The 144,179-nt window shown below is 36.6% G+C and overlaps 4 protein-coding genes across 16 annotated transcripts; 3 read left to right on the top strand and 1 right to left on the bottom strand.

Annotated features, from left to right (window-relative positions):
- The first annotated feature begins 24,628 nt into the window (after positions 1–24,628).
- Positions 24,629–39,761, top strand: LOC129282018 (dynactin subunit 4-like). Of its 3 annotated transcripts, none has more exons than XM_064113178.1 (12): positions 24,629–24,781; positions 27,025–27,274; positions 28,445–28,488; positions 30,026–30,198; positions 31,137–31,246; positions 32,100–32,209; positions 32,858–32,931; positions 33,869–34,031; positions 34,956–35,062; positions 36,520–36,598; positions 37,234–37,335; positions 37,672–39,761. In XM_064113178.1, the coding sequence occupies exons 1-12, from the start codon at positions 24,653–24,655 to the stop codon at positions 37,705–37,707; spliced, it is 1,377 nt and encodes a 458-aa protein (XP_063969248.1). In that variant the 5' UTR covers positions 24,629–24,652; the 3' UTR covers positions 37,708–39,761. The 3 variants fall into 3 exon arrangements, with proteins under 3 accessions (XP_063969248.1, XP_054773924.2, XP_063969249.1); XM_064113179.1 differs by lacking the exon at positions 24,629–24,781 and adding an exon at positions 25,123–25,315 and having other exon boundaries at positions 26,976–27,274; XM_054917949.2 differs by lacking the exon at positions 37,672–39,761 and having other exon boundaries at positions 37,234–37,472.
- A 2,230-nt stretch (positions 39,762–41,991) lies between these two features.
- On the top strand, positions 41,992–52,424 carry LOC129281184 (gamma-butyrobetaine dioxygenase-like). Its single transcript, XM_064113066.1, has 5 exons — positions 41,992–42,188; positions 46,428–46,696; positions 47,203–47,475; positions 47,930–48,027; positions 50,078–52,424. The coding sequence occupies exons 1-5, from the start codon at positions 42,071–42,073 to the stop codon at positions 50,160–50,162; spliced, it is 843 nt and encodes a 280-aa protein (XP_063969136.1). The 5' UTR covers positions 41,992–42,070; the 3' UTR covers positions 50,163–52,424.
- A 2,761-nt stretch (positions 52,425–55,185) lies between these two features.
- Positions 55,186–66,068, top strand: LOC129281220 (gamma-butyrobetaine dioxygenase-like). Of its 2 annotated transcripts, none has more exons than XM_064113065.1 (5): positions 55,186–55,223; positions 60,384–60,489; positions 61,401–61,612; positions 62,783–62,949; positions 63,433–66,068. In XM_064113065.1, exons 2-5 carry the CDS (start codon positions 60,400–60,402, stop codon positions 63,582–63,584), a joined length of 621 nt encoding a protein of 206 aa, XP_063969135.1. In that variant the 5' UTR covers positions 55,186–55,223; positions 60,384–60,399; the 3' UTR covers positions 63,585–66,068. The 2 variants fall into 2 exon arrangements, with proteins under 2 accessions (XP_063969135.1, XP_063969134.1); XM_064113064.1 differs by lacking the exon at positions 55,186–55,223 and adding an exon at positions 55,568–55,651.
- On the bottom strand, positions 65,710–121,333 carry LOC129281775 (cGMP-dependent protein kinase 1-like). 10 transcript variants are annotated; one of them, XM_064113054.1, is made up of 18 exons: positions 120,161–121,333; positions 101,702–101,868; positions 96,838–96,951; positions 92,487–92,592; positions 90,889–91,030; positions 89,988–90,082; positions 88,551–88,619; positions 82,111–82,188; positions 80,935–81,012; positions 77,967–78,002; positions 75,557–75,689; positions 75,089–75,225; positions 74,276–74,365; positions 73,225–73,366; positions 71,212–71,375; positions 70,638–70,823; positions 70,031–70,097; positions 65,710–68,962 (listed from the first exon to the last, which is right to left on the bottom strand). In XM_064113054.1, the coding sequence occupies exons 1-18, from the start codon at positions 120,694–120,696 to the stop codon at positions 68,867–68,869; spliced, it is 2,436 nt and encodes an 811-aa protein (XP_063969124.1). In that variant the 5' UTR covers positions 120,697–121,333; the 3' UTR covers positions 65,710–68,866. The 10 variants fall into 10 exon arrangements, with proteins under 10 accessions (XP_063969124.1, XP_063969125.1, XP_063969130.1 ...); XM_064113055.1 differs by lacking the exon at positions 80,935–81,012 and adding an exon at positions 79,894–79,938; XM_064113060.1 differs by lacking the exon at positions 120,161–121,333 and adding an exon at positions 108,158–108,268.
- Positions 121,334–144,179: the final 22,846 nt, after the last annotated feature.

Here is a 144,179-nt window from a genome sequence, read left to right as displayed (position 1 = left end):
ACAGAAGAGCTAATGTCATTAAATGTTTGCATGAGTACATCAAATAACCAACAGAAGAATGAAAAATGTATGCTTCCAAAACATGTTAAACTGACAATTATAACATTTCCCGTCAATGTAAAATAGTTAAATGAGTACTAGTAGTTCAATTTGTTACAATAAAGATGGCCAAAATCATCATTCGCAACAAAATATTGAAGTAAAGTTTTTCTTCAGATATATTTTTAGGAGCCATTCCCTGATGCCATGGCGTCGCTACAAATACCCGATTGGTCAGTCTCATATTCCATTAACAGAAGCTGCAATATCGGGGACATTTTGTAGTAAATGCAGAAAAATATAAGCACTATTGTAAGCTATGTTATTTTGTTGTCGGTAGAGATATAGAATAAGATTTAAAGACAAATAATATATCCTACCACTCAAACAAAATCAGGAGATTGTAACTTACTCACTAAATCTTTACTCTATAACCTCAAAATGGCAACGGATATATACATTTTTTTTTATAGATATGAATGGTAAATGCAGTGTAGGCAACGCAAGGTTTGGCAAGGGCCAAACACAATTATGAACTTGATTTAAAGAATGAAAACAGTGTCTTGATTCGGGATTCATTTATTACATTCGAAAGCTCCCATCGTGAAAGAGGATATTTGCGAAGTAGCCGATGACCTTTTCATTGAATATTCTTACGTGTCTGAAATCCCCCGGACTCTTCCCATGGACAGCACCGAAACTAGGTCATTAGAATGACAGCTGAATTGGAAGGCTACTATTTAATTATTTTGGCATTCTTTATAATGGAATGTCCGGAAGATGAATTTGCATGTTATGTATTATGATTAATTCTGGTATCGAAATGTCTTGATTATCAAAATGCTTTTTTGCAATTATTCTATTATCATTTCAGTTTAAGAAGATTGTAATTTCGTGGCTTGTATATTAAAAGTGCGGAATAATTTCAAATTATTCTCTCGTAATACAAATATTTGGGGCGGATTGCAGAATAAGCTTTAGTCAAATGCAACTTTTAACATCAAACTAAATTGATTTTAACAAAATAGAAGCGCGCATATTTTAGTTGCGTCTTGTCAGCGCCCTGGGAACGATTTTCTACTGGGGGTTTTCACTAAGGAATGGAGATCAAAGGGGTCCGGAAAAATTTAAAAAGCAAAAAAAAAGTTTTACTACAAAATGAAGGTCATTTCGGTTGAACTTTTCCATGTATACACATCTGGGGGTGCTGCCTATGAAGAATAACACACAAAACATCCCCAAGGAAATTTTTTTTTTGGGGGGATGCTTCAGCACCCCCGCTTCCCAGGGCAATGCGTCTGGTTGCAAATTAATTACTTAAATTATTTTTTGGTTGTTTTTTGTTCTCTTTCCTTTCATCTTCAGATTTTATATACATTCATTGTACAGATACATACGTGCCTGAGCTTTTCTTAGATATAACATGAATTTTAATATTTTTAATCCTATAAGAATAAAGTGTTCTTATCAACAACGCAAATAACTTTTGTTCACAGCAGTGATCTCCACAGCCAACACAAATCCAATTAAAACCGTTTATGCTTCCTCATCCATTTTACGAAATCGTTTGCAACACAAATGGGCTATTGTTATTTCATTTGATTTTTGCTGAAAAAAAAAATTAATAGATGAAATGAAATAAATCTTCTGCATTGTTGAAAACTTATAATTCTTCGTTAAATTCATCATTCCAGCGTTTTTTTTCTTCTAATCATGGCCATTATTCGTCTTCGGCTGTTTGGTTGTATTTTTTTATCAGAAAATTGGAAGCCAGGTACGTTTATTGTTATTTTCATCAAATTAATGCTTACGAAACAAACGAATGTGCATGAGGATATACATAATAGCTCACTTTGGTTCTTAGAATCCCTTTTCTGGGGGCTATTGATGTTCATTAGCATTTATACCGATACAATTTATAATTTGCCTTTGGAGGAGGCGTCGCTTCCAATGTCTTGAAAATGCGATAATTTGCAATATCAAATGGTTACGCGAATCAGATATTCCTCGGGCAAGACAGTGCTTTGTTATGGTGACCCTCTGAGAATGAGAATGGTTTACAATGTTCAATGGGTTTAGAAGTGAAGTTGGTAAGATAATTCTTTAACTCTAACATTGGGTAAGTGAAAAAAGGAACAATAAATGAGATTCTCAAAATTAGTGAAACTTGAAAAATTTCAGTTTTATCTCATTTGGTCATTTTCGATGGATTGTAACGGAATTACTTTTAATAAAGAAAATTATATTCAATTTCAATTTATTTCATGTTCACCCGTTTAACAATATTCTTTATATACGAGGCGTATTGACCCAAAAAATTTGAGTGGCAAGATTTGGCGTATCAGGCAAAATTCATAAAAAGTTTCGAGGAAGCCAACATTTTGACATTTTTCCGTTTTTGTGATAGATTTTGACATAATTTTTATAAAATCATATCACATTTCGCCCTTCTATCTTTCCTTTTCTTCTTTTTCTGTACGCCACTGTTCTTTGTGTAAAGATATATTGTAAACAGATACAAAAATCAAAACCTTGGAACAAATGTATAAAATATGCGATATCTAGCGTGTTTTATTTTATCCACCCGCGGCTTTTGTTTTCTCCATGATCTATGAACTCAGATAGAGATCTACAGTATATAAGCTATAAGAATGAATTTTTTCCATACCTTTTTGCACTTGCTGTTATACTATTCAATTTCAATGACCAAACGTATTTTCATGTGCATTATAAACACTAGTTATTGTTTGCAAACTTATGTCAAATACGAGCGCTTAAAAGCTAGACTGTACACAAAAAAATTGATGCTGACGAATAATAATAGCCCATTTAATGGCAATTCTTAATTCTTAATTACCCCAGTCCAATGAAAATGCCATGTATAGTTATAACTACCCATTTCGTAATAAAATTGAAACATTTGTGAAAAGTCTGAAATTCTGCAGTGCATTCTGTCGAGCAGAAAACTAAAACCTCACACATTTGGATATTGGGGATTCATCGTTGCCAATATCTGTCAAAGTAGTACAAAAAAAGCAGGAATCGCCTCATTTTATGCAAACTGTGATGATTTCATATTGTAACACAAGCATAAAGGCTGAATAAAAATTCTCGATAACGTATCGTTTGGCCGCCGATGCATGCTCCTGACATTTCGACTAATCTTTCTTTGCACCCCATAAATCCCCGTCTTGTATTCGTTTGCATGTCCTAAACACTTGAATCGGCTCCTCCGACCCCATGGGACATTTACAAAGTGAAGATGTGAGCAAACTCTGACGGTTTGGGTTACCGGTAGCCGGCTAAAGTGGGCCGTATATTATGGAAGTTTAATATTGGGGCTTGCTTCTGGAGTGCAGTTGTAGGGGGGGTTGACGGCGGTAACGTGGAAAGTCACGTTGCCTTTGGAGTTGAGGTACATGGGGTTGGGGATGGAATTGAGAAAAGAGAAGAGAAGACTTCTGATATGTCTGAGAGAATAAGCTATCGGGGAAAGTCGGTTGATCCTTCTTGCCTACTAACATGACTAATATGCAGGGGCAAATACCCAATCTGTGCTTTCATTCATTCATCTTTACCCACATTTCCATATCCTTCTCCCGACCCCTGCCCCACCTCTGCAACCTCTTCATTGTGACAATTTTTACTATGTAGTAACCTTCACCCCAGTCATGTGCAGTTCATCCTTACAGATATACACACGCACACACACACACACATCACATCACCCCAATAATCATCTTCTCCCACACGCACACACTCACAGTAACACTTTCGCCTCTTTCTCTCTCCCCCTCCCTCTCTCTCTCCTTATCTTGATATCATCTCACCCTTAAAGATACACACACTCGGCTAAATTCACGCATGTTTCTTCACAGAAGCCCATGCATGAACACAACACACACACACACCCTCCCCTCACGCATGCACGCTTTTTTCTCCCCTCTATCGACTCTCTCTCCCCGGCCCCTCCTTTTACTCTTTATTTCTTTCTCTCTCTCTCCCTCTTTTCCCTCTTTAACTCCTCTTCAAATCTCACTCACAATTTCTCTTCATCGCACACACAAACACACACACACAGCCGTTTCCTTACTGCCCTTTTCCCTCCTTTCTCCTTTTCCCGTCTCATGCAGTGGTGCTCCCTGGCCTCCCGCATTTTTTTTTCGTGGAATTCTTCTTTCTAGTCACCTATCCCATTTTTACATGAGTTAAAAAGTTTCTTCAAGGTCACTTATTTTGGATGAACACATTTTCACGTTATAGAAAAAATCCTCAATTTCCTAATAAGAAATTAAAGCATATCTTTTCTATCTTGCACTTCGAGTTCATCAAAGCCATCCCGATGTATACAATCTTGATGCTACAGTCCCACATGCGAAACCGATTCCAAAGCGACCGATGGTATATGACATTGGAAATGACATACATAGCCTTGATCGATCTGCAGACTGTTTCGTTGGTGTATCTGTGGCATAGTACTCCCTTCGTTCAAAAACGCGTTGACTAAACATTCCGACGAAATCTGGACTCGAGAGAGCGGCGTCAGGAGCACAAAATCCTTCACTATTTCACCAAAAAGCATGAAGATAGTGTCAAGAATATTTGCAGTCGTTATCATCTGAAGGTCGTACACGTAGCGGTATAAAGAGTCCGACATACGCCGACATAAGTCCCAATGTTGATGCGATAATGATGGAAGTGGAAGATTGGTATCCCAATAACTCACGTGTTCTGAATCGTTGAATATTTTCGAAGATTCGAGTGGGTGGGGGAAACTATTATTATCGAAGGTTGGGCAGCCTTGTGTCGGATTCAGGCACTGTCATGATGGCGGGTGCGAATGGACAAGAGGGAGAGAATTGAATTCGAAAGCATGTCTACAGTTTAAAAATAATATGTACATGTATATTCAGCAGGGCGAATCCGTACATACTCTTGCGTAAGTGTGTGTGTAAGAGTGTGGTGCGTATTCAATTTCATTTCATGGATTAATTTCTGCAACTTTTTAAGAAAACAAATTAATAAAGGAAAAACAATAAACTATTGATAATTAATTGAAAATTAATGTTATGTATTTTGAAACGGAGGGGAGCAGGGTTTTGCTGGAAAATCTGCAGTTATTCAACATATTTCATAGCGCCTCGTATTTGAGGGGACTGATTTGAATTTATTTTTTAGCATTGAGAATGTTAAAATCATTGTAAAAAGTTTTTTCATGCACTTTAAGAGATTGAAATGAAATATTATGACCAATAACCATTTGATAATTAAAATATCCTGGGGTGGGCCACTGCTAATGGGGGTGTTAAACCAGACGTTGTCCATATAGTGGACCACGCACTAAGGTGTATTATAACACTCTATAATATGTAGACTGAACATAATACTAAGGACTGTAAGGGTATCAGCCAAAGGTGTTGTAATGACAACCATATGAATTACACTAACACCAAAAATTGAACACCGGTGTAAAATGACTGGTGTAATCTTCTTTGTACACAGATCAACACCACAGTTTTAATCAATCACTTTGCAGACGCTCTCTCTAACTCTGATAATCTTTTGTCCAAAACCCTTCATAACAAAGCAGTCTTTGTCGAAAATATGTGAATCAAAAGAGCAGTGTCGTCCTGGACAAACGACAAATTTGCAATTATTCGTACGGTCCGAATCTTAAGACGGTGTGCTGTTCTGGTCCCCCAACTTCCGACAATGACCTCTACTCTGTCCATTGTGATTTGACGGGCATTTTCAATAGATTCTCAACGTTCCAAAAAGCGTCTGCGAAGTGGATGGTAAAATACGCTATTAACTAAAGCAAGTGCGTACATATATGGACACCATTAAGTTACGATGAACCAGCGATGGATATTTTTTTCAACCTGCGATTCAAATATGCTCAAGGCGGACAATTGATAACACTGTCACAATAATTATTTGCCCAAGTGAGCGGCATTGTTTATCCAGGCCATTTCGCTGACCCCTTTCAAACATCAACTCCCATATCACTTCTAGCATGTATAATCACAAGTCAAACCAATTTAGGCTGCTTCCTTTCAAGATCTACGTTGAATTTTAAAAATGAAATACGTTTCAATGGTGTGGCCACCGAACTGTCGGATGAAAATAAAAAAATGATAATATTTAGGTTGAAACCTTATTGCTAAGAGTTATCAAATAGACAATATTATTAGTGTATAAGCAATAAATTAGATTATATTTGGTGTAAGGGACAAAAATAGCAGTAGCCGCTAATGAAGTGTGGTACCGTGTTAATTTTCATAATCTAGTAACACATTGAAATAGATAAATAGGACCTACACGTTTTTTCTAGACTACTCGAGTATAAACATTCAATTTAATTCAAAAAAATAAATAAATAACCATATTAACACAATGACATGACAAATAGACATCACACCATTTCAGTCATTAAGAAGTGAAATAAAGAGCGGAAAGGAAAAGCCCATCAATTCCCAATTCAGCAACGCTTTGATACGATATTGGTAATGATATCAATAATCATAATGGCGCAGTCTCACTTTCCCTACCGCGGCCGTACGGTGAGTCGAAAATAGCAGTTTTAACATTTTCTGGTACCAGCTACATAATAATTTTTCATTTCTGTTATTCATAGTCTGATTTGTTTCTACTTACTTTGTAAATATGTTTGAAATGAAGAAGAATAAATTCAATCAATCAATAGGTGGTTCGAATAAAAATGAATCAAACTGCCGCCGTAGGGGAAATGAGACTATGGCATCAGGAATGGAAGACATTTTTTTTATGGCGCCATTTTTTCTTAAAATTAACTGTTCTATGGCTTTCTAACTACGATTTACCGAGTCTAACACCAAGTGCAGATATCGATCCCACCATAAATCAACTGTATATCTCATGGCTATAGGATTCGATCCGTTGATCCTCTCCATTGGATAGTTCACGAGGCAATGTATAAAAATGCAAAATATAGACCAATTGTTCGTTCATTGAGGATTTATTGAAGAAAATCAATCATTATTGAAATGGAACAGGAGAGTCATTCGTTTATTTAATGACATGCCTGCTAAAGGACTGCGACAAATATGCTTAAGGGGGGTCCAGACTTTTGAAAAATTCAAAGCGAAAGTTCAAGCAGTTGTCATAAAAGTAAGACCCTACAAACGAGGTAGAAACCGTTAAGATGTTAAAAATGCACAGATAACAACATGATTCTGTATTATACTTCTCTAGTTATGCCTATATATTAATTTATAATTGATGTACCTATTAAATATTACCCGTTTATTCTTTTATTCATGTGTTGATTTTCCAGTGACTATATTTGTTTCTTAGTATGAGGTCTTCTGTTTTAGAGAGGGAAGCATTTTCGGCTAAATTTCATCCTCTGTCCTATATTACGGTAATGATCCGCCATATCACAACTCGTCATCGTTTCGCCTCGAGCATGTCCAAATAAGTCAAATACATTCCTCGCTTCATCTCATGTATGGTATGTAAAGAGCAAAGCTTTTACTCCATTTTGTTTTAATGGGAATGATAACAAAAACAACAACAACAATAATAATGATAATAATATGATAATAATAATAATAAACATGCACTATTCATGTAGTGCTAAATGTAATGTTTCTAAGTGCTGCACGACAGATTATTACCCCGGTGCGCCACGGTGAGATTCGAACCCCGGACCTTGTCATGGTTCAAAGTCCGACACTAATACCTCGGTCACATTTGTTCTACGGCGGCCGTACGGCGAGTCAAAAACAGCCGTTTTAACATTTTTTGTACCAGCAAAATATAGGTGGTTTGAATAAAAATGAATAAAACGGCTGTTTTGGACTCGCCGTATGGCCGCCGTAGAGCAAATGTGACCGAGGTATTATCCACTGGGCCACAACTGCACTCTACACTCTGAAAATAATGCTTATCCTTTTCCCTGACTTTATTTATACAGACAATACACGTATTCGTAAGCATTCCTCCCCAAGTGTTCTTTTTTCCCCCATAAGAAACCGACACAAGTTAGCCGAATTATTTCATTTGAAAAGACACGCCACAGTCACACCAACGATACCGATTCCAAATCGACCGATAGTACGTCACTGGAATCAATGCAATAGTTTCGGTCGATCTCGAGTCATATCGCCGGTCTGACTGTGTCGAAGGGTCGGAAGGTCGGACGACCAGATCAAAAAAGGCGCCAGATGTTGATTTGTAGTACTACGTGTGTGCGACCTACATGTTGCTTGCCGCCAAAATGTATTCGTAGTCCTGCCAGATTTCATTTCTTGTTTGTGGATCATGAGCTGGGTTGTAAAGCGAAAATGCAAATATACTTTGTATACTCAGAATATTGATAATATCGCATATAGAAGGGTGAAGTGTGGTTTTGGTTTCGGTAAATTTGGGATTTTTCTTTGTCTTCCTTTCTTCAGAATCTTAGAGTGTTTTATTGTCTTAGATATATGAAATTGATATTGCTATGGCATAGGCCTGTAGTCTGAATTCATTTATTTCTTTTATTTACAGCTTTTTACTTTACCTTGTAATAACATACCGTATATACAGTCAATTATGAGGTGAATTCATTCCCATAATAGTATGTAATGTGCATGTATGGTACTATTGATATACCACATAACGCAATATGAACATTGTTTTCCTGGTGCTATTTATATACCCTCTTTTATGTTGAATTTAATTCAGATTTCATAGAGCTTGTTTGTAGATTAGATTAGAAATATTTCACATTCGGAATATGTATATATTTGATTGTTTTGTTTCCTGTTTTTGTTCTTGTTTCTGTTTTTTTTTTTGCATTTTGTTATTGGGTTTGTTGAAAATGAAAGAAACCCATTAGTATTGGTTACATCGTCATTGCTTAAAAAGGAACACTAAGAACTGGAGGGATTTTTGAAAACAGAATATATCAATAAATAGACCCACAGTCTCCTCTGGAATGGTGTTATTTTTTAAATCTATCATTTTATCGTGTTTCTTTTTTTATTTTATGTTATTGCTTTTATAATAAACCTTCGAATGAACAAACACACATCTAATAAAATTGGTATCTTTCGTATACTTCAAGAGGTTACATGCATTTGATAGTTTCATAATAATGATAATTAACCCGTGTTTTTAGGAAAAAAGGATTGTTTTTAACACTACATGAAGAGAAGAAAAATGCTTATTCATGTACATTACAAGGTAGTCATGTCACGATCATTTTTTGCTTCGCACTAAAAAAGGTAGCTATTCTTACGACACTATTTTTTCGCACAAAATGAAAAGTCTTCGAAAGCAATAAAGATACACAATTAGACAAATTAATCATCATATCCTAGTGATATTCATATTCCAACGCACTCCCATTCTAAAAAAAAAACCCTTTCGTACGCGATCTTATCCCGAGAAGATCTCACTCCCCCCAAAAAATTGTCTGCACTAAAATTAATTTCCTGTAACCCCTTGGCCGGCGCGCTAAAGCGATCCACTGTATTGGATTACTCGCCGGCTAATTGGATTATTTTATTGGCATATTTTCGTTCTCCTTATTTTTCTCGTCTTTCGTCCTTATCCATATCTATTATTCGAGATGAGTCGAGGTATCTAGATGGGAATAGAACACACTCGTGGCATTTAAACTGAAGTGGTGGTAGGTTCGTCTTCAGGCCTTCGAGCCTTGATGATCCTAGCCAAAATTAGTCAGTCCTTGATGAGGGCGGCTTTAATGTAGGGCATGTGGAGTCGGACAGTTCAAATGGGGTCTTGACCTGTTTCGATAAACTGGATTTATGTTTTTTTTCATGAAGAACATGCTTTGAAAGAATGCGCGCTCTAGAAACGATCATAGTTAATGTGCTTACTATTATTATCAGTAGTAGAAGTAGAACTAGTAGTAGTAGTAGTAGAAGAAGTAATATTAGTAGTAGTAGTAGTAGTAGTAGTAGTAGTAGTAGTAGTAGTAATAGTAGTAGTAGTAGTAGTAGTAGTAATAGTAGTAGTAGTAGTAGTAGTAGCAGCAGCAGCAGCAGCAGCAGCAGCAGCAGCGGTAGCAGGAGTAGCTGCATGGTTTAGATTGTGGTTCGTGGCGGCTTCCTCCAGAAGTTGGACGCAGTCTGAGCCCTTTAATAATAATAATAATAGTAATAATGATAATGATAATATGCACATTTATACTATACAGCACTTCATAAAATATTTGTTAGTGATACCTACTATTGCGCCGGCTCCTCTGATTGGGCACTCGAGTATTTAAGATGGCGAGTGGCAAATGTAGATAAACGGATGGGCAAAGGACTCGAGTGCTGCGGGGTATTTGAATTTTAGACCTTGTGTTTCAAGGTCCAAAGACTTATCCAATGATCCACAACACCCCTACTCTATTATAAAGTTTGGCATTGTTTAATCGTCCATTTAGTGATACCTTCAAAATAAGAATGATGACAACTTGTAGATTGGTAGGTGGCGGTATGCTACAGTCTATCACCAAGAGGGGTGATCAACATCAAGATGCCTCTGTCACAATTAAGGCAAATTTGGTGAGATATTTAACGCTTAACGACGACCAAATAATGATTTATAATATAGGCGGTGAAAGCGGGGGTACGTGCCCCCCCCCCCCCTAAATTTGAGGTGGGGGGACGATCCCCCCCCTAAATTTCTTGTTGATGACCTTTTTTCTTTTCTTTTTTGCTTGTCAAAATTATTTTGGTAATCCCTCCCTGAAATTTTGTTTGAAATTTTGTTTCCTGCGTCCCCCCTCAAATTTTGGCTTCCGCCGCCAATGTATATATATTATAATGATTATATATATATATTATATATATATATATATATGGGGTTTTTCATGGAATCAATGCACGACAAGGCACTAAACTTTAATATGCTTAAATGATAACATATAGATTCTGCTGCTGGAAGTGTGTCATAAAGTAACAGTGTAAATCGCAACTCCAAAGAGTCCACAGTGTGAATTTCTATCAAGGAAAATCAGATTCAGTCACAATCCTGCTCCAATGTATCAGTGATACATCATCATGCTAAAAAAAAACGAGAACTTCCTTCTCCGTTGAATGAAATTTCAATTTAAGGGAAAGTGGGGAATAAGAACGTTTGTCATCTTGACCGCCTAACTGGAATTGGGTGGACGTCCGTGTGAAGACAGAATATTGAACAGAAAGACAAGCCAAAACCGCGTTCCGTGCAGATTTTCATTAGATTCTCAGTCTTAGAGGATATTGTTGTTCTGGATTTAAGCCTATGCCTCCATGTTATGAAAAAAGAATTCAATTGAAACTAAATTGGAAATATTAATAATGTTGGTGTGTGTAGAAATACCGCCTACATGATTGGTATTTTGGGGGTTTGCGTCTGAGGGGCGAGTGTGGGGGTCTCGATTAATGTGTGCAAGTTAAGTAGATTTTAGAGTGTGTGAATGGTGGGGTCGCACTCTACTCCCTCCCTCCGATAATTTCTTTATTTATTGCATATCACAGAAGTGTTCAATACATATATCTAAAAATACCACCCAAATGCAAAGTTTCATTAATTGCCTTGCTTCCTCTCTTTTATGTTTTCTTGAACATTTTTAGGCTATATAGTTTTGCTCGCTTGGAATAGAAAAACCCGTGTTTTGTGGGAGAGTGAGTGTTCGGTTTGTGCATACAAACTAGTACAGGTATTTAAAAGACTGAAACTGTTATATAATATGAAAAAATGAAATGAAAGACAAAGTAAACAAATAAGGGGTGCCTTTTCCTAGTTCTGATTTAAATTCTCTGTTTTAATAGTTTGCACAAATAATGTTGTTTTGGTTTAAAAAAAATGTGTTTGGAAGCAACATATAGGGGCGTTTTTTAATTAGAATTTGTACCCGTTTGTTTAAAAGGGGGTTAAAATTGCTCGAAATGAACTTGAAATATCACTAAGAAGAAGTCAAGTGGCACCATCACGCCCAAATTATATTGGGGTAAATTTAAAAGAGAAACTTTTGGAAAAAAATATAAACTTAGCATGAAGAAGTTGATATCAAATGCTTGACAGAATGTATTGATGACATTACCAATTTTATCACTTGGTCACAAAACAACAAGTTCAATAGAATTTATGCAAGCGACTTTTCCATTCTTTTGTCCTTTTTTGTAGAAGAGTTTATATCAAAGGTAAGTTACAATACTAGATTTAGTAACATTTTAAGATTAGTCATTACATACAGTATGTTCCGGGAAAATAACATTTTGACACACACTTCAAACGTATATGTCATAATGCCTACAATAAATTTGTTTATCAGAAATGTATAATTATGAATAACAACAATCTGTAAACAAGTACCAAACACAATATAAAACAATAAACTACACTCTAAAAAAAGGTATACCCAATATTGGGTAAAATGGGAACATGCATAATGGTTGGGTAAAAGGATACCAAATATTTTGTAAATTTTACGCAATGTTGCGTTGAAATTTACCCTTAAAACATGCATTTCGCCCAATATGGAGTAGAAAAATTACTAGGAAACATGCATGTTCCCTTTCTATCCAATTTGGGGTAAAATTTTACTTAATGTTTTTAGAGCGTATGAAACCTAATAGCATTTATATCGACTTTACTCACCAATGCAACAGGTCCAAGCAGCATATATCTACGTAGTAATCCGCACGGTATCCGCAATACGATGTCAAATGATATATCACGGTTCCTAGGGGTATGTCATCAAAATATCGTCCTCCCCATGATTTTATTATTAATACTACAAGACCATGAGCCGCTCCCACTCGTTCCGAATACAAAATAATGTCTTGCGATTGCGCGCGGGATCAGTAAAAAACAACAACAAAAACAGTAATAATTTTAATCTAAAGGACACCTTGTTTCGGAGCTTAACTAAAAACACGATTTATTTCTTTTTCGTCTGCATTTCTCCTCCTACCCAAACGGTGCCGTCCTACCCCTCCCCCCTCTCCCCCCTCTCCCTATCTCACATCCCCCTCTCTCTCTCTCCCTCTCTATTTCCATCTCTCACCCTTTCTCCGTACACTTTTCTATCTCCATCTCTCTTTCTATCTATCTATCACACTCTATTCATCTCTCTGTCTGTCAATCTCCATATTTCTTTCTCTCCCCCTCTCTATCATACCCCCCTCTCTTGCGCTCTCACTCTCTCACTCTCTCCCTACTGTCATGTATCTATTCAATGCGAGATTTCGTCAAAATGAAAATTTGATGCAGTAGAATGGGGATAAGTCGGAGAGTACAATGAGGAGGTTATGGGAATGCGTGATGGTCATATAAATTGGCTTAGATCATGAGCAACGAATCTAGCTACCGAACGAACGCGTTTTCTGGGGGGGGGGGGTGCGTCCTCCTTATTATTAGATTTCAACCCAGTTACATTGTGAACATGCAACCAATAATTGATAGCATAGTACAGAGGGTCATTACATGTAACACTGCAATCATTATCTTACGACTGAAATGTGCATTGCTGAAATCTTTCATCTTCATAACGTCACCGTATGAAGTATCGCCCCACCCCTGCATCCACATTTTGAATACGAAATGTATGGCAAAACTAATAAAAAGTTTGATTATCCACATTTGAATCATATGAAATTAAAGAAAAATTACCTCATTTGTGGGATATAATTATGTGATGGGCATGACCAATGTAATCTCACTTGTCCCTTATCTCTTTCTTTCCCTCTCCCTCCCTTACTTTCTTTGTCTCTTTTTCTCTCTCATTCCCTGTCTCTCTATATCTTTCCCATTCTATTCTATCTCTCTCTATATATACATAATATATACATTTATCTATGTATCTATCGCTCTCCTATTTCTTTTTTCCACTCACCCTCCCTATACATGAACTCCAAAAAGCATAAATAATACCCTTTACCTTCTCCAGTCAGCCAGTAATTCAGAAGATTGATTCACTGCGTTACGAATTTCGATGTCATATAATCATGATTATGTCAACTGATTGTTTATTTTAAAAACGTCTTGGTTTTCGCATTGGTTCATTGAGGTTACATGCCCTCAGGAAAGAAAATCAATGCCATGGATTTGTCACAAGAAGTGTCAAAAAAAATGTGGGGGACATCTTAAATACTTCAAAAGAGACTAAAGCATACATGTGACATTCATTGCGAAAATATGCATTCTATTGCACTTTCCAAACAATATGTAAACATTCATCTTTTTGTTCGAATTCTCTCCTAGTAGTAGGAGTAGTCGTAGTAGTAGTAGTAGTAGTAGTAGTAGTAGTAGTAGTAGTAGTAGTAGTAGTAGTAGTAGTAGTAGTAGTAGTAGGAGTAGTCGTAGTAGTAGTAGTAGTAGTAGTAGTAGTAGTAGTAGTAGTAGTAGTAGTAGTAGTAGTAGTAGTAGTAGTAGTAGAAGTAGAAGTATTATAGCTGTATTATTATTATTATAATTAGTAGTAGTAGTAGTAGTAGTAGTAGTAGTAGTAGTAGTGGTAGTAGTAGTGGTAGTAGTAGTAGTAGTAGTAGTAGTAGTAGTAGTAGTAGTAGTAGTAGTAGTAGTAGTAGTAGTAGTAGTAGTAGTAGTAGTAGTAGTAGTAGTAGTAGTAGTAGTAGTAGTAGTAGTAGTAGTAGTTGTAGTATTAGTAGTAGTTGAAGCAGTATATTATAATAGTCTTGGTAGTAGTAAAAGAAGAAGAAGTATAGCCATTGTCGTAGTAGATAAGAGTACACTGCAAAAACACCGATGTTGATTTAACACCAGCTCGGTATTTATATCAGTCCACACCAGATAGGTGTTGAAAAAAAACACCAGTTAAGAATCAAATCGATAATGGTTTAATACTAAATGGTGTTGCTTAAATACCAAATTGGTGTTAGCCTAACGCCAAATTGGTATGGACCGATATACATAGATACCAGGCTGTTGTTTTTTAATTAAACACCGGCGTTTTGCAGTGTAAAGGAAGACGGTGTAAAAGTTGATGACCATGGGAGCATTTCATCAACATTCGCTCTCCGACAAGTTGCCAGATCTGACAACGTTCCTTGCATTTGATTGGCAGAGAAGCAATGTTACTATGGTAATTAACGAATAAAACTTTTCGAACTTTTTTGGATAAAACATATTGACGAGTCCTTTCATGAAACGCTATACCCGATCGTAAGCCATTTCGAAATATGAATGAAATCAAATCAAAATGCAAATCGCGGACATCTCTACTTTCCTTCTATGAAATTCAATTTTTATGACATAAAGAAAAGTAGACAAGAAGCCAGAGAAGCGCGTCTTTCATATCTGTGCATGTGTCCGAATATCATTAAGGATTTCGGCGGGCTCCACAAATACTAAAATTTTGTCATTTTTGTTTCCAAAGCTGATTATAGTTCCGTGTTCAGGGTGTTTGTATTGTCCCTTTTTCGTGTGCAAGAAGAGTATTTCGATTGCATTTCCCGATTTATTGAGTGGGGTACTAAAGCAGGGGGGCGGAACATTTGTTTTGTAAGGGTTAGCTGAGCTGAAATGGAGAGGTTGACCAAAAAGAATCACAATTAGATCGTAATTTCTATACGTTTTTGTATACACTTTTACTAAAAATATACGGGTTTTAGAGAATTACACTGCCCAGGACTCCCCTTGTCCCACTTTCCTTCCTTCTTTATTCCCGCCCCCCCCCCTCTTATTTTCTTTTTATTAGTTTTTTAAACTCATTGGGGGCGATCGCCTGCCCCTCATATGTCATCGCCCTTATAGCAGTCAACTGATGAAGCATAACCTCACTGATTTACCAAATAAGGGCCTTACTATTACTTTTTCCTTATTGTTTGACTTTAACATGTATCTTTTTAATTTAAGGTGTTTGCCTTTTATCATTTTCTTCTTTTGTTTGCTATGTTTTGTTTTTGTTTTTGTTATTGGTTTGTTTCTGTCACAATAACTCTGATCTGTCACAATAAGTTGCAAATATTGAGAGTTTACTTTGATCACGACTGTATGATTTAATAAAACATACAAATATACAACAAAAAACATATATGAGGGCCTCAAAAGAAAGCCCCATTTCATCGACTCGACGATATTGCAGAATAAAAAATGTCATGTAGAAAGTTCGAGACTTTAATAATGAATATAATGCTTCTTGCAGACACTGCTCATGTTCTATAAACAATCTCATGAGGTTGAACCACAATGGCGGAGAAAAAAAATATATGATTCACTCATCATGCCTGAAAGGTCACTCAAAATTGTTAACATCCATTTTCCTCATCTACCAACTCCTATATCATATCATATTTCATCTACTTTTGCATCATGTACTCCATATTTCATATACCTGCTCTAAACAAGGAGACTTTATATCGACTTGGAGGACGCCGGTCTTGTAAAACTCAAATAATATTTTATATCCTCGTCGCTAATGTTATTTGCGCGAGCATGTTTGTTTGAAGTTGGCTAAAGGTAATGTCTGTTTCGAACGTATTATTAAATTTCATCTTCGGCTGCTCCAGACCCTGCATATAACTCGTCTTGTGAGTATTATTTATTCATTGTAAGGATTTGGTTTTAAAAATGTTGATGTGATTTTGGGGAAAGAGCACGTTTCGTACAGACGAAGGTCATGTCGTGAGTGAATGGAGAAAGCGAAGGCGGTAAAATGGATTATATTTTTATGCAATCGTTGAAATTGACGTAATAGTGGTACTGGGTCGGGAACTCGGTACGCTCGGGCAGGCGACATAGTGGATATTGTCGAGTTTCAAAATCAGCCAATATTCTTGTTATATCATTTCAAAAACAATAACAGTGTACTTTCAGTTACTTATCATTTTTCATTACAATGACGCACTCCTAGAAATAAACATCTAGTTTAGGATTAAAATGAGTCATTACTTCTCCATTTTCGGCCGACTATCTTCCTCTGAGTCAGTATAGGACAAAATGTTACTCACTTTTCTCTTTACTAAAGCTCACAGTGTTTCCTTGAAACATCAAATGCTAGCAAAATATCAGCTCCGATATTATAAAAGGCGTAACCCGTTTTTGTGTAACTTTAATATCCCTTGGCATACATTTTCACAAACTACTTTGTAAGATATGGTAGTAAGGAAATAAATTCTTCAAGTTTTCTCAGAGTTATCATGGCAACCTAAACTGTCATATACTTATTAGATAAAAATGTTCCTCCTTGATAACTGGAGTATTTCACCTGACTTTCCCCGACATAACTCCAAGTCGTAGGCCTATTATGCAAAATATGATTCAATTTGAATGCATGAAACATTGCAATATGTGGCTTTGCTAACACTCAAACAAAAGGAATGCACCAAACATTTTACACCAATGATGTTTAGTGTTAATGCAACACCTATTGGTTGTAATTACACCACATTCGATTTGTAACATGTCACTTGACTGTTTGGTGTCATACTCTGAATCGATGAAGTATCCTCTTACACCTTAATCGTTAGGGTATATGGTGCTCTCGGAACACCAATCTTTGTTGAACTTAACACTGCTGTGCTTACAGCGTGCGATTCCAGAGGATGTTAGTATGTTTTCTCACTGTCTTGTCTTAACACCCTGCTTAAAGGAGAATGAAACCCTTGAAACCAGCTGAATCCATATCAAAGAGAAAAATCAAAGAAACCTATTGTTGAAAGTTTGAGAAAGATTGAATGAATAATAAGAAAGTTATGAGCATTTGAATATTGAGATCACTAATGCCATGTAGATCCTCCCATTGGCAATGCGACCAAGATCTGTGATGTCACGCACGTACAACTCCCTCATTACTTTAGTACTTATTTCACTTATATTCTCACTTTTATAGAGTCTATCACAAGGTGGGGTGTTCTCTTTATGGGAGGACAAGTACAGAGGTTTCACAACATTATATCATTGATTAATCGTTTGTCATATGATTAGAATGAGCAAAAACAGATGTTTTGGGGTATATTTTCAGTGTCCAAAAGGGGAGAGTTGTTCATCTGTGACATCATAGATCTTGGTCGCATTACCAATGAGAGGATCTCCATAGCATTAGTGATCTCGACATTCAAATGCTCATAACTCTTCTATTGCTAGTCCTATTTTACTCAAAGTTTTGTTGATCTTATTCTTTGATTTTTCTGCTTTCACAAAAGCTAACTTGCTACAAGAGTTTCATTCTCCTTTAAACTGAGGGTGGTGTAAAATGTAAGATAAGCACAACTCACCTCGGTCACCACAATATGCTCCATGGTGGTTGGCAATCTTTTCTTGGCGGGAAATTTTCTGGTCGCATAATACTTATCCATTCCTATTTAAAGTAGCGGCACAACATGATTATCTTGACAAAATCGGTTTGCATAAACAGAGCCACGTCGTCTTTGAATGTTCTATAAGTACCACACATCACTATATACCACTGCGGAAGAAATTATTCAGAATTTAGTCCAACAGACAGTATTTGGAAAAGTGGTATTTTTACATACCATTTTTTGGTATAACAATTAACATTGAATTGTGTTGAAATTCTCTCCTCGCCCCGATGGAATGCAGACAACATGACAGCAGACATTGCCAATAATCAATAAGGTTTTGACAAACGTCGCCATTATCATGGTTATAATAATTGTTGTCGTAAGCAAATCAAAGTCTGTAATCTAGTTGTCTAAGTTCGCGAGGTTACGAAGACAAGCGGTTCTACTTTTCTTATCGCCATCATCATCATCATCACCATCGTTATCGTCATTACCATTATTAACAACACTACCATCATCATCGTCGTCAACAACACTAAACAATTATCATTAACAATGTCATACATGATTGTATGCTTTAAAAAAATGTCGTATAAAATGCACTCTTAAAACAAATCAGTCAAATTGACTAGACCAGTAGTCAGCTGGGTGCAACTGATATGGAAATCACTGATTCTCATATTTCTTACATATATTCTAGTCAGAAATCTGTTCTAGTAAAATACGACTAGGAAAAACAGTCAAATCTGACTAGAATAACAATTGCACCCAGCTGACCCTATCAACTAGTCATTTTTGACTGATGTGTTTTTAGAGCGTGATTTTTCTCTAATGCAATGCAAGTTAATTAAATTGATATGAGAGTGGATTATTAGTGTAATCATAATAGGTCCATAATTGATGAATTAACTAGAAACAAATAGAGGCATGCCATATCGTTAATGATACGATGTTTGTTTGGGTGTGAGGGTTCTAGAAACTTGAGAATGAGGTTTTGAATGTATACATTCACTGTATGACGTATTTTATTTTTTCTCCCATTTTTTTTCAACATCGTTCACATGGCCCCTGCATGAAATCAGCGAACACTTCACGATCTCTCTTAATCTTGCACATACTGCACAAGAATTGAACTCGTACGTGCGTGGTAAGACAGCAATTTAATTAGGTATGTGATCTTAGCATATACGTTCTTTGACAAAATAGTTCAATTCAATATTAATTCAAAGCGTTAATATTACACTCCATAATCAATATTTCCGTCGATATTTGGGGCATGTCGTGTCTGCCTCGTAACGGTAAATGCATCTGTTTTGTCCTCGTTTATTTAATAAAAATATAAATGGAAGCGGATGAAAAGCGTATATACAAGCCTATTATTATTTATTTTTGGTTGAAGTAAGCCTATACAGGCCTACATTTCGAGTTTTATTATGAAATAATTATTTGAAATGATCTATCATGGCCCTCAAGAGCTCAAGTGCTACGCGCATTTCTATGAAATATATAGACGAAATTCAAGCGGGAAGAAGAATCAAATAAAAGTATGTACAAACTAAAGACAAGGATATACTGTAGGCCGTACAGAAACATTCTAGAAGTCAGGTTCAAAATGCATCTTAATCTAAATCGAATTTACCATACAAAAATCACTTGGCCCGGTTACCCCCCGCCCCTCCTATTTCTCTTTTTATTCCGCCACCACTCTTCTCTCCCCGCTTTCTCTTCATCTCTTTCTCATTCGTCTAGCTCCAAATCTCCACCCTTTCACTTTTCCTCTCTCTCTGTATCTCATCTTCACAGGGGCGGCTCTATAGGAGACAGGGGCGACACCCCTTATGGTTTTTTTTTTTTAATAGAAATATTAAAGCAAAATAAAGCAAGAATTGAGGAGGAAGAAAAAGTATTAAAAACATATGTATTAGTTATGGGTCGCGCATCCGTGGTTACACTAAATTGAGAAAAAATGAAGTCATCTTCATATCGCCTTCTATCCGCCGCCCCTCCCACCCCCTTTATGAAACAAATGATACCGCCTCTGAATATTCATCATCATATCATCATGTCCTCTTTAAATTTCGTTCCAGCCCTACAAAATAGGTAGTCGACCTCGCCATGTAAAATCGAAGTCACTCTTGTTCAATAAACCCACTCCAACACGAATGACCGACGTCATTGTAATCGATACTTGAATTGGTTGATCGATAGCCTCGACCCTGACAAATCGTTAATTAACAGTTTTAGAAGCCGCGGTACTTGGATTAGAGATATGGCATCGTACTGCATCTCCTGTGGCACCCGCCATCTATTTCAAAACGGACGAAAATCTAAAAGATGAAAATCGATCGGTGTGAGGTTTGAGGACAGTGTATGCATGCTATCAACTTTAAAATGAAAAGTTATAGCGGAAAATATGAAGTAATAAACAATGTATTTTTGGTCCTTACATTGTCAAAGAAATAGAACATTTTGTGAGAGTAGGCCTATAAACAACTATCCTTTTTTTTTTCTATTCATAAAATGCAAATTTAAATGTAAAATTCCAAAAAAAGATAGATTTCATAGAGACTATAAACTATGCTTGCACGGAAACGTGGACGTATTTCGTGGCAATGAGGTAGCCCACAACCAAAGGAAAAATGTTGCAAAATGTTCCGAGTCCAGCGAACAAAACAAACAAGTCTATGTTAAAGTAATCGTCAATGTCAGGGGACGGGAACGGTTTTCAAAGTGGTGGGGGGGGGGGCTGAGTCAAAAGTGGGGAGATTGACCATGCAAAAATCACAATCATATGGTCATTTTTACTTTTTTGTACACGGTTTTGGAAAAAAAAAGTGGGGGGGGGGCTGAAGCCCCCACCCGCTTCCGCGGCCCCTGAATGTTGTATCAAAATTGGCGTTTGTAAGAAAAGTTTGTTCTGTCAAACCATGAAATGTCGAATTAAAGAAGATTCGATAAAACAAATGATGTTGAAAAATACAGATTTATGATTCAACCACAACTTTAAAATTGTGTGAAAAAAAAATTGGGGAGGGGGAACTACCCCTGACCCCAAGGAAAACCACACCCCTACACACAAAGATTGGCATCACATGTAACAGATCAGTAGGAGGGATACAAATAAAGTGCCTTACAACTCAGACACAAATGAGGGCGTTCTACCATTTTACTGTCGGCAGTTCATAATGTCACTGTGCTTTATCTGAAAATAAATATTTAATAATTCACCAATGGTATGTAGGTACTCAATGGTCTGGGCAGTCATTTCTTGGAATCCACCCTCTCCCTCAAAATTTTACCTTAAATCAGGGCAGGGCATGGCCCTGGGAAGCGGGGTGCTGGGGTGCCCAATATTCTTCATAGGCAGCATCCCCAGGAATTCTGGTATAAAAAATGCAAACAAAATTACCTATATTTTGTATTGAAATTTTTTTTATTTGCTTGTCAAATTTATTGGGACGGAAATAACCTTAATTTCGTAGTGAAAATCTTGTTTTATTCTCTCTTTGTCGCAACACCCCTCCCCCAAATACAACTTGTGGAAACTTTTAGGAGTGCTAGCCTGTTGGAAATTTGTGTGGACAGAAATTGTGATTATTATAAGAGTGATAACCCTATTCTATATTTATTCAGACCCCTTCAAGATAAATGTTAAATGTGCTTTAAAACATACCCCCCCCCCCCCTTCCTCACCGCCCAACAAAGAATCAATCAATAAACAAAGGGGTAAAATTAATTCAAATAATCCCCTTGGTCAAGTCAATGCAACTCACTTTGAAACGTGGTTCAAGCACTGGCCCGATCTTAAGTATCCACTTCCAATATGTTGTTTCTTCTATGTCCGAATACTTTCACCGATAAAGATGGCATCATTGATAAAATGTAAATTTCAAAATACCACATTACTTGTTTAATGACATTAGAGTACATTCCATACTTTGCATAAACTTAAATAAAAAATCAAGCTTTTTTTTATTATCATTAAAAAAATCAAGCTTTGTTTTATTATCATTAAAAAAATCAAATTAAAATGCTTTTGGACTGGTTAATACGCGGCCATTAATCCTGACTTAACAATACATTTAAATCGCAGCCTGAGACTCCTGAAAGCCGCTACCGGTTGATGCTCTCTTTGTGTGTGAAATGAATCAAAGCGCGCTTAATCCATCGATATGAAAAGAGAAAGAAAATTGATTTAATCTCTGCCGCGTGCATGTAGTGTGGCGAGTGATTAATCCTGGACAGATGTTCGGAAAGAAGCCGGATAAAAATAGTACCAAGCATGGTGAGAATACGTAATTGATCAGATCAATTAATGCAGACGTGTCTTTTTGTGAGAGCAAAATGGATGGGGTAGCTTGCTTGGGGCAGTGTTGCCAGGTCCAAGTTGAAGAAAATCCCCAAAAGGCACTGAAAAATCCCAATTTTTTTCAAATCACAAAACTTTCTGAAAAGAGGGAGCTATAGTATAATTATGGTCATTGTTAATGCGTGCCCGTTCACACCGCTGCATATATATTTTTTTTTAGGTATCGGGGGGGGGGGGGGGGTTCTTCTTTTTATTTGGCAACCAGTCAATTTGACTATTTTCGCCATCATAAATATTGTATTATTCACGTTGTTTTCTTTGAAAAAAAAAATTATCTAAAGTAAAATTCAAATATTTCTTTCTTATTCTTTTTTTTTCTTTTTCTCTTCTTTTTTTTTCTATTTATTATTTATTTTATTTTATTTTTATTTTTAGGGTATCTACTAGGATTTAAAGTCGAGTAGGTGTGTCTCAAAAATTAAAACCAGGACTTTTATTCAAAACATGTTAGATATATAGGCCAACTAGTATACAAGTGAACCTAGGACGTAGATGACAGAGAAAGGAAATGAGGAAAATCACAGATCCAATCCTAAACCCGTACCGGAGTATAGGGATACGTCTGTCCCGTTGATGTGAACATCAACGTCAGTGAAGTCTTGATCTTTCCCGGAGACAGGACGCCTTTAAATCCTACCTACTTTGGGAGACAAACCCTTGTAGGATGAAAAGTGATTTTGGGTGAGATTGGGGGAAAAATTGAATACATGTATTTATAAATATATACATATATGTATATATTATACATCAATCCATATATATACATTAACTGAATGCATACGTATTTCATCATTTAAGTATACTGTAATACATGTATACGGTAAGGCAATTATCTGAAGGCTATACACTCTTAAAAATGTTGGGCAACATACGGTCCACACAACAATCGGTTAAAACTTTATCCAATTCTGGGTAGTTTTACACCAATAATGTGTGCTTTGGGTGAAAACTACACAGTATTGGTGTAAAACTACCCAGAATTGGATAAAGTTTTAACCAATTGTTGTGTGGACCGTATGTTGCCCAACATTTTTAAGAGTGTACATATAATAATTTTGGTTAGTCATGACCATATAAAGATGTAATTGTATAAGAACAGTATTTAGCTATAATTTAATGTAATTAAAAGTAATCAAGAGCAGTCCAACTATGATGACCCAGACAATGGATATAGTAGGACCTAAGTTTATAGGCCATATATCATCTCGATCCGTTTGCACGTATACGTTGATCAGTTTTAAGAAATAAAAAACAAATGAAAATAAAAATAAAACAGATCCTGTATCGATAACAAAAACTTTTTACATAAAACTATTTCTATTTTGTCTCTCTTTTCTTCTTTCTCAATGCTTCCTCCACTTTTCTCTATCTCTCTCTCTCTTTTAATTCTTTTTTATGTCGTGAGTGTGAATTTCCCCCATGAAGCTTGGCATATGGTTATTGGCAAAACAAAAAAGCTCAATTTTTTAACTGCTCCTCGAATAGCTGGGTAACTGATGAATATCGATGCAATATGTACGTATAGATTGGCAACACTACCGTTGTATTGTACAACTAAGTGTAGTTTACTGAATGCACCGGTTGCTATAGAACAGTCGATGTGTTAACTATATACAGTAGAATGAGTAGATCGTATAGCATTATATTACTGAAAAATAACAAGTTTTATTGCTCTTCACCAAAACCTTCAAAAGTCCCCTTTAATGAACAAAAATTCTAATTTCTTTTAATACCCCAATATTTTTTTGCATCCCAAAGGCTTCTGAATTTCCCAAAATTTTGAAAATTTGGGGGATGGAAATTCCTAAATGGCAACGCTGGCTTTGGGTATACCGCAAAGAAAATTTAACAATATTTATATATTTTATGCAGTAATTTGTACAACGCGCTGTTTATAAGTTAATTTTATCGCTCAATCAATCAACTGATTCTGAGTTCAGCAGCTAGGCGCTAGGCTAGCTCGATCAGAAAAGCCCTCTATCGGCAAAATACATTACATTAATTATCCGTGAAAATGGCTGCCAAGTTGGAACTTCAGAGAGTACAAATTTTGTGCTCTTGCAGTGCACGCTCTTCCATCACGCAACTTTATTTTTGCAAACACTGCTTGAAATTAAGATGCGGAAAATGTGTTTCCCACGAGGTGAGTATCTCATTTATTTTGCAATAGGGAGAGTATCAAATGACCAGATGGAAACGCCCGCAGCTCAGCAGCAAACAGCTGCATCCACAAAAAAATTAGTGTGGTCCCACTTATTGAAAAATAAAGAGGGTCGTTACAATCTACGCAACTTAATCAAATTATTCAAAGATTAATCATGAATTTCTTTAAATTCCTCAAAAATTTATATTGATATTGTTCCTTGAGAGTTTCTTTGTGTAGACTACCCAAAATAGTGTAAAAATGATTGTTGTGAGCAACGACTGCAAGTTGAAAAATAGGCCTACGCCGTTTCAGAGGAATTTAACATTTTCTGAATTTTCTCAGACTCTGTCCTAGTTACACAGACAGAAGAGGTGCTATTGCAGTTTCAAGCAAATTTCCCTACCAGAAATTGTTCACAAAACTCAGTCATGGCAAGCCTCTCAGTCACATTTCGATGTCGCTTTTCGGCTTTTCCGAATATCGCAATCAGGAGGAACGACTATCGCATTCGGCTTCAATCTCAACATCATTGTTCAAATCCTCAGACATTGATTTGCTTGGCTTCGCTGTAATTTTGATATGGATTGAAGGTAGGGTCCAAATCATGCGAACTGCCGCAGCCAAATCTTTTGGTTTGCCAACTTCAGTCATATCAACATTTCGGCGATGCCAAATGTGATGTCTGACTTAGCCTGGCTTGAGGACTCCGTGATAATATTTTTTTTATGATCTTGATATTGTCATTTGATCGCGAAGCCTTGAATCCCCTCCAATATACATAGAATTAGAAGAGACACATGTAAACAAAGATGGATTTCCCTAGGAAATCCATCTTTGAAGATCGAAATCACAAATTTTTTTTATTTTACTAATCTATACACCTTCATACGCCTAATGCGTATGAATGTGCAAAAAATATCTTAACAAAAAGGTTAAAAATGAGAGGTTTCTTACCAGACCGATCTCGTGTAGATCCCTCGATCTATTCGTATACACCGCACATACAATAGGCTTGACCATTGAACCGCTTATGTATGACGTACCTTCGATTAACGATGTTATAAAATGCCGTTTTAAAGAACAGTTTATAGATAAAAAGTATTATTTAACAAATGATAAAATCTAATACGTGATTATAAATAATTATTATTATTATAATAATTATTTTTAATCGAGTTTCAAATTTCATTATTTGTTAAATAATAATTTTTATCTATAAATTGTTCAAATGGGCATTTTGTAACATTGCTTTTCGAAGCTACGTACATGTACGTCATAAGGGGGGGTGCATTTGTAGAAAGTCAGCACCTGCGGTAACACACAAATGCACACAGTGATTGTGACAAGTCTGTTGCAGGGTGAACTGTTGGTTTATTTCCATTTGGTCCAATGCCACTTCATCCAATTGCCAACTGGTCTACCATCAGTTCGTCCGATATTAACATGGTCTACTTGCCATTTCGTCGACTTACCATTTCGTCTAATAACCAGTTGGTCCTAAATCCATTAAGTCCATATACATGTACCATTTGGTCTAATTAGACCAAGTGTTAATTGGGCAAAATGAATGAAAATAAAACAAATACTAGACCAACTGGTTATGAGACAAAATGGTCATAGACGAACTGGTGATTAGATAAAGTGATGATTGGACCAAATGGTTGTAAGACAAAATGTTGATGGACGGAATGGCATTAGACTAAATGAAGGTACATGTAGACCATGAGGTGAGTAGACGAGTTGGCAGTGGACGAATTGGCAATTTACCGAAATGTCTAGTGATTTTTTTTTTTTTCTTTTAGTTACAAACTTCTAATGTACATGAAGCTAAACATTTCAGTCTATGGAGGGAGAGGATACCGTGAAGCTAGACAAAGTCTCTGTGGATCATATCCTGACCAAAATAGACTGATTTTCAGTCTACGCAACAACTTTCTTGCACTATTAAAGTAAAATGAAAAACCACTGCCTGTCTTTATTTCATTCATGAGACTACTAGGCCCTACTCACTTCTGCTCTGGAGTTGTTTTAATTTGCCTTTTTTTATTTTTCACATTCATACTGTAATATAATATATAGATCTAATCGTGCCCAATAGAACGAGGATTTACCCTTGTAAAGAATAAAGATTATTGAACTTTAAGATGCAATAATATAATGACATGATAAAATGTTTACATGTAGTATGAAGTATCTTCCAACACTTCACTTGTCTTTGATATCCACACATGTAATCCCAGGTGGATTCCCACTACTGCCCAAACTGTCTTGAGAACATGCCATCGGCTGAGGCCAAGTCCAAGAAGAACCGCTGCGGGAACTGTCTGGACTGCCCCTGCTGCCAGCACACCCTGTCCCATCGGGCCACCAGCGTGGCCGTTCCAGACCCCAGAGATCCCACCAAGACCACCACCAAGAAGGCCTATTACCTGGCCTGCGGACTGTGCAGGTGGAGCTCCAGGGATGCTGGGATGCCGGATAAAGATTCTGGTAAGCTTCGGGTTGCATGTCCTCTTCAAGGTGTATTGCCTACGTGCTTTCATTTATTTTGTCAATTGGTGCTACATGTGGAAGCAAAAAGGCAGCCTGGAGAAATTGCAGTGTAATTTCCATTGCCCCCTATGTAGGAGAATGAAACCCTTGAAACCAGCTGAATCCATATCAAAGAGAAAAATCAAAGAAACATATTGTTGAAAGTTTGAGAAAGATAGAATGAATAATAAGAAAGTTATGAGCATTTGAATATTGAGATCACTAATGCCATGTAGATCCTCCTATTGGCAATGCGACCAAGATCTGTGATGTCACACACGTACAACTCCCTCATTACCCTAGTACTTATTTCACTTATATTCTCACTTTTATAGAGTCTATCACAAGGTGAGGTGTTCTCTTTATGAGAGGACAAGTACAGAGGTTTCACAACATTATATCATTGATGAATCGTTTGTCATATGATTAGAATGAGCAAAAAGAGATGTTTTGGGGTATATTTTCAATGTCCAAAAGGGGAGAGTTGTTCATCTGTGACATCATAGATCTTGGTCGCATTGCCAATGGGAGGATCTCCATAGCATTAGTGATCTCGATATTCAAATGCTCATAACTCTTCTATTGCTAGTCCTATTTTACTCAAACTTTTGTTGATTTTATTCTTTGATTTGTCTGCTTTCACAAAAGCTAGTTTGCTCCAAGAGTTTCATTCTCCTTTAAATGGATCTCGACTATTTACATGTGTATGTACGTAGCATGTGTATTTGAGTGGTATGATTTAAGTCTTGTTCAGCTTAATGTTGAATATATCATTAATGCTGAAAACCAGTTTTCAAGTGGTGGGGCATACCAATTTTCTCTAGTGATATCGAAATTGCCCATTTGAACTCACTATTTTGTCTTATTTTAATTCCAGGGATGTTTTTTTTTTTTCGGGGGGGGGGGGGGGTCCAAGGAAGAAAAATGAAGTACATGTGAATATCATCCCCTCGAACTATGTCACCCTTTCTTTTTTTCTCTCAGTGATAAGTGATATTGACTTGCAAAAATCTGTGGATACTGTAATTCCAACTCTTTCCTTTTTTTTCAAAAATGATTCATTGTGTTTCTTTCAACTTCGAGATGAAAATTATGTGCATTCTGTATTCTTCTCTTCCTTACCACTAGCAAGTGGACCTTGGTTGGAGCCTGAGAACACTGGAGCAAGAAGGGTAAGCTTGTTGTGATCTTAAAAGACGTCTAACTGTGAGTTCAGGGCCCCATCTTACAAAGTGTTACGATTGATCCAATCAACCTCAACTGTATGGAAATCCATCGATGTCATATCTTTTCTCCAGGAAACCTGCACAATATCCTTTGTAAACAAAGAGAAGCACACTGAATTTTCACCCCCAAAAAATGAATGTATGAATAACCAGCATATCAAGAAATATTTTGAACTAACATGCTTTTCAGATGTTGACGGTTTTGGCTTTCCATAGTTGAGGTTGATTGGATCAATTGCAACTCTTTGTAAGACGGGGCCCAGATTTGGTTCAAGGGCTAGTTTATCCAGCTTGACCAGTGACTAGCTCAACTTCCAGTAAATGGAGTTACTGGAACTTACAGCTGGTCATCAAACTAATACATCCTAGATCCACTGCACCAGGGTCCAAGTCGAAGGTGACACGACACTTGCTCCTGCGACAATTCCTTCGGGCTTTACATTGTCTAAGATGTAGGGTTGGGGTTGCTATCTAGGGTTTTATTGTAGGTTTAGGGTTGGGTTTAGAATAGGGTATAGTGTTAAATCCAGGGTTGAAGTTGAAGATTCCATTAGTGTGGAATTTGCAGCGGAGCAATTTTCACTGGAGCAAATGGCGTGGAACCAATTGAAAGGCTCATAAAAGTTCAACATGGACCTTGGTGCGTCGGATTAAACCGACTGTTCAGTTCAGTGTTTGCCAGAAAACAGAATGTGAACATTGTTTGGCATTTATTGATAGGAATGATATAGGGCAGTTCCATAAAATAACCTTTTGTACATCCGACCCCCCATTTTTCTCAAGTTTTACTTCACTTCATAAACTGACCAAGTCATGGTCATTTGACGGCAGTATAGACTGTCATAACTAGAAATCACAGACTAAAAATGTCCCTGAAGGTCTCACAGACATGGGGTCGGACTACATATTTATTATGGAATTGCCCTTTATCAACTTATCATAAATGGTAAAAGTCAAATCCCAAAATATCCAATATCAAATTGCCAATTATGCAATATCGAGTTGCCAAATATGCAATATCGAATTCCCAAATATGCAAATTTGAATTCCCACATATGTCATATTTAATTCCCATATATGCACCATCAAACATCGCAAACGAACATCAAGCACATGTCGTCAATCGAGCACATTTGCTAGATTTTGGCGATCTAGAGCTAGGACTATTCTGCCATATGATGTTGCAATGGTCAGATATACAGATATTTTTTCCAGTAGCAGGAGTGTAAAATTTTTGACTGGAAAAGTGGCCTTCTGCTCTGTCCTCCTTTGCTGCAAATTGCAGGAGGTCCCTGTGGAAGGAAAAAATTCCTGAACTTTCTGTTGCCATCAGGGCATCCAAGGGCTTTCAGGTTGCCGATGACATCCGAGAAACCGCCTATTTCCAGCCCTGTAGAATTCCTTAATTCTTATTCAATATTGGGAGCATATCCACAGTGTCAATGGCCATGTGTAAAAAAACACACACAATTTTCCCTCACAGATCAATGATTTGTCAGACTACTACCACCAGCTGGCCAAGCAGGAGAAGATGGAGAGGGAGCATAAGAAGTTCACCAGGAGACGAGCCTACTTCCGGCTCCAGGAGAAGTACCTGTCACCAGGAGCTGGCAGGAGGAGGAGCAGTGCGCTCCTCTCATCTTTCACTGGATTGGCGTGAGTGGTTTAGAATTATGATCTATATGGGTATTTTAGCGATGCATTAGTGGTCTTTGTAATGTACCTGTGCAGTATTGGAGCGTAAAGAATGAAGTGCCGTTATTCTGACAAATTATACTGTATATTAGTAATTAGTAGTAGTAGTAGTAGAGCTTGTAGTTATGTTCATGACATGAAACTTGCCTGTGATTGAGTTCAGATATTGTGACTTTAATCACACTGAGTTAGAATTTTTGAGATGAAATACATTTGGGGAATTTTTAACTGGAAAAAATTTTTGTAGATTTTATTTCCTACTTGGAAAATAATAGTGACAACAGGATTATACTTCTCCCAGAAATCAATCACCGTGATGGTGTTCAATGTTATCAAAATCCCCTTTTCCAGTTTTCAGGTCACCAAATCCTCTGAAATGTCCCGTATGTAGGGCACAAATTCTTGGACTTGCCCATACATGTGTTTGAATACACAGAGCCTCTTGGTCGAGCAGATTTTTACACTGAAATGGTTACTCTGTTGAAAAAAGGGGGAAAATAAGTGGATTTTTATATTATATACGGTGGTCATAGATCACTTATCACGTTATGCCATCATCACTTCATATGATCAATTTTCGTTGTCGACATGCTACTTGCATGTAGCTCATTATGACGTCATCAAGCGTAGTTGTGCTCTATGCTGTGCATCTCATTGCTTTCATTGTTGTACGCATTGTATATTTCATGCATTCGCGCACGCGCTCTAAACTGTTGAATAAGCTCTCATATTCAATAGCAAATTTTGTACAGGAGCCTATGGGATATTCGTCGGATTTTGGTCCTTTTTAGGGATATGCTCTAATACTGCACGGGCAATTGATGCAGACCAAAAGCGTTTTTTAATGCATCGCTTGAACACTCTAGAAAGATGATAATTTTTTTTATTCTCTTCATCAGTCTGAAAAACGAGCAAGCAGACATCATTCCTGTGGATCCTTCTGTGGCATCCGAAGAAGTAGACGCACTTCCAAACAAGATACTCACGCAGCCGGTTGTGTTGGAGAAGAGTAAGTATATGGTTTATACCCGCAAGGAAAATAAGACACAATGGGAGCTTTGAGCTATAGTCAGAAGATGTATAAAATTTGGATGAGATTTTCTCCATTGAAACCTTATTCACATGCTGAAACATGTATTTATATGTGATTCATGAATGGCTTCGTTAATGTCATCTTCAAGCAAATTTCTGGCAAAGTGCTTCTGCTTGCACGACTGGTGATCCTTTCTTTTGCTTAATCAGATACCTCAACATTTCCCTGTTGTAATTCAATTCAGTTTGGAACATTTCGTAATGAAATTTAAACATTTTTCTCTTTCGGCAGCCAGTTATTGCAATGAGGATTTTTTACATGTGATTTTGCAAATTCAATACATCAATTTTCTTGTCTTGTTTCTAGATATTGTAAACCACATTGTGTGAATGCATTTTAATAGTTTATATAATTCATTCCAAGAATTTTACATACTCTTTTTGTATTTTCTCAAAATCTATTCCTTCAATGTTGTATTTTTGTGTAATATGATGGCAGTGAATTTTCTATAATTTTTATTAACTCTCTACGAATAACAAAATTTTTTATGTACTGTGGCTGCCAGACCGAGAAGTTGTAACGTAGTCTTCACTCTAGACATGGTGTAATTGGTGAAAGTGTCAAATTTGAGTCTGTGCTTGCAGACTAATCATATCTATCGAGTCAATAGTCCCACATAAAATTGTAACTAACAAACACATTCATGAAACACCCTTGAGAGGATATTTCCAACATTTATCAATGAATACTTTGATAATTTTTTTCTCTCTCTCTACATTATCATAAAATATCACACAATAAATATATATATTTATTTCATTCTCCCAAGTTTGCACAATCAAACAGCGACTACAGCACCCAGATCTTAACTGTGTGGCCGTAGAACAGATGTATCCGAGGCACAAGCATCTGCTCATTAAACGTTCTCAGAGATGTAGGGTGAGTATACAAAAAATACAATATACATGTACTGCATTACTTAAATTTTAATCAAGGTCGTCTAAAGGAAAATATGGATAAATTTTTGCAATTATTTTCAAGGCAGAAGTTTGCTTTTCTGAAGTGTGGAAAATCAAGTTACACGTGTACATTAATTTGTATTTTCTTCTTCAGGTCTGTTTGCAAATGGTATTATTTAAGAAAATGGCCTTCGGTAGGAATGTTTGAACATCATGCGATCAAAGAGATTCATCAGCATTTTACATAGAGAAAGCTTTTCATGTATCATATAGCAATTTTCAGGCTCATTTGGAAAGGCCAAAACTGGATAATTTTTTTTCTAATTGTCAATAACAAGTGAGGCTTGAAAAAAAGAGAAAAAAAATCATACCAAGTAAGGTTGCATTATTTGACATTTTGAGAGCAAAATAGATGTGGCCCAATAAAGATATGAATTCTGAAAAAAAAATATGGTGTACTCATTTTCCTCTGTTGAGCATTTTGGCGAAAATCTCTGGGAACTTGTAAAGTTAAGAGCTGTGATAGGTTCAAATCAATATCAATCTGTGTTTGATCTAAAGTTCTCAACTCTTATTAAACTCTTAATTTAGTTTAGATTGATCTATTTTCTATTCTTTCTTTTTTTAGGAATGTGAACATAACCTGAGCAAACCAGAGTTTAACCCATCTTCAATCAAGTTTAAGATACAGCTAGTTGCCATGTAAGATATTTTTTTTGCAAGTCTGTGCTATTCATTTTGACAATTTTATCAAAACTCTACTTGAAGATACAATGTAGATCAGTGCATGCCTCGTATGCACATTATGCAGGGGCCGCGGAACGGTTTTCAAAGTGGGGGGGGGGGCTGACCATGCATAAAAACACAATCATATGGTCATTTTTTCCGCGGCCCCTGTTATGTATACACATATTTTATGACTTGATGTCAAATGCAGATCGATTGGCTGACTGAATAGCTGTCTGAATAGGCAAGGACATGATATTGCAATTTTCAAGATTGTTGAGGTAGATCAGCCAAATTTTGTCTCAAGTTGACCAGATTGCCAAGAGCTTTAACCCTTTGAACCCAATAGACTGGTATTCCGGCCTCACAGTGAGATTGCAAATACCCAAGAGGGAGGAATGCCAGTCCAAAGCCATGTGACTTGACAAACATGGGTTCTAAATGTCAGGTGATCTTTAAAAATGATGTCCTCTTTCTAGTACATTTAGGGATGTTCAGTCGATAATTTCAGTCAAGATTAGTATTGATTTTGGAAGATTGTAGCTTATCCCCGGCCAAAATATGTATTCTACCGAGGAGGCTCATGTGACATGTGCGGCAATATGCGGCGAGTCATCTGCTGGCTGGGTGAAGCTATTCGTAAATCTTTGAGGATAAAACACACACTAATGATGATATTTTGTCTGTAGACTAGGGCTACAAGAAGCTAATCAACTTCAGCCGGGCCAGGTACCAGCCGGGGGAAGATGTCACTGGGGCTCGAAGCATGGGATTTTGTGAATGTGGGAGATATGTTCAAATAATTCAGGGTATGGTTCACGACCGCCCAAATAATTCAGGGGTCAAAGCATTATCTTTGTGCAGATTCTGTTGTAGTTGAAATGAATCCGTAATATCCACTTCTCTCTCGTAGCCAACACATCCCTGATGTACGTATCTTCCTGGTACCCAACCTGCACTACGGCAAGGAGAGTATCGTCACCCTGATGGTCAGTAACCCTCATGAGAAGAAAATGGCTGTCCGGTTCGGAGGTTTGAATCCAAAGGACTGCGACGACACACAGGCTACTGCCCAGGTTTGTTGATCATATATTGTTGGTATTATACCAAAAGGCACAAACTCGTTTGATTTTGTACGATAATAGTGCCCCTCTGGTATAACACTGATGTGCTATTGAACTAAGAACTAAGACGCATGGCGAAAGGTCCTTCTCCTACAGTGCCCCCACCCTTCGGAACTCCCTCTCCAGTACTCTACGATCACAAAATAATCCTGGACTTTTCAAATCACAACTTAAAACATGTCTCTTTAATGAAGCATTCAAATAGACCTTTCCCTATACTTATGCCATGTGTATTTGATTGATGTTAATGTTTAAGTGTTATTTTAAGTAATTCCTGCTTTTATTTCTTATGTTGTATAATTTTATTTCTGTAAAGTGCATTGAGAGTCATTGCAGGTCTGAAATGCGCTATATAAGAATTTCATTATTATTATTACCTAATTCCATATGTTTTATCCCCGTCAAAGTGATATCTTTTCAGTTTTTTTTTTGTAATGCCTTTTTAAAAAAAATTAGGAAAGAACTGGACATCTGCAAATTGGAAATACCAGTTTTTGCAAGAAGACAACACTACATTCACGTGGATTGGGTATGGGTTAGGGCGTCCATGGACTACACTCGTTTGGTTAACTTTGTACAATACCTGGCAGCTCATGTATATCCAAAGTCTAAATACTGTATGTTGCTGCAACAAATTTTTTATCGCCATGAGTGAAGTATTTCTTTATTTTCTATATTGTGTGTTGGATTATATGCCTAATGAAATATTATTGGAAGGAATCAGAAAAGAAAAAAAAATGGCTCTACATTTTGTCTGATCAAAATGATAGACGATACTCCAATTCAGGTCACTGTAGAATTGAAGCTTTAGTCAGGCTTTTGTAAAATATCAGCCATTTTTTTTTCTCTTTTCTGATTGTATGAAATGTTCGTTAGGTCATCCCACCTGAAGATGAGCTAGTGCTTGGACCCAAGGACCCAACAGCTGAATTTGATGACAATATGGCTGACATTCAAAATGATAGTTTTAATGACAACTCTGAGTAAGTGAACTATTTACCATATTAATGTGTGTTCAGTGAGAAATGGTGATCACCAGTGGGAAATTTAATGCAAAGCATATTGTAGAGTCACTAACCATAATACAGTCTTTGTTACATTAAAACAAAATGCGAATGAACAAGTATGAAAGGACATCCAAACATTAGAAATTCAGGACCAAAAAGAGGAAAAGCAAAAACAAGGATGCATAAGAGTGTTCACTTTTAAAACTTAATGTCCAGTCTACCCCAACATATTATACTGTAAACATTTACATGTTTCAGCAAGTGCTGAAACGACCTAGTTTCTGGGATAGGTAGTCATAGAAGTAGTCCACATTGTAGCTCGTGCTTTTCGATTGCAATCCAAACATTAGAAATTCAGGGCCCAAAAAGAGGAAAAGCAAAAACAAGGATGGATAAGAGCAACTTTCAAAATTTAGTCTACCCCAACAAAATATTTTAAACATGTAAGCAAGTGCTGAAATGATCTAGTTTCTAATATAGGTACCAGTAGTCATAGAAGTAGTTCACATTGTAGCTTTTTTTTTTTTAACCATTTTGGCATTTTATTGATACGAATCACTTTTAAGCAGTTTGTATTTGGACAAAAAATTAGGAATTATCAATAGGATTCTGCAAGATTTAATCTTTTTAAAGAATAAATACATGTACACAACTTGCATTGTCTTTTTCTTGCAGCAAATCCAATCTGCTGAAGGCGCAATGAGAATCGAGAAGAAAATAGAAAGCAATTTTTTAATCAGATTTTTGGAAGATTCAAGAGATGTATATTATAAGTTTTGATGTTTCAGGAAGGCTATTCCACAAAGTGGGGCACGTGTAAGCAAAGGATCTATCCCCCAAGAATTTAAACCTTTGGGAATTACTGTACAATATGTTGATGAGCATAGTTTTGTTAGGTTGAACTGTGATGGTGTGGGCACCTACACCAGTTGTCTTTTCATTCCTTGATGCCTATTTCAGTCAGATACTATCTTCAACCAAACTTGCTCTGTGGATAATGTAAATTCACTCCTAATTTTCTACTCAATAGATATGCAATGCCTTAATGTAGAGGTGTTGTGGCTCAGTGGATAAGTCTCCGGACTTGAACCACAAGGTCTGGGGTTCAAACCCCACTGCAGCACTCGCATCCTTTGGCAAGGCGTTTATCTGCATTTGCCACTCTCCACCCAGGTGTAGTAAAGGCATACCCAGTAGGAAGGAATTCCTTGAGTGCTCCAGCGTCCGATCAGGATAGCCATGCTAAAGCCGGGGTAATCGTAAGCAGTGCTTAGAAGTATTTGTATTAAGCACTATATAGATGTTGCATATTATTATTATTGATGCCCACTTCTCGCACTTTACCTATTTCAGTCTGATCACCATCTTCAACACCAGTTGTTGCTGGCTGGCTAACCTTAATTTGATTAATTTCTTATTTTTCTACTCCGTAGATATGTGCAATTTCGCAAAGCCCACAAGCTTGGTGTGCTCTTCAAGGTCATTCCACAAAGAGCAACTGGCAATGTGATGGTAAGTTGACCTTCATGCTATAGTCGCACCAATGTTACCGACTCTAATTCAACCAATCGTTTCTCATTGGCAGAATTGTAATGAAGATTATTTGCTACGAAAATATGACAGGGGTCTGCAAGTATGAAGAGGTACTAAAATGTACAAATTCATGGCTGAGAAGAGGAAAGGAAATAAGTTGGGTGGAGAGAATTGTTTTGTATGAATACTTTGAATATTTTATGTAAATTTACATAACTGTAAATGGCTAAAATGCATACTCTTGTGTGCACTACAATGAGTAGCCTTCATGTTGAAGAGCTTTATATTTGGGTTTATGTCACCGCAAAACCAACATTAAGTTGCCCAAATGAATTTTGAGATTTTCATTGAGCTTGAAAATGCACATTCTAAGCTTTAAAATGTTATATAATTTTGTAAAATTGATCAACAATAACCATCACATGTTCGGGATTCACTCAATTTTGCAATCTTAGTGAAAATTCTAAGCAGTCCGCAAAATGGTGTTGAAGAATCTTTTGTGTCTTGTCTTTTTTTTATTCAAATTTACAACTCCAAATATTGGCAAAATGGCATGTTCGCAAAATTTATTCATAATTTTTTCTTTTATTTTTGACACTTGTCTTTCTCCATAGATTGTGTTTGATCTGAAGTACCTGTACAAGAACACTGCCCCAGCGCTCAACAGCTCCCAGGATGAGTCCAGCTATCCTCCGGCCATCTGGCTAGAACACGAGGTGACCATCGATCTCGGTCCTCTGGTCAGCGAATAGAAGACTTAGAGTCCAGTGGGGTGTTCCAGGAAACTTAAGTGTACATTCAATTAAAAATCCTTTGGAGTTGTTTTTGGTTCAGTTGCAACTCGACATTCTTCCAACGCCCCATTGTGGTTGATCGGCAATTGAATATTCAGTTTCTTGCAACGCTCCATAGAGGAGCTTCAAATGGTTTGTGTAGCTTATAAAAATCACATTTTATTTCTCATCTTTGTGTAGTATATAATCCCTTGTCCCATTGGTCGGATAAAGCAAGAATGCTGCCCGTTGCTCAGCAGTTCCTAGCTAGAACATGAGGTCACCAACGATCTCAGTCCTCTCGTCAGCGAATAGAAGAATGAGAGTCCAGTGGGTCATTGCAAGAAATTTATGATCTATGGCGAATTAATCGCGCATGTAATTGCTTTGATTAAATGCAAATTTGAATTCGTCTTGCGTTCAATTACATCTCATCTTTCAATGAAAGCCCCATTACATTTGTTTGGCAATTGAGTGTTAAGTTTACTTGTGACGCCACATAGGGGGCTTCAAGTAGATAAGTGCTACGAATCGCTTTAATATCCCAATTTTGGTGTAGTATTCAATGCCTTCCCCCATTGCTTGGATAATACAAGAATAGCGTTCATCAGTTCCCAGGTTCGGACAAGCTATTCTTCGGCTTTCTGGCTGGAACACAAGTTGCCAATGAAGTTACCATTGGCACCGGTAAGGTTGACCACTCAAAATTTTTTGACTGGTACTGGATGCATTAAATAAAGCTTTCATTGTATATTGTGCTTGTAAAATAAAGGCATCACATCTTGCCAGTTGTATATGATAGGTATGTGACAATTATGATAGTAAAAATGTATATAATATAACTACATCATGTTTCTAATATTTATTTTTCTGTGCCGGCAACTTAACTATACCCACACTTGTAGCTGTATGTGCAACAATATTCTCTCAGTGACCTTTACAAAGCTTATGTATAAACTGAGGGACATTGCAATGCAAGAATATTGCAATCAATTTCATGACGCTTTTCGTTCTCACAATCAATTACAAACTCGCAATTCATTAATATGCAAGTTAATAATATTAGGTCTGAGGATCAATCACAATATTTTAATTGATATGAATGTATTTATGAAATATGAATAAATTAGTATGATTTAGATTAATATATTAATCATAAATATTTACAATGATTTTTGCAAGTATGTAAATTTCTTGCAACATCTTGCAACATCTGCATAAGTGTCGCTCAAATTTTATACTTTACACACAATTCTTCACAATAAATCTACATGTGGGTTGCCGTACGGCGAGTCGAAAACAGCCATTTAATTCATTTCTATTCAAATCACCTATATGTAGCTGGTACAAAAAATGTTAAAACAGCTATTTTCGACTCGCCGTACGACTGCCGTAGTGGAAATTTTACTGCGCCATTATAGTTCATGTGGAATCATTAATTTGGGACTTTTCCGTCAGGAACGCAATATGTAATGTCATCATTACCAACATTTGTTGTATGCAGTGATTGTTTTTGAACAATTTCTGAATGGCTATATACCCAAAGTTACCAAAGGTTTCTCAAAGAAGTGTATGATGATGTCTATGTCTCTTGACTGTGATTTGCAGTATATCATGATGTGCTAAAAGCGTAAAGTGTTGTCCATGTGTGGTTTTTTTTTTTGCAAAAGATAATGAGGGTGATTTATGGGCTGTGTGTTTGGAAACCAAGTTATAATGATTTGTCCTTTCTTTTGAGTTCTTTTAGTTTATAAATAATGACATCCTTTTGTCATGATTTTGTGAATCTATGATATATTATACACAAATGAATAATTGAAATTAATTTTGATTTGTAGCTGTTTCTTTTGTTAGGGGAAATTTTTGAAAACCTATCCATTATTACACATTGACAATGCAAAACGTTTTTTTTTTTTAAAGAAAGAAAAAGAAAATATGAAATTTTATTTCAGTTCATTGGTTTGCTAAATTCGAGAAACTTATAGTTATGAATTTAAAAAATGTAGTTTCCGTTGTACCATGATACAAAAGCCATTTATAGTCAGTTTATTTTATCATGTACACTACGATAAGTCCAATTATAAATGTGCGCTTTTGGCAAAGGATGCTAAATTCATACTTCATTGAAGTGCGATAATACAAGAAATCTGCATAGTCCATGGTGCAATTGAAACCACCTATGTGAATTCTGGGCTACTAAGGTTTCATTTATTCATATTCATATAAAATCATGATTACAATATGTACACATATTTCCATTCCAGAGAATATGGTTTGTTCGGATAGAAGAAATTGTTTAGCGTATTATTGCATGTGAAAGCATCTTGTCCTCTATGTAAGAAATAATAAAAAGTAGCAGTAAATATGGAGCCTTTCCGTTCAAGAATTTTCATTTTTAATTTGATTAGTAGGTATCAGTAGGAGGAAAACGGTGATGATTAAAATTTAGAGTACGTGTATGATATTAAGAGAGAAAAACGATGATGAACATGGGATGATGGCGATGATGATTATGGTGAAGATGAAGATGACGATGATTGTGATGATGATGATGGTGATGATTATGGTGAAGATGTTGATAATGATGACGACGATTATGATGATGATGAAGATGATGGTGACAATTATATTATAACAATTATAAAAGCTGCGAGAGAGCGAGCAAAATTTTTAACTCGTTTTAATACAAATGTCTAATCTGTGAGATGTAGACACGTAGACATATTAAAAAAATGATGCAATTTTCACCCTTGTTTTCTTTCTTGTTTTTCCCCTTTTTTGTTTTCATGGTCATACAATTTAGGGGGCCCATACACCCCAAACCTCCCCCCCCCCCATATGTGCACCACTATTGGCTATGAGTAGATTCATAAAAACCGAAATAATTCCTTTATGGGCGTATCCGATCTACTTGAAGAAAACGACTCAATTATTCCTCGCGTGATTTTGGATCAACAAACATATTTACATGCTCACCTCACCTCCTTTATCAGAATGATATTTTCAGGGCAAGGACAGCTCACAAGGGGGGGGGGGGTGACGAGATGGTACCGGTAAGTTAGCTAGGGAGTCTAACAACTGCTGTCGTACTTTGGCAAAAGGAAGCAATTCAGAAGAGTATCATTTTTTTTGTAAATGAGCAATGTGTGTTCGTCATTTACATAGGTGTCGATGTAATTTAACAGCATATTTTCTTCAACATCTTTCCATAGAACGATCATTTCTTCCCTAAATTTTGCCTGAACGTGCAACGTACAAAGGGTGTTTCAGAACCAACAATAACTCAAATTTGACTGATGAGTCACTTGCTTCCTTTTGCCAAAGTTGGGCAGACTGCATTAGTCATGATTATATATTATACTAAAAAATAACAAAACAAAATTTGTTATTATTTCATAACAACAATAATAATAATGACAATAATAACCATAATGATAATTACATTAATAACAATAATAATCAATATGTTAACCACAAAATTGAAAGTAAGCACAGCATGCATGAATATATGAGGAGAACACATAGATAAAAGATAATAATGATTCAATTCAATTCATTCATTTCCTCTTTCAATCTTTTTATATTTACAATGATAATTCAATATACATATCACAAAATATAACATTTAAATCAATTTTATAATACAATAATACCATTGATTCGAAAGGGAAGGAGACCAACTTAAAAAGCAGAGCTTGTAGGGTGGAGGCCCCCTTTTATAAGTACATTTTATGAATTAAAATAAGATAAAATAAAGAAAACAATGAAAAAAAATACATTGAATAAAAAATAAATAAATAAATAATGATGAAAATAAATGATTCAGTATACACTGTTCAGACCTACATAAATCATAAAGCGATTAAACATGTGAAAGCTCAAGATTAAACAAATAGGCCCTACTACGAAAAAAAGATATCATATAGGGAAAAAAAGTAGCGAGAAAGATGGAAGAATCTCAACAATTGTTGAAATAATTGTAATGGTTGGTGTCAAAGTGCGCTCAAACTGCCAGGTTTTCACCGGGGCATAGTGAACGATTTTAACAGGGGTGCTGGCTGGTTAAAATTTGTCAAGAAAAAAAGAGGGTTCGCTACAAAATGAAGGTAATTTTGGTCACGAGAAACTTTAGAAGCCAAAATAAAAATGGTTTCGCTACAAAATGAAGGAATTTTTGGTTGAAGAAAATTTTGACAAGCAAAAAAAAAAATCTTACAACAAAATGCAATATGAAGGAGATTTTGATACAATTTCTATTTTTTATCATACCTATCAGCTTTCCAGGGGGTGCTGACCATGGTGTATAAAACACGCAGCAACCCCCAGGCAAATTATGGGGGTGCTTCATCAGCACCCCCGCTTCCCAGGGCCATGTACTGATTGGTGTCAAAGTACGCGCAAACTTTCAGGCATTCACCCACATTAGCATTTACGCTCTTCAAAATATGCTTGCTCGTATAAGTATATCGGGCAAACTGATGCTGATTATCGGTGTTGTGTCAACAGGTAGTGTTTAACTTCGATTCATGATATGACCGTCTTTATCTCCAGCCCGTGGCCGTTCTTTTCAAAATATTTTGACATCGCCTTAAAGTGATACCTATTTTCATTTCAGAGTGACAGACAGAATTGAAATACCGCTGCTGTAGAATAACATTCAAGTAAAAGAGGGTAAAAAATGCAATCTGCCCGGGTTCTTGCCAGCCGGCTCTTGTCTTCCAAGATTCCACTTGGATCTTCAGGATGTCTTATCTCGAGACAACTGGTTTGCTTTGATCCAAGAAAGAACACACAGAGTAAGCTTTTTGATATGAAAATGTGTACTTGTTTGTTTCAATATTAGAAAAGTTGCATTTTACTATGACTCATCTTCATTTGATTATAATATCATGAATTATGTTTAATTTACATAGTGGAAGAAATTTTCCGAGAGCTTTGAAACACTGGCGGTCACTCATTAGTTGGTGAAGGATTTATGCCCGGAGAGGGGGGGGGGGGGAGTACTCAGGTATAATGGAAGTACGGGTATGTGCGGTCCTTATAGGGCCCCCTTTTCACGCCATGCCAGCAGTTCAAAATAATATAATTTTTCACCCTTTTTCATAGATAACTCCCCCCCCCCCGTGTCCAAGCACCTCATTTCAAGCGTCAATTCTCGGAGACCCCCAGTCATGTTTATAAATTCTAGTTCCCAGCACCGCCATTGCAGAGGGCCATCCAGTTCTCAAGCCACTCATTTCATGGCGACTTCTGCTCTTGAGGTGAGGTTATGGTTTCAGATTCTTCGGCCGCGCGCCCCTACCCTATCCAAATCTGAGTGCCCCCCCCCCCCCGATGAAAAGAGTGAAATAAAGTTACTACGAGACGGTCGTATAATCTTCTCCGTCTTTATATGTCAACATGCAGTGGCGAAAAAGGAAAGAAAGGGAATGAGAGAAGGGTGAAATATAATATTATTTCCCCAATATGTCAAAATCTATTACAAAACTGGATTTTTGCTCGCTCGTTTCGCTCGCTCGCACCTTTTAATAGATTTTACCAGATACGCTACATCTAGCTCCCTCTTTTTTAAAATACTAATTACATCATCAGGGCGAGCAGGTCCAACGGGTTTAGAGGTGCATGCTTCGTTTGTTTTTAAAATAAAGGATAAGTGGGCTTATGTAGGCTGCATGTAGAGATGTGGCGTCTGGCATGACAACAATATTGGAGACCTGTTTATTGGTCCACCGTAGAGGAGCCATGGTGTAGTGGTTCTGACTCTCGCCTTGTAAACAGAGGGTCGTGTGTTCGAATCCCACCGCGGTCTAGCGTCCTTTGGCAAGGCGTTAATCCACACTTTGCCACTCTTGACCCAGGTGCGAAATGGGTACCCGGTAGGATGTGAAAGTCATTGTAGCTTGTCCAGTGGGCCTACTGTGTGCGCCTTACTGGCGACTGACTGGAATACTCCCAAGGGAGTGGAAGATGTGCATACATTCTGTGCGGGAATGACTGAGTGAATCCGATGACCGGGGTAATAATATATTTAATTGTAAAGCGCTTAGACACGTCGTTCCGATGCATTAAGCGCTATATAAAAGCGGATTGTTATTTTTATTTTTATCATTACTATGAGAGACCTGAAAAAAAGAAATAATAAAATAGTAGAGACCTGTATAGAGACTTGGATTATACCGAGACATTTTTATGACATTTTAAACCTCCTTGATTATAGACCTATAATAGAGACCTGTATTATGAGACCTGATGAATATATACATATAAATACATACATGTCAAAATGGGAGCGCATATTGACCTAAATATTGGTCAAAATGGGAGAGGTAAAAATGACTTGGGTAAAAGATGGTAGGAGTAAGAATTTCAGGGGTAGAAATGGCAGATGTAAATTACAGAGATTAATGGCAGATGTAAATTGCAGAGCTGAAAACATTTTTTAAATGGCAGGGGTAGAAATGAAAGAGGTTAAAGTGACTGGGACGAATTGGAGGGCGGAAACTGTTGTCAATTTTGTTATGATCACGTTCTCGGGCTAATGACGATTACCCCCCCTACCTAAACAAAACAATAAAAATAGTGGGTGTCACATGTATCTATATTATCATATTTATTTTTAGTGATAACAGAGTCAAACAAAAGAATGATCTTTGACTTGGATAATTCTACCGCCTCCAGATTTCAAAATATTTGCTATCGTTGATACTCCAGTCACATTTGCTCTACGGTGGCCGTAAGGCGAGTCGAAAACAGCCGTTTTATTCATTTTTATTCAAAACACCTATATACGCAGCTATTACAAAAAATAAATAAATAAAAACGGCTGTTTCGACTCGCCGTACGGCCACCGTAGAGCAAATGTGACTGAGGTATTAGTATCGACTTCAATGAAGGCGGCACTTTGATAAGATTGTATACTTGTATTTGGGGATTGAAAAAAGAAGATAAAACGAAATGTTTGTATTAGTTAATTTGATAAAGGATGATTAGTAATGATAGAATTACGTTCACAGGCGGACCCGGGGAGGGGGGGGGGCACATCCGGCTCCCCCTTGAGAGTCCAAAAACTACTTGTATGCATGAATTTCGTGGATTTTTAAAATATTTAAAATATGATGATCAACCATGGATGTATTTGTTTGAATTTTGGAAAGCGAAGATAGGACTGCAACTGCCCGTTCTGTCTCCGTTTTGATTGTTCGAAAAAAGATATGTTAATTGTGTGTACGGAAAAAAAAAATTACTTCTTTTTATACAGATCTATTGTGCAGAGCCTATATAATTTTGGTTTAATTTATTTATTTATTTGTCTGTGTGTGTAAACGTCCACAGATTGGACTGTTCAAAGATGTCTATGATGCTTAACAATCGATAGACTTTTCGGACTGCAAGATTCCCTGTTTCAAGAAAGTTCATTACATATATGTTTATGCATTCATTATGATTTTGTTTTGTGTCATTTATTTGAAGATTTGATATTAGTCTCGATTCGGTATAGTGGTATATACTTATGTTATTAATATCTATACATAGTATGGGGGTGTGTACGTCTGTGCGAGTGTGTGGGGGGGGGGGTCGTGAGCGTTCGTGAGGTGCGCACGCGTCTGTGTGTGCGTCTGTGTGGGGGGGGGGGGGGTCGTGCGCGTTCGTGAGGGTGCGCGCACGTCTGTGTGTGTGTGTGAGGGTGTGTGCGCGTCTGTGTGGGTGGGGGGTTCGTGAGCATTTGTGAGGGTGCGCTCGCGTCTGTGTGTGTGTGTGAGAGGGTGTGTATGCGTCTGTATGTGGGGGGGGGTCGTGAGCGTTCATGAGGGTGCGCGCACGTTTGTGTGTGTGTGAGGGTGTGTGTGCGTCTCTGTGAGGGGGGGTTCATGAGCATTCGTGAGGGTGCGCGCGCGTCTGTGTGTGTTTGTGTGTGAGAGGGTGTGTGCGTCTGTGTGGGGAGGGGGGGTCGTGAGCGTTCGTGATGGTGCGCGCGCGTATGTGTGTGTGTGTGGGTGAGTGTGTGTGTGCGTCTGTGTGTGGGGGGGAGTTCGTGAGCGTTCGTGAGGGTGTGCGCGCGTCTGTGTGTGTGTGTGTGCGTCTGTGTGGGGGGGTTCGTGAGCGTTCGTGAGGGTACGTACGCGGGTGTCTGTGTGTGTGTGTGAGGGTGTTTGTGTGTGTTTGTGTGTAGATAAAAGGGTGCGTGTGTGAGAGGGTGTGTGTGTGTGTGTGCGAGTTTGTTTGTTTGTTTTGTTTGATCGAGCTCATTTGGAATGTTGATTCATGATTTTGCCCCCCCCCCCCCCCAATCTGGAAAACGGATCGACGCCCCCGTTCTAGGTGTTTCTGTTTTCAATCAAACGTGTTAAAATTGTATATAAAAATTGTAACAAATTAATTATCTTATTGTTATTTCATCTTTTTGATAACATATAACAATATGATTAAAAGGGTATTATAATACGGACAAAATATAATTTACGAAAGGCGAGACATTGTTTGTTAGTTTGTTTGCTTTCATTTCTACGTTCAAAATACAATACATAATATAAAATGTGTTTACATAATTATACAATATACAAATTAATCCATAATAAAGACAATATAGTCATATACAAAATGTAATACAAAATAACAAAGGAATCATAATCTTCTCTTTGTATTTAGGGAGGCGCGATAGCTCAGTCGGTAAAGCGGGGGTTTCAGATTCAGGTGATCCGGGTTCGATTCCCATTTGGTGCGCTTGTGCCCTCTGGTAAGGTATTAATCCTCATTACCAGATCCCTCGGAGAGAACCTTAAGCTGACGCGTCGGTCCTCTGGTTGCTGGCTAAAAAACAAGCATTCATGCTTTCTTAGCAATCAGGTTAAAAAAAATCACTATCAATATAATTTACATTAAACAAAACCGTGTAATTAATGAACGCCATCGTGAGCGGTTAAGCTTGAAATTTGATGGCGGCCTCATAAAATTAATGAACAATGAAAAAATACGTAGTAGGAAAGTGTTCACTATTTATGTTCGTAAAAGATGCACGTTCCGATATCGATTCACAGTTCTACAAAGGCAGAAATCAACGACCGCCTCACGATGGGGCCAGCCAGCAAGCTCCGCCTTCGACGACCACGCTGCCCTGTACGCTGACCACAACTGGGCGAGATCGATCCCCATCACCGACGTCGACAAGGACATCGATGCGAAGATGGTGGTCGTTCAGTGGGAAGATGGTGACAGCCAAAGGTACCCTAATGTCTGGCTAAAGAGCAATTGTCACTGCGAAGGATGCTACAATAAAGGAGCACATGGAAAACTGAAGTACACCCAGGTAAGCGGGACTAAAGGCACTAGATAAACTTATCTTTTTTTATTTATAAATAACCCTTCCCACCATTCACGTATGTAAAAAGGGTTCACCGTATAGAGACAAGATGAAGCTCTGACAAATTCACGTCAAAAGAATCATTAAACATGTCAAACGATTTTAAGTGACTGGAAACATCATATAACCCCAACCCATAAAACATTCATTTTCCACATTCTTTTATATTTCCTCTTTTTTTCTTCATTTTTTTTAAATTACTGTGTAAGTTTATGTTTATATTTCACTGCTTATGTGACTGAAATAGCCTAATATTTTTCCCTATCAATAATATTTTTCCCTTTTCCACGTTCTTTCCCCCTTTTTTTTTCTTTTTTTTGTTTGCATTCTATATCTTTCTCCTCTTTCATCGTCTGAATCCTTCTGAACTATGCGCATAAGGCATCACCCCTCTCCCCTTCAGAGTAATGCTGATCGACAAAAGTTTTTTTCATGTTATTGTTACGTCATAGCATCTCGATTTGGACATCCAAGCCGATGACGTCACAATCAACCGAGACGGTCAAATGCTCTCCATCAAATGGAGCGACGGTCACTTGACGAACGTTCCCAGCAACTGGCTCCGGTGTAACCGATTCGATCAATCCGATCGCGATCCGATAGCCGACGCTAAGCTTGATTTGTGGGGTTCTGACGTCATGACCTCGGGTCGCCTCCGAACGTTTGAGTTTGATGAGCTTATGCAATCTGATAAGGCTCTCCTGGACTGGCTTTCCGAGATAAAAGTAAGCATAAAGTATCGATAATCATTATGATATTATTGGGTACAATTATAATAGTGTAAGTTACAATAATTACTCTAAATGAATGCGAAAGAGCTAACCTAGGTCCCGTAACTAAAAGTTTGGCAATATTGATTGCCAATATGAAAGACCGCTTCCGATTCCTCATCAGTGTTCTGAACAATATTCACATATCATACTTATCTTGATTGGCCATTGCAATTTAGCGATTAACGGCAAACCTCTTCATTATTGAGCCCTTGTCCATAACAAAACTTGTACCGGAGTTTTACGATATCAAACAATATTGAATAGTGTAACAAAATAGTATGGCCCTCAACAAAAACTAATTGCTATTCCCTAATTTATAGAGACTTCAGCGGCACACCCATTCCTGAAATTAGACTTAGATCTAAGAAAAGCATTCGTTTTGATAGCCGTTATCCCTTTTTTTCAGGTTCTTGGCATATCGCTTGTTAAAAATGCCCCCAACATATCGCACCAGATTCATAAGTTGGCTGATCGTGTAGGCTATGTTACACCGAGTACTTATGGGTAAGTGATAGTTCATAAATTGCACAATTTTGATACTACTTTGTCATGGTTGGCTATAATTTTTATGAATTGATATTATCATGAAAATGGTGAGAGTGAGTGTTAGATTGTATATTATAATCAGCACTGGCGGATCCAGCGGCGCGCCGCTTTTCCGACGGCGGCGGCGTTGTCAACATTGAAATCCTAACCAAGGTTAAGTTTTTGAAATGTCATCATAACTTAAAAAGTATATGGACCCAGTTCATGAAACTTGAATATACGGATACTCGAGTATTACTAAACAGCCTGCCTGAGTTTCAGGTTACAGGACTAAGGTCAGAGGTCATTCAGGGTCAATGAACTTAGACCATGTTGAGGGAATCATAGTTGAAATCTTAACAAGGTTACGTTTTTGAAATGTCGTCATAACTTTAAAAGTATATGAACATATAGCACATGAAAGTTAGACATAAGGATGATGGTGTATCACTAAAGAGCCTGCCTGAGTTTCAAGTCACATGACACAGTTCAAAGGTCACTTAGGGTCAACGAACTTTGGCCATGTTTATTTTTTTTTTTTTTGGGGGGGGGGTATTTGTCGAATTGTCATCCTAACTTTAAAATTTCATGGATCTAGTTCATTGAATTTTGATAATACAGCAATCAAGTATCCCTGAACATCATGTGTGACTTTCAGGTCACATGACCAAGGTCAAAGATCATTAAGTGTCAACGAACTTTGGTAATGATGGATCTGTGGAATTGTCATCATGACTTTAAAAGTTTATTTGACTTGATTTGATTTAAATTTATTTCTGCATTCACTTCATAGATATACAATATATACGGAGGTAATAAACATGATAAATATATAACAAATCAACCATATTGTGGTCATAACATGAGCAATTAAAATGAAAAACAAACATATTGTCCATTTAACGAAATGATAATTAAGCGGAATGCATTAGTCCGCCATCGTGAGCGATTAGCCTTGATAATGATGGCGGCCTCGTAAAAAGTACTTGTGATTCTACATTGATCAAGTGGGTGCAATGCAGGTGCAGGTTCTGTATAAATATAAGGAGCAGTTGAGGTTTTAATTTCAAGAGTGTGATGCATAAGATAATATATATTTATATATTCATAATGTATATTTTAAGATTAGTTTTCAATGAGTATATTGTTGAGCATGATTTCGAATTGTCTGAAAATTGTTCAAAATGGAACAATGAAGGTCAATGAACTCTGGCTTGAATTGGCATCATACATGAAACATAGACGTAAGGGTAATCAAGTATGTTTTGCACGCATCTTAGGTCACATGACCATGGTCAAGGGTCATTTTTTGTCAATGGACATAGTACTGTATTATCATATGAATGTTTTCTTTTGTGAATAATTATTATTCAATAGCTATTTTCAAAGTCAGCATTGCTGCTATATCGAATCCCGTAATGCAGGCAAGTCTGCCGGAGGCGTTTCTCTCGTTAATTTATTTCAGGAGTTTTGAATATAGTTGTCACAGTGGATTTAGAATTGCATTTACTTGTGCGTATCTTAAAAGAGAGGTAAAATAGAGAATGCAAGAACGTGCTTTTTGTGCCATTGGTGGTGAATTGTGGTGAATGATAGAGAAAGGTGATTAAATGAGATTAGTGATGAAATCGAGGATTAATTTTATAATGTGAAAGAAGTTCTAATAGCTAGGCCAGAGGTCATTGAAATGTCTGTGAGTCGATTTGCTGAAAGAGGTTTAATTTCTTAGTGTGAAAGGGTCTAGTCTATAGAATCTTTAATGCAAGATTTAATTGAGTTGCATGCCTTATTTTATTCAGCCCAGGATAGGGTTTTGTGTTTAGGAATTTTCAGGTGCAAATATGCAAATTAACTTTGTACATGTTCCTTGCAGTGGACATGTAGAAAGATACACTTGGGGCAGACACACCCAGCCAGTTAGAGAGGGAGGACATGCCAAGCCTGAGCATGGATCCTCAGGAGAATTTGTTCATTTAATTCTGTCAATAATTTCTGGTTTGGTCTTCTAATTCTCCAACTTTGAGAACAGGAGAAGAACCTGTTTTGACAGGGTATTTCATCAATTCTGTATACACGTAGTTAATTCAGCACCACCGGTGAGTTGTATGTTTTGAAAGTAAAATAAATAATGTATGTGAAAGAAACAATACTGATTACTGACTTGATATGATAAAGGATACTTTATTATAGTAAATGGATAATTCTTTATGACCTATTTATAAATTATTGGAGTAAATTAACCCTTTAATAGAATTGTTTGATTTCATACTTATTGTTGTTTGAACTTTTAGAAAACCCATTTATGTCAGCATTGAAAGACGGATTGTATATTTATAGGGAGTCATTGGACTTTAAATGGAATATGGAAGGATGTCATAGATTCTGAATTATTTAGTATTTATTTAGGAAGATGCTTTAATGCTTTAAATATGAATAACTATTCATAGAATCTGAACCATATACAGTGCCGGCCGCAGGAAACGTCACGCCCGAGCACGCAAACACCCTAGGGTGCTTTCGCGTCTAACCGAGGGTATTCAAGGGGAGCAGACTAGGGTGTTTAGCCGCGCCTGCAGTTTCCCGCGTGCTCTATGATATTGGCCGTGCCCGCACTTTTCCTAGGGTACCCTTGCATTATGTTTACATGTGCATGTACTTAGGTTATCTTGTGATAGACCATTATGTTTTTAAACAAGTGTGATCGGAATCTATTGTAGATTAATTTTTGATTTAAGATGTTATTTGTTTTCTTTTCTTTCATCCCTTCTTTCATTCTTTAATTTCTGTTTTCCCTTTTAATTCTTTTCCCTTATTCATTCTTTCACTTTCTCCCTTCCTTGCTTCCTTCCTGTTTTTCTTCTGTCTTTGTTTCTTTCAAATAATGAAGGAAATATTTTTCTTTCTTTCCTTCTTTCTCTTTTCCTTCATTTTTCTTACTTTTCTCTTTTTTCTCCTTATGTTTTTTTCTTTCACACATTTATTCATCTTCCCTTCCTTTATTTTAATTCTTTCTTTCTTTATTCATTTCAAGTAATTTACGGAAACCGTTATCTGTCTTTTATTCTTTCGTTCATCCTTTTATTCAAACTTTTTTCCTTTTAATTTTTCCTTAATTTTTTTCTTTCCTCTCAATTCATTTCTTGTTTCCTCATTTCTTCCTCTTTCTTCCGCTCACCCTCCCTTCCCTTTCTTAATATATTTTATTAACAAGTCTAACATTGTGTAGCCTTTTTTGTTGATTTTTTGGCCTGGCTCGGTCGATCCGATGGTATATAGTGCTTTGTCGATTGTCCCGTATTTAATTTTGTGAAATCTGGTCACCCTGGCTGGAACATCGAACTTATCATTTTTCGTTTACCGCAATGAATCTAATTAATTAATCTAATTTAATGCATTAGGTAAACTTTTTCCTTACGCCTTACGTGGGAGACATACATGTATCATACAAACTTGTATTTAAAAAAATAGGACACAATTGTGGTTTAACCCTAAAATGGCCGGAGGGGGTTGAATCAACCCCCCCCCCCCTCAATATTTTCTGCGATCATTCCGCTGCGCGAAATTTTTTGATTGCGCCACTCGCACAGTTTATACTTTTAAGTCTCGCGCATCTTTTGAGACCAAATTTACGACGCCCGGGTACTTGGTTCTGAAATTAAGCAACATTTTGTAAGTGCATGTCAGACCAAAAATTGTTCCAAAACGTGATTTTGTGTACAAAGTCAATGCAAATTGAGTTTTCTCATCTTATCCATAAAGATATGATTATTTTTACTTTAAACAGTTGAAAGCAATTGATTTTAGCATAATTATGCTTCAAAAAGGTTGTGCAATAAATCTGGTGAAAAAAACAAAGAAAAACAAAAGGTTGAAAAACAGAGAAATACATAAGAAATTCATAAAACAATAAAATACATAAGAAATTGATTTTCAAACCGAAGTTTTTTTCAATTGTCATTGTTAAGAATGCTACAAAGAATATTTTCACCAAAAATTAGCATTCTAGGAGCTTTATTTAGTGAATTAGAACAAAAAGTATGATTTATGCATAAATAAGCATGCAAATTTTTGCGGCGCTCGCGCGATCGGCGGATCTCAGAGGGGGGGGGGGGTGAATCAACCCCCTCCCCGCCACAGAACAGCCAAAAAAGCCAGGCCTAGTTAGGGTTAATGTAATGGAGATCAATTCTCTATCTTTTGGGATAAGTTTTTTTTTTCTCCATACGCACCCATTCCTCTCCCTTCAGCGTGAACTATACACCTAATCCCATCTCCTTATGAACAGTGTGAGAACTAGAAAACATTTGAAACATTCTTCCTTGAGTTTTAACGGGGTGCACAGGGTGGAATAAGAAAAGAAGAAAGAAAGGCATATCAACAAAACAAAACACCAAAAAAAAAGAATTAAAATAGATTAAAGACACTAATAAGCAGACTTGATTTTTATTTTGTAAATCAAAATTGACAAGTTATTAACAGAGGTCCACACATCACCAATTGAAAACATCTCATATCAATAAAAAAAACATTAATGACAAACTTAAAATAAAACAGAATTATGAATATCAAGGGCATTTGCGAATTCTCATTATGTTAAAACAAACGTGCGGTCAACATTGGGATCGTCAATTCGTTGACATTGTTGATAAAAACAGTTATTTCAAACCCTAATGAAGGGAATAAAAGGTAGGTTGAAACGAATACTAGTATGACCAAGATCATACAAAGTAGACGTTCAAAAAGCGAACGCCAGCAAAACAGGTTGTGCTCATCGATTTTTTATTTGGTTCTTTTGTTATTGTCAACAGTCTGGGAGAGTCTTGCTCCCCGCCCACACCTTTGATCTCCTTTGATCACATCCGCTTCCCAATTTATGACAGGATGTTCATAGAAATGGGGGGGGGGGGTAACTTGTTGATGCGTTAACAACAATAAATGAGGATATTCTTTTCATGTCGGTTCAAATCGGGTCTCTAACACCCTCACCCTGTAAAAAGTATAAATTTACCTCAATGTAACAGATGGAACAGATTTGTCTTTTTGCTAAAACATCTGATTACACTACCTGCTCTCTATTGCGGTTGTTAAGTTGCATTGGTAGATATTCGAATTGGGAAGAGATGAAAGTGGTGGAAATAATAAAGGGGAAGAAGGAAGAGGATGATGAGAAAAATGAAGAGGGGTTCCAGCTTCTTTATGAGAACAACGCATGTATTACGCGCAATTTTTACAAAATTATAGATGGGATTAAAACGAATATTAATATCCCTGATACACCTACAGGATGATAATAACACGAATAATTGACGTCGAAGTAAAGATTAAACTATCATATTTACGAATTGCGGTTTTATATTGATAGATTAGTCGGACATTAATTAAAGTTATAAACATTTTTTTCAATTATTTTATTTCAGTAAAGCAAGATTTTCCTTCAAAATATAATTTGTTATATGAATTGGAAATCATAAAACCAAGTCACAATTTGGTATAATACAGAATTCAGTGTTATATGGCAGATAAAAATAAGAATACATGGCATTTGTAAAGCGCACTTTCCATCTTGATTAAATGCTCAATGCGCTTCAGAGCAAAGCAACAAAAGCTATTTACATAATGTAACTATTTAAAAATTTCCTAGCACATTTAGCTTCAATGTTTAAACACATACCCAAGTAAAAGTATGATTTCGAAAGCTACTATGACGTAGTGTGTGGAATGGGTACTTAACGAGTTAATTATCACTTGCCGACAAAGCAAGAATGGAGCTATACAAACCATTCTTTTCTTTTTGGTGGGTGCTCACGCAAACGCTAACTATCAAACCTAACTATTCTTTTCGGGGAACAAAGGAGTTAGTCAAGCCAAGTTAAAGAATGAAAGCCCCGTCCCGGTTCACCTCTGTATAGTCGAAAATCCCTTTAATCATCACGCGTGAGCATTACTGAGTAAACAAGTTTCATAACTAAGTACTGCAGAACTAAAGGGTATCCCTATTACCATGAAACAATAAGCCCCCTCTATTTTCTCTTTCTCCCCTTTCCCCTTCTTTTCTTCGCTCCCTTCCCCTTCTCTCAATTTTTTTTTCTATTTTGTATTTCTCTTATCTCTTTCCTTCTCGTTTTCCCTCCATCCCTTCCTTTTTGCCTTTTTTCTTTCATTTTTCTTTCTTCTTCTTTCTTGAATGAGCGGATGTTAATTTGGGACAAGTTTTTAATTGATGCAACGAGAGCAGGAAATTGTGAGCATAGTGAGAGAAAATAATTACAAGACTGAGCGCAAGAATGTTCAGTACTTGTCATCGCGTAGAAATGGGCAGATGCGAGTTACTAAAGAATTTTCTGACATGAAAAACTGGACAATTCCCCAATTTTTTTCTTCCCGCTTTCTCTCTTTTCCTCTACTTTTTCTTAAGTCCCAATTCTGTTGTCCCCTATCCTTCTTACTTTTTCCTACACCCTTCCTTCTCTTCCCTCCTTCGCTTTTTTACTCCATTTTATTATGTCTCCCTTCTTCATTTTATTCAATTTCCCCCTCCTTATCCTTCTCTCTTTCTCATTCTATCCTTCTTCCTTTGTCTCTTCTTCTCCCCTTCGATTTTCAATCTATTTTCCTTTTCTCCTTTTCCCTCTTTTATTTTTGTCTCACCTTCCCTTTTTTCATCCCCTCTGTTTTCTTCTCCATTTCATCTTTTCCTTATTTCTTTTCTTTACCCCCTCTCCCTCTTTCTCATCTTCGCCCCCCTCCTCTATTTTCTCTTTCTCCCCTTTCCCCTTCTTTTATTCTCTCCCCTCCCCTTCTCTCACTTTTTCTATTTCTCTTATCTCTTTCCTTCTCGTCTTCAATCCATCCCTTCCTTTTAGCCTTTTTCTTTCATTTTTGCTTTCTTCTTCTCCCTTTTATCTGCATCTCGTAGATCCGCACCTGAAAGGCATATCAGGGTATAGAATAATAAAGGATGACCATGCAGGGAAAGAATAGAGTAAATAGTTTTAGGACGACCTCCGGAATGTAGGGTCAACATCGACAAATACCAGCTCCATTGTCAGAAACTCATTTACGATCACGACTAACCATGTCAGTGAATGAAATAACAGACACCACGGGAAGAATATTTATAGGAAAGGACCCTTTACGCTGGTGCCAGTGTGTAATCGAACACAATAAGCCATTCGGTGAAAAAGCCTAAAATCCCAGTTATCAACCCAAAACTTAGTAATTTTCATAACAGATTTTATCCACGATAAAGGATGCGAAAACGACTTCAAAAACTTATGCTTGATATGAGATAAAAATCACATGCAGTCTTGAACGAATGTGTCAAATCAGACCTCTTCTTTCGACCAAAAATGCACGGCCGAACACTCTAGGAAAACACCCTAGGAGAGCCGCGGACACTATCCTCGGGCGCTCCTCTAGGGCACTCATGCCCTAGGGAATCAACCGCGGGCGTCTTCCCTCGTCCGCTTCCCTCAAATGTCCGCTACGGGCTACCGCGTTCACCCTAGGGGGCACTGTGACGTTTCCCGCGGCCGGCACTGATAGTAGAGAGTGTTTTCTGGCCGTACATGACTGAGACGCCGATGGAGTGCCGTTTAGCGAGGTGGGCGACAGCAGGACTCCGACTTTGTCGATTTAAAGCATTGACTCTTCTTCGTAGTATGAACATCAAAGACTGGTGACGTATATGGCAAGCCATTTGTCCCATAAAGGCGATAAACTAAGTTTATCACTTGAAAAACTAAGTTTATCAAGAAAAACTAAGTTTATCGCCGAAAAACTAAGTTTTTATTTGATAAATAAGGTTTTTTGATAAACTTAGATTTTCAATTGAAAAACTGAGTTTATCGGCGAAAAACTGAGTTTATCAACGAAAAACTAAGTTTTTCAATAAATAACTAGGTTTTTCAATGAAAAACTAGGTTTTTCGAGTGATAAACTTAGTTTTTCTTGATAAACTTAGTTTTTCAAGCGATAAACTAAGTTTTTCGAATTGAAAAACTTAGTTTATCGAAATTGAAAAACCTAGTTTATCGGCGAAAAACCTAGTTTATCGCCTTTATGGGACAAATGGTGTTCTTTGAAAAACTCAGTTAATCAGATTCGAAAAACTTAGTTTATCAGAATTGAAAAACTAAGTTTATCACTTGAAAAACCTAGTTTTCGCCGATAAACTAAGTTTATCACTTGAAAAACCTAGTTTTTCGCCGATCAACCAAGTTTATCACTTGAAAAACTCAGTTTATCTAGAAAAACTCAGTTTATCTAGAAAAACTCAGTTTATCAGTCGAAAAACTTAGTTTTTCACGAAACTCTGCTTTTCACTTGAAAAACCTAGTTTTTCATTGAAAAACTTAGTTTATCGGCGAAAAACTAAGTTTTTCGATCGAAAAACTAGGTTTTTCGGCGATAAACTTAGTTTATCATTTGAAAAACTAAGTTTATCGCCTTTAAGAAACAAATGGCTTGCCATAGACGTATGGAATTGAGACAATGAGCGTGATTGGCTTTTGAGAACAATTATAGGCGCATATTTTCAGTTAATTATCGTAGAGCGAGTGCGTCTACTTTAATAGCACATAAGGCAATGGTTCAGAATGATGTGTTCAATAATGTTAAAAGGTATTTGTATATTAAGTAAATGTGTTAGTATTTGATTAGGAGTAGATTTAGAGAGGTCATGATCAGGTCAATACGGGATCTGTTTTGTGCAGAGCCTTAGTGGCAGTTATACAGTTATGCAGTGTGGAAATTGTTGGAAGAATATTGTTATTTGAGCCTTAGTGGCAGTAACGGTTTTGTAGCTTGGAAATTGTTTGAAGAATATTGTTATTTGGAGAGAGATAAAGCATAGTATACTTTATAAATAAAGAATCTGATATAAAGGCATGGCTGATGTGAGTATTGTGTTTATTTTGTGGTTCCCATGTGACAATAGTGAACCAACGTCTAATTTACATGAGCCTTAAAACATACAGCAGAGACACCAAATAATTACTGCTCTAGAAGTGACAATAATTATATGAAGAATGGCCATTGTAATGGTTGTCAATTTGAATGCAGTGTTCTTAGCATTTTTTATTAATTTTTGGACACACTGCACAAAGTGTATCTGTGTATTCATCTTCTTAACCTATTATTTGACCCTTGGAATCATGGTAAAGACACAAAAACATGACTTTAGGTAAAGAATATAATGCATTTTACAGCCAAGTTTTAATGAACAGCAACCATTTTAAAAAGCCATTCTGGATTTTTTTTTTTAAAGTAGATTACTGAAAAACCTTGAAACTTATCAAAATGCATCATTTTACCCTTGAATCCCTGATGTACATGAACCCCTAGATTATTCCTTCTAACTGAATATCATATGAAATAGAACCATTCCAAAGTTATAACGGCCATTTTAGGCGCCATTTTGGAAGGTTCATCCTGGATTCTTGTACACATTGGATATTGACTGTGTTGTAAACTTCCCCTTATGTATTGACCTTTGAAACTACTGAATAGAAACAAATTTGATGACGCTGCAGTATGAATATAGCTAATGTGCTAGTTTTGGATTTGATGGTATACAGCATAATATAGACAACTGCAGTTTTGGACGTCATCTTGGATATTTAGTTACCCTGGACTACTCATACACTCTAAAGAAGTTGGGCAAAATGTGCCCAACTAATAACCAACCCTGGGCAACATACTGTCCACACAACTATTGGTTAAAATCTGCCCAAATTGGGTAATAAAAATCAATAATTGGGTAATAATTGGATAATAATTGCACAGAAAATATATCTTTTTACCAACATACATTACCCAACACAATGGACAGTATGTTACCCAATATCTTAAGTGTGTATAATCTCTCAATAGATTATTTAACTCCCTACACCATAGAATAAAACACCAAACTTGGATCTTTAGATTGGTGAAATACGGCTATTTTTAGTGAACGATGGTCATTTTGGACGCCATCTTGAAAAACCACTTTCCCCGCTGTTGTAGATTTTTAGTATGTTATTACTGAGTTCAAGTACATGTAGTACCAAAAACAGTTGAAAATTCCTTCGTTACAATTTTATTTTTGTTATAGGTATTTTTGGTTGTATATTGTCCCGACTAAATCCCGAGCTGCCTTTTTTTAGGGGATTATAATATCCACATAGGCTTATAAGGAAGAAATATGTGTGACAGAAAATTTGCCACTAATAAAGAATTTAAAACGAATTAAAGACATCAGGGCCCCGTCTTACAAAGAGTTGCGATTGATCCAATCAATCGTAAATATATGGAAATCCATCAGTGTCATAATTTTTTCTACAGGAAATTTGCAAAATGTCCTTTGTAAACAATGGAGAACACACCAAATTGTCACGAAAACAATGAATTTATGTAATTTACGTCATATCTAGAAAACATTTTTGAACATTTATGCATTTTAGATGTTGACGTTGCTGGCCGTCCATAGTAATTTGTGATTGATCGGATCAATCGCAACTCTTTGTAAGACGGGGCCCCAGGGTTGTCCTTATTCCTGATGTGGGATCGTATCTTATGTTATCATTTAGTTGAAAACTAGGATGGAAAAAAAAACCTTACTGCATGAAATCATGTATTCTTTTAGTACAAACATAGATAAAGATGAAAATATGTTGTTCGGCAGAATTAATACGATGGATCATGCAAAAAACATCAAATAAATAAGCGTATTCTATTTTCTACATTCTATAGAGCCACGTGATGAAAAATAACGACAAAACACTTTTTTTTTCTTAAAGGGGGCAGAAACATTTTATGATATTCGAATTTCAGACCTATCATATCTAATATAAAACTTGTGATGATTATAGATAGAGTGCATATTTATGATGGAAAATACACCAACGATTAGAAAGTAAAAAGAAAAGGAGAAACTTTATGAATTAAAATTTTTGACTTTTGGCAATTTCTGAACCAAAATATTTCCCAAAATAATCATATTATGCAAACTTTATGACCTAATTTGCATATAATGACTCCAGTTTCAGATGACAATGTGTTTGTTGATTTAAGAAGAAGCCTACTACTATACATTATACTGTATATTCCAAAAGTTTCAATGAAAATAAACATGCTTTAGCTGAGATGGAATACCTGGCTCTGGCACATTGGCAAAGCCCGTCTAATAAGTGTAAAATAAGGTGTTTGTAGTGACATCACCAGATCACGTATTGTGATTTTAGCGGTAAAGATTGTATACCCGGCGAAACACACGAAGCGCAGATGATAGGGGCATTATTTTTCCACAGATGGAGACAGATATTTTCATGTCAGAAAACGTTGTACTGGTAGAGAATTCAAGAACTAAGTCAACATTATCGGGTTTGTTCAAAATTGTGATATAAGAACATGCATTCACACATGGTATAGGATTGTTGTTGAAAACTAGGCTGAAAACGTAGCCTAGACTGCCCAGTGAGCAATCAATCTTTGCTGAAATCATTTATTTATTAACAGAGACATAGTGAAGATAATATGTTGTTTGGAAGATTTAATATCATGCAAAATGCAGGAAACATCAACAAACTGGGCATGTCATTTACACACCTCAGCTAAATGGTGAAAAAGGGGCAAAAACACACGATTTCTACGTACGCACCATGTTGAAAGGGGGCTAAAAACCAGACTATGTCAATTCAAATTACTGACATATATTCTGAAAGTAGAGGTATAGACCAACAAAAATTATATTATGCTTGACAGGAAATATATTAAAGAAAGTACACTAAAAAATAAAATAAAATCCTTAATCGAGTTTCGACAATTTTTGAAGCAAGAAATCTCCCAAACTAATGATATGCAAATGTTATGACCTATTTATGCATATACATGTATGTAAATGATCATTTCTGTTGCTGAAATTTTTCATGTCTGTTAAGCACTATTCTTTTGGACAATATATTTTTCATAAAAGTTTCATAGAAAAAAAACAGGCATAGTTTAGTTGAGATACTTTGTCTTGACTTCATGCTATAAATAGAATGTCTAAAAAACGGTGAAATAGGGTCATTTTGTAGTGACGTCATATATTACGTCATATCGGCGGGAAGACCACAAATAATACCCGGCAGCAATGCATTTTTGTAAACTTCAGGGTCCATACCATCCAACTATGGGATCATTTGCATGTCCAGCTTTCGGTTGAATAGATCTCCTGGGCTACCGGACTAAAAAGAAAGCCTTTATTTGACTCTTATTTAGCGCCTATATTGTGAATATAGTTTCAGATTTTATTTCTCTCTGTCTCTCTCTCTCTCTCTCCCTCCCTCCCTCTTTCTCTCTCTCTCCGTCTGTAGCACTCATAGTGACGTCATGGCTGTTCAAGGCGGAGACATGCTTGGGTTTTCGAATGGCTATCTTCAGCCCCATACAGATTTCTCTTACTACGTTAGCCCACCGGGGGTAAGTTATTATCAACGAACGTAAAGGAGTCTACACTTTGCTGTGAAAGTGTATACGACCTCTTGGTGCTGTTGGTTATACAGAGTGCATTTCAGGAAAATTAAGTAAACGAAATCTAGAGGGTTGATATTCGAATCATATATTAAATTTTATGAAATCATTCTGCATGGATAAGAAAGGGGGCTCGTCAGCTTCCCATTGATACCCTTTATTTGTACCATTAATTGCAATTAGCATGACCGAATTAATTGCTGTTCAACTTCAAGACAACAGGTGCAGATACCACTTTTCCAACGTTGTGGTAAAGTGGGTGATTAACGTGCGCTTGATAGAATAAAATGTTTTTCAAAGTATTTTTGAATGAATTAAGAGCCAAGGCATTCGTCTGGAATGATGATTTAAATGTTAATGACGAAGCCGGCAGCCTGGAAGGATATCTTGAAGGGGCCAGGCGATCTTAACGGCCATTCTACGTCATGGTTGATGGCAACAACTCGATGGAAGAGTTCTCAGAGTCTATCTCAAACGATGTTGGAACGATGGGCAGGAGCGCCGTCCTGAATCCACCACAAATACCTGTACACTCCTTGAACCTGTCTCTGAAAGTGTTGGTACAACTGTGGTACGATCTCCTCGTTATAATCTTCTGCAAGTACATTCGCCCATTTACACTCCGTTGAAGAAAAAGGGTCCAATCAAAAGATTATTGCCAGCTCAAGGATCGATGAAAGTTCGTCAAGTTTTCACAAATTTCGAAAAAGTGGTATCTGCACCTGTTGTATTGAACATCAAGTAATTTGGTCATGCGTGACACAAAGGTGCAGATGCGTCAAAAGGTGCAGTTAGAAAAGCTGATGAGTTCCCTCTCTCATATCCAAGCAAAATAAATTCAAGCCTACCCTCTATAACAGGTCGCCCTTTTCCACTGCATCAAGAACACATCGACGGTCGGCGGTGAAAGCCTGCTCATTGACGGGTTCAAAGCTGCCATGGAGTTGAAAACCGATCACCACGACGACTTCATAATGCTGACCAAACACGAGGTCGAACACGTGGCCATCGCAGCGAACAAGAAAATCACCCAGCAGGGATTCTATCACCATGCCAGGCATCCTCTGATCAAGTGAGTTGGGTTTATATCATCGATATTTAAAAAATATGGATAGAGTAACAACGCGCTCTTAATTTAGGCAACCGGAAACACTTAAAAGTACTCCAAATGGTCAAGCGCGCGCACTCAGTTCCACACTTTCTTCTCTTTCGTGTGCGTGTGCTCGTTGTTTCTTACTTGTTGGTATGGTTAACTCTTAATTGCGTCATGGAGTACTTTTCCTGTCGCTTCAAGGTCGTGTGTGGGGTAGCATACAACAAAATTAATCCAGTTTTTTTAAGTACCAATGGTTTGTACCTACTGGTCACTGGTGGGGGCGGGGAGGGGCTTAAGGGCTATCATAGCTACCCTGGCCTTGCCCCCCCCCCAAAAAAAAAAAAAAAAATATATATATAAGAAGATAAAATAAAATAAATATTTCAACGAATAAAATAAATAGATAAAGTCCCACCGCCAAGAAAAAAATGAGTTAAAAGAACAGGGAAAATGGTGAAATAATTATGATATGATTTTCTATACATAGTGTCAAAATCCATCACGAAATTAACTATTCCTATAAAAAAAGGTCACATTTTCTCGCTCTCGACTTTTTTTTCTCGAAATTTTGTCCCACATTTATATGTGGAGGAACTGGTTATAGACCATTTATAGGATTAGACCACGTTTGGTTGAGGAGGACGGCAGCAGGATATTTTAAGGGGGCAAGACGATCCATTTTTTTTCCAAATTACATCACAAGATTAATAAAGATTTACATGTACACGACCTTTACCGCTCATTTTGATGTTTTTTCCTTCTCTCTTACCCTTTTCCATTTTTTTTTTCATTATTTGAAAAAGAAACCGTAGGGGCGCAGTAGTAGACTACCAGTGAAGCGCGGCTCTGGGATATTTGGATGGGGGAGGACAAGATGGGTAAAAGTGACGTTATTTTTCAGTTAAATAAGAATGGTAATTTCAAAGTTACAGTATATGGCCCAGACTTCCCCTTTAATACTCTTCATCTTCCTTATTTTTTATATATGCTTTGTTTCCCCTACGATTTTCTTCTTCCTTTTTCACTTAGGGTCAGTCACCCCCCCCCCCCCCCGGTGCAGCCCATGAATATGACATGGCGAGATCCGATTGTGTGTTTTACAGGGTTACTATTATGGTAGTTTTATCATATCCATCCATGTTTCAGGTTAGATTCCTTGGGTCAGCTGAAACAAATCACATTCAACGAGATATACCACGCCTCTCTATTCCGTGTTCCAGTTGATGACGTCATACCTATGTTTTCTGCCATCAAGAAATTCAACAAGATACTACTCCGGGATGATAATGTATTCAAACATAAATTGGAAGAAGGTATGGCTGATAGATTGGTAACAATAATGTTGCCTTAGTCGTAAAAATTCGTTGACAGAGGGGGTGTGGCACAGAAATTGAAGACTGGGGAGCGTTTAAACAATATTTTCATCCGACAAGTTGTCAGATCTGACAACTTCTCCTGAATTTTGATTGGGCGAGAGCCACTGTTACTATGGTAACTGTCGGATAAACCGGGTTAAAAACATCCGACAAGTCCTTTCATGAAATGCTCCCCTGATAATATCAATTCGCACTTAAAGGGGAAGTTCACCCGGACAAAAGTTCAGAAAACATAATCACAAAAAATATATTTCCTTTCCTGTTTTTTTCTTGGTCGTGAAATTTTGCGGCCAAGCCCCCGCCCCCTCCGTATCATTATAGGCCTACGCCAGCGCATCAAAGCTAATCAAATAATTTGCCTTTAATAAAACTCGTATTAAATCAACCTAAGTCATTATTTTCCCTCTTCTTTTTTCACAGGGGACATACTTACCTTCAACAATCACCGCATGCTCCACGGTCGTAGCGCTTTCACGTTGGACACGGGCAGGGTGGAACGCCACCTACAAACGTGCTTTGTGGAGTGGGACTGCGTTCTCTCAAAGTTGCGTGTTCTCAAAAAATCTGTATAAATCACCCGGATGGGAGGGCCGTTTCATGAAGTTGTTCGTAAATTAAGAGTGACTTTAAGAACGGCTGGTGATCCTTTCTTGTGGTAAATGATATTCACCATTGAATGTTCATTGGTGATTATTTAACGCGTAAGAAAGGATCACCAGTCGTACTTATAAAGTCGCTCTTAACTTACGAACGGCTTTATGAAACACCCACCCGAAGGGTGTTTCATAAAGTTGTTTGTGAAGTTAACTCATGATTTTACGCACGACTGGAACATGTTCTTAGATGGTAAGTCAACTACACAGGGATATATCACATAGCACAAGAAAGGATCACCAATCGTGCGTAAAGTCATTCGTCATTCGTCATTCATGAACAGCTTCCTGAATCACCTACCAGGACGTACATTTTAGGCCCATCCAGCTTCGCGAATATTTTTTAATTAACATTATTTTTTTATCAATCTCTAGTAATTTTTCTTTTTAATTTCGTTTTTTATATTTGTTGTCGTTATTTATTGTTATTATTGTGTTGTTATTGTTGTTATTATTATTATGATTATTATTATTGCTATCATTATTATTATTAGTAGAAGTAGTAAGTAGTAGTAGTAATAGTAGTAATAGTTGTTGTAGTAAGTAGTTGTTGTAGTAGTAGTAGTAGCAGAAGTACTTAGATTTGCCAACATTCTTCTAAGCGATGCCCGGCAAAATATTTTTCCTGGAATTGAAATACAACACCACACACACACACACACGCAAACATACGCACACTGGCCCACAAACACTGAGATTGAATTGTAAAATATCCAAGCAAAGTTGCACGGGACTTTATTACTCTTATGGAAGGTGATAATTAAATTTGAAAACAAGAATGAAACTTCTCCCTATTCTGAAGTACTCTCATAATAGAATGAAATATATATTGCGGATGTTTCACATTCACTCTCGGTAAATTCTTAAGTGAGGAAAGTATTTTAGGATGACATAATGCACCAATGTATCTTGAAGATGTTTTGTTTAGAGTATGACATCAGTTGTGTACAGGTGGGCGGCTTGGGGGCTCTTGCCTCCCCCCCCAAAAAAAAAGAGAAAGGGAAAGAAAATAGGGTGAAATATATTTTCTGAATATTATGTCATAATCTATCACAAATTTGATTTTTTTTGTAATAAAAATGTCGAAATTTCGCGCGCTCGCATTTTTCCCCGATACGCCATATCATGGTCCCCTCAAAGATTTTGGCTCATTGCGCGCGCCACTAAGTGACGTGTAAGAATGGTCGGATCTTTTTAACGGTAGATATATTGTATATGACGTGTCAGTCAATGCCATCGTAGTCATGGTGAACTACCAAAGTCATGGATATGGATAGCTTAAACGTTTTTTTTTTTTCAATTTCATTAATCTGATTTTACTTTTGTTATAAAATGGTATGGATCCAAATAAAATGGCTGAAATATGATATGCGAGAGCAGACATGTATTTTATCTAAACAGGAAAATATCCTAATAACTGGTACATATGACTATAATTCTATTGACTGGTCGTTGTTCTGAGATTAGTAGGATGGGTTATAAAACAACGATCCCACATCACTATCTAATCTGGGACATTGGAATATTATACTAGCTCAAACCAGACGAGAAAGCGTCATAAATGATATTGTTTCCTATTCGTATTAAAGATAACAAGTTTTTACTTTTTTCGTCATGAATTTTGTGACTTTAAGGAATAAGACATTAACTTTTTGTTCAATCTCTAATGGATTTATTTATATGGTTTACGTAATCAGAAATGTTGTAATGTTAATAATGTACATAGTTAGTCCGAAGTGATACTAAAATGAGGCACCGCGCATAGTGTTTTCTTTCTATCTCTCCCTCTCTGTTGTCACCGTCACCACTCTCCCAATCTTTCCCTCCATCTCTCTCTTATTCTATCTCTCTTTCTTTCTCTCCCTCTCTCTCTTCCTCCCACACTCTCTATCTCCAGCTCACTCTATATCTACCTATCTCTCTGCTATTATTTCAAAGTTCCGCTCGAGTTGCCATTTCTTCGTCTGAGTAATAGATATATTGTTTCTTCCGTTAGATTTCACCCGAAATTTTCGACATTAAAATTAGGAAAATTCAAACTGGATTGTTTGAACTTGAACAACGAACCATGTCCATTAACTTTATTCAATGTTACACATCAGTTATTATCCAGATACAAAAAAACACATTTTCCCCTTCACGTGATAATATATATATATATCTCTCCCAAATTCATATCATTTTCAAGTATAGAGTATAGCCAGAAAAAAATTGTTCTTCTCGTTTTGTTCAATTTCGGAAATAAGGAAGTGATACACAAAATTAGAAGGGATCTATCGAATTAAAGTATAATAGTAGTAGTCGCGATAATAGTACTATAGTTAATTCCTCTCATTCTATTGTCTATTCACTTCATAGTTGTGATAAATAATGTATATTCAATAAAAGTGCTTTGTAATGATATATTCTTGATTTCAATGACTGAGAATTAATACCTCATTGTTTCCTAATCAGTATACTACATTAAACGAATGTCATGTACTATCTCTAGATATATCCCCATATGATAATTATTATAGCACACATACATTAACGATCGTTCAATATATTATTTACAATTATATAAATTGTTTCAAAGTCGCCTGTATATTCATATAAAAAGAAGCAATTTAGTAATTATCACAGATTGCAAATATCCGAGACATGATTTTGAAATATAAAATAATGCAGTATATTTGAAAGAAACATGATTAAAAAAGCATTTTATAATATCAATAAATACTTGTATATAGAACAATTATATACGCACATGTGTCTTTCATTATTTGACGCAACTTGTGTTAAGAAATGCCAGAAATTGTATGACGATTTTTCCCTCGTCAAATCAAACATAATGTTTTCAGTAGCTTGCAACAGCAATTTGTAGCTTTCCATTCAAACCTAAAAAAAAAAAACAGGTATACAATTTGAGGGTCCCTTATTCTGCGAAAGCGGATCTGAGCGGCAATAATATTTTTTCCACTCTGATTGGGAATAAAAATGGTACTAGTACTTCTGGCTCAAAAACACAAACGATAGAAGTAGCTCTTATCGCCACAATGACAAATGCAGTAATAAGACACATATCAGTATTAAAAAGAATAAATATATTTTCTCTGCTCTCATTAACTTCATTGTTCGGAGAGCAATTACATAAAATCAGTTACATATAAATTTCCAATGTCATATACGATACGATACATGTGTATACTTACGGATTCATCCTGAAATAAAACCGTTTCTGGTTTAAAATTGATTGCTACAGAATAATATAATCATACTGATACAGCTAATTCAACTTAAAACAGTTGAAACACCTATTCCCTTTTATAATACTAGTACTATACTCAGTAAAATTATAGACCATTTATTTTTGTTAATATTTTTAAAATTGAGTACAAAAATTAGAAGGTCCATTCCACTATACCAGAATAGACGCAAATTATTAAATGACAAATCTTTTACTCGAAATGTCTCTTTTTGTACCCGCACAAATAAAACAAGGCTATTAAATATAAAATGGCATCATAATGGGAAAATCCATCTCTTTAGAATAAATATATACAGAGCCATATTTACATGTTGCTGAAGTATTCATAATAAATATATACATGTTTGAACAAGCCCTGCTAACATGCGTATGCCGCGGAGTGCATACTTTAAAAATTGCAATAAATGTTTGTTTTGGCATATACTTGTGCTGTGCGTAAAACAATAATGCCTCAGTGGAGTGATTTAGAATAATATGTCATTTTCCTAGAAAAGACAATAACCTACCACAAAACATTTCACGTTTCATGAACGGTTGCTAAAGTAACTTTGATACAATGGCAACTACCGTGGTAACAAAGTTCATCAGGCAAACAAAATCAACATGGTAGTTAACAAAATGGCAAGGTTAATTGCAACTCGTTACGAAACACGCCCGGTGATATAATGCATATGAATAGTGCTTTGTATTGCACTTCTGGAATATCAATTTAAAACTTGATTTTCAAAAATATAAATCCAATTAATATTCAAATCTGGTTTTAAATTTACATTTCTCAACTGTGATACCACTTTGCTTTCGAGTACATCAGCTAGTGCAACGTCAGGTAAAGCTTTTGCAAGGCATTTAATACTTGAATTAAGTCCTTCGGAAAATCATTATTTTTTTTCAGTGCCAAGGTTTGCACAATACAAATGTCAATTTTTAGTACTTATAACACGTGCTGTCACTTGAAGAAAAAAATGGCGCCCGGCGTAAAGCCTAAAATTTCGCCTCTTTGAAATTACATCTAACATTCTCGTTTTGAGTTGGCCTATTTTTACCAAAATTTTTGATTGCGATTAAGCATATCGCAAGTGTACCTGATAATAACAATGACGAAAACAATGTAGTAGAACAGGTTCCTTTGTAGTTTCGTTACCTATACACAATACTCTTACCACACATACTTCTGTCTTAGACATCACTGGCAATGTATAGCTTTACCTGATTATATCTACATCAGTCATTTTCCTGAAGAAAAAAAAATAAACAAAAGTCCAATCTTTCCTTAAGGGGGGACATAATCCAATATGATAAATATGCAACAGATATGCAATCAAATATGGTTGTCCCCAGAAAGTTGAGAATCGTCTTGTCTTGTGCACTGTCTTCCGTATGCCTCTGTACTCTGATCCAAATTTCGTTTATTTTGCAATGTAGTCCTTACACATTGCACCTCTTGAGTTCCAAATGAGATATCCTCTCTGAGGTCTTCGCGCATCTTCTCTGAATTTTCCAGTCTTTATCTGTGGCATTTACACTGGATGTTCACATTTTGCGAGAATAGCGTCAGTTTCCGAATCATCTTCTCAAGTCATGGTACATCTCAGACCATGCAGGCAGCGTATCCATCAATGCCCAGCTTTGAAGATCAGTGCAGTCAAAATGTCTTAATGTCTGCAAACTAAATGTAAAAATGGTGTGCGATACTCCAAGTCTTGGCTAAAGAATGTCCGACACAAACCACGACCATTCCGTTAACCCCTTGTCGCCATAAACACGGCTCAGACGATAAAATCACTGTTCCGTTCCGGGTCTATATATATAAAAAAAAGAATTCGTCGGCGGCGATCGTTTTGTCTTCGAATGCCTGTCGGCTCCCGTTTCGAAATATTCCTTCCATCCGAATGCACATCTGGACGTTTCATCGGAGGTGATCGTTTAGTCCTCGGGTGCCGTCGGCTCCCGTTTAGAAATGTTCGTCCCATCCGGACGTTTCGTCGGGTGGCATCTCGACGTCTTTCGGGTAGCTGTCGAAGTTACTGCAATCATCTGGTCCTTTCACCTGGTGAAAAAAAAAAGAAGCAAGGTGATGCTAGGAATCGTGAAATTAAAGGTCGAGTCCACCCCAACAAAAAGTTGATTTGAATAAAAAGAGAAAAATCCAACAAGCATAACACTGAAAATTTCATCAAAATCGAATGTACAATAAGAAAGTTATGACATTTTAAAGTTACGCTTAATTCAACAAAACAGTTGTTTTTTGTATTTGTGTATCTTTTGTATTTTATTATATGAAAAATGAAATATTCCAATTATCTCCTCATTGTCAGGTGATACAACGATTAATTCCTCCCTGAACATGTGGACTTAGCATTGTTTAATACTATATGGATCGGTCAAGTTGGTCCTTATTGTCAAATCTATAAAAATTGAAATATTGTATAATTCAAACAATTAAAAACAAAAGATATAGTGAGTGATGGACATCATCGACTGAGTCACCTAGTTGCGCATATCACTGTTTCGTGAAAAATAAGCGAAACTTTAAAATGTCATAACTTTCTTATTTTATATCCGATTTTGATGAAATTTTCAGCACTATGCTAGTTCGATTTTTCTCTATTTATTCAAGTCGGCATTTTCCTGGGGTGGACTTGACCTTTAAGTGTTATCTCCCTCCATTCCATTTGTCTCACTTTTCCCTAAGCATCTTTCTTCCAATCCATTTGCCCGTTTCCTTCATCCTTCACGCCATCCAACACACTACATCTCTACCGTGTCTCCGGTTCACATATCCCCCTCCTCAATCCCTTTACCCTCATTCTAAATGTTAAATCAACATTTAAACGGTTGGACGAGAGGAGTGACAACCTATTCCAAATGCTAGATCCAACCTTGCCTAGAGCTGGATCCAACAATTTTAGTGTCGAGTCGATCGAAACATTTGAAGTGGTAAATGTAACATTTAGAAACTCCTCCCCGTTCAGTATTGATTTAACATTCCATTTTTTTAGAGTGCTGTTTTCTCACTCTCACCCGCCCTCTCTCTGACTCTCTCTTCCTCTCTTCACGATCCCTTTTGCTTAACCTGTGTTTTTTTTAATAAACTTTATCCATTCTGCTTACGCACCTTTGGAGGTAGCGGGGGTGGCATCTCTTGTTTTCTGAGGCCTTCCCAGTCGAAACCTTGGAACCACCTGAATAATAAAATAAGAAAGTTCTCATTAAACTGACGATATTTTTTCTTCGAATTCGACAAGAAATAAAAGTCTCAAATCTACAAATGAGAAATGAGTCGATTTCAGTTCGATCGGATTTCGCACAAACATAAAATCATTTATGGACATAAAAGACTTTAATTGTATGTGGCATAATGTATAGTGATCATAATACAAATAGATAATGATCAATTCATCTTCCTTAAATAACAGTAAGCATAATGCACTAATAATTCTTGAGAATTGTACAAAAAATAAAGATATTTAACTTTTTTCCCAAAATGCCCTCGAATTGGCAGACAGCTTGAAGAAACACTAGATACATGTTACTTTCCAATATGGTCACATATGAAATTCAAAAACATTCTTGATGAAAAATGAATGTAGAAATATTTTTTTGCCATAGTTTATAAATACAGTTTTAGGATTTTCCCTCATCAAGATTTGAACACTAATTATGGAGTGTTTAATCATTTCAGAGTGATTTGCACTATAAATCTATTATACTTCAAAACTCACTTGTGCTTCTTGATATCGGCGAGCCCATTCTTTTGGTACCCGATTCTCTCGACGGGGTTATCCCTGCACAGACGCTTTATGAGGTTCGCTGCACTACGTGGGATTTTGCGTGGGAACTCCACGATATCGATGCCCTTTAGAATGACATTGTACGTCTTCATGGGATCTGTGGCGCTGAATGGAGGGCTGCAGATGTAGAGACACAAATTCAAAATAAAATAAAATTTGAAATTTATGTAAGGAAACACACATCAAAAACACAAAATACTGCTGAAATATGAAAAATGTACTAATTTTTCCAAAAGACAATAACATACATGCATAATGTACATACGTCTTAACCCCTGTATGTTGGATATTAATGAAATGATTTCATTTGTATTGTAGTTCGTAATAAAACAAATGTAAAAATCTGAAATCACCATGGATAAAGCAGTCCCCAATTAAAAATTGTGAATTTTTGGAATAAAATATACAAAATAAAATAATCCAAGTACAAACCCTGCAATTCTCATGAAAATGTCAATATTTTCTCATCAGTTATTGTTTTTCAAAAAAGAAATCCCATCCTTACTTTCCGGTTAGCAGCTCAAAGATCAGGATACCAAGGGACCAGTAATCGCATGACAGGTCATGACCTTTGTTGAGGATGATTTCCGGTGCAACGTACTCAGGCGTACCACAGAAGGTCCAGGTCTTGCGACCAAATCCGATCTTCTTTGCAAACCCAAAGTCGACCTGTGAAAAAAAAAAAACATGACTGATGATTAGATGTATAATAATTATTCTGTTTTAGTCTTATTCACATTCTTATCCACGCTTCCACACAATATAAAACACTGGTCCACACTCTCATCCTCAATACCATCCACACTCTCCTTCACTCTCCATTCCATTATCATCCACACTCCACCCACACTCATAAATACTCACTATCACACTCTCATCCACACTCTAACCCACAACCCATCCCCACTCCCATCCACACTCTATCCACTCTCCGATCCTCACTCACGTCCACACTGCCATCCACACTCCCATCAAAACTCCCATCCACACTCTTACCCACTTTCTTCCACACTCTCATCCACACTCCCATCCACATTCATCTACATCCCACCAACACTCTCATCCACTATCCCATCCTCACTCCTATCCATACTTTAATCAACACTACCATCCACACTCTAACCCACAATCCCATCACCACTCTCATTCATTCTCCCATCCACTCTCACCAATATTCATCCACACTCCCATTAAAACTCCCACCCACACTCACACCCACACTCTCATCCACACTCATCAAAACTCTCATCCACTATCACATCCTCACTCCTATCCATACTTTAATCAACACTACCATCCACACTCTAACCCACAATCCCATCCACACTCTCATCCATTCTCCCATCCACTCTCACCAATATTCATCCAGACTCCCATTAAAACTCCCACCCACACTCTCATCCACACTCATCAAAACTCACATCCACACTCCCATCCACACTCTCATCCACACATCCATCCACATTCATCTACACCCCACCAACTCTCTCATCCACACTTCCATCCACACTCCCATCCAAACTCTCACCCACACTCTCATCCACACTCTCATCCACACCTTCATCCACACCTTCATCCACACTCTCACCCACACTCTCATCCACACCTTCATCCACACTCCGATCCACACTCCCATTCACACTTCATTCCACTCTAATTCACACTCTTACACAAACTTTCTCCACACTCTCATTTACACTCCAATCCACACTCCTATATACCCATACGATCATCCAAACTATCATCCACACCCCATTCACACTCATCAACAGTGCCTCTCACACTCCCATCCATACTCTACCCACACTCCCATCCACATGCACATCCACACTCTTATCCACATTCCCATCCGCACACTCATCCACACTCCATCCACACTATCATTCACTCTCCCATCCACTCTCACCGATTCTCATCCACACTCTTATCCACACTCCCATCCAAAACCTTACCCACTTTCATCCACACACACTCCCATCCTCACTCTAACCCCCACTCCCATCCACATGCACATCCACACTCTTATCCTCCTTCTTCAGTCTCATTCACACTCCCATCCAAACTCTCATCCAGACTCCCATCCACACTCATCTACACCCCACCCACACTTTCATCTACACTCTCATCCACACTGCCATCCACACTCTAACCCACACTCCCATCCACACTCTCATGCACACTCTCATCCACACTCCCATCCACACCCCCACACTCTCATCCACACCCCCATCCTTACTCCCATCCATACTTTCATCCACACTCCCATCCACACTCTATCCCACACTACCACCCACACTCTCATTCCCACTCCCATCCACACACACGTCCACACTCCCATCCACACTCATCTACCCCCCAACCACACTCTCATCCACACTCCCATCCTCACTTCCATCCCCACCCCCAACACTCACATCCACACTCTAATCCACACTCCCATCCTCACTCCCTTCCACACTTTCATCCAAGCTCTCACCCACACTCAGCGTTAACACACTGCATGTAGTCCCATACATACCAATTTGACGTAGCCCTTGTTGTCAAGTAGCAGATTCTCAGGCTTAAGATCTCGGTAAACAACACCCCGACTGTGCAAGTAGTGGAATGCTTCAACCACGCAAGCAGTACAGAACCTTGCAGTCCGATCATCAAAATGACCCCTAAAAATATAAGGATAATAATCGACAACAGTGAAATTCATTTCTGTTTAACAACTTCTAATTTTTTAATAAACTCTCATCCCTGATTTGATCATTTGAATGGAAAAACTGCATACATACTCACTGAAAACCTAATCAAACTCGAATAAAAAACAAGCAGGTTTTAATATGACATCTCGCAATATTTCATATTGAAACTGTTTGTTCATATTTTCTGTCAGTATAAAAATGATCCTTAAATTACAATAAAAAATGTGACCACTAAGAGGAGAGACATTAAACAACTTTTGAACTTAACATGAGGCTGAACTAATTAAGGATAACTTTTCGTTACAGTCACACCAATGAAACCGATTCATTCATTCATTCATTCATGCATTCATTCATTCATGCATTCATTCGTTCATGCATTCATTCATTCATTCATACATTAATTAATTCATGCATTCATTCATTTATGCATTCATTCATTCATTCATTCATGCATTCATTTACTCATTCATTCACTCATTCATTCATTCACTCATTCATTCATTCATTCATTCATGCATTCATTCATTCATGCATTCATTCGTTCATGCATTCATTCATTCATTCATACATTCATTCATTCATGCATTCATTCATTTATGCATTCATTCATTCATGCATTCATTTACTCATTCATTCACTCATTCATTCATGCATTCATTCATGCTTTCATTCATTTATTCATTCATTCATTCATGCTTTCATTCATTCATTCATTCATTCATGCTTTTTTGCATTCATTCATTCATTCCAGATAGATCAAAGCTATTACGTTTAAAATGGCATTTTGTCAGTAAGCTTGGAGTTGGTTCATTGGTGAGATATGTAGTATTACGGCGGAGATATTAAACTTAAAGTGAAAATAGAAGGGGATCTTACTTGTCCCTTAGAATGGTCCACAGTTCTCCGCCAAGACAGACTTCCATTAGCATGTATATATACTTCTTATCACGGAACGTCTTGAACAATCTAAAAGCAGAAATTGGCGATGGTTTAAAATACAATAATACAGATCAGTAAAGGCATTGGTAAGAATTATCCACACGAGTTACTCTGGGAATAGTTTAACACGCACGAGCTTATAGACGGGGATGATTAATAATATCTCAGAATGACGATATTTATCGCGGGTTATAATACAACTTTACACATTGGGAGGGCACTAGTAAGAATTATCCACACGAGGTACTCAACGAACCGTTCTAACACGCACGAGGTGATAGCCGAGAGTATTTGAACTGTTTCAGAAGTACTAAATGAATAAGTCTACGGTAGATGTAATTAAAATGATGTGTTTTATGAAACTGAAACGAAGATATAAAGTTAAATGTGTTATTCTATTTCTTTAAGCTAAATGAAGTTAAAACTTTTTTTTCACGTAGCTGTATGCTTCATACTTTTAGGTATTCATACCAATTATTTCATTAAGCATACCTTGTTTTTGTTTTCTTCAGAGGAATGTCTAGCTTTGAAATTCAAAAGATGCTCATTATTGAATAAGGGACTAAATGTTTTTATATACTCAAAACTAAAACTAGGATTGAATTGGATTAAACTGAAATGCAGTGCGCGAAGCAGCTGCTCTGCTAAAGCAAGGGTAATTATGGGTAATTACAATGTATTATTGGAGAGCTCCTCGTACCTCCTGAGACAGAGCTATATTCAGTAATACAACCTTATTATTAAACTTACTTGACGATAAAGGGGGAGCTGGATTCCAGCATGATTTTCTTCTCTGAGAAGATATGTTCCTGTTGACGAGTCTCGACGATATGATGTTTCTTCAAACATTTGAGGGCATATGTTCTCTTGTCACCAGCTAATTGAACCTGTATAAATAAAAAAATAAAAAAAATTAAATAACTTTTTCCTCTTTTAAAGGGGAGCAAACTGACCAATATTATGTGTATCCTCTCATTATTATTGTAAATAGCTATTCTTAGTATTACAAATATAGAAATAAACTACCCTACGATCTTATAGATTTTTTATCTCTTTATATGTATCTGAGCCTGACTAAAATGTTTTGAGAGGAAACAAACTTGTCTGCTACTTGGTAATATAATTGCGGTCAATTTTTATATTTCCGTCAATGTTTAGGGGGATTTTTTTTTTTTTTGCCTGGATGGGTGTTTGTGTGGTTTCTATTTCCGTTCTTACCAGCTCAACCCGTCCGAACCCGCCAACACCGAGCGTAGCGACGATATCGAGATCGTTCAGGTGTATCGATGCTAGTTCATCCTGTATCGGTTTCACTCGTGCGATCTCAGTATTGTCCATCTCCGAGCTTGATCTAATTGGAAGAGGAAGAAAAAACGATTAACCAATATTGCAATATTCTATCGTTATCTTTTCTTACGACATTTTATTTTTTACGATACTGTTTTTGTTATGACATTGACTTTTGTAATAAAAGACAATATACTTTCTGAGGAGAACTGATCCATCAACGATATTACACTTTTCTAGCCTAAACTACTGTCTTAAATATATGTATATATATTTATAACTTTTTTTCTTGAAAGGGTATTAATGTTTGCTTTTGCTATATCACTCAGGTTTTGAATCTCAAATAAAACGAGCTCTGTGATGATCGTTATTTACATTCAGACAACTTCACAGCGCTGGTTAATTAATAACGTTATCAAGTGGCTTTGCATTTGTGGTGATTCTTAACTGTTTATTTACAGAATCCCACGCAATTAATGCAAATCGATTCTTCATTTTTCATCTGAATAATCTTAATCGAAGTAGTAATATTCATGGTTGACCAAAAATGTGGTGAAATATTTTGTATGCAGTCAACGTATTATTTTGGGGATTCAATGTTTTTATGGTACGACATGAGGTTTTATGAATAAAAAATCTCGGATTCACTTACCTTTAACTTAATGCAATGTAGAAAGCAATATGAATGACCCAAAAACGATAATCAGAAAAGACTATTATGCTAATTTTGTTTCCTAATGGCTATTGAAATTTTGTCGAAAGGACTTTTGCTTTACAACCCTAAAGGCAATTTTCTGACCAGAATTTGCAATTAGCATTTTCAGATTAGATTACCTATTTGAAATTTCTAAACATTCCAAAGACAAAGATAAGATGCTGATAATAAAATTTCAACGATAAGAAATACATACCATTAAGGCTGTAGCGGATTTAAGGAAGAGCTGCTATGATTTGATTTCTTTATTCATTTATTTGTAGAAAGTAAACAGAATAATCTTACGAAAAAGTAGGACCCTGAATGTAATTATTTCGAAATGTTTCAGCCCGACCCTACCCCATGATATACTTATCCCCACTTTCGTTCTTTGGTTATCTTTGTTTCTCTTTTCTTTCTTGAGAAATCATAATGCCATCGATGTGCCCCTACACCCCTAATGGGAGAGCATCACATCTGCATAAACTTAAGGGGTGACGTGACCGTTTTTTTTTAAGTTAATGATGAATTATTGAAATAACAAACTTCAAGTAAAAAAATATCATGTCTGTATTATTTCTTTGTACACAATCATTATTAAACAATCGCACAATCCGGTAACAATACAAAATGAAATTATGTGCTCTAATTGTTTTATATTGCATGCATATAAATGATATATTAATTTTATTCTCAAAATAAAGTATTAATGTAAAGGCCTTGACAATTTTGAAAATTATCTATTTGCAAATTTAAAAGAATGATGCAAAGAAGCAATGTGAAATATTTGTTAAGTGAATGTTGCAAACGAAGTCTCCAAAATGTGAAACGGGTTAATTTAGCTCTATAGCTTATAAGACTAACATTGTTTTTTATTTCAATGACCTAAATGTCTTTTGAATTTTCATATCTAAATATCGTATGTATTATCTGAAAACATTCAAGAGTCAATCATCACTGGAAGTATTCGAAAGCCTCTACCTTAAATGCAAAGCAATATATTATGCTTCGGTGTTTGGATTTAATTGCAAGATAGTGTCTTTAAAAAGACATAGGTTTGATTTTAATTAGATGCACTGCAAATTGTCAAAAATGAATACCTTTGATTGACAAGCAATGAAAAGGTCTGAAAATTAATTCACATCGTTAGTAAAACAGTCAAAGAACAAAAAAGACGGTTGATAACTGAGGACAATAATGAGGACATGATTAATCGAAATAGAATTATAAGAATGAACGATAAGGAGACACATTAATAGTTCAGAAAGAACAACTGTTACGGGGTTATGGTCAAAGACTAGGCAATAAAAGTGAGAAGTGATACATGTGTTAAAATGGTTAAGCGTGAACAAGGGTTGGCGAGACTTGCTATGAATTTTTTTTGACGTTTGGTGCTTCAGTGCCACCATCACCGCATTTCAGTCGAAGCAATAAAGTTCTAAACTGTGACGTCACATTTTGGGATTTGTTTGTTTTCTGCTTTTTTGTGTGCATGGAATATCATTTTGGCTCGGGTTTTTTTTCCATCATGCTCCATCGAGACAGGGTATCCGGAACGCATAAATACAAAAGGAAATTGTGACGCCATCACTTCAGTACTTTATGCAACGACTAAAAGATACTGTTAGGATTTCAGTGACCACTTACATTAATCTCATCTCTTCCTGATGTCGATTAAACCAGCTGTGAATTTAGATGACCAAAGTTGGCAAAATTGTTACCTAAAATTACCCTTTAATTAGTTTGTTTATTTTGGTTTTATAAAAAAAAATGCACTCATTACCCACTTAGAAAAAGAAAAATCATGTTTTCACAAAAATTGGCTTGTATCTTTGTTTTGATTTTTTATTGTATTGATTTGTTGCTATGCTATGATCTTGGGATGATAAAAACAAAACCGTCAACGCAAATATTAGCAAAACGTCATATAGCTAATTTTGAACTAACAAGAAAAAAAATACACCAACTTAAGCAAATGGTCACAATAAGTTGGACTTAAAACTAAGAAAATTGTGGACAGTTTATTTCTCAGAAAAAAAGTTGGGTAGGATTTTCTTATAGTTCTTTCAAAAGTGAATAAATAAATTGAAATTATTAGTCTCCTAAACAAGAAAAGTTACCAATTTCGGAAAGATCCTTATAGGAATAGTATGAAAACCGAATAATGTCCAATATATAAATTTTAGAAAAGAAGAAAATTCGAAATCAGACAGCAAACTATAAAAAAGCTAGAAACTAGATGATTATGTTTGAAGATGAAGAGTTGTTTTCGAGCGATGTTATTCATCAGAATTTTAAAAGATAATGGGAAATATCAATATCTATTTTGTAAATTTGCCAAGGGTAATTTATTCAAGTTCTTGATCATTTTCACAGACCATTTATTTGGACGTACTTAAGAAAAACGGAGCTGAACAGGTGCTAAGTTGGAAAAAAAATGTGATTGAATGCTTTATCCGATAACTGAGGCTAACAATTGGTATCCCCCCAAAAAAAATAATGATAATAAATGATAATAATAAATAAATATAATAATAATGATAGATAGATTAATCAATTAAATAGATGAAAAGTGACAAAATGAATAAATAAAATACAAAATATAAATGAAAAATACCCCGCAGTAAGCGTAAATGGGTGTGGTTGATAGTATCCTGCCCCTAGATGTGAATGGTCTATTTAAGATGTATGGGAGTCAGTGAGGTATGGACTATTATCTCATACTGGTTTGACTATTTGGATCTAATGATACTTCTAAATGAAAACAGATGTTTGGAGAATTTTACCGATTACAAAATAAATAACATGGTCATGATAAGCTAAGCTAGTGAAGGGTTGTGTAAAAGTAACTCAACAAATGAATTTCTACATCTGAAAATATATATATGTACCCAGTTATACTCAATAACCAAATGCCAACTCAGCAAGATCATTGGTAAATTAATTAGGCGCGGCTTTTGACCATGGTCACACGAAAGAAATCGAAGCCAGAAAGATTGAATGACAAAAGTTACGGAACAACTCTTTTCGAATCGTGTTGCAGGTCGTTTGGTGGGACTGATCCCCTCACCAAAGACTGGTTTTCATAGACCCACGATTTCAACGATGCACGAGAGATATGAATCCTTTTTTTTATTGTAAAATTTATTCGAATTGTTCGTATTCTTTGGGCTCAAAATATTGGATGAATCCGAATCTTAGAAGCATTGTCAAAAATTTGTGAATCTTTTTGTAAATTTCCTGCCCAATTAAAGTTTAATTCCTGCTAACGAAAAAATTATGACGCCTTTTCAGAATGATTTGCTATACATCGAACTAACTTTAACATCGTAAAGAATTTATGTTGATTTTTTTTGGCGAATCGTGTTCATGATAACCGTACCGGTCGTCGGATCGTTTCACACCACCATTTTTGCCATTCTATCCGCCGTTTTTAGTCCGATCTCTCTGTGGTGTGAACGAGGTGTATGTCTAAGAATGTAATGCGATGCGATGAAAGGGTATACCGAGTTCTCTCTAATGTAAAGGTGTAACTGTGGATGATTGAATGAATTATTAGAACATCCGAACTCACTTGTGTAATTTGCTGACCGGGACACTCAGGTCGTCGACACTCGTTCTATTCATGTAAACATTTTCGTTTGACATTATAAATTCGTACTCAGGATATTGTGTAAACTTTTTTTTTTTTTTTTTTTTTGGGGGGGGGTAACTTAAATGCACAATAATATCCGTTCATATGACTCCATTTACACATACATGGAATTATGAGTGTAACGTTGTAAGGTTAAAGAAGAATGTATTTTGTGAATTTGTCAGTCCAGGCAGGTTTTCCAAAACAAGAAATATAATTTGATATCTAAATGATGGAATACTTCAAATAATTTGGGAAACAGTGAGATATTTCTGCCTTTTCTCAATGATGTAGGTAGTGTATGCACAATGGACTTACAAAATCATTAAAGAAGTGAATGTATTTTGTATACCACGTAATTTGTCCCTTTTCCTGCTGCAGTACATTTGGTTTGAGCAATAATCTTCGTAATTAATCAAGACAAGATGAATTGGTTGATAGAGCCAACTTGTCGTCCCATTTGGTGCATTCAATTCGTTTCCTAAAGATCCGCTTTAGATATTCACTAAAATCTACTATTTTATTATTGACACTATTATTCAATTACGATCCATGTCGACAAACAAAGCTAGATTAATAATGGGTAGAATGAATACATCATCTAGGACCAGAGGGAAGAAAACATTAATTGCCAAAGTGTAAACATTCCCTCACACAGGCCTAACTACCGCAAAAACAAAACGACAAATGGGGAAGGAAAAACGTGTCTCCTAAAGAAATCTATTTTCACGTGTGCAATGTACCCTACTCAACGATACTATTTCAGCACAAAAAAAGGTCAAGCCCTAAAATTTTAAAGAATCCACCCAAAAATTAGGGGTGCAATATGAAAAGACACGACCAAATTTCCCAAACGGCATTAAACTAGGATTTAGTCAATACGTAAAAAAACCAAATACAGTCAGTGATAATAATAGCAAGAAGAGGTTACGGAACAATTAGAGAAGGAAATTTCAGAGGGAAATTGTTCGTAGTGTATACCGTTTTGTGACTTTCGATATCCATTTTAATAGCCCCTTTATTGGGTCAAAGTCAGTAGAGTCCTCTCCTTCAAACAATCTGGATTAAAAATCAAAAGAATTACCGCTAAAAAAAACAGGACATTCTTCTTCCTGAATAAGAACTGTTTTTAATATCAACTCCATTTTCCGGTGTAAGTAGCACTCTCAATTGTGTTAACCCAATACATGCTAGAACCGTGTATAGTCCCTGTATTATTATGGGCATTGCAAAAGTTGTTGGTCAATATGGGGGGGGGTAGGGGGTGATAAGATGGACATTCTTTGGTCGGTATATCAAACACTCGTTATGTCTTATAACCAGACTACGGCTTCAGTTGCTCGGGTTGTTTTCTTGTAACCAAGAAGTCTACATTCCCTAGATTCGTATCCGAGGAGCAGGTATTGAATTCACCCTTTTTAAAGAAATAAAACTTAGTAATAGCTAAGTCTTTTGAAAATCAGGCAAACTTAGGGACATGATAGCGCTGCAACAATGTTTCAAGTAGAAGACATATCGAATTCGTAAGGAATATAATTTATCAAGTTTTTGAAAACAAATACTGATTCATCTAGAGACTTGATATTGCACCCCTTATTAAATAATTATACAGTGTATACGATCTAGAATAAGTAACAAACACGATGAAGTGTTACATTATTTTGTCCCTTTAACTATCGACCGTTCTAAAATGTTGTTGCTACTTACTGAGAATGAAATAATTTAATTACCATTCTGATTAAAAATCCGAAAGAGGAGAAGAAAGGGGTGATTATGTTACGGAAATTTACCCAATGCTTCAACAGTCCCAAACCGAAACCACATTCTATTAAGAAGTAAAATGGATATAAGGAAATACCTATCTTATCTCTGCAAACAAGGAATTGCTGTTATGATATATATATATAGTTTTTATTATATTATACCGATAGCAAATAATATATTGTCTCTTTTTCGTGGGGAGCTTATGTGCAAGGTATCATGCATTTGGTAGAGTGCGGGGCACCGGCCAGATGAACTTTACATGCATCCGTTTGCAAAGGAAAGGGTTGGGACATAGGTAAATTATCATTTGCCTATTAGCCTCAAAATAATGGCATCGACTGTGTATAGAGGAGATAGCTATTGGGAAAGATGTTTGAACTGTCCCGGCCTTACCTTGTAGCTCCCCTTTCTTTGTCTCCATAATTCTTGTTCTGGAGGGCCTGGATGTTCCCAATCAATTCGTTGAAAGACCTGTTACCATGGAGATGGAAAATATTGAGAAAGTGTTATGAGAATCAACAAGAATCACGTGGGTGACTAGGGTGTCTACAAACTACACAGCGCGATGATTTGCACGGTGGCAATGGGGGTATTACGATTTAAAACGGGAGCTTTGCATGAGGACGGTAATTCGGAGAATGATGTCTTGAAAACAAGTAAGATGGAACGTGGTAGCATTTCCATGCGAAGCAGGGATATTCGATCGGAATAGCATTTATTATCAGCAGCAGCATCAATACCACCTCATTATAATCATCATCACCATCATCATCATGGTAATCGTGATCATGATTTTCATTATCATCATCATCATCCTCACCATCATCATCACCATCTTCATCACTGCCCCGTCACTGCCATCATCATCATCATTCATTATTCATTATAATCACCATCATCATTATCATCACCACCACGATGATTATCAAAATCGTCGTCGGCGTCATCAGAAACCAACATGTTCCATATTATGTAACTACAAGTATATATACATGTGCCACCCCCCCCCCCCCCTTCTGTTGTTTTCGTCTCTTTCTTTTTTATTTGTTTATCTTTGTTTCTGGGAGGATAATTTGAATGCATAAAGGTCGCAAAAGCAATGGCTGCATTTCCTTCCCCTAACCTACTTTATCTTTGGGGCAAATTTTCTTTCTCTTTATGCGGTGGAAATCGGAACCCTTCACGCACGAATCAATCACAAAAGTGTCCCCATTTTTCGCTTCACCTTTCTATTATCTTCTCTTCTCTATCTCCCAACATATCTCCATTTCCCAAAGGTTCTGGTAAGAAACCCTAGACGCGTTGAGGGTATATCCATCTATTCTGAGAAAGCCGCCCGGGTGAGTGTTTCACGAGCATCTTGTCAGTGACTTTCCCTGACCGATTTGCTCTGAGCCAATCAGATGCAAGGATTTCACTGGCTTATAACAAAAGTCAGTGAAAATCACTTGGGCTTGTTGTTTCATGAAAAACTCCCCTGGACGGAGCCTTTTTCCGATTTGTAAGGCTTATCAGCCAGGCATTACTAGCCGCAAGGCTCTTGTGAGATCCTCCAGTGCAACCCGAAACGGGATGGTCGCACTTGGTTGTAATTCCTGCGGGGGATGGACGAATTCATTGGGCAACTCGGAAGAGTAGGTGACAATTCAGAGTGAACTTTAGTCAATAAGGTGTCGAAATGACAATGGGGTGTAGTAAATTAAACTCAGGTAACTAGGGAGTGCCAAATTTATCTATTACCCTTTACAGTACAAAGGTAAGCCATAATATGACAAAGTATAGGCCTAGATCCCCATGTTGTGACTGGTTCCGCGCACACACGCCACCGATTATTTTATTTGGCCCAACGATAGATTAACTAATGACCGGTGATGAGCGGTCATAGTAAGTTAAGTATAGTGACCGGTCATGGTTTTGAAAAGAGAATGGTCTATCACATAAATGGTTCCATATCATCATCCTATAAAACGTACAATACATCCTCACCATTACTTTTCTGTTCCTAAAGCACCTCATGTGTGTTATTCTTACCAATGCCCTCGAAAATATGCGTTATTTATATACTAATACGGGACTAATACAAACTGCTATTTTATTGATTTGATAGACCCTGGATGAGTGTGGACCCCAGAGGGATGTATATCAAATTACGCCCACATTCTCTCCATGTTCAAACATGTTTTTCACAAACATTCTCACACAACTTAATTTGTTACCCGGCAAAGACGGAGCTACGCGTCTCTCATCGTGAGAAAGGGAGAATAAAATGCTGAGATCATTAATGTTCTCTCCCCTATTACATTTCCCACTTCCACGCATACCCATTATAATTGTATTAATGTTAGCTATAAAAGGAAATTCAGTGAAGTTTCCATTAAACTGGCTTGTTTTTCCTTCCATCTATACGTAATTCTCTTTGAATGTTTTAACATTTCAACTTTGTCATCTACGTTTATTTACAATATTGAAATTGCTTTGAAATATACTTCCCCTATAAACTGCAATAAATCTGTTTTTGTGGGGGGGGGGGTTGGTCTTAGAGCATATAATTAGTGATTTTAACAAATTTTCAGGAAGTTTATCAGAGGTAAGGATTTCAGTATCATATTTATTTATATTTATATATTTATATTTTGATATTATTGTCGATACAAATCTTGTATATTTTTTCCTCGCTCTCTTCGCTCATTCCAATTATCAGGATGTTTGGGAAGACAAGAATTGAAACAGCGAGGTGCAAAAATAAATTCCTTTTCAGCAGTGAGATAAAGGTGACAACTGAAAATACCCAGTTCTCATGTTCTTTACTTCAACTGAAAAAGATCACTTCTCATGTAATTTAGTTGTTCATTGTTATTTTTTTTTTTTGGGGGGGGGTGGAATGAATATGTTCAATGATCTAGCTCGTTCCGCTCGCTCGCAAGAAACCACTTAATGTATTACCTCAGCAGCGGGAGAAAACAGAATAATTACTGTCAGTCCACACGTTGAAAATTTTGAAGCGACGCCCCTGAATAAATCCATGGATTATGGCTGGTAAAATACTAGTGACAAATTCGACAAGACTTAAATACAAAATCAGCAGCAATTCACTTCTTAACTGGTATGCTAATGTTAGTCGACATACAGAGTAGCTTCGTAATCTCAATCCTCTTTAAATGGCCAAGAGCATTTTGTGACGTATTTGCGCCTAACAATTATCGCTTGAATGATAGATGATGGTATTTAAAAACCACGGCAACTCCCAAATGTAATGTATTTTTAGTCGAAAGAGGGGAATAAACACGCAATTAAATTTCATATCTTTGTCACGGGAATTGAGCCGTATCAGAAAGGCGACCTAATAATGGCTCATCTGTCCACGATTGTTTTCAAAGTGGCACATTACAAAATGCATCCATTAGGCCTTTGATCTTTGATTATAGGCCTTAATTCTTGTCAATAATATGAAAAGGAAAGCCAAAAGAAAGGTTTCCCCCTCATGAGCACCTAATACATTGCATCAATTCAAAATTAGTTTGGGAGGGCGATGCCCTATAGGATGGCGCCGGCGCACAGTGGGCCAGAATGAGTTGAAAGTGCGCCAAAATTATATTCCGTATTAGATTTTTACTTTAACATGTTGATTATGGGTAATTTGGGGCGTAGAATCGACTGAACATAATTTAAAGCCGATATGACGTCACCTTGATACCAAATTTTGATTGGCTACTTAGAACCTAGCTGTGAAAAGACAAATTACGCTAAACAATGTGTAGTATATAAACTTTGTGTTATGTGCTACTTTAAGATTGACCAGAGTGAATGTTGGTTTATGCTTCTCACATTCCTAAAAAGTGTGTATGAGATGCCGAAAATAATTTCATGGCATCAAAAGGATAATTAATTAGATTTATATAAAAAAACCTTTAAAATCTGAAAATATCAACCGTGTTTATCGAGCTGTGTTGACTTGTGAAAAACACAGAGTATATAACACCACGAATGTATCACTATGAGGAGTGTTTTTGGCTGAAATTATTCTACAAGTAAGTTTTATCTCTGGGGGAGGTCTGGATATAGCCCTTATTTGCGTTAGCAACCTTTATTTTGTTTACATTATGCCCGGAATTCATGTCATTTTCATGGAATGGAAGGGGAATCGTCCTAGCCGTGCAAAAGCGTACGGCAATGTACACCCATACGGTGCGCTACGATGACTGTGCGGTATAAAAATGACCGTTTTTGAACAGGTTTTTGGGGTGTTGTGTCAAGTAAAATCGGCTCTAACATGAAAACGGACAAAAACGGGCAGCTAAATTCGGTATCGATTTAAAGCTTAGACATCGGGAAAAATGATGCTTATAGAATTTAGACGGAAATCCACGGAAATCTAAACGTTTCTAATGTAAATGCAAAAAACATGAATTTTTAGCCTATTTCGAGGAATTATCATCCTATTAGCCACCTGAAAGGTGTCTTTTATCTACTTTGAACCCTTTCACACTAAAAATGAATATATCAGGATTATGTGGGAGCCTTTTCAGATTCCTACATGAAAAACCTCCTGTGAAATGGCCTGTTTTTCAACTAGGTTGTCATATACGCGACATTTCGCAAAATGTCACATTTTACGATTTGAGGTAGGAAATTAACAACCTTTATGCAAATTCCAGAATGAAATATTTTGCTGAAGCATTCTTCAAAGTGTTGTCTTTCAGCTGGGCATGACAAAAATTCAAAATCTGAAATTGCCCAAAATGACTTTTGGCGCACTTTTGTTTCACCCCGGCCCACTGTGCGGCGGTGACGCATATCAGCTATCATGCATAGCCGTGTGTGTGCCAGTGTGAGTGGGAGAGTGTCTGCGATGCGTGAGGGTGGGTGTGTGTGTGCGCGCGCGTGCATAAGACATCTATATGGTGTAAGCTGACTAAACAAAATAATATCCTCCTCTTTTCAAATTGCCATAACTTTTTGATAAAACACGTTTGAGCAGAGTAATTTGGCATGCATGTTTCTTAACTAATCGACCAAATTTTCCACAGAAAATCTGATTGATTTTCATTTCGTATTGCATGTGTCAACAGGACTGTACTGGGCATGCTGCATAAACTTGAGCCGAAACTTGAGAAAAGTGGCATTTTCTCTCTTTAATATTAGCCCACTCGTGCTTATCATTATTGACTGATCAAGTACATGTTCAAATAAAAAACGGGTCAATGAATTAATTAACACTTTGCTAAATTATGTTGCTCCAAACCATTTAGTCAGAAAGTTGTTTTTTTGTTTTGTTTTGTACTGTTTTTTAGAAAAGGGAAATAACTTTGGCTGTGTGTTCAAATCAACGATAGCAGTATCCAAGGCATACTGCTCTTTCCTATCATTTCATTTAAAAGACTAGTGAGAATGGATTCTCGTGATGGGAATGAAATCGCCTGGATCAATCCGGGCCTTTGGGGCGAAACAATTACGCTAATGTTTACCGCGTCCATCTGCCCATTTCCCTACCTCATTTGATGCACAAATCAACATTTAAAAAAGGCTCGCGCTTAAAGACGGATTCGGACATTAAGACAAAGGCAACAGTCGTCATCTTAAAACTCTTGACGTACAAAGCAGCCGTCGACTAAATGGCGTCTAATGGGCTGAGATGCAGAAAGCAAAAACATCACACTGTTTTGATAAAAATTTCGATATATCTCGGATAGACTTCAATCCTGCATCGTTTGGTGTATCGCACGTAGATTCGAACGTGGGCGGATTCCAGCTCGAATATTTTAACTACGAATTCTGTCTCCTTAGTTATCAAGTAGTATTTCTTTTTACTTTCATGCTATATACCGTCGGCTTCCCGCAAGAGGGACTTAGTGGTAGTCATTACGATTATTTTCTTATTATGTCACGTTTCATTTGCTGTCACGCTTCATTTGCTGACATTTTGAGTTTCACTTGAAGTTTGGGCATGATTTTAGCATCGCCTAAATAGCCAGTCGTCGATATACTCTAAACGGTGACTTTAAATTGACTACAATCCTATTCCTAAAACACAAAAGGGCATACAATCACTCCTTGCTTTTAGGTGATGTTTACACCATGCACAATCATGGTTTGTACCTCAGAAAGTTGGTTGAAAGCGGACCTTTCCATGTATTTCTGATGCCATCATTATTCATCAAAGCAGGAATTAATTTTCTGTATGAACGCAGCCCAAATCGGATTAATTCCCTGCCGACTTGTCCTCCATTGGGAAATCTAGTAACTTTGAATTTCTTATTCACCCTGGATATTTATATCTTAAAGGTTTTTGGTGGATGACGTTAAATCTTCATTTAAACCCCTTATGAGAGCCGACGTGAATTTTCAAATTTTACTCAATGCTCCGTATCCATTTTCAATTAAGAATTACGATTTCAATTCTAAAAAAGATTCCTTTTCATAATGAAAATCTTCCATTTTAACTCATTCTTTTTTTCTTGTAAGTATACTCCAAAATACAATAGTTGCATAATACATACGGTGTACATTACTTCATTTTTTGTTTCTGCGTTTCGCAAACCAAAGAAATATTTTTCAACATATATGACATCGGAGAATCACGTAATTCAGCGAGGTACATTGCGCTTAAATCCTTGCCATTCATTGTGTATAGCTTCGGAAAGTGATTTTTATTTTGATAAAGAGAGCACATATTCTGCACGCCATGCAGCATAGTCCGATCTTTAAGTCCTAAGTGGGGATACAACTTTCACGACATATTTCAATTCCCTTTAACTAATATACTACCAGCAATCTACAAAATAATTGAAGGAAATGTGATAATTTGGAAGACATTTTGAATTTCATTGACTCACCTTCTGTCAACGGCTAAGCACTCACAGCCGCCCGTATTCGCCAAGACATTTGCCGTTCTGACGTCCTCGCTACACAAAATAGAAATAAAAATTATTTATTTACTTACTGCAGTAATTAAAAGTAGTATTCAAATATAAGACATCTAAAAGAATGCCAGTAGCTGGTTACTAACCAAGTATAACAAAAATATACACAATATTTGTGTAAAGTTGTGACAAATTTCTTTTTTAATACAAAAATAATTATTATGTGAAAGTACAGAAATTGTAAATAACCTTCACCTGAAAACATATTCGAAAGAAGATAAATGATAATAGAGATTCTTATCTTAGAAAATAGAACAATCTTGGTGTAAACATTGCTGTAGCCCTAAATACACACAAAAAGTCAGTTTCAGTTTATCAATACACATGTCCACGAGGCTACCCATTGCAATTTTATAAGGATATCAGGGCTCCGTCTTACAAAGAGTTGCGATCGATCCAATCAACTTCAACACTATGGAAATCCATCCATACCATAATTTTTTATCCAGGAAACTTGCACTCAGTAAACAAAGAGAATCACACTGGGTTTCCAAGGGAATGATGAATTTATGCATATACACCATTTCTAGAAAATATTTTGAACAAACACACATTTTAGATGTTGATGTTGCTGGCCGTCCATAGTTGTGATCGATCGGATCAATCGCAACTCTTTGTAAGACGGGGCCCATGTGGGTGTTTCGTAAAGCTGTTCGTAAAGTTAAGTGTAACTTTACGCACGACTGGAACATGTTCTTAGATGATAAGTCAGCTACATAGGACTCATGTAGCGGAAGAAAGGGTCACCAGTCGTACCTGAAGTAATTCGTATCTTAGGAACAGCTTTATGAATCATCTACCGGGTATAATATAATAATTTATGGACTATAACTCTCAGCTAGAACCGACGTTGTGGGCATATAAAGTGCCATTAACTTTTTTAAAACAATAATTCAATGTCAATTTGCCATATTTTCATAAAAGCTTTCAACACCCCCATTTAACCAACTGAAAGAGATAAAATAGGGTCAAGGTATTAAGACATGGGTTACACTGTAAAAAAAACAAGAGTGTCAGAACCAACAACAGTTGGTGTCCCAAGAAGACTACACACTGAGGTGTTAAACTTACACCCTAGAGTTTGAACATAAGACCAAAGAGAGTAAAGGTAAACACCAAAGGTGGTGTAATAACACCCGTGTGGGTTGAACTAATACTGTAAATTTAACACCAGAGTATTGATGTGATCGTCTTTATATGCACCAGTTAAGGGGCTTTCATAATTGCTCGTGCGATCGTTTGCAATCATTTGGTCACAATATATGTTGCACAGAATCGCAACGGTTGTAAGCAGTCGCACCACCAATTTTGAAAGGGGCTTAAGCACCACATTTAAGGCTGTGTACATACCCAAGGAGAGCTTTCTCGCCGAAGAAATCGCCTTTCTTGAGTGTTCTAACCAATTGCGGATCCTTTTGACCTTGGACGGATTGGGTTATCCGGACCTACAAACAAATAGATATCCGAGATCCGTCATAAAAGGGAACCACCAGTTGGCGGTTATTTCCCAAAATATTGGCATTGGTACTTTCAAATCAGAATTTATGTATACCAAGAAATGATCAATTAATGATATACAAATGTAATTCATCGGCTGTGTAATGTTGAATGGTCTTCTTTGTCATCACCACCACCATCATCATCTTCATCATCATCGTCGTCATCCTCATCCTCGTCGTCCTTATCGTTCCCCACACAAGCCTCATCCCCATCGGTACGTCAGTACGTCAACTTTATACATAGGTCTACTATAGTACATTATTCACTTTATCAGGCATATAGATTTGTCCGCCTTCTTGAATGTTGAATGTTTATAATCATGATCATTATCATCACCACCTCCACCACCATCATCAGCATCATCATCATAGTCATCATCATCGTAATCACCATCATCATGACCAACACCACCACAATCATCATCATCACTACCACCACCTCAACAACCATCATCGTCATCATCATCATCTTCATCACCACCACCACCACCATCATCATCATCATCATCACCACCACTACAACCATCATCATCATCATCTTCATCACCACCACCACACCACACCACCATCATCATCGTTGTCACCATCATCATTATCATCACCAACACCATCATCACTACCACCAACATCATCATCATCACCACCACCATCACCACCACTAAAATCATCATCATCATTGCCACCGTCAATGCCCCCATCCCCCTCCTCGCTCTCCCACCACCACATCGGTACCCCAGTCACCATCAACTTACCTCCCCTTTGCTAATGATGTAGAAAGTATCACCCCTGGAACCCTCCACTATGATATATTCATTTTCATGGAAGTAGTCTATCTCCAAACTGTTCGCTAACTTGAAGAGATTATCGGAAGACAAATCTTTGAGCAAAGGCACACTAGGGAAGAAAAAAATGGATAAGAGTCAACATTAATATAATTATATCAAGAGGCAACATGATGAAAGACAAACTATTTAAACCATATCAATACTTACAATGTCTAGTCATACACTATCGGGCAGGACTGTAATTTCCCGAATGCATTTGCACTGGGCTGATGAAAGCCTGGGTAACAATAATTGCACTTTGCATCCTCTGAAAGAAAGCTATGTACATTTCGACGACTGCTTTAGTTATAATAAGTAAATTGAAATTAACAAAACAATAGTTGTATCAAGCCGAACAAAAATGACTAGTGCGATGGAACTGTCCTCCAATGAGCACAATCACACAAAATGGTCTTCCTTAGGCCCATGTGATATATGATAGTATCGATATTTACATACACAATTTTCGAAATTAATAGTCCGATTATGTTTGAAGGTTTGCATGGTGGCATCGATACCATCGTGGAAGTGGTCTACGGTACATCAGGGCCCCGTCTTACAAAGAATTACGATTGATCCGATCAATCTCAAATATATGGAAATCCATCAATGTCATAATTTTTTTCTTCATGAAATTTGCTCATTGTCCTTTGAAAACAAAGAGAAGCATACTTAATTGTCAAGAAACCAGTGAATGAATGAATGAATGAATATACCATATTTCTAGAAAATATTTTGAACAAACATTAATTTTAGATTTTGACGTTACTGGCTTTACATAGTTGCGATTGTAAGACGGGCCCCTGGTTTAGAGTCCTGAAAAGGACTAAGAGAAAGTGGATAGAGGTTGAAGTGAAAGGGAGAGGCGAGAAAGTTAAAGTTAGAAAGTACAGTATCTTTAGGAAATGAGTGTAGTCTTCGGAAATGAGTGTAGTAAGCGAGTTAAAAGGACTGTAAGCCAGAAAGAGTAGATAAGCTTGGGGAGTAGACATGATGAGAGGATCGGTAGAAGGATATTTTAAGATGGAAAGATGAGAGTGGTATGAGTAGATTGAAGAAGGCTGGCTTGAGTTGGAGAGATGAAAGAAAGCTGGCTTGAGTTGGCGAGTGGAGTTGTAGAGCAGGAGCAGATGAGAAGACCCGATGTTTCAGATGGAGCGTTGTGGCCCAGTGGATTAGTCTTCTGACTTTGAAACAGAGGGTCGTGGGTTCGAATCCCAGCCATGGCGCAATTTCCTTCAGCAAGAAATTAATCCGCACTGTGCTGCACTCAACCCAGGTGAGGTGAATGGGTACCCGGCAGGATTAATTCCTTGAATGCATGAGCGCTGAAAGGCAGCTCGAGCTAAAGCCGGGGTAATGATAATAACATCGCGCCTCGGAATAGAATATTTCTAGATTGATGGCGATATAAAATGCCTATTATTATTATTTTTATTAGGTTGACCGTCCATCTCCTTTTTAATCAAGTGAAATCATCAAGAGTTCCCAGGTATAGGAAACCAATTCTTTGTCATCCGACCTACCTCTTAAGGAAGTTGAAATACTCTTCGTGTCGCTGCATACCAGTTTTCATCATAATCAGTTGGAACACGGTTCGATCGATCGCCCATACCTGTGCATCGGTGATGGCTGAAAAATAAGGAATAAAAAAATAACGTGTCATCAATTTGTCGTTATTTATGTTTGGACAGAACATTGCGAACTGAATCTCACAAAGACCATCGCATGTTCTCTTAACATGCTTAGTGTATAATGAGAAAAGGAACAATATATGTCTTGTATATCACATACACGCCTATTACGGTTTCGTCAAAATCTCCAGCTGACATTTTAAAGTTCACAACATAATATAACTCGCTAGTAAGTGCTTAAAGGGATGGTCCAGGCTGAAAGTATGTATAGCTTAATAAATAGAGTAGAATTCACTGACCAAAATGCCGAAAATTTCATCAAAATCGGATAACAAATAAAAAAGTTTTCGAATTTTAAAGTTTAGCAATATTTTGTGAAAACAGTCGTCATGAATATTCATTAGGTGGGCTGATGATGTCACATCTCAACTTGTTCTTTTGTATTTTATTATATAAAATTAAGTTTATTCAAATTTTTCCTCCAAGAACTAGAAAAATTGGATTGACAACTGATTTAGTGCATTAGATATTTATTGCTGCAACTTATTTCATTATAAGGGAGACATATTATTCACACAAGTATGAAATAATGAAAAAATTATGATTTTATGTAATAACATAAGAAGACGGAAAGTGGAGATGTGACATCATTAGCCCACCTAATGAATATTCATGACGACTGTTTTCACAAAATATTGCTAAATTTTAAACTTTAATAACTTTATTATTTGTTATCCGATTTTGATGAAATTTTCGGCATTTTGCTCAGTGAATTCTACTCTATGTATTAAGATATAAATATTTTCAGCCCGGACCATCCCTTTAACAGCATAACCCCCTTTCGGATCATTATTCATGCAATTCCTAATTCTAAAAATCTTGCTGGGCAAATAGAATTTTGTTTTTCAGGGACAGGATTGGGGTAAAGGGCAACGGAATGTGATTGTTATCTAGATGCTCATACCTCAGTCTCATTTGCTCTACGGCGCGCCGTACGGCGAGTCGAAAACACCCGTTGTATTCATTTTTATTCAAACCACCTATATGTAGCTGGTACAAAAAATGTTAAAACGGCTGCTTTCAACTCGCCGTACGTCCGCCGTAGAGCACATGTGACTGAGGTATTACTGATTGGATAGATAACTTGCGGGCATTACAGTATTATTGGTGACAGGGGTAATTCCAGTAAGTATCTATCTCTGTCTCTCTGGTCACGTGACAAATCTAGCTACAATGTACAGGCGACAATGAGGGAAAACCGCGCGAAATGAGATGGCGCGAAAATTAGATGAGTGATTTCCTTGGGAATATCAGTAAACAAGGTGACCCAAAATTAGAATTTCTCAGGATCGTCAGAGAAGAAAAAATGGAAAGAAATATTTTTTTGAGATTGTTGACGCGGAGAACCCGGTTTAGGGGGAATATCACATAACATTCAAGATGGTTGATTTGGGAATTGTTCGTTATGGAAAATGCTTATTGAACGGGGACATATAGGATTCCCAAAGGAAACCATACTGATGCACATGTATTTCTCACCAAAGAAAGAAGTATAATTTCAAAAGATAACCCAAAACTTTATATTTATTTCAGGTTGTATCAACATATTAAATCGATGGGAGAAAAATGTCAACACAATGTGGAGGTTATGCAGCAACGCTTATATACAGTAAATACCAATCGTGAAGAAATTTAAAGCCTTTCTTCAATGAGGCCAACATTTCAAAGTGTAGTATAGTGGCAATAAACGCCGTGTTTCGTTGTTCTTTTCTTTTTTCTTCTTTCCATTTTTCATATTGCACTTCTTTTCTATTTATTGCATGAGCCTAATTCCAGCCAGGCATAAAATGAACCATTAAAATGGAACCTAAGGAGACTAAAATCTAGGCCAGGCTTGGGAAAGGAATAGAATTGAGTGTCGTGTCTTCCATATCCATTTTGTTCGTATTAACGAGATGGATTAACTTTTTTTTAAGGAGAACAAAATATTTCATAAGGAATGAGATATGAAATAGAAGCTTGTGTATGATATTACTAGACCGATCTAGCTAATCGACTTTTTTTTTATTTATAGTACATAGGCTTATTTGTGACGCAAGTTACAAAAGCAAACTGCGATTATAACGATGCATAATCTGTGCAAACCTTGCGTGTGACTTGAGGGTAACTATTTTTGCTATCTGCAGATCGCCCGCAAGTCACCCTCAATGACAGTATCTGGCAAGCATCTCACACGCAGTTGCCCGTCTGATTTGCACGCAGAAAAGTTTTGAACATGCTCAAAACTTTGTTGCGGGTGAGTTGCGGCAATCACCCGCAACTCACCAGCAAAGCTTGCAAGGAACGATGTGACAGGGCCTTGAGCGCTTACATCTACTCTGCTTTTATTTCTATCCAATAAATCTGTCAAAATATTGCATTATGTTATCAAACGAAAGTTTATTGATCATTTCGATTTGTAAGCTACAACGTCACGTGTTGTCATCCTGGTGCCTGCATTGGCTTTTAAACTCAATACAAGGTGCATGTTCTCTTCACGGCAGCTTCGTTGTTTACGACGCCTTTCAGAGTCGGACTCCGTTCATATGCGCATGTTTCCATCATATTTCCCAGTCATTTGTCATTTTCAGTCTCTCGTTCAGGGTATACTACTAATAAAAAAATCAATTAAGCTGTTTTACTATTCATTACCTGTGCTAGCACTTACTTCATTCTTTCAACTCGCTCCGAGAGGTTATTTCAAGTGTTTCGCTAATCTTGAATCTCATCTTAATTTTTTTTTTCTTTTCTCGTCTCAACCGATCTCGGCTCTGCTCGAGCAGAATCTTATCGATTTTCTGCTCCCGTCGCTCCAAGCAATTTGCATCACTGGATGCGTTGCCATGGAAACCCCTCCCCCGATGTTGGGAGGAAAGTGCGGTGGCAAACGAGATGAAGAATGAACAGCGTGCAGCTTTTAAAGTAAAAGAAGGATTAAATCACCGCTTGACGATGGCTATACACTCATCAAATAAAACAGATTGACAGGAATAATAGAGAAAATAACGTACTTTCTCACTTCAATTATCTCAAATCAAGCTGAAGATTTGTCAAACAAGAAACATGAGAAAAGTGGACATCGGATTTTTTTTTTCTCTCTTCCTTTTGAGGGTTTTTGAGTTGTGAAACCACGGATGCAATCAGGATAAAAATGTTCAGGAAGCATTAACAAAGCGGATTGGCAAACACGACGACATACGGGGATTATTGGACTTATACATACTTTTGATCGCATCAGTTTAAAGATCGTTATCACTTCCGATTACTTTTTTGTATACCTGTTCATTACAGATGATGTTTATTGTGGACAATATTGCTTTTACGCAAAAAAGATCACTGAAAGAGCCGCTATCTCAAGAGTTTTCAAAATTCGTCGATAAAATCAGCTATTTCTTTATTGAGAATTTTTTTTTCGTTTATTCATTTAAAACCATCCAATTGCAAATAGGACATCGATCAAAATCTCTTTTCTGTGAGGTTCCATGCGCTTTATTGCATACCCGACCGTTCTAATGCAATTTCGAACTAAACTTTGAACTGCACGATCTCCACTCCCTGAGGAGAAATCATCTATGGATTTCTTCCTTACGAGGACCTACAGAAGGACCCTATATGGATTTTCACTCGGTCAACAAGCAGTTGGTCTACTTCTCTCAGATCTGCAGATAGTACCCCATGGGCACCACACATTGGTCCGTATTCTCTAGTCGGGTTTAATTTATACTCTGGTCTAAAGGTGTTGTTTAGCTATGGATAGCCAATTGTGACAGGTATCGCTATCCAAGTACAAGTTTAATTTGCCAGCTAATTTAGTTCAAATTACACTCAATAATTCATACCTGACTGGGAACAATTATTGAAATAATTCTTTTTATCATTAAAATATGAGAAAAGAGCCATATAACGATAGGAAAACTGTAACCTAAAAGCAATTTTTGAAATATTTTGGCTTCCCATAAGTTAAACTGGACATCAGAATCCGGGCCATTTGGACATTAGACGAAATGGGAAAAGCCTAACTGGAAATTAAACATAATTGCAAATGGGCTAAATGATGGTTAGTAGACGAACTGGTTGTTAACATCTAGGATTAGACCATGTGGGAAGAGACCAAGAGAAATTAAACGAAGTGGACGTAGACCAATCGGAAGTTAACCTTAGAGTCGTGTATGTTTGGGGGTGGGACTTGTGTAGCATGCCTTACCTGTGACTGTGGCAGTTCTTGTGCAGTTATAGAGGATGGCCAGCTCACCGAAGACCTTTCCTGGACCCATGGTGGCGAGGATACGATCCCCCTGACTGACCTGGAGGGTACCCACTGAAAGAAAAGATAAACAAAAATAACTTTATTGACGATGATGACGATGATGAAGATGATGATGATGATGATGATGATGATGGCTAAGATGATGATGGGAATGGTAGCTGTGGTGGAAGGCTGTTGGTGGTGGTGGTGGTGATGATGATGATGATCGAGACGGAGATGATAATGGTGGTGGTGATAATGATGATGAAGGTGATGATGATGATGGTGATGATGATGATAATGATGAAGATAATGGGGATGATGATGATGATTGATGATGATGGTGATGATGCTTATTATAATTATGATGACGATAATGATGATGATGATGAAGATTATGATGCTGCTGATGATAATGATAATTATGATGGTGATGATAATTAGGATGATGATGATGATGATGATGGTGATGATGATGATAATGATGATGATGATGATGATGATGATGCTGATGATGATGGTTAAGATGTTGATGACAGGGGTGGGGTTATGTACCCGAGAAGCACCCCCATCTAAACGCCAGTCAACATACTTACTATAAGTTGGTTTAATTTCATTTGAAGAAGGAGCCAGTGTGGTATTGCGGGGGCGTTCGAACAAATATTATTGGGCGAATACAGTGATATCTCCCCTTAGAGGCCCCAAAAAGGTACGTCCAAAACTATCATGTTTCATTTTTTGCATGGCATCAGTTATTATTCAAAAGGAAAACAAATATGGATTTACTTCATGAATATTTTATGTCCAACCACAATAAGCCTTCCGGTCAAACAAACTTACAACAGTCATAAGTAGCAGTTGGAGCCAAAAAGTATGTACATATCCAACATGTTCAAACAAATAGACAGTCTAGACAGTGGCCGAACCAAGGAGGCGTAGGCAGCATGTTTGTTATTTTATTTATTTTGAAAAAAATAACAAAAAAGTTGTAAGAGTATCCGCCCTTACCCAAAAAAATATTTGCCTTCCACTCCCCCCCCCCCTCCAACTTTAAATTTCCTGTTGTAATCACTAATTCGATTAAAATTCGAATTGATAACGAGTCGTCCTCACCTCCTTCTATTGCATCTCTCTCTCTCTCTCTCTCTTTCTCTCCCCCTCTATCTCTCTTCTCTCTCTCCAGACATTTATTTAGTGCCTGTTGTCAACTCGTCTATCAATTAGTGATAATGAATCCTTCAGTTAAAAGTGTCCTAAAATAATGAAAGGGAATGTCGTGCTATTAGTAAAAACGTTCGACATTAATCTCAATTGATTTGTACAATTAATTTATACAATGGGGGACTCTCCTGACATAGTGTGAATGCATATTATTGCTACATCCCACAAGGTTACTTTCACATCTAACAAAGATAGTGGCACGTGGTATTATTTCTTTTTTCTATTCTGCAATATTCCATGGTACTTATCCCCAAAGAAACTGATACGCCTCTCTTCAAGTTGATCTCGCCCCCACCGCATTTCAATTTCCTTCCTTACTCTCTCACCAGCTCCTCTCCCTCACCCTTCTCTTCCCCTCTCTCTCTTGTCTTATCTTCCTTCCACCCCCTCTCTCTATCTCCCCCTCTCTCACACACACTTAATTGTTCGAATTTCTTTTATTCTGTAACTCTCCCCCTCTCTCTCTGTCTTTATCTCTCTGTGTCTCATTTATTTTCTCTCCATAAGCAGAAAATGTATATGTACGGGTAATACAGACAGCAGCACCTCCCCCCATCCTCCTCCCGATTTTTCAAGAAGTTGTAAGAACGCGAGAATTTATCAGATTGAGGGAAAATCAGGATAAAATTGATAAAAGGATGAGAAAGGGGGAGAGGCAAAAAAGGGTGGACAGAAAAGAAATATAATGTTAAATTGAGAGGTATCGGCTGTGCAATGGTGCTATAATACACCTGTCATTCAACTGTGGAAAAGTAATGTCAACTTTAGATCAGCCCCCTCCCCTACCCCTCTCTATCAAAATACTATATTGCCACTGTTTTCTTCTCCGGGAGTTTATAGTGAATATACCCTCAGTTTACTTAAGTTGACTTATCCTTCACTGAAATGTTTTTTTTTTAAATAGCAGCATAAGAATTAAGTATACAATATCAGTATAAAATGCATTAATCAGTGAATGCTTTACCATTTTTATCTATGACGCAAATAACTGAAGAACTAGAATAAAACTTGGTATTCGATAGAAGCTTGCAACAAAATTATTTAATGTAGTCTGGACTATGATACATTGTTTTAAAGGTGACATTGGTGCTTTGTGTGATTAGTTTATGGCACGCTGAGTGCAAACGGTGGACGGTAATTAGTGTGTTGACTTTGTCACACTAATGAAGGCAATGAATCTCTTTATCATTGACGTTAAGGGGGGCTAAGTAAATACACTTAACTCTTCCAACTCTTTCGAAAAACATCAATTTATTGTGCAGTCTGTATGACAAGTTGAGTGCAAGAAGTAGAAGAGGCATACATGTTTGATTGAAGTGACGGAATGCGATCTTGGATGAAGGGTTAAGTCATTACTGTTGACTCCAAGTAATCGCTGTTGTCAGAGTGATAGTGTTATTTGGTATCTTTTCTTGACGTTTTGGAATTTGATAAATGACGTTGAATACTCCCCCCTCCCTCTCATTCTCCCTCCCAACGCGCATCAGGGTCGAACAGGCCTTACCAACCACCCAACACCCACTTATTTATTTTTTTGGGGGGTGGGGTACTTGTGTTATTTCTTTTAACAGAAAACGCTCTTCATGAGTGATATTACCCCTTAATTATATTTGGGGGGGGGTGCTTGTAATTGTTTTTGTTTTGCCAACACCCCCACATATTATTATTGCCACTGGAACTAAATGTATATCAAATAAATACACTACAAGCCGTCAAAATAATTTATTCATTAAACAGTTAGAGGAAAGCATACATTGGGGAGTCGTAGAAACAATAATCAAAATCTTCAGAGCCTTTCATTCAACTTTGCTCATATTTCGTTTGGCTGTATTTTTTTAAATCATTTTTCAAAGAAAATTGCAAACACGTCACTCAAAAGTAGGCCAGTGCAAGCTTCCTTGCGGAGAAAATAATGAATATTTTTTTCGAGGTAGAAACCACGAACTATATTACTCGGGTTCCACTTAAGATTGCAAATAAATAAAACGGGAGGGGCGCTGAACAGGTAGTCTTTCCTCAAAGCAAGTACTTATTTGTATCCTGTTTTTCCGTGACTGGGAATATGTTTGGACTGAAGGAGGATCGTGTAAATATCCTTTTTCATATTCCACTTGATTTTCCCCGCCATCAACAATTACCAAAAATTAGTTGTGAATCCTTACTATCATGAGTACATTGTTCATAAAGTTTTCTCTCTTTATTCTCTCACTCTCTCTCCCCCTCTCCTTATCTCTCTCTCTCTTTATATATATCTATATTTCTCTCACCCCCCCCACACACACACACCCTCACACATATTTCTTTCTTGCTCGACCCTCTCTTTTCTTTTTCAACTTCTCTCCATTTCCTTTTTTCTACAGCTTTTGTTGCACCCCTTTCTAAATTGCGTTCCTAGTTTCCTACTATACAGCCTATCCAATATTCGTTTGTACAGCAACCGAAATTAAACATTTTCCTTAATATTCAAGTTATTCAATATTTTACCCATATGATCGAACGTAGGTATTGGTGTGAAATATACAATACAGGATGGGTGTCATAAGATAGATGAACTATCAGCCCTTTGGGAAGTGGCCTATGTAAAATGTACGGTATGATGGATGTTATAATAGGTTAAATGCACTGTCACTCGTTTGCAAATTTCCTATTTTTGGTTACTTATTGTGTTTGATTTTGCGAAAGTCTGAAAGTGTCCTTGTACCAAATAGGTTATAAGACCATTTAAATAATGGTCTTTGTCCATTTTCGATCAATGATTTCAGACAATCGCTATCCTAAGAAATCAACGCGTGATCATCATGTATCCTTGAAAAATAATCAATAGTAAGATACTGCCCCCAACGTTGCCCACGACAACACCCGTATATGTGCAAGGTTATATTGCCCAAAACATAGATCTATGATAAATATAATTTATCATAGAACAAATTCTTGCGATCTTTTACGTTTACTTGTGAACAACAAACTCATCAAAACAAGTTCTTTGTGTGTTTTATCATGATAAAAATAATTGAAAATAAAATAAATTAATAAAAAGGTAAATTAATGAGTATAAATCTATTAATTAATTAATTAGCAAATGTATCAATTAACTGAATAATAATTACGAGAGAATCAAAACAAGCAAACGAATAAATAGATTTATATGATTATACACAAATGAATACGTAAATTAATGATTAAATGGATTTTAAAAAATACATGAATAAGTCAAATTCAAATCAGGTTCAAATTCATTTATTGCCATTTCCGACAGAACAAAATAGAATAGTCGTAATTACGATGTTTGCAAATGATAATTGATTAGCAAATAAAATGTGAATAAATAACCAAGTAAATAGTTCAACAAGAAATGAAAAAAAATACATGAATGGATTAATAATGAAATGAATGAAAATAAAATAGATAAGTAAAAAAAACAAATGAATAAACAAAATAATAAACATTTAATAATAGGAAATAAACACATTTGAATAAATAGATACCTAACACATCAAAATAGTGATAATAATTCAATTAATTCAAATCAATTCAGTTCAGTTCAAGATTTACGTAATCCATATTAACATCTAAATTCAAAATTTTATTTCTTCCGACTCACCTGCCCCAACGTAGAAATGAGCCCCTGTGTCGCCCTCATTGATGACTATCTCTCCCTTCTTATAACTGATCGGGAACATGCAATCCACTATTTCACGGGTCTGGGAGATGTCGAAATTCTTTGTGAAGTCATTGAGGACGATCGCATCTCGTATCAGCTGCTTAGCACTGTATGATTAAGAAGAAAATGGTAAATAGATTTGATTTAATATCTATAAGCACGATTGAAAAACCTGAAGAGTTTGGGACATTGTGACCGTGTTAAACCATTCATCAGCAGACATTCAAACACGTTAGACAAAAAAAATAAACAAACAACAAGTACATAAAAGAACAAGGCAGAACAATATTCACACCGATCACGTGGTACTGTAGCACCCAACCCCCCCCCCCCCTCCTCTCCACCATTTTCGAATAAATCATCATATCAAAAATCATCACACGTTTTGCGATGATATTCATGCACTTTTGCAAGACCGCTCAAACTATTTATCAACTCAATCATTTGGCATGTAAGTCAATCATCGAACTTATATGATCATTGCTTTACATTCCGGCTGTAGGCGTTTATTTATTTGATAGCTGATCAGTCGGGATTGCGCTCGTACATTGTACATGGCTGTCGACAAATACATAGGCCCTGTCACACAATGCCATACATCTAACCACTGGCGTATATAGATTGAGGGCTTGGGGGCACTGGACCTCCAAAATTGTCACGACCAAGACAGAAAAAAAAATTGACAATGAAAACAAGGAGAAGGGATGATGTTTCGAAGAGATTACTCCAATATGATTATTACCATTATTACTGTTATCAGCTCATAGCCTATCACAAAATTTGATTTCCTTCAAGAAGTTTTTTTTCGCTCGGTTGCGACTTTTTTTCTGTTTTATATTTTGCCCCAAACGCTATGTTGAGCCCCCTCAAATGTTTGGCTCATTAATACGCCTCTGTCATCTAACGACAGCGTCCTCAAAACGAAAACGTATTCATGGTTTGACTTTTCTAAAACAATTGCTCTGCGGCTAGTTCACAGACTCATGACGACACTGACAGTTGACACTTGCCATTTTGAATTTTAGACATTTCAACGTTAAAATTCGACCCATCAAACATCGTCTATAAAGTGAATATTTAGACCGAGGCGGACATTATCTAAACACGGCACAGTGTGACAGCGCCTAAATGGATGACATTAACCCTTTATGCTTTAATAACCACGCTCTACCGTTGCTAAGGGGTACAACGTGGCTATGATGCCGCTATTGACACTGTCATCAACGGTGGATGCGGTTGCTAGGCAACGGGAGGAGTGTGTCTCATTAAGAAGAAGAGGATGCGCCGAGAGGGTGGTTATAGTACGCACTGAGTGTAAGTGTTCATTTCGTTATCAAAAAGCATGTTCCAATTTACAAACCATGAGTGCAAATACGTAGTGGATTTGTCATCTTATGCGTATTATTATGACTCGCCAAGACGTTCGCGATGTATGGGGTCTTGTCATAAATTCAACAAGTGATGTGTACAAACAGTGAATGTATTTTAAAGAAGTTGCAATGTTAACGTTTGTTTTTTGTTTGACTGTTGGCATTGGTTGGTCACGTTCTTGCTTTTTATCGCTGTCTTGACTAACTTTACCGTATTTAAGTTCGCATTTCCACTAAGTGATATTGATTGAAATAATGGTTACCTTGAAAATTACTGAAATTCTTAATAAAACTATAATTATCATTCCGTAAAATAATTGTATGTTCATAGAGGAAACACTATATTACATTGAATAATAGTAGTAGAAGTAGCAGGAGCACTAGCACCACCCCCCCAAAAAACCCACAATATTAATGATAATGATAATAAAAATGATGATGATGGTTATGATAATGATAAATGCAATAGAAGTAACAATAAAGACAATAATAATGCTAATAACAACAATAATAATAATAATAAAAATAATATTAATAACAATAACAATAATAAATAATAACGATAATAATGACAACAGCCCCTTAACTTCAATAGCGGGTTTTTGCAATTACAATTGGGACGGATTGTACAACAGTAGATCCATTGGAAAACGACGATGAACAGCTTAGAGGTCTGTGTCGAAAATTGGTGAACGGTGACAGCAGATTGCGCTAAGTATCGGAGCTGAAAAAAATGCAAATACGTCGTTTGTCTAGAGTGTAGGACGACATTGCTTTTTTGATTAACCGATTTTCGACAAAGGCTGCTTTGTCATGAAGGGATTTTGACAATAGATTCTCTACGTTCCAGAAAGCGTCTACGTAGTGTTGCCGCCGCTATTGAGTGAAGCACGTTGCAAACGCGCGTGAGCATTACATTGATTATCACAAAGATAACGCAAACAAGGAGCCTTAATGAATTGAAAATTCATGGCAATGGCAAATGAGAAACAAAAATGAATTATCAAAATTAGAGTCATAACGCATGACGAAAAAACAATATTACATGTATATCATTCTAGAATCTCACAATACAGTATAAAGCAGAGAGTCATCTAATCCTATTGAAATTCTCAAATCCAACCTTGCGTACCACTGACTTAAAAAACAAAGATTTTCAGGCAAATGCAATATATTTCTAAGGGATTTTTTATTTTAGTCGAGTTGTTTTGAAATTCGTGTAGCTGCCCTAAAAAAAGAAAAATTATCATATCATATAGATCTAGAAGTATTGATTGATATTTTTTTAAGGTCAAAGTACACTAAAAGTTTGCGTCGACTGGTTCAAATAAACAAATTAAAATAGAATATAAAATAAACAAATAAATGTATGGCATACTCTGAGTGGTTATACGCGCTGTATGCACATGAGTGAGCAAATGTATTCATGATTATTGCAAATAATCTGTGACTGAAAAATCATTAATTTTTTCCTGGGGAGTCTTATTGTGACACATGTAGTACATTGAATAAAATCGGGAAGGTATTGCTAGTCACTTCTAAACTTTTAGAAATATTTTAAAACACTAAATAATGATTTTCTTTCGGACTGCATCTCTACAATACATCCCAGGTGCAGCTCAATATTTTATACAGTCAAATCAACGTGAAACAAAGTTGGTAAGCGTTTCTAACGTATTATGTAAATTCTGTCGAACTCTCTCTCTGAAATTCATTTTTTAAAAACTAGAATCAAAGGCTATTCTTTGAAGAATATCGGGGAATAGAAGATGACAAGGTGAATAATAGAACGTCTTTGACAGGAGTCCGCAACTTATAAATATGTAGGCACTTTGCGGTATCGGTTGCTACTTATTCATACGGTGATGCGGTATTTTCTGTATGATAAAAAGTGAACGAATGAGGTTGAAAAATCTCTCCGGGATTTCCTTGAAAACGTCTACGGTTTCAGAAAAGCTTTACGTATAATCTCTCCCTCCCTCTCCCTTTCCTCTGTTTTACAGTTTTACATTTTCGGTTTCACACATTTCTATTTGGCCGGCTTGACACTTCTTTGTCTCAACATTTCTTGTTATATGTTCTTCATTCTATTTATGTTACATTTTCTATTCTGATATCTCTATTTGCATTCACATCTCACCTTCGTATTTCTGTGTACATTTCATCAAAACAGAATGCACACTATCTGGTGACAGTAAGAGTAAAGTTGCGTTCGTTCTATATTGACACAATGATGCATTATACAAACGCAATTACAAATACATGTAGGTAAATGCTGATTAAAGTCTCATTAACAGTTACTGTTTGTGAATATCCCTGGACTATCTCAATGCCATCCGCACTCTAAAATACTTAATCAAGTCATCGCTGACTCTATTTGGTAACTAACACACTCTGATACATATAACGTACACGGGCTTGATGTTATACTCGCTGTTATCATGCTTATCGATCTAGAGTAGATATAAAACAAGTGTTGTATTATGTAAGATATATTCACTACTTTACCGTGAACTAAGTTATTCTAATGTTTTTGAACGACTATTTCCGATCAATCACAATTATTTTTTTAAGTCCAACAATCAATGATATTCATCAGCCTTGCAATTAATTGTAAATCAACAATTAATTGCATATCTACTTCATGAAACCGTATATAAGTACACTCTAAAAGCACCGAGTAAACTTTTACTCAACATTGGGTTTTTTTACCCCGCAATGGGTTAAATGCATGTTTTTAGGGTAAATTTCAACGCAACATCGCGTAAAATTTTAAAAATATTTGTTATCTTTTTACCCAACCAACATGCATGTTCTCATTTTACCCAATATTGGGTAAACCTTTTTTAGAGTGTATGAATTATTAAGTACAAGTATAAAAAGATTGGCTAAACTGAGTTGTTGATTTGCAAATTTATGAGATGAATGCAATCGATTGCACTATTTTTAAATTATTTTCTCAAACATTACTATGAGTATAATTATGTTCAGGCACTAGAGAATTCATTGTTATGGAGAATGTGCTGTAATGTAATATAGACAAAAGTAAACAAATTGGCGGGAAACAACGGCTTTATAATAACCGCAAATCATATTCACCATATGTACAACTAGGCAAATTGAGGAAATTAAAATGAAAAAGAAAATCTAACCAACAAAAAGCAGAAGATATTTATTTACATGATTTGTGCTTTGCAAAGCATCGACAGTGTAAGGTTGTTTTGGTTAGTTTTGTTAATTTCTTTTCTACATTAATGTCTCTCATTTCGGCCGGCACCAATAGAGCTCACCGTTTTTAGCGCGCTTAATCTGATTATGACTTATTGTGCAAACTACTACGCTCTGTTACGATATAGATTCTCAATGCAAGCAGATTTTGCACAATGTCACACAGGAGGCAGCACATGGAATGGAAAATAAGAGACTCATTTTACACAAAAATCGTACTATCATACCCAAATATACCCGACAATATCACTTTAAGTGTGTAAGACATTATTTAACTACAGGTATATGTGTTGACGATATGGCGATCTATAAGGTGGGGAGTCAAATGAGATGGTGGGGCGATGTTGTTTCCAAAATGTATCCTTTCCCTAGAATGGGGATGGCAATTCATCCATTTTTTATAATAGTGTAGCATGGTGCTTAATTAGTGTGCGGTTGACGTTAAAAGGGAAGATCGCTTGATAAGCTACAGACGCATAAGGAAATGTTCGTACGAATCTCCCTCTGAAATTTGTCAAAACTAGAAGTAGGAGCCAACTTTCCCATAGAATTTGTACTAACGCCCTTTGATTCGTACGAACACGTCAATTCCTTCTGAAGAACAATGTTCGAGATTTCGTACCTGTGACATCTCGCAGGCGTAACTCCGCGGCATTCTCAATTCATTCGAAAGAATGACATGAAAATGACTTACAGACAGGTTCTTTACCGCTTTCCTGAAATTCCTAAGATTCCTAAACCCGGTCCTAAACTACCTAAAGTTCTAAAAATTCAAATTCATATTTCCTCATCAGGCATGCAGACTTTAATAATGGTCGTGTCGTTAAGATATACAAAATACAAAACGAATTTACTACCGTACCGTTGATCGAATGGATCCCCATAAGTTAGCGTCCAACGCCTAACCATTACCACAGAGATAGATATGCTAATTCATAAACATGTATCTCTATGTTACACACCAACAACAGCAACAACAACACACACACACGCACACCGTCATACCTCACACTATTCAAGCACATGCGCAAGGTAGTTTGTTTGGGGAGTTTTTTAAAATGAACGAAATATGAAATAAGTAAGAAGAGTTTAAATAGGAGTTGCCAAGGCCTTGTAAATCTATAAAACCCGCATAAAATGCAATTGAGATACTCTTATACCAATCATTTTCTTAAGAGGGTAAAATACGATGCAAAACCAAGTGTCATCTTATCACCTGTCTACTTTTTTGTCGTGTCGTCAAGATAATCATACAAAATGAATTTACTACCATACCGTCGACCAATCCCAACAAGTTATCGTCCAACTAATTTATATATCTCTATGTTACACACCCACAACCACACACACACACACACACCGTCATACCCCACACTATTCAAGCACATGCGCAAGTTAGTTTGTTTGGGGAGTTCTTGAAAATGAACGAAAATAAGAAATAAGTAAGAAGAGTTTAAATAGGAGTTGCCCAGGCCTTGTAAATCTATAATACCCGCATAAAATGCAATTGATATACTCCTACATCAATCACCTTCTTAAGAGGGTAAAATACGATGCAAAACCAAGTGTCATCTTATTACCTGTCTATGTTTTTATTACGTAGGTACAATTACGATTTACTTCTTTCTATTTTAAATTAAGTTCATTTATGTTATCTTTGAAATTATAATAATAAAATTGCCAGCGATTTCCATATCAGTTTGATTTAAATCCGGAATTGCAATTTGTACACTTTCCTGCAATTATGTTTGAAAGATTTAAGAATAGCTAAAACCATTACGTACACAACACCACTCACCGAATTATCTTCTGGATAATGCCGCACACCATTTTCTGTATTCTTTCTTTTGTCAATCTTCTACATAATCATCCCCTGTCGACACTTGATTTCGATTTCGACTCTGGCTTTTAAATGAGCAACAGTTAGTTTTTGTAAAAACTGAAAATTGTTCCCGGTCGAAGCCATTCCTATTCCCACCTCCCCTTTGTTTATTTCATTGTTTATTTTCCAATAAATTACGACAAGTACTATCAATTTCACCTGAGCGGATCATGACGTTTTGAGAATTACGATTTATTATTATCCACTTTCCCGCTATACTTAAAAGCAAAATCGATTTTCCCGTCCTTTGACTATAAGCATTTTCCCCTAAATACCCGAGCTCCTCGGAAAGGAATCGATATCCTTTTACCGTATGACTGGAGAGTTTTTGTTCTTCTTTTTGAGGAGCACTTTGTTGTTGACTATCATGTTAAGTCGAACTGCCAGTGTTTAAAAGGATTTAGATCATTCCAGTACTTGGCAGTTGTACACAAGGTTTATCATATACATGATTGTGCGCAGCGTTGGCAAATAGTCATACACTTATGCATGCAATCATTGAAATTCAATTGAAATGCTTCGCATCGCTCGAGGTATATTACACTCCGCCGTATAATGTATATGCATCTTATTCCAAACATGGTGTGAAAAGGAATAACTGTGGAAAATGAAGAAAAAAAGAAGAGCCAGACCGGGCGGTGCACGGGTATGTTGTACGGCAAGAAGGAAAAACAAGCGAAAAGGGGCTTTAAATTGAAAATGCCTGATTGAATGATGGGGTATATCAATGAGTTATACTACCAAGCCTCTGGTTTTATAATTCCCTTGGTTTATATTCTCCTCTTTCTCTTTTTGGAATTTCATGAATTTCGTACAAATATTTACAAACATGATGAACACAGTTAAGTACGAGTTCTCTAGGGTGGACACACTGTATAATGATGAAAAATAGCCTTCAACCAAATTTCACGTAAATAATTCGATGGTAGACACAGTAGTTGTAAACCGGATATACGTTTTTCTTATATTATGTGAACAACGCTTCAGTGACGTCTCCACGGTTCATTATGCAATAATCCCATTTCCCCCAACACGCTCGCAAACGTGTTAATTAACACACATACAAAAATGAAAATAGTAGACAAGAAAAAAAAAATATATATATACCGCTCTCATTATCCGTCGAGAATGCGTATGTTTTCTATTCCCATGGCGCTCGTTAGACATGATTATTGATAATACATTAAAAAGAACTCACTTTATCATCATCACAACCATCATCATCACCATCACCACCACCACCATCATCATTACCACCATCAACATCATCAAAACCACACCATCACCATCATCACCATCACACCGCTACCAGCAACATCATCATCACCACCATTAACATCTTCACCACCACAGCAATCACTATCATCATCATCATCACTATCATCATCATCATCACCATCATCATCATCACCATCATCATCACCGTCATCATCATCACCATCATCAACATCATCATCACCATCACACCGCTACCACCACCACCAACATCACCACCATTAACTTCTTCACCACCACAGCAATCACCATCATCATCATCATCATCATCATCATCATCATCATCATCACCGTCATCATCATCACCATCATCAACATCATCATCATCATCATTATCACCATCACCATCCATCACCATAATCATCATCATCATTAACATCTTCACCACAACAGCAATCACCATCATCATCATCACTATCACCATCATCATCACCATCATCGTCATCATCAACATCATCATTATCATCACCATCATCATCACCATCATCATCACCATCATCATCACCATCATTATCATCATCATCATCATCACCATCAACATCATACCGACACCACCACCAACATCATCATCATCACCATCACCATCATCATCATCACTACACCCACCATTACCATCATCGCCACTATCATCACCATATATTCACCATCTCCTTTATCTTCTTCCTCATCATTACTATCGTCTCTATTATTCTCAAAATCATCTAAAACCAAAAAAAAAATACCGCACTAAGTAAATATAATCATGTATTTCAACATGGTGTATTTTCAGAACAACCATAAGACCTCGTATACATCAGAAAACGCATACTCGGTGCGGCGGATCCTGTAATACTCGAATAAATCTAGCAGATGTCAATTCTACATTTGATTAAAGGGGGTCCGTGACATTTTAAAAGGCTCGCATTTCGAATTATTCAAGTCGGTATGCACGGGCACATACTTCACCTAGAAGTCCGTCTTAACGATCCATTGTTTTAGGTTGATCCATTATCGCTGTTTCAATGAATAAAACACACCAGATCAGATCTCTGTGGAGCGATTGTAGGCATATCATACGACGCAGAATGGGTGGTGATGACAGAAACTCAATATTCAGAGTCTTCAAAATTGGTTAATCAGATTATCAATCGAGATTTTATCGATCTTAAATTAATTGATTTTAAAATTTAGGCATTGAAAACGCAAATTTGCCTATATAGGATCTTAAAGCTTTGTCTCGACAAAAAAAAACAATGGTCGATGTCTGTTTAAATGAATGATAATAAATGGTTACCACTACTTTAATATGGTCACGTGACACAACACAAAAATACGAAGTAATAGGCAGAATATACCCTTTTCCTAGAAAAGTAAAATGGACACCCAATACCTCCCCTATTTTTAAGGATATACGCAGTATTTTGTTGGCAAATCATATTCGAAAGCATAATGCACGAGAGAACGAAGCGACCGAGCTGATGGTGACAGAATGTTTAATCTGAAATTGCAGGATGTTGTTCACACATTTGTGTAATATTCCCTCGGTATGTTAGGGGTTAACCTATGCGCATGGCCATGATATTGTTGCGTAAACCTCTTCGCTATTAATGAGGATGTCATTTCCTTATGATAAATACACTGGCTACCCCCCCCCCCCCTGTGTGTATTTAAGTTCACTCTGTCCCCAGTAATGACTTCCTTTTTGTGCTTATTATGCCGACAATTATCGTGACGTATAGGAAATATTGCAAGACTAAATATTTACCCAATGTTGGCGGACTAATTCTCATCTTTCATGGGGTGTGCGCCATATTCATAATCATGAACAATGTACTTTCGTAGATTTCGATTTATGCATGGAGCCGCATAAATTGCTCAAACAAAGGAGGTATCTTCTAATGGCCATTGCATATATTTTATCTAGAGGTCAAAACCACTATTTAAGTAGTCCAAGAGTTTAGCCAGTCCCGGGAAACTCTATTTAAAACCCATCTCAGCTATCTGAAAATTCGATTCAAACTGATTGTATGATATTCTCAGTCCAAAACCATTGCCCAAATGTATACCACACATTAATGTGTATCATAACTCGGTTTTTTACCAGAATCGGATTTAGCGCCGTTTGAGAGCAGCCTCTCTTGCTATTATTGAAGAACATTAATAGAACAAAACTTCATCATCATTAGACTGAACATGTCATATTTATTAGAGTGAAGAATAGCCATAACTCAGTTTTTATCATAATTAGATTTAGTGCCTTTCGGGAGGAAACTCCCAAGCTATAATATAGCAAAAGTTTATCATCATTATAATATCAGAGTCAAGGATTAGCATAACTCCGTTTTGTCATAATTGGATTTAGCGCCGTTGGGAAGGAAACTCTCTACCTATATGGAAGGGCATTAATAGAGTAAGACTTCATCATCATATTAGATTGAGCATGTCATATTTAGTAGAGTTAAGAATTATCATAATTCAGTTCCTATCAGAATTGGACTTGGCGCTTCTTGTACGGAAACTCTCTCTATATATGAAAGGGCATAAATAGAGCAAAACTTCATCATCATTAGACCTTACGTGACATTTATCATCCCCTGTTCAAGCTGTCACTGCGTTGGTCATGCACGAGAGTCTTTAATGTCGACACCCTAATTAGAATGAGTGAGTTGTAAGCGAGCGTAGTAAGGTGACAGTGATTAAACAGAGTAAACAAATTCTTTAATATAATAAAGAGAGTTGAAGGCTCGTCATTTGCAAACGGTGCATGTCAGGTCAAGTGGTTATACTGTGCGGGAACGAGAGGTGCAAGGTTCGATACTCGGTACCAACAAACTGCAAAATGTTCTTGTTCAGTATTCTGTATTATGATTATCAATGTTACCATCATTATGATTTTCATTATCTTTATCACTATCGTTATTATTACTATCAATATCAGTAGTATTAATAATAGTTTATAACAATGATAATAATAATTAATAATAATAATAATAATAATAATGATAATAACGATAATAATAATAATACTCATACTACTACTCTCCCTACCCATACGACAACTACTTCCACTATTATTACTACTACTGCTGCTACGACTACTTTCACTACCATGACTAGGTGACAGTTGGTCGATTTCCAACAAAATATTTCAAATACGATTTTAACTGGCTAGCCTACAACTAACACTACTACTACATTATAATCAATTTGATCAATTTCCAACAATTAGACAATTTGACTGAAAGCTGACCCCAGTATTTTGTTCATTACTGGTGCCACAGGAATCGGGTAATCTACTCGTATCATATTTACTCAAATCTTGACATTTTTCTACAATTTTTGTCAACGATCATGAAACGAATGGTGAAGTGCTAAAACAGGTAAACTGCCAATTCGTCTATTGCCAACTCATCCACTCATCACATGGTATACCTTAATTCATTTAGTCTAATGCCATTCCGCCAATCAATATTTTCGTCTAACAACCATTTGGTCCAATAACCATTTGGTCCAATCATCACTTCGTCTAATCACCAGTTTGTCTATGACCATTTCGTCTAATAACTAGTCGGTGTAATAACCATTTTCTTTTAATTAATTTCGCCAAATTAACACTTATCCAATTATACCAAATTGTTTATGGACTAAATGGCTATAGGACCAACTGGTTATTAGACGAAATGGTAATTGGACGAATTTGCATTAGACCAATTGGAAATAAACCGTCTCGCTCTCCTTTATACGAGGACTATCACACTCACCCATACAAACAACTTTTTTCTGGACTGGACAAAACGGATGTGAACGGACGGGAGGCACGTCCCTGTATTCTTTTATAGCGAAGTGATGTGGCGAAAAACGTGACGCGACCATACTCCAAGGCATGCCCATGATGCCCCCCCCCCCCTCGATCAAATTATTTCAATTCAAGCCTTTTACATGAAAGATAATAAAGTATAAGGTTGCATGCCAGGAGGAAAATCGATATCAGACCCGGGTCCTTCAAGGAAGCGCATCAAATGCTCTAGAAAACCCTTAACAAAAGAGAAAACACATTTGTAACATTAAACGTGATGAAAAGGAATGATAGAACTGCGTACCTGCAACTTTTATACTAGTAAAAAAATATTAGTATGTGTATAAGGACCCCTTCCTGAATAATGGTTGAACTTACTTTGCTGATATATTGTGAGAGAAAAAATATAAGCTTATATTAATTATCACGTTTTCCCTGACGGGCAAGTAAATCGCCAATTCGTCTGTTGCTAACTCGGCTCTTCCGCACTTCACACGGTCTACCTTTATTTTGTCTTATGCCATTCCATCCATCAACAAATTCGCCTAACAACCATTCGGTCTAATAATCACTTCATCTAATCACCAGTTCGTCTATTACCATTTCGTCTCATAACCAGTCGGTCTAATACTCATTATCTTTTCATTCATTTCGCCCAATTAACACTTGGTCAAAGTAGATCAAATGGTATATGGACTAAATGGCTATTGGACGAAATGGTTATATTAGACGAAATGGTGAGTGGACGAAATGGCAAATAGGACCATGTAGATAATGAACGAACTGATGGTAGACCAATTGATAATGGACGAGTTGGTAATTGGGCGGATTGGCAATTGAAAATAAGCCGGCAAAGTGACCCCCGATGTTTAAGCACTCCCAAAATACCTCTTTGAATGTTGGCAAGTGCCCTATTCCTATTATATGCAACATAATTATTTACTTATGCATGATAAATATGTAAGCGCTTAGTTATGTACATAAAGCGCCTGATAAATAACCAGTTTATCATCATTATTATCATTTATTTATCATTATTATAATGCCCTTTCTCCTTTTAAAGATGTCCTTCCTACCTTCTGATAAAGTGGCCCATTTAATATTACAATTATGTTCAGCAGAGAGCACCCTATATGTTCCAATTTGCACGCCCCCCCCCCCGAAAGAAGTTCAGGCTATCCCTGCAAATGATCGTGTGTTTATATATTACTAACACATGTTGGATTCATGGATTGTCCATCGTTTATATTTCCTTTGTGACATAAAAAATTGATTTTTCAGCTGACTTTTAGACAATGAACGGAAATTAATATATCCCACCGACTAAAATCACACGACATATGCAAATAGCGAGGGGAGAAGAAATACCTTGCTTATCGCTGACCCATGTAATACTTATACTATCGTTGTTTGTCTTTTCTCGTATTTAGTGCATATTTTACAACGTTGGTCACCTCATAATTTGATTAGAAAATTATGACGTCATGGCTCAAGTGTTAAATAGTTCTGATATTTACATGTTTCTGTTTGTTTCGTGCGGAATTTCTGCGGCTTTGCAATGGTCTGATATTTTACCGTTTTCTTAGAATTTTCTGATAATTTTCGTGAATCATCCAACAACCCAAACACTGCTAGAGTCACGAAATTGTTGCTCATTTTTGTTCGACTATAATCAAATTATAAAAGAACCAGTTATAACCTGAAAATACATGAATTACCTCAGAGAAAGTTAGTTTGTCATAATTGTGTACAAGAAAGCATTATCACCATTAAGATATCCGGGTAAGATATATACATGTGCTTAAAATATCATTGCGTTTGAGACAAATTTATTAACCGAAAAGCTCTACAATATCCAAAGTATATAGTATGTGTTACTTATTTCACCAATTATCTCAATAACTATTAAATTAAGTGTCAGATATGATATCGTAACGATCCAAATTACACATTATAATCACCATTTTACTGTTTTCCACATGATGATAATTCTGTATTCAATATAAGGTATCGTTTAGTGTTTGATATAGTCCAACCTGTCAGGCTGTGTTAGTGGTCATCTCTCTATAGCATTCACCTACGTACATAGTAACCACTAAACTGATTCCCTTGCATGCGGATTATGTGTATAAGAACCTGTCTATAGCAGCCACTTGCCTATCTAAAACCGATTCCCATGGAAGATTGTGTGTATAAGAACCTGTCTATAGCAGCCACTTGCCTATAGTGATCACTAAAACCGATTCACATGAAAGAAGATTGTGTGTATAATAACCTGTCTATAGCAGCCACTTGCCTATAGTGATCACTAAAACCGATTCACATGAAAGAAGATTGTGTGTATAAGAACCTGTCTATAGCAGCCACCTGCCTATGGTGACCACTAAAACCGATTCCAAAGGAAGATCGTGTGTATAAGAACCTGTCTAAAGTGACCACTAAAACAGATTCACATGGAGGCAGATTGTGTGTATACGAACCTGTCCATAAAGGCCATATTGGGGCTTCCCTTGGGTGACCACTGCAGTCAGATTTCACTGTACACAGCAAAAACTGTGGTGTTAACCGGTGTACATAGAGGACCACACCAGTTATTTTACACCGGTGTTGAATTTGTGGTGTTAGTTTTACACCTATAGGTGTCATTACAACACCTTTGGTTGTTACATTTACACGCTTTGGTGTTATTTTTAATCTCTAGGGTGTAATTTTAACACCTCACGGTGTGGTCCTCTATTAACACCAACTGGTGTCAGTTTTAACACCGCAGTTCTTACAGTGTACAAGCTTTAAAATATCATTGTTTTGTGTAATCTAAATAATCGAATAAATGTACTGTATTGATTCTTTACCTACTGCTCGACATATTTATAATTCCTTTTTTTTTCATGTATTTACCATCCACTATTTGATATAAGTTAATCATTCACTGTTTGTTATAAGTTGCCACTAACTGTTGGATATTAATCAACATTTATTGATAGATATAAGTTGCTATTTAGTGTTAGATGAACGTTTTCATTTAGAATTATATTATTAACCATTCATTGATTGATATATGATTTGGTATATTGAAAGTTGTCGTTAGCTTATTTCATATAAGTTACCATGCACTGTTTGATATAAGTTACCATTTATTACTTTGATACAGTGATATAAATAGCCATTCACTGATAGATAAAAGTTATTACTGACCGTTTGATATAATTTTTTATCAACTGTTTGTATAGAATTCATTGTTTTATATATATTGATTGATATAATCTGCCATTTAATGTTTAAAATATATTTCTTACATATTTCATATTTCTTTTTTTCTCTTGTTTCTTACTGTATATTAGTTGTTAGTTGTGCATAAAAAAATGTCACTCATTACGACTCCCTCAAATCAATGCGGTTTTCGGATTCACGCTTGAAGAATATGTCATCGTCGTCTTAAACATTTTCCGCCCGTTACAATATTTAACACATCGCTTGAGACTACCTGTACCTATTTTCAGAGGCGCGGAAGGTAACTTGTGGAGGGAAAACAGCGAATATAAGTCCATAAAAGGCTGCATCGATCGGCTAATTAGCAGTGCATATTCACAGAGTCCTATGATAAGCAAGTTCTGAACAGTTAACTCTACTGATTACAAGATGAGTTAGGTGACGATGTTTTGCTGCTTTTCCATCGAGTTCTAAACATTAAGAAAAATGTGTGATTCAAAACCTCAGTCTGTATCTAACAGATGTGACACTCCGTCCTCAAATTCTGCTATAGCAATAAGATAGTCTTTATGTAGTGCATACGCTCGATTCAAGGGGAAAATAAATTTGGCAAAAACTGCACAAGAGTATTTATGACGACTCATACAACAAGCGGATAAATGTACATTATCAACTACGATCAATAATCATACATAAATTTATCTATCTTTACATACGATATTTTTGTCATTGAAGGTAATGTTTTCATATGCCATTGTTAATTCAAAAACAATAACAGAAATACAATAATGTATCCAATTGATATATTGCTCCTCAGGCATTCAAAATAGTTTCGTGTGAATAGTTTTGTATACTATATTCTATATGGAATAAATAAATATATATGTATGTGAGTATATAATAATAATATTATTGCAATGCGCAGTTGAGTATATACATATAAAAACTGCGCAATGTAAATGTACAATTATTATTATTATTATTATCATCATTATTAGTATTATTATCATTATTATTATCATTATTATTATTATATATGCCATGAACATATTGAAATTAGATTTTTATATATACATACAGGTATATATGCATCAGTATGACGATATGCATTGGTTTATTGATCGTAAACCAACAGATCTATTCGGTAATAGTGTATGTATAAACTATTATTGCAGGTATTACGCAATCTTGTTTTGCTAAACACAAGTATCAATCAGTAAAGGTATAGTGTAATTACTTTATAAAAGAAGGGGACCCTGTTATTCATTTTCTTTATATGGGACATTATTTAGTGCACGCATCATGGTTTATGGTTTATCTTGTGTAATGCATTGATATATACTCGTACTGCTTGAGGGAATATATTCATTATAGATATTATTAGGGTATACGATGTGTTGAGCTGTTGATTGATCATTTAGTAGAATTCAAAACAATGTATTTTTTTCCAAATGATTCAAATTTATCTACGCCCCTTGGATGAATTGGTACATCAGTAACCCTACTTAAATATAGGCCTTTTATTCAAATATATAAAGATAGTGTGGATAATATCATAAAACTGTGTATCAAGGTCACTTACGCATGTGCCCCCCCCCCCCCTCCCCGGAGGGGAAACACCCAGCGGGAAATCTTTCAAAACATAAGAAAACAAGGAGGCAAAGCGACCATTTTTTTATGAGAGGTTTTTTTTTTAGGGGGGAGTGGTCATTTTAGGATTGGAAAGGAAGGATTTGTACAAACTATTATGTAGAAATTTTGACAATTTGTAATAAAAAGTAGCTTTAATAATTGTCTAATTCACGTGTTTTCCATTGCTATGACCTATATGATGACATCATCTGCACTTTGCCTATTTCACTCCTTTGTTATTTTATGTCTATCCTTGAAAGTCAAATCTCCCAAATTAATGCCGCTTTGTATAGATATTTTTTATGAATCAGACAAGAATGAAAAATGGCTCATTCATTATAGCCCTGTCCTTCTCATGTCCCTATATCTCTATCTTGCATATACTTTCCATTTTCTCACCTTTTTAAACCTTATACCTCATCATAAAAGACATCTCTCCAATATCTACAATACCTCACTCTTGTCTAGATCTGATGAGAGGAGACATACTGATATATATGCTCGTTGCTACAGACGCCCATGTACATTTCAATATACATCATAAACCTCCAATACAAGTCATTTCTTTCGAATTCAAAAGCGTCCTAAAAGGTCGCACGGAAATAAGCCATTCATTGCGCTTCGCATAATGCGATTGATAAGCCACTAGTACTGATTCTACGATTTCCATTAATGTCACAGACCAGAACTGATATTTCAATAAAGCAATTTCCATGATCAGTAAAGTTATATTTTATTTCATGGCCTGCAACTGATAGTTCATCTGTTTTATTGTATAATATTTTAAATGTCAGTGAAGGGATCACTTTTCATTATTTCGATAAAGCTATTGCAATGGCCAACATAAATGATACTTAGTGTAGGATTTCAAACGGTAAATAGACCATCGGTTTTTATTCCGATACTTTAACTTCCATAGATTAATATGATACAAAATAATATATCAATAAAGTAATTTTAGTAATCGGTAACAAAAGGTTTTTCACATCACGATGGTGGATTTTCGGCAATGATTTAACAAGTTATGTTATATCACATTTTGCACTACGTCTGCCGGCAACAAATCGATCAATTTTGTTTTCGTTTTTCAATTAACTTCAATTGATGTTTACGTTTTTGAATTATTAAAGTAACAGGGCTGTTATGAGGAATTGGACCTCTAAGAAATATAATACCAAACATATTACCAACGTTTACATACTTGTAGTTTTACGGATAATTCGTTACCAAGTACAAGTATTTCTAATTATTCGTCTCACAAGAAAAGGTCAAAAGCAATAATAATAATATTCCGCTTATATACATCGCCGAATAAATCGGAACGACGCGTCGTCTCTAAGCACTTTACAGATATTACCCCGGTTATCGGATCATTGCATGCCCGCATACAATGTCTGCACCGTCTCCACTCCCTGGGGAGCATTCCAGAGATCCGGCTCAATTGCTATGCATACTACATAGGCTTTCGCATCCTACCGGGTACCCATTTAACACCTGGGTGGAGAGTGGCAGAATGTAGATTAATGCCTTGCCAAAGGATGCTAGACCCCGGCTAGACCACGTTGGGATTCGAACACATGACCCTCTGATTACAAGGCGAGAGTCAGAACCGCTACACCACGACGCTTCCACAAATATATAATAAAAAGTTACATTTTTCATCTCTTCAACTCATCATGCATATAGGATGATCATTTATCATTATTTCAGGTTCTCACATAATAATCATCACCAAAGTTTTGTTCTTCCATGATACCCAGTTTACTACCAATCAAGAGCACAAAGAACAGTAATACAGTAAACAAACATCAAACTAGGTAATTTAGATACTCAAGCGAGATTTCATTCTATAACATCCACTCCTAAGAAAGAAACATACCACACAGTAAAATAAACATAATAAATAACAATAAACCGAAACAAAAACATTATTGAGCAAGTATCATTGCATAATGTATAGCTGAACAAGAGTTAAAAATGTTATGATATATAAAAATAACAAAACATGAAAAAGGTATAAAACTTACGTGGAATCTTTCGGGTGTCTCTTAAGTTCTGTATCTTGTACCTGAACGCTGGTCTGCATACCCCCGCTTTCACCGGACACACCCTGTTTCTTGTTCCTCTTATTCTCCAATAAAACGGCGAGTTTCTTACCCCCAGACCCGTCAATAACTCCTGTATTCTTCTGGCTGAGCACAGCCCTGAGTTTATTAACCTCCTCCCTGACTCTCTCGAGTTCATCATCCCGCTCCTCCACCATGGCCTTCCGTATCGCAAGCTCCTCATGGCACTCCTTGAGCTGGAGCTGGAGCTCGTGGACCCGGACCTCGAGCTTCGTCACCTCCTGGGTGCCCGGGGTGGGCTTGTGGTTGAGATTCGAACCCGTGTTGTTCTTGTGCGGTGCGGCGCCATTGCCCCCGCCGCCTCCGCCTCCCGCGTCCGAGCGCGCCTGCTTACTATGCAGGCCCGCGCCATTTCCCATTTCGTTTGCTTCTTCCGACGGTTGATTAGCAGTCTGATCGGCTTTGCCGTCTTTACCGATTCGAAACGAAAAAGGCATGATGATATCGTTGACGCGCGCACACAAGGGGTAAAAAAAAGATCACACACGCCACTGCACGCAAAAGATACGGGTGATTGCTCGCAGCTATCAACACGGTGCGTGCGCAACGAATCTTATCATAATCAGTATCGCGATCGGAGTCCACCTGTCAGAGTTTTATTGGCGCGTTGCGTGGCAACGCTTATTGTTACTCCACGTGCTTCGTCCGTACGTAAATTCACACCCTGATCCTTGCAAACGACAAGTGTGATCGATTGTTATCTATATCGGTACAAAGGTTGTCAGAATCTGATTGAGAGATATCGAGATAGTGGTCTGCGATCCCGAAGTCATGTATCCATTTTGTTTCCGAGTATCTTTACATCAATAACGTTTGATCGTTGAGTTCAATAAATCCATAAACAAGATAAACAGCGATAGAAGAATGTCAATATGAAATAGAAATCACTGGAAGCGATCTCAAGTGCCTCTTTGGGGTTGGATACTTTGTCACCGCTTCATCTGCTGGCCATAAAAGACGCTTCTTCAGTCTCTTGAAGTGTATGGACTCTGTTACCTCAGACAGGGACTTTGGACTCTGTCCTACCTCAAACTTCCTGCCTAAACATCCAGTCAGTGATTTTATTGTAGATCTGCATGGAAAGACAAAGACAGAGAGAGAAAACGAGGTTAAATATTATGAGTTTTATTGACATACCGACCCACTCAAGAAAACCAATTGGTCATAAATTGGTTAACTGGAATATCCTGCACAGTTTCCTGTCTGATATTGTATTATCTCGAAAACTATTTTTTTTTTCATTATTTTTAATGCACCTACTTGAGGATAAACAATCATTCATGGATATTAGAAAATAGTCATAAATATTGAGATAACATATCAAAAAAGGGACATGATATTAAATAACAAAAAATGAGAATATTAAAAACAAGTGAATATATTTTTTTATAATCAAGATTTTAAGTTGACCATGTTGAATGACTCTTGTAAAATCACGAGATGATACAATTTTCTTCGAGAGTTGGGATGTTTTATATACTTCTCATTTTGGTTATTCTCTTATAATTATTTTGCAATGACACATGAATGATGCATTGTAGAGTATTTGTCATTGTAATTACTTTTGGTCTTGTCAAATTTAGTTTGGGGAAAAACGGGAAGCTTTAATTATAATTGAAAATACTACCGATATAATTAATAAGTCGAGAAAACGTAGGTCGCCATGACAACATACAACTATAAAAAAGTCGGTTTGGCAAGATAACGCATCTCGCCATGACGACTCGATAATGCTATGAAATTGGCAGGGCTAGATACAATATATCTCCAACTCACATGCCGATGGCACTCTAAAGCATTCCGTATAAATGCAAAGGAAATGGAAGAGAACTGGAGAGAGGGAGTGAGAAGATGAAGAAGAAGGAGGAAAAGAAGAAGAAAAAGGAGAAAAGGAAGAAGAAGAAGAAGGAGGAGGAGGAGGAGGAGGAGAAGAAGGAAGAAGAAGGAGGAGAAGAAGAAGAAGAAGGAGGAGAAAAAAAAGAAGAAGATGATAATGATGAGGATGATGAAGAAGAAAATAAGAAAAAGAATGAGGAAGAGAAGGAGAGGAAGAAAACAAAAATCAGAGATAGACTTCGAAAGAAAATAGTTCTTGTGTCGTTCTTGACGTCATAACCATTAATTTATTTTGAACTTCAAGAAGATTCACGCTCTCAAAATCTCTGGGCATATTTATCGATTTATCATTTCTTTTTTATTTTTTCAGCTTTCCAGGCATCTTTCTTTTTTACATGTCTATGCCAGACTTCAACAAGATGATCATATAATCTTCCTTATTCTTTCTTTGACTTTGTCTCCAAAAGCAATCTATAATGTCGGGTCGATTTCAGATGGAATAATGATCACGCTTAAATAAAATGAACAGTATCATTTTTTCATCAGTTGACAAACATATCGACATTAAAGTACTATTAAAAAGGAGTTAATGCATTTTTACTGCCAACAAATATAGATTAAAAGGCGTCGATAGAGGGCAGTATTCAAATATTTCATTTCTGATAAGCAACAAGCTGCAGGACAAGTTAGGGTGGAATTTTGTTTAATAAAGCTACAGTGATACCACAATTGCAACATCCGCTGCTGCTGCTGCTGCTACTACTACTACTACTACTACTACTATTACTACTATTACTGCTACTACTACTACTATTACTACTATTACTACTACTACTATTACTGCTACTACTACTACTACTACTACTACTACTACTACTACTACTACTACTACTACTACTACTACTACTATTACTACTACTACTACTACTGCTGCTGCTGCCGCTGCTGCTACTACTACCACTACTACTACTACCACTACTAATACTACTACTACTACCATGGCTACTGCTGCTAATGCTATACTACTACTACTACTCATACTTTGTAAATTTTAGATTGGAATGTATTCGAAAACAATTTTTGGTCTGTCTTGCACAGGGGCAGATTCAGAACTTTGTTTTTTGAGAAGGGCACTGAAAATTTGTGGCGAGCACAACAAAACAGATCGTCACTCCAAAATTAGCCGCATTTGCCATTTCTGAGCTAAAAAATTGGCATGCAAGAAATAGATCTTCCCTTGTTAGTGAATGGACAAGAGCCTCTCTAATTTATTTACTCAGATGGCCTGATCGCTATTTCATTCATAATCATTCCGCTGTTATGATTAACGAGAGTACGACCCTTAATATAATTCATAAGGTGTGCCAAGGAGCCAATATTTTAATGTCAAAAGGCAATTCACAGTGAATAGTTCATATTGACAACGGGAGAACAATAATCACTTTAATTTTCTAAAAGAATACAAGGTTGAATGCTTGGCCAGAATAATACAGTAATTGTGATAGGACGCGCTATTGTTTGGGTACAAATTAATAATTCCAAACGAGGCTAACTTTAGTTAATAACAAGGCTTCCGCCCTTGAAAATATAGGATAAAAGTCCGCGAGAAATTTCATCAATAGAGAATGCGTGTCAATAACAATGGATTGGTCATTAACTCTTAATTATTGTCCGTGTATTGTGTATTGGTTGTTTAGTGACGTCATCGATAATACTTTTTTTCATGGGAATAATAACTTCATAGCAATATTTGTCCTATAGTGTATGCGAAAGAGGTTTAGTTTTTTATTATATCATTATCATTTTGTTTTTGGTACTCCAAAATCATGAAAACAAAACTATTAACAAAGCTTTCTTATTACTCTTCATTATTGTAATATGCATATTATATTATCATCATTATTATTGTTTTTGTATTAAATTTTGTCGGTAATTGTCATTGCATATTGTATTGATCATTGTTTTCTTGTTTTCCCGAATATGAAATAAAAATATAATTATGAGTAACAATGACTACAGATCCTCGCTGATGTGCAAGTAAAGATAGTTAAAACTATATAAATATGTAGGTAGCTAGACTATAGGCCTAATATACAGTGACATCATCACGAGTATTAAGTTAGAGGGCAATTAGAGGGTAAATGATATAACTGGGTGTAAAAGAGACGAGATTAGGCGAAACATACAGTTGGCACAACATGATTTTTAAAGAGCATGTAGGCAGATGGACGGTGGGGAATTTAACTAGCTCCCCCCTCCCCACCCCGATACTGAATCGTTCAGAAACAGGGGGGGGTTCCCCTTGCCTCACCCCCTTATACGTGCTCGTCACTGCTTATGTCATCGAATTTGTTTCGAAATCAAAATCACCAGGTGGCTTTACTTGATACACACAATCCCTGACAGGAGGCTCGGACAATGAATGCACCTCCTTACATTTTGTAGAACAACGCCATCTCTCGGTAGAAACATGCATATCTCATGAAGATATGAAACTATTCGATTACGGGGGCCGTCGCCGGAAGGGTTGCAATTGAAACGAATCTAACAAAAATAAAATTGATTTATTGTGGTTTTTTTTTTTCAAACATATATTTCACTCGATATGTGTTTATATAAATATAGATATTGAAAGAAATTAGATAAATGCGAACAAATATGTATATATACATAATACAGCTGTGGCCAAACGTTTTCATACATCCATGGAATTCAGTGAAATTTGTTCGCTTGCCAAACATCGTAAAATTGACTTTATCTTCAGAAATATGAATACCATGACGAAATTGGTATAAAATAAAAGAGCGTATTTAGCTGTTTCACATGATTGGGACGCCGCTGGGACTAAAGTATATTTCAGGTTGAATTTTCTTTGAAGAAAAAACGGTAATATTTGTGCAAAATGAATTTACTGTATGTAATTATTTTTTCAAACATCGTTTCATAGAATTATAAATTATGTCAAATCTATGATTTACATTACATTTCCTATCAAATTATGTCACCACTGAACAAAAAAAAGTGTAATCTGAAATGTTTGTGTTGAGAAGTAACGAGCACAAATATGAAATGCTTTTCTCAAGTTCTTTTAATTTTAATTTGTCTAAAATATGAAGATTTTTAGGAAAAATGACACCTAAATATTTGTCAGCTCCTGATGACAAAGCAATGTGATGAAAGGGCATGACATACTCGTTTGTTTCATATCAAATTCGTCATGATAGCACAATTTTTTTGCAAGATACAGTAAATGTTATGATGTTTGGCAAGTGTCAACTTTTCTTTGAATTTCTTGGGTGTATGTAAATTTTTGGCCTCAACTGTATATATATTATATATCTATTCATGACATTACCTTTTTTCGGGAGATTAGAAACTTAGTTACGTTTGACTTTTTTTTAAATTGCGTTTGATTGCAAAAATTGAAATTAAGATTATATATAATATCACGAATGTTAGGATTGAAAAATGATCGCAGAAAAAATGAAAGAAATCGAATAAGTAAATCAGAAAAACATTGAATTAATCAATTAATTAATCATTAATATTTTCAAATGCTTATTCATGTTCTCCCAATCGCATAAAATTACATATGAAGAAATACTACAAAGAGTCATATTAGCATTTTCTTCTTCATTCCCCCCTCTCTCTCTCTTTCCCTCGCCTTCTCCATTTTTCTCCTTTTCTCACCCGCCCACTTCATCACAACATTTGAAACATGTTATCGATATTTTCACTCTTAATATCAATATCGTGCATTTTTTTAATAAAAAAAACATTAGAGACCCGTTGATGTGGGTGTATGCTTTGAAGTTCTAAACTATAGTGAAAAATCAAAGAGATTATTGTCCGCATTCTAAGTGCTGTTTTCACGGGGAGGAAAAATAGGGCAAGGCAACGCCGATTGTCTACGTCGTACGTCGGAGCAAGCAGCTTTCATGAATTATGCTTCATTAAGTCGTCGAGAAAATCTCCCATTGTTATAAGCAATCCAAGGACAGATTTATGCCGAGAAAGTCGGTCACTTACCATCATGGAATATGGAGATAATGAATATGCGAAATAAAAGATCGCAAAGTCCATTCAAGACTTGTCTTTGATGTATGTATCTCACGTCTTATCATTCACAAAGTGTTATCATCACCCCCCCCCCCACCGCGCTTTGCAATCTCTTTTTTTTTTAACTCACATGTATCAAAAAGCGTGTGATTGTAATTTATCTTTAAAAAGTATAGACGAGGCATGAATATTTCTCTTTAAAAAATCAATTATAATTGTACTACTTGATCAAACACATTCAAGGGCAATTGAAAAAAAAATCTTGAATGTCCGACCTATTTTTCATCCATTCTTACTTTCACTGATTCCGCAAGCCATGAACATTACAGCTTTTCATATGAAATGAAAAACAGAGAGAATGAAGTTGTGTAGGGAATCAGACGTACAAACTTTTTAGCAAATGCCCAAAGGTAGTGTAATTAGCCCCACCAAAAAAAAAATGAAGGGGCATGGTGTATCGACAAATATGTTTTTTTTAGCTGCAAGCGAGCAATAATTGTGACCGGTTTAAAATGAAAATCTAACATCGAGATAGATTTTGACAAAAATAGTATTCAGATAACAATTCTTCTTCATTTTCCTTGTCTTTCATTATCTCCCTTTTCTATTATACTTATCTTGGTCGTGGAACACAATAAAAACGATATTTGACATTTTTAAACAATATTATATACTACTAGTATATGAATATATATAGTAATTGTTTAAAAGTTTAAACAACCATGCTTAATTAGAATTACATATTAGAAATTAAACTTTGTTGTTTTAGATTTTAAACACTTGTTTAAACTGTCTAAACAAATACTGTACGATTCATAAACAACATTGTTTAAACATTTTTACAGTGAACTTTTGAGTGGTCGTGCGTCCGCAACCGCCACATATTATATGAAAAATTTAAGCAATGTCATTCGTAATAATCACTCAATCGTTTCATTAAATTTAATTGAATTTCATTGGAATACGCCTCAAGTAGCGTAATCTAAAAGTGCTTGCGATATTATTTTCGAGCATTCATAAATTTATAATCCTTCATCCCATTTGGTTTAATATTTACCGGTCTGCCTGTCTAAATCTTTCCGTTGTATCTAAAATAGCCACTCATTTGTTTAGATTGCTTTTCCTTTAATATTCTGCCCGCCCCCCCCCCCCCCCCATGCTACGACCCCCTGACCTTAGCACGAATGACGGGTAACAGTACAATACTGTCAGTACCACTGATGTGCAATCGATAATGTCAAGGGTATCGATCGATAGGGGAGGAGTGGCCGAAAAGTGTGTGACATTGACACTTTCGGTTGACAGTGGATCGATTAAACGACCTTCATGAATAATTAACCAAACGACGCAATCTGCGTCGAAAAGAAACATTGATTTTTAAAAAGTAAATCACGACCAACTGAACAGTAAATATTCTCATAAACATTAACCATGTTTAATACGTACTACAATTACTCCTAAATTTAGTTTGTTGGATAAACAATTTTAAAAAAGAAATGAGTTGAAATTTGTTATGCACATAGTAATCTAACATTAATAGATGATGTTCTTTAAATCATAGAAGAAAGTACTTTGTTTATTTTGCATACAATCTGCTAACACCGGCACCCACACACAATACAATAGTATGTCTTTCGAAATTGGGGTTGATGTTTTCATATTATTGCCAATATCCACACAGGGGTATATTCAATCATTCGCGAACGGCCAGTTAGGGAATATGCGCGTACTGCGTGTGTGAGAACCCGGATATAATAGTAAGAGTAAGAGTCAATTATGTTGAATTGTTAAAGCGGCATTACACTGCCTCATTTAAAAACACCATCTGTAGGTTATTATTCGAAAAGAGAATGCCAAAATATATATATCTACAATCCATCCTTCCCTCTTTAAAGGGGAAGTTCATCCTGTAAAAAGTTTATTGTGAAAGTAGCAGAAACAATGACAAAAAAATATTGCCGAAGGTTTGAGAAAAATCCATTGAAGAATTAAAGTTACTACACTTTTAATTATGTGATTTGTGACATCATCATTTTTATGTGAGCAGCATTACTACTTAACGAATGGTAAAAAATAAATGAAATTTAATTTTCTCAGAAAATTGAAAACGGTTTTTACTGTGCCTTTTTTATATCAATAGACAAATCATTTCACACCTGATCATGAAGAGAAAACATCAAAAAAGAGGTCATCAGGAACCATGAAAATAAATGAAATCTAAACCTTGAAATTATAATAACTTTCCAAGTAACCCTTCAATGGATTTTCCTCAAACCTTCACCAATATTTTTATCTACTATTCTTACAATAAATTTTTCTTCACGGTGTAGGCTATTATAGACCTAGGACTATTAAAGTGGAATTTCGAGCCATTTTAAGTCCTAAAATACGGGGGCCTAATATTGTACAGATAACGGAAAATACGCATATTTCAAATAGGGTCAATATGAGTTTCTCGCCGTTCGTCAGAACAGTAGTGAACATGCATGTGGACATTCTTTTTGTATCTTGTCGAAAGATGGCGCTATTCAAAATATAGTACCTATTGGTCTATTATCATGCCTACCAAGATGGGTATTCTTGTCAGAACAATGATAAAATGAATTTGAGTACCTCATATTTATTATGTACATGTCATACTGTGTCATGTATAAACAGTGTCACTTTAAGCACCATTGAAATGCAGCAAAAATTTATGTAAATCTAATTTGCTATAATGTTTCTGCCATATTATTCAACTAAGCCCATTTGAGATAATTTATGCAAATGGGGAATTTTGAATGACAATTTATGTCATATTTTACAGCCATGCAAGAAAATCAGGATGTATTCGGAATATTAAATTATTCTGATATTGAAATATTATCATATGAAATGATATAATGCAATAAAGGAATCGATACTTGTGTTAAATGGAAAGTATCTATTGAAATATTTGAGAGCAGAAATAAGATTTAATATCAGTTTGAATATTTAATGAAATTGTATTTCAGAAGATGCGTAATTAATGACCAGCGTATATTCATTTATTGTTTATTTCTCTCTTTTTTTCTCTAAAATATTGTTGTGTGAAATTGTATAAATTTCTGTGATGTAGAACTTGTATATTTTGATATATATAATATTATGGACAATAAAGTAGCAAAACCATGACAACTGAGGATAAATAGAAACAGAAATGTTATTCAACTATATATAACACGATCAAGGCCATGTTTATTCGGAACGACCCCTCTGTAAATATGGAACAATGTTTGAGAAGGGGTGTAAGGAAACGGGACTGTTCGGATCAATCTCCTCTTTTACTTGCCTTGTTTTTCCATGCCTTCTTTGTCTTTGTGACGTCAAGAAAATGTCAATGACCAAATCTGTATCCTCGGTGAGCAGGTTGACAAGAAATGTCGATTTTTGTTTTATTATTTAAAAGGAGGGGGGTGTCCATTACCCGTTCTGCGTTCAATCCACGTGGTATTCTAAACGTGTTACGAATGCGAACATTATACTTGATTCTGTCATGTCTGTGTAGTCTGCCAGTTTTTATACATTTTGCATTTGTCACTGTTTCGGAAGATGGGTGATTGTGGTCTGTTTAATGTCAATCAACACTGGCAGAAGATGATCAAGAGATGTTTTATGGTAAGATATAAATGTGAGAAACGTGAATGCAATAATGCATGAGTGGCAACTCGTAGAACATAAGATAATATAATGTCACGAATGTTAGGATTGAAAAATTATCGCAGAAAAAATGAAAGAAAAACTAGACTAAGATAAGATTTGTTTGTATCAGTGGTTGTGGCACAAATTCAAGAGGGCGTTTTATCACCGCGTAGCGGGGATAGATTACTTGGAAGAGCACTGATCGTGCAAGACAAGGTCCCTGGTTCAAATCCAGGTCGGAGCAGTGTATTTTTTTCTCACTTTCTTTTTTCATTTGGACATTAAATTATGTATACTCACAGTTTCAAACAGAAATAATTTGGAGTTCATTCATCTACCTCGCCCGGATGCACCTTGATTGTATTTCAGGTCACCTTCACAAAATACCTCAACCCTCCCCGCCCTAAATAAAGTACGGTGACTTCATCATAATTATTATGTAAACCGCCCCCAACATACAGAAACCATATTGGCTATTGATCAGTCACACCGGTGAATACCGACTCCACACCGATCAAATATATTACGTTATTTCCAATGGCAAAATATCGATCGATTTGGTGTAGGTTTCGTTGTTGTGACTGTAGCATAAATACTGCTGTTTGAGAAACCCTTCATATCTCTGGCGCTAAGGCTTCGCCATCATTAAAGGTAAAATAAAGTTGATGCAGCAAACAAATATTTAATGAGAAAGCCTTTAAAATCAACGTTAAATGCTACCATATTATCATAGATCTAGTTCTGGTACATTGAAATAATCTTATCTTTGTGATATCATGCCATCTTAGCTGAAAGCCGATAATCCTGATCACCAACACAAAAAAGCATATGTGGGACAATATATTAATATTGTTCGGAAACATACCCAACATATTTTGGAATTCCGTGCTTATTTTGCTCATTTCTCAGCAACTACACTTTTTGCACACATTTTTTTATTCATACGTACAAACATTTGGGTGGTCATTTTATTGGATTCTGTTCGAACTCATTTTAAGATCGTTACCACAACGGTATTTATCTTTAAAGCATGATATCCTTGGCAACAATAATTCTTACCAATAAAATATTATACAAAGGAGGTAGAAAGCACATGGCGGCTGGTTTCATAAAACACCACAATGTGACGCACGAAGAATTATAATATATTTTTTTGCCTGGAGTATTAGTGGTTTGAGGTTTCGCGTTATGGTTTGTGGTTTGTGGAAATGGCAAAGACAAGGCAAGAAATGCAGATTATTTTGCATTATTAACGAACAAGAGGAGTATTAATATTTCATATTTGTGATAAACTTAGAATGAAATATTATACCGATATATTCATTGTAATTATTGCCATGCCTGATGTTAATATCAATTCCCCGTCCCGTCTGCCCTATCTGCTTTCATTCTTTGGCCCCGCCCACGCCCCTCTCTTTTTCTCTCTTCCTCCTCCCCCCCCCCCTTCCCACTCTGTCTCAACATTTTTTTTTCTCCTTGTAGAAATTTTACTCCATCCGCCATAACTGACCCCCTCCAAAATTTTGATTCATTGCGCCACAGAGATATAGCTGTACCAATTCTTCATAGAATGATACTAGTCACTTCGGCAGATCATCATGACTAGTGTTGTTATGACGAACTTTCTTGTGAAATGTAGTCACTGGTCTTGAACCTACACATCGCAACTCACCGCGCGATCACCACCTTAACACTGAAATCTCATCCAAGTTCCAAACTATTCATTCTTGAGAAATGGTGTGGCTTATTCAACTCTATACCCCCAAGTGGTAATGCCAAAGACATCTGGATATGAAGCACATTTAATGGAGAATCATTTTCCCCAATCAATCTCAATCGGGGTTCAATTTGACTCAGAAAGGTCCCCTAATTGCACCTTTTCCACGAGTTTGATACCAATTAAACACGGAATCATGGGATATGAACGCGAGGCGATGTGAAGATTTCAAGGAATCGCACCTAATCAAGAGAGAGGGATATAACTTTGATATTACCCCCATCCCCAAATGGTTACTATTGCATGCATATTTCGATACGACTCTTGTGAAAGAGAACTTTGATATTACCCCCTAATTGTTACTATTTCATAATTCGAACGCGCAGCGATGTTAAAGTGCTTTCCAAGGAGTCCATTCTCACCGACTCAGGATGGGGGAATATAATTTTGATACTACCCCGATTTGTTTCTTTTCCATGGATAATTCGAATGCACAGCGATGTCAAGATGAAATGTTTTCTTAGGAGTCGTTCCGATTCTTGTGAAATATGACTTTGATAATTACACCCCATCCCTGCACTGATACTATTCCACGGATAATTCAAATGCACAGCGATGTTAAGATGAAATGCTTTCCGTTTCGCACCGACTCAAAAGGAGGATATAACTTTGATATTACCCTCCAAAATGGTTACTATCAAATCTGGAGGATTCAGGAGCACTCTGTTCTCCCTCCCCAGATGCGAGAAAATTCGGCAGGGATTCGGGAACATTCGTGGAGGGATTCGGCTCGTTTAGAAATGTTCGAAACAAGCCGAATACCCCCCCCCCAAAAAAAAAAAAAAAAAAAAAAAAAAACTCCCACATGTGGCCACGACAAATTTCATTCGGGTCACATTCGAAATGTATTTAGATGGAATTCGGATGTATTCTTGGGGGCTTTTGGGCAATTCTTTGAAGTCACTTCATGGCAATTGTGCTCCGATCCGGGACCTATTCCGGACCAATTTGCCTCTGAATCGGTCGGAACTATAGTAATAATTCGGGAGAATTCAGTCTTGGTGTAACCCTAGCTTTACAAGCTATACGATGGGCTCCGAAAGTAGGCTCAAAGTTTAAATGTATATTGAGCCTTTGAGGCATTATACTCTGCGCGCTCTCATGCAATCAAAATCAGTAATAAACTAAAGCTCTCAGTAGGTTTTCAGCCTCCCTCCGCCTCGGGCGTCTAGCATTAACAATAAAACAACGATTAGGCCTACATATCAAAAATTTAGAAAACACGGGAAGAAGGCGATGGGTTGTGTGAATTGATGTTGATATCTTTGCCAGGGGGTATGGGTGAACTTTTCTTACAAGCTGCAGAATATATCCCGGGACAGGTGCGGGGGAAATGTCAATGAGCGAGCGGTGGATTTAAATATCAAGCTCCTCTACTATAATTCCTCCTATAGTAAAGTTTTAGCCAGCGTATGTCAGCTTACGTAGGCATTGGCAAGCCTTTTTATTTTAAATCCCAACATCCCAACAAGTATTGCCTTTTGTTAACAGCACTAAGGATTCCTCGTATGAATTATTTGAATTATTAATATTTCGTGTAAACAAAATGCTTCCACGGCGCACAACGACTTCAAGAAAACGTACAGTAAATTTATTAATAATGCCCGTCAAGCTGGGAGGTCTTTGTCGAAAATTGGGCTACCCGAATAGCAGTTTCGTCCTTAGTTTCGGAGCTAGCAGAAAATGACAAATAAGTCATTTGTCCAGGGCCCAGGTCTAAACTTTCTAAATTTTCGACAAAGTCCTCTTCGTTGTTTATTGTCATGAAGGGCATTTGACAATACATTTTCTATGTTCTTGAATCCGTCGTATGCCGTGAAAGCAAAATCTCCCTTTTTCTTGATTTCAAGAAAGGAATGTTTGAGATCGAGAAATTGTATGAGAGACTTTTCGCAATTACTACGGAGACACTCTCTACAACGCACCGATTCCATTGGAAATGCAAGTCAAATCACAACGGAGAGCTGATAAGAGGCTTTTGTCGAAAGTTGGTGGACTGAGGCAACAAATGATCCGAAGATTTGCACCGGACGATAAATTACAAATACGTCGTCGTCCAGAGCCAAAAGATTCCGATGCTGTCCCGGTCCACTTACTTTCGACAAAAGCCTCTCAGCTCTCCATGGTGATTTGACAAGCATTTTCAAAGGAACTAGTGCGTTGTAGAGAGTAGTCTCCGTAGTAAATGCGGAAAAGTTCGGTTTAAACCGGAAACGACCGGTCCAGGGTCAGTAACGTTACACAAAGCTTAGCAGTCATATTTACGATTGAATGCATTGACCCCAATGTACAATCAATCGTAAAAACAAATGTGCGAACAATTGCTATCCTTTGTGTAAAGCGACCAGTTGTGACAGCCCGTTCACCATGTTTACCGAGAACAAGCAGGAGAGACTGCTTGCAGAAAATTAAATGAATTCGCAACTGAATTGCATATTGATTAGTTAACATAGTTAACAATATGCTACACAAATAAATAGGACCTATATGAATCAATTAACTAGGATAATAATATCTTAATATGTTTAATTGATTTATTTTTTACACAGTACACACCTGCCAGCCTTCCTGTTGAAAGAGCAATGCCATCAGTTAAATCCAATATAATTATATTTGATGGCATTAAATATCATTACCCAGTAATACCATATTTCTTTGCCATACATGCCGTATTTTGCATTGGCTTGATGTGAAAAAATGGTAAATGGTAGAATATATGACGTGCTTTTTCTATTTCTTCTACTTTTTGTTTCACTCTGCATTTTTTATACGCCTACTTCTTCTGCTTATTCTACGCAGTCTGCCCCTTTCCATTCAAACTGCAACAAAATTATAAAATCGTTTAATCAAATATAATTATAAGCATGTCATTTAAGAAGATCCTATTTTAATAGAATTCATTACATGTCATGTAACATTTTAGTATGTGAAATGTCAAGTCAAATTCCCCTTCATTTCCCCCCTAATCACCTTGATTGCTTAAAGCTACCTTACCATGTTGCGTATAGAAGATATCCATTATAATAATTAGGTTTTGACGGCTGACATATGGTTGAGTGTTACCATACACCGTCAACGCCAACGGGTAAGTACACCTGAGAGGAAAATGATGCTTACAATAACGATATATTTTTGTCGTAGAAAAATTAATAACGCCCGTGTCCGAATGATACCTTCAAATATGAGATATGGATCGTATCTTTTCTTGTTCAAAGATTCTAGCCATATTATGGCGTAAAAGAATGACAGTGAGTCCATCGACAGCAATGGGGGGAAATGGATTTTCAACCGCGCTGGTTCTGTTTGATTGGACATACAAATGTTTGCCTTGAGAAATTTGAATGTCCATCACACATTCATGTGAACTTTTCATGAGTTGAAATAGGGGCTTGGTTGGAGTATCACTTTACAACTCAAAATTGCAATCAGAAGCTGACAGGAATGCACTATGGTTTATCATGCATTGTGGGAATTAGCTGCATGCCCCTTGGTTATTGTCATTCTTGTATTATTTACTTTACCGTTGAACTGATTTTCCAAGTGTAGTTCCATAAATGTCAAGGAAATGGTTAAGACTTATTCCGTGACATGTTACCTTTGATTGATACGCCATGTATTGTTACCAGACTTACGTTTGTTTTTTGTTTTTTTGCTTGATACAGCTATAGGACTATAGATATGAAGTTTCTTCGAAAGTCACTTCGTCAGGTGACTTCAAATCTTTTGAAAGAATGGCCACATTTTCATAAATGAACCCTGTAAACTGTGACCTCCGTCTTCGAATAGTTCGCAACCCATTTACAAACCATTAGGATTCATCTCCTGCACCAGTTATGACAATGAACCCAGTCCGAAATAGTAAAAGTCCTAGCGGACGGACGGACGAGCGGACGGACGGACATCGCAAAAAGATAACGTTTTTGCCACCTTTCGATAAGGAGACGAAATATAGGGGGATTTTCATGAAAGTAGTCAACTGAAAAGCTTCATGCATGGTGGTTGCTTTTGGTTGACAGATATGGAATCGAGTAATAAAACCGCTGTTTCCACTTTGGATTATGTTCATATAACCGTGAACGGAAGCTTGATACGGGGTGATGAGCATAATTAATTACCTGTACATGTGTATCATCTGAAATGTCATCTATTGTATCTAATCTATGCATTAATTTTTTTTTCGTTGTTAAATAAATTAAGCAGAAGTACTAGAAGATTATGGTGAGGGTGGTAAAACAGTATAGGTGTATAGTGGGGATGGCGGCAGTATGTGGTGGTGGTGGTGGAGGTGGTGGTAGTAGTAGTAGTAGTAGAAGCAGTAGTAGTAGTAGCACAGAAGCGGATCTAGAGGGGGGGTTGGGGGGGTTGCAACCCCCCCCAAAAAAAAAAATCCGGGGACCATTGTTTTAAATCTTATCTTTTTTTTAAACTTGTAATTTTATTTTATTCTATTTCTATGTATTTATTTTTCAAAAATTTTCCCTACTGTGGGAGGGGGGACACACACCCTCCCCCCTCGCTCGCTCCGCTCGCTTGGACTCGGTCGCTACGCTCCCTCGCATACCACCCCAACCCCCCCCCTTTATAAAAAGCTGGATCCGCCCCTGTAGCAGTAGTAGTAGTAGTAGTAGAAGTAGTAGTAGTAGCAGTAGTAGTATCAGTAGTAAAAGTAGTAGTAGTAGTAGTAGTAGTAGTAGTAGTAGTAGTAGTAGTAGTAGTAGTAGTAGTAGTAGAAGAAGTAGTAGTAGAAGTAGTAGAAGTAGTAGTAGCATTAGTATATAGTAGCAGCAGTAGTAGAAGTAGTAGTAGTAGTAGTATAGTAGTAGTAGTAGCAGCAGCAGCAGCAGCAGCAGAAGAAGAAGGAGAAAAAGAGGTGATGAGCCCATATTATTGTGCAGTAACCCCGCTCAATATTTGTTAAATATTATTTTGAAGAAAAAAAACTCTTCCAGTAGTCAACCTTTCGTGATTCCATGACATTCTCTCCGGCGACAGTTGCTCCGTTATTCATTTTATTATTAAATTCAACACACTAAATCGAAAATAGCTAACATCATATCCTCGATTTAACACTATACCCTAACCTATAAACCTAACATAGCATCCTACTGTAATCCTAACCCTATATCTTAGTCGAAATAAAGCCCGGAGCAATAGTCGCAGGAGCAAATGTCGTGTCACTATTTAACGACCCTCTATTGGGACAAATACGCAAGAAACAGGGGAGCAATTACATCATTGAATAGTACATTATATGCAAACTCGCTTGCAAGTGTTATCGAATCAGAAGCGTTATAGTCCGGGGAATGGTATTTATCAGCTCAATTAAAACATCTCATTCATGTCGTTGCGCAAAGATAATTCGATTTTTATGAATGTTTCATGCTCTGCTCCCAAAAGCAGCCGCCAGAAATATCGCAAATAAATATTTGATTTTGATGCGCATGAAAACTGATAAGGCTATCAATTTTGATCAATCAGGCTTTCGCACGACAAGGGAAACATCGTGATATAGAATCTGCTAAAGCTGGCAGAAGAATATTCACCGGGGATTATTGAATCATCTCGGCGGTGATCATTACACCGTTGCCATGGTAATGATAAGATGAAATGAGGAGTTCGATAATGACAGATTTGAAGCCATTGGCCGGAGAAAACCCTCCAACTGTACTGGAATGATAGATTTTATACAGAACGAGCACGAGTGACGCAGAAAATAGTGCGTGGGACGGAAATCATACACGGGCGGCGTTATACAGGGGGCTATACCCCTCCCCCTGACCCCCCCCCCCCCAATGATTTGTTATGGTAGTGTAAAGAATGAAAAAATAAAAAATACATATATTCTGGGCAATTATTATCCAATTGAGAAAATTCATTACGCAATGATTAGTTTATATTACCCAATTTGGACAGATTTTAACCAATAGTTGTGTGGACAGTCAGCAATAGTTGTGTGGACAGTATGTTGCCCAGGGTTGGTTAAAAGTTGGGCAATTTTTGTTCAACTATTTTAAGAGTGCAGTAGGTCGTACAATTCCATTACCCCTTTATTGGAATTGAGAATAAATAGGTCGTCCCCCCCCCCAAAAAAAAAAAAAAAAAAAAGACGTTGACACCGCCCCTGAATCCATACAACGTAAATTTGACTCATAATGCTTCTGTCTTTCCATAAAATTAGGATGAATTCTGCGCATAACGGCACACACCATCATGAGCAACTAAGACTCCAATGACAACAATGGACTTATAAATTTCCGTATAAATTTATAAAGCGCTCATCACAAACAAGTCGTTTATAATCATGATGACGAGTAGTTATGTAGGGCGGTTCAGACAAGGTGATTGGCAGGTGTCAATCACCTTGTCTGAACCGCCCTATACATAACTACTATGACGCGCAGAACCTTTCAACGCGATCAAATCACAGCAAGTCAAAAATAATACTAAGAAAGAAATTTCTTGACAGATTTATTTTTCGAAATCTAAAAAGGGACCATAATTGACACTTGACAATACATTAGTACAGAAAGTGTCCCGTCATTTGCTTCCTATAGTCAGCAAAAAATACAAAATAGTAATATTTGTATCTGGAAGTATTGCACTATTTAGTGTGGCACAAGCATGGTAAGAAAACACAGAAGTACATGTGCCCCATTGCTGAAAGATTTAAATCAAACGCAACCCTAAAAACAAACTGAAGAATATTTTCAACCAAACAAAGTCCCGCATTTAGGACTTACGAACGATTTTCTGCGTTGTATTCAAACGCATATCAATATACAACGATCTCCAGGGCCCGTAACACAACGGTTAGCGATTTATCGCTAATTTGAAAGAACGATTCTGATTGGTTCCTATTCGGTCTACCCAGCAAAATGCACATGCAACGATGATCTTGATAGGCCATTTTATTTAGCGATTAATCACTAACCTTGTTTGACTGAGAGGCTGGTGTCTGTTTCTCGCAACAGCTACGTAGACGCTTTCTAGAACGTAGAGAATCTATTGTCAAATGCCCTTCATGACAATGAAGTTTTTGTCGAGGGTCGGTGAGTCGAAGCAGCAGTTTCGTCGGTGAGTCTTGACAAACGACATAATAGACCAGTTCGGTATTACCTCATGGGCAGTTTTGGTCAAATGACCTTTCATTTTTTACATTATGATAGGCAGATTTCAAAGCAAGATATTATGTAAGCATGCCTTACATAGCAGGATGCAGAAATTGCATAGACCAGGTGACTAGTATAGCACACCAATGATTACTATATGAAAGGATTTGTTGCATGTTTACTTTGAATGTATTAACAAGTTGCTATAACATAGTACTTGGCCAACTGTGATATACCAGTCGCTAGTGGACGCATATTTGTTGTTTTTGTGACTGGTAATGAAAATCAAAATTCAAAAGAATATAGGAATAATCACGACATCAAAGTTGGTACTTATCTCATTAGATATTAAACCACCATGTCACTTTTACTCCGAATGACCTTCTACTGATCATGCGCAGAATGGAACTCCGAACTGGCTTATTATATACGATTTTTCGTCAGCTCTGAGACGTCAGACGAAACTGCTTTTTCGATTCGGCGACCCTCGACAAAGACTTCATTGTTATTTGACTGAATTTTCAACGCAATTGCTGCGTTGTAGGTTCATTTCGCGTTGCCGAGCGAAAAGTCGCTAATGTCAAATTCGATAGTCAACAACAGGCGCTGCCGGCGCTCCTAATATCAAATATCCCGTATTTCTTCAAGCTAAGCTAGCTATACATTTCCTACCACTGATCCAATTGATTTTAAGTTGTTATTGCAAATCATTTTCACAAGATGATAGTGTAATTTTATCATGTTTTGACTTTCGAGGGAGATCCAGTGTACTGAAGCAAATGGAAGTATCCACTTACCACGTGTGTTGTTTTCGCTGAAGCGATCGTTCATCAGGGAATATATGAAATGAATTTTCTTGATGTTGGTATACAGTATAATATGTTATTACAATTTCACTATTGATAAGATAGAAAGATAAGAAAGTAAATCCAATATAAAGTTTGTTTTAAGAGCCCCAGTTCCGCACTGGGGACAAAAGTGAAATCTAAACTCTCCATCAAAGAAATGAAAAATATGCCTAAGTTAAAGGGGGCAAAATAAATGCATGATGATTTGGAAGAAAGTGAATTGAAATGACACGAACTGAGCATTTTGCAGGAATAAATAGGGTATTTTAGAATAAAAAAAGTTGAGCGACTCCGAAGCTATTTCCTTCACATGGTGATGTTGCTGTCTCATACGTTTGGTCCTAGTCGGTTCCCATAATTCGTGAGAGAACGTATATATTCATATCTTAAAAGTAAATGAACATTTAGTGTGGATGCATGGATGTATTTGGATGTATCATATGAATCATAAGTCGTTGGTGCGTAAATTAATATGATACCAATCAATATACATTATTCCCCAGTATTATTTCAGAAGATGATCTCGGTTGTACACTCCCTAATATCATTTCCAAATTATAGCAGGATTTTTTTAGCCAAAACGCGGAAATAGATAATCGTGATTATACGAAAGGCTTAAGTAGAGATGGCAGGCTAATAAGTCCATAGTGCCAGTGAATTGAAAATGACCGGCAAAGTACTTTCCATAATTTGGAATGATTAGAGAGGAATTACTCCTGTTAACCATAATATTCTTCCTATGATAAAAATATTCATCACAGGAAAATGTCCGTAATTACTAGACAGCTAGGCATATTTTGTGTTTTAATAACGGTGTGATTTGTATTTTTTTGCACAAACCACAAAACTGCGTCGTTAAAGTGGTGGATGTATTTTTCTATTGGAAACACTAATTGAAATAATTGGTTTGACAGTGTGATATCATGCAGATTAAATGCCATACATATATTCTTTAATCAAGTCGACTTCAGACCGCAATAATAAAATATTATTACTATTCTCAGATGTACTGAATGAAATAATAGATGAAAGAAGCAATACAAAAATCATGAATATTGCTATTGAAGTTCATCCAGTGGCAAATCTAGGGGGATATGGGTTATCCCCCCCCCCCCCACCTCCCCATAAAAGAAAGGGGGAACAAGATCCAACCCCTTTCCCTGCTGACGAGGGTCCCGTAAGCAGAACAGTGGATCATCTACGGGGGGTATAGGAGGCATGCCACAGCTCATCGTCATTGGGTCAAACTAACTGGTCGACCCCCCCCCCCCCTCCTAAGGGGAAAAATATATCCGCCCCTATATACTGCAACTTCAACATTCGTTGAATATAACTTTTTAAAACAGTCATTGGTATACAATGCTTAGCACAGCAACCGGTAAATGCGTGACATTCGAAAAGGATTAAATGAGAATGTAACACGACTATCTTTAATTCTCTTACAGAGGCAATATCGTGTATTTCTCCACAAAGATATTTTCATATGTAATATAAAGAGTAGGAAGAATAGGGAGAAAAGACAGAGAGAGAGAGAGAGGGAGTGTGTGTGAGAGAGAGAGAGGGGGGAACGGGGGAAAAGAGGACAAGACAGAGAGAGATACATGTAGAGAAAAATAGATAGAGACACAAAAGATCGGTGACGGGAAGATCAAAGACAAATGACTCGATTACTTTTTTTAATGAACCGTTTCAAACACGCATGATGTTAAACAAATTCAAGATATCAAATTTACTCTCAGCCAATAAACACACGGGATTTCGGTAGCTTGTAACCTGCAGCTGTTCACATGTCACTGATAATTATTTTCTATGAAATAGGTTCCAGTGATTTTTGTTATTATCAATAAAGTTGTGCTTTATAGCAGCGGCTCGGGAAGGGAGGATCTATAATGAGAGACATGTATTTTGATCAAACATGTATAATTGATTTACTCTAATGCTAATTCTTTTTTGCCATTCCAGCAAGCAGGTGGTTTGAAAAACCGTTGAGGTAGAAAGAAAGCTTTTCTCCTTTTAACGGTCAAAAGTGATGCAATAATAGTTGGTTAAAGTGGTACTCCTGCATGGGCCCCGTCTCACAAAGAGTTACGATTGATCTGGGCCCTGTCTTACAAAGAGCTGCGATTGATCCGATCAATCACAACTATGAACGGCCAGCAACGTCAACATCTAAAATGCATGAATGTTCAAAATGTTTTCTAGGTATGATGTTTATTCATAAATTTATTGTTTTCTTGACAAATTGGTGTGCTTGCGGATATTTACAAAAGACATTTTGCAAATTTCCTGTAGAAAAAAATTATGACTGATGGATTTCCATAGAGTTATGACTTATGTTGATTGGATCAATCGTAACTCTTTGTAAGACGGGGCCCAGGCTTAAGATAGAGTTGATTTTAACCTTTAAAGACCAACAAAACTCTGAAAATTTGATCAAATGCGGATAAGGGATAACAAAGTTATGGCATTTTATTTGCATTATTTCGATGAAACACTTCTGTGCATGTCTTCATGAATATTCAATAAGCAAACTGATGCTGTCGTATCCCCACTTGTTCTTTTGAATTTTATTACATCAAATTATGTTTATTCAATTTTTTCCTCCCAGAACGGAAAAGGATGGATTGACAACTAATTTAATGCATTATTGCTCCACCTTATTTTACTATAAGGGAGACACAAGATTCACACTTGTATATATGAAAAAATGAAATAATTATGATTTCATGTAATATAACATAATAAAAAGTAACGTGGGGATGAATATTCATGAAGACATGCTATAACTGCTTTCACAAAATATTGTTTATTTCTAAAATTCGATAACTTCGTTATTTGTCAGCAGATTTATATGATTTTTTCGTGTGTTTTGCTCGGTGAATTTTACTCAGTTATCAGTTTTATTTAGATATATACTTTCAGTCCGGAGTACCCATCATACCCACAAAGAGATTATTATGAATAACCAATTATCTTGTGCTTTTTGTGACACATACTCTATCATCATCGATATGTTACGGCATGACACTTATTTGCAAATTGTTTTCAAAGTACAAATAAATTAATTGAATTGAAATGAAATGAAATGACGGTCGAGTCCGTATCAATACTACAAAGCATTTGGTGACGCTTTCAACCCCCCCCCCTCAAGATTTTTTGAAAACCTTTTTTTTTTGGTCAATTTGTTTTTGTTACGAAAAGACCTAAAAACTATTTTTTTTTGCTTTGTCAAATTGTCATTCAACTCGAACCCCCCTTACAAAAATCCTGCGTACGCTACTGGACCCTTTGGTCGGTTCAACATGGCCAATGTGACCCCATGGACCATTCTAAATGACTTTGTGTCCTGTCCTAAGGGCATAATATACATTCAATTATCAAAATACTCATACCCTGGTCAAATGTGAATAAATAGATAATGATAATAAAAAAATGCGCATTGAAGAGTAAGTAAGCAAGACGAACTGAATGGCCGCTGTTAATGGTAATTCACTCTTTTGTGGGCACTTCTCGGAGATTATATTACGTGATATTCACACCTATAGATTTCGTGATTCGAGATAATGTTTTTTTTTAAGATCATCTACATGACCTATGTAGTCTGATCAAATTGCACACTAAATGTGATCAAAATAGCCGGGATAATTAATTTAAATACACAACAGGATATATCGAGAGTTATGTGGTGGCTATGCGGTACATAGACCTAATAACATATACAATAAAGGCGAGAAATTTTTATATGGTTTGTGTCAAATTTCGTACATCGTCCCTATATTTCTTAAATCAAATTGAATCGAACATACATTGTACAAATAGTGACACGTGTAAATTGGAAAGTTCGTTATTTTATTGAATTTAATTTAATTCGATCTGAATCGATTTGGGCGTTCATTCATGCCCGTCTTGAATTATTAGGTTTATGGAATTTATACTTTATTTACAGTACACATATAATCTTTAAATAAAAATGTTGGCCTTTTTATTTTCAAATGGATTCCTTTGAGAGTTTATCTTACTCCCTTTCTTTCTCCCCCCCCCCCCTCTCTCTCTCTCTCTCAATCTTTATCTTTCTCCTTCTTCTCTCTTGTGAAAACGGCTGGTTTTACTCAGTTTGATTCCAACGCGAGATTCAACAATACGTTTTTATATGCTAAACACCAATACAATGAGATATTCATATGGATAAATGTGGATGGAATGAAGAGGGAGTCCCGTTACCCAAGAAATTCTGCTTCCATGGCTAATATGCATATGCATTCAAAAATGCAATATCAATAGAGAAAAGGAAGTAAAAAAGAAACAAAAATACATAAGTGTACATAAAGGCTCACTTACCTAGTAGACTGATGTCACGCCGAACGACTGGGGCCGATATAATTATGTTTAGCTGTAGATCCCAGTCCAAGACAAAATCACCAATTCTGAAATGAAACAAAGCAGTGAAGAAAATGTCACTCAAGATGTTTATCTGATTGGCTTGGTTATTAGAGATATAGTTTTTCTCTCTTTTCGATAGTGTAATGATGAAAAAAAAATCTATCAATTAAGTTACAATGACAAGTAAAATCAGATGCCTACCTACAAAATGGGTCTAGAAGATTCAAGTCATGCACTAGTAGTTATTGGAT

The sequence above is a fragment of the Lytechinus pictus genome, chromosome 18 (genome assembly GCF_037042905.1).
Source record: "Lytechinus pictus isolate F3 Inbred chromosome 18, Lp3.0, whole genome shotgun sequence".
Lineage (NCBI taxonomy): Eukaryota > Metazoa > Echinodermata > Echinoidea > Temnopleuroida > Toxopneustidae > Lytechinus > Lytechinus pictus.
Note: the sequence above shows the minus strand (reverse complement) of the source record. Positions and strands in the feature narration are given on the sequence as shown.

What these genes read in the sequence shown, in the direction of transcription:
- LOC129282018 (XM_064113178.1), top strand. Translation starts at nt 24,653, where the DNA reads ATGGCTGCCAAGTTGGAACTTCAGAGAGTACAAATTTTGTGCTCTTGC. An exon ending in GAAAATGTGTTTCCCACGAG is followed by an intron (nt 24,782 to 27,024) that starts GTGAGTATCTCA and finishes ATGTAATCCCAG; the next exon opens with GTGGATTCCCACTACTGCCC. An exon ending in GAGCAACTGGCAATGTGATG is followed by an intron (nt 36,599 to 37,233) that starts GTAAGTTGACCT and finishes CTTTCTCCATAG; the next exon opens with ATTGTGTTTGATCTGAAGTA.
- LOC129281184 (XM_064113066.1), top strand. Translation starts at nt 42,071, where the DNA reads ATGCAATCTGCCCGGGTTCTTGCCAGCCGGCTCTTGTCTTCCAAGATT. An exon ending in GAAAACTGAAGTACACCCAG is followed by an intron (nt 46,697 to 47,202) that starts GTAAGCGGGACT and finishes GTTACGTCATAG; the next exon opens with CATCTCGATTTGGACATCCA. An exon ending in GTTACACCGAGTACTTATGG is followed by an intron (nt 48,028 to 50,077) that starts GTAAGTGATAGT and finishes CTTTGAGAACAG; the next exon opens with GAGAAGAACCTGTTTTGACA.
- LOC129281220 (XM_064113064.1), top strand. Translation starts at nt 55,617, where the DNA reads ATGACTGAGACGCCGATGGAGTGCCGTTTAGCGAG. An exon ending in ATGGAGTGCCGTTTAGCGAG is followed by an intron (nt 55,652 to 60,383) that starts GTGGGCGACAGC and finishes CTCCGTCTGTAG; the next exon opens with CACTCATAGTGACGTCATGG. An exon ending in CAAACATAAATTGGAAGAAG is followed by an intron (nt 62,950 to 63,432) that starts GTATGGCTGATA and finishes CTTTTTTCACAG; the next exon opens with GGGACATACTTACCTTCAAC.
- LOC129281775 (XM_064113054.1), bottom strand. Translation starts at nt 120,696, where the DNA reads ATGCCTTTTTCGTTTCGAATCGGTAAAGACGGCAAAGCCGATCAGACT. An exon ending in AGACACCCGAAAGATTCCAC is followed by an intron (nt 101,869 to 120,160) that starts GTAAGTTTTATA and finishes TTAATCATACAG; the next exon opens with TGCTAAGCAGCTGATACGAG. An exon ending in GGTTCGGACGGGTTGAGCTG is followed by an intron (nt 75,226 to 75,556) that starts GTAAGAACGGAA and finishes TTATTTATACAG; the next exon opens with GTTCAATTAGCTGGTGACAA.